Source organism: Oncorhynchus keta, chromosome 10, assembly GCF_023373465.1.
Source record: "Oncorhynchus keta strain PuntledgeMale-10-30-2019 chromosome 10, Oket_V2, whole genome shotgun sequence".
In the NCBI taxonomy this organism is placed as follows: Eukaryota; Metazoa; Chordata; class Actinopteri; order Salmoniformes; family Salmonidae; genus Oncorhynchus; species Oncorhynchus keta.
Window position 1 is genome coordinate 35,537,636 of NC_068430.1, and position 144,179 is coordinate 35,681,814.

A 144,179-nucleotide genomic window follows, 5' to 3' on the forward strand; every position below is an offset into this window, starting at 1 on the left:
GTTGTCGGGGAACCAAATCATGAGAAAACAAAAATATTATTATATGACACAGTGGAAAGAATGAACAAAATAAACTCAGCAAACTAGAATGCTGTTTGGTTCTAAACAGAGAGTACACAGTGGCAGAAAAACTGACCAATGTGACTGACCCAAAATTAAGGAAAGCTTTGTACCGACTCAGTGAACATAGCCTTGCTATTGAGAAAGGCCGCCGTAGGCAGATATTGACTGTATTAACATTTTACTGGCAGGGACAAATAATGAATTCAGTTCAAGGATTTTGGTGGGAATTCATAGAATGCAGTCATATATACATTTTCTAACGGTATCAGGTATTTTTTTAGATGTTGTGTAAAATGAATAATAATGTGCCGTATTTGCATAAATACACTGGGAGAATTTTCATATACAAACACATTAACATAAATAGTGGGCTGGTGCTGGAACCACCAAAAAGTGGCACTGTCTAGGTCTACCTGCACTCACCTGCTCTGTCTAGACTGCCTCATTAAAGGTGAACTGCACTCACTGATTCCGCATGAATCAGAGGGGTGCGGGGGGCTGCCAAAATTGACATCCACGTCTTCGGCGCCCGGGGAACAGTGTGTTAACTGCCTTTGCTCAGGGGCAGAACAACAGATTTTTACCTTGTCAGCTCAGGGATTCCATCCAGCAACCTTTTGGTTATTGGCCCAACGCTCTAATGCCCAGTCTTCAGTCAGCTCAGCTGTCAACACAATATTCTACAACTGGCTAGTTTTGTCTCCTCTCCCCTTCTGTCTGCTGTTCGAGCTTTAGACCTCAAATCCCAGAACTAGTATCCCTACAGGTGTAGGCTACATGTGGACATTGCACAAACATGGCCAGCTTGAATGTAGATAAGTTTATCAACCAAAAAAATTGATGGGAGTGTTTGTGTTTCAAAGACAAAACATGTTCTGCTGTAAGTAGGCTATCATATTGATTTGCTTATGAAGACAGAAGCCTAAACTTGAACTAGCAAATGAAAATAAGTTGTGTGTAGAGTACAACCACAGATAGAACAAGGAGCATACAGATATTTGGTACAACTTCAGCTGTCCCAGAACTAACACGGCATTCTGTTCTATTTCTATGGTCTCTATTCTAAGGATGTGTCTGTCTAACCACACTGACATGTACAGCTCTCTGTCTTCAAGTCTCCAGTGGGTGGATAAGTGCCTTCCATCTATGTCATATATTACAGGTTATGGACAGGTGCAGTCAGGTGACAGGGGGTGGGGGGTGAAGTGCATGGCACTCCGTCCTGGATATGACAGCGTTTACCTCAACCCATGGGCCCAGCAGGCAGAGATCAATAAATACAGGCAGTTGTGAGATGCAGGAAGATGGCACTCTTCTCATACCACTCTGTAGCTACTGACCAAGAGGAAGCTTTGAATCGGTCAGTAGCCTACAGATTAATACCAGAAGAGAGCAATTGCTGAACTTATGTACGTATTTTTATCAAAGTGTTTCGATAACTTTCAAGTGTAACACTTCCATGTACACCGAACAAACATATGAACACAACATGTAACAATTTCAAAGATTTTTACTGAGTTACAGTTCATTTAAGAAAATCAGTCAATTGAAATAAATGAATTAGGCCCTCACGCTGGTCACAGATACAGTACCTTACAAAAAAAGGTACTGGCGTGGATCAGAAAACCAGTCAGTATTTGGTGTGACCACCATTTGCCTCATGCAGCGCGACACATCTCCTTCGCATAGACTTGATGAGGCTGTTGATTGTTGCCTGTAGAATGTTGTACTACACCTCTTCAATGGCTGTAATATATGCCATTTAGCAGACGCTTTTATCCAAAGCGACTTACAGTCATGTGTGCATACATTCTACGTATGTGAGTAGTGGCTGGATATTGGCTGGAACTGGAACACCCTGTTGTACACTTCGATCCAGACAATTCCAGACATGCTCAATGGGGTGACATGTCTGGTGAGTATGCAGGCCATGGAAGAACTGGGACATTTTCAACTTCCAGGAATTGTGTACAGATCCTTGCAATATGGGGCTGTGCATTATCATGCTGAAACATGAGGTGATGGCGGCGGATGACAATGGATCTCGTCACGGTATGTCTGTGCATTGAAATTGCCATCGATAAAATGCAATTGTGTTTGTTGTCCGTAGCTTAGCCTGGTTCACCAACTACCTCTCAGATAGAGTTCAGTGTGTCAAATCGGAGGGAGTGTTGTCCGGACCTCTGGTAGTCTTTATGGGGATGCAACGGGGATCAATTCTCAGCCGACTCTTTTCTCTGTATACATCAATGATGTCGCTCTTGCTGCTGGTGATTCTCTGATCCACCTCTACGCAGACGACACCATTCTGTATACCTCTGGCCCTTCTTTGGACATGAATATTCTCATATTCTCAAAAATGTTGTCAACTAACCTCCAGACGAGCTTCAATGTCATACAACTCTCCTTCTGTGGCCTCCAACTGCTCTTAAATGCAAGTAAAACTAAATGCATGCTCTTCAACCGATCGCTGCTCGCACATACCCACCCATCCAGCAACACTACTCTGGATGGTTCTGATTTAGAATATGTGGACAACTACAAATACCTACGTGTCTGGTTAGACTGTAAACTCTCGTTCCAGACTCACATTAAGCATCTCCAATCCAAAATTAATTCTAGAATCGGCTTCCTATTTCGCAACAAAGCATCCTTCACTCATGCTGCCAAACATACCCTTGTAAAACTGGCCATCCTACCAATCCTTGACTTTGGCGATGTCATTTACAAAATAGCCTCCAACACTCTACTCAGCAAATTGGATGCAATCTATCACAGTGCCATCTGTTTTGTCATCAAAGCCTCATATACTACCCACCACTGCGACCTGTATGCTCTCATTGGCTGCCCCTCACTACATATTCATAACCAAACCCACTGGCTCAAAGTCATCTATAAGTCTTTGGCAAATCCCTGGCTTATCTCAGCTCACTGGTCACGATAGCAGCACCCACCCATAGCACACGCTCCAGCAGGTATATTTCACTGGTCACCCACAAAGCCAATTAATCTTTGGCTGCCTTTCCTTCCAGTTCTCTGCTGCCAATGATTGGAACAAATTGCAAAAATCACTGAAGATGGAAACTCATATCTCCCTCACTAACTTTAAGCATTAGCTGTCAGAGCAGCTTACAGATCATTGATGTCAATTTCCCACCCAACTACCTCATCCCCATATTGTTATTTTTTTGTTCTTGCTCCTTTGCACCCAAGCATCTCTACTTGCACATTCATCTCCTGCACATCTACCACTCCAGTGTTTTGATTGCTAAATTGTAGGTATTTCGCCACTATGTCCTATTTATTGCCTTACCTCCCTAATCTTAACTCATTTGCACACACTGTATATATACTTTTCTATTGTGTTATTGACTGTACGTTTGTTTATCCCACGTGTAACTCTGTGTTGTTGTTTGTGTCGCACTGCTTTGCATTATCTTGGTCGCAGTTGTAAGTGAGAACTTGTTCTCAACTGGCCGACCTGGTTAAATAAAGGCGGGAAAAAAAATGCCTGCCCATACCTTAAACCATAACCCCACCGCCACCATGGGGCACTCTGTTCACAACGTTGACATCAGCAAACCACTCACCCACACGATGCAATACACGCCCTGCATGCCCAGTAGAGTTGAAACCAGGATTAATTTGTGAAGAGCACACTTCCACAGCCTGCCAGTGGCCATCGAAGGTGAGCATTTGCACATTCAAGTCGGTTACAACCCCGAACTGCAGTCAGGTCAAGACCCTGGTGAGGACGACGAGCATTCAGATGAGCTTCCTTGAGACGGTTTCTGACAGTTTGTGCAGAAATTCTTCGGTTGTACAAACCCATAGTTTCATCAGCTGTCCTGGTGGCTGGTTTCAGATGATTCCACAGGTGAAGAAGCCGCAGGTGAATGGGCTGGCATTGGTCTGCGGTTGGGAGGCCGGTTGGACGTACTGCCATATTCTCTATTTATTTAACTAGGCAAGTCAGTTAAGAACAAATTCTTATTTTCAATGACAGCCTAGGAACAGTGGGTTAACTGCCTTGTTCAGGGGCAGAATGACAGATTTGTACCTTGTCAGCTTGGGGATTCGATCTTGCAACCTTTCAGTTACTAGTCCAAAGCTCTAATCACTAGGCTACGCTGCCGCCCCCAAATGACATTGAAGGCGGCTTATGGTAAAGAAATGAAATGAAGAGATTAAATTATCTGGAAACACCTCTGGTGGACATTTCTGCAGTCAGCATGCCAACCGCACGCTTCCTCAAAACTTGAGGCATCTGTGGTATTGTGTGAAAAAACTACTCATTTTAGAGCGTTTGATAGCTCATTACAAATATTTCCATGGTCATAACGTCAATGGGAAAAAAACAACAGGTACAAGCAAGAGTATGAAAGAGTTGTATGAGTGAAATGAAAGCAATCAATTCAGCGATATTTAAGTGACAAGTGGATTTTGCACCCCTTATACACAGGAAATATAGATGGCTGAAAAAGACAGATCCTCAGATAGGTGGGGCACCCACATTGCTACTAATGGTAATTGAGAAAGGCAGATAGGGTATGTATAAAGAGGCAGAGAGTAAGGTGTGTAATATCCATTTCTAATTCTAATTAGTTTGTAGTGAAACTGCTTACTGGCAGTGGAGAGACAGCCAGAAGCACAGCAGGGCGCAACTAAGGATCAATAGGCCAAATAAACGCTTACAGTGGCACTACTCTGAGTTAAATTCTTAGAGGACAGAGGGAACTTTGAATGCCCGCACTCACACACTCCTGCAGACACACACACACACACGCACACACACACACACACACGCGCACGCACACACGCGCACGCACACGCACACGCACACGCACACACACACACACACACACACGATAGATAAAGGGAAAGGGGGATACCTAGTCAGTAGTACAACTGAATACATTCAACCGAAATGTGTCTTCCGTATTTAACCCAACCCCTCTGAATCAGATAAGACATGAGTTTGAAGCCTGAAAGCAGCTGACGGGTAAAATAGGACACACGCATGTGCTCTCACACATGACATGTGCACACTCCTTCACACCAAACACACACACACGGTTATCTGAGGATTAAACAAAAGCATCAGTTACATATATCACATGACAGAGGAGGGTAAAAAGCAATGGAAGCAAAAAATACATGGCAGTAAATGTTCATTGCCATGGCAATAGCCCTTGGGGTACTTGGATAGGGAAGTTGGCAGGAGAAGGAGTGAGAGGAGGAGAGAAGGAGGGAGGGAGAAAGAGTGACTTCTTGGCATGCGCTGTCCTCCTGTTGGCTTGTTCCTACCACTCTAGCGCTCTGCCAACCACAGACCCTGCGGCTTTAAGCAGACAAGGTCACTCAAGAGGAAAAATGAACAGCTTCAGAATGTGCCTCTGCTTCATGCTGATAGGTGTTAGGGTGCAGTACTGGCGCATGGAGACAGGGGGAGCCACCTCTGTCTAATACAGTCATTCTGGCAGCTATTTTAGATGTAGTCTTTATGATTAATAAAATACTTTTTAGTCTTAGCCTCATTTTAGTAATTTCATCCTTCTTAGTTTTAGTTGCTATTAGTAGACTAAAACTCTGCACAATTTTAGTCTAGTTTTAGTCACAGTTGTTTAGTCACATGTAGTCAGTGCATTGTTTTCCATTAAATAATTCACCTTTAATAACTTTGAGCATGTGCACATTAATATAGCCATGTCCAATTAGGCCCACTATCCCCTCATATACAGGTAACTAACAAAGTAAAGGAAACGCTTGTGTAAATGACAGATATAAAGTAAATTGAAAGTAGGTGCTTCCACACAGGTGTGGTTCCTGAGTTCATTAAGCAATTAACACCCCATCATGCTTATGGTCATGTATACAAATGCCCAGTTTCATATTATTTTGTCTACCATGGCTAGAAGAAGAGTTCATATCCTGGTTACGCATTTGGACTAACACCAGACATATCCATGTCCTGTCTTGTTACCTGAAGGTATAAAGAAGAGATCTCAGTGACTTGAAAAAGAGGGGTCACAAAGGAGCATAGGGGGTTTAAAGTCTGTCTGTCTGTCTGTCTGTCTGTCTGTCTGTCTGTCTGTCTGTCTGTCTGTCTGTCTGTCTGTCTGTCTGTCTGTCTGTCTGTCTGTCTGTCTGTCTGTCTGTCTGTCTGTCTGTCTGATCTCATCCCAAATGAACACCTATGGGAGATTCTGGAGGGGTGCCGAAGACAGAGTTTTCCACCACCATCAACAAAACACCAAATGATGGAATTTCTCATGGAAGGTTGATGTCGCATCCCTCCAATAAAGTTCCAGACACTTTTAGAATCTATGCCAAGGCGCATTGAAACTGTTCTGGCTGGTCGTGGTGGCCCAACACCCTATTAAGACACTTTATGTTGATGTGTCCTTTATTTTGGCAGTTACCTGTAGCTGGCACATTGCTATTATGGTAAATTTTAACCAAAAACACCCAGAACAAAAATTATTTTTGTATGGGTTGATACATTTTTCAAATCAAGTCTGACATTTTAAAGTGGAAATGACTAACTTTAGAAGCATTTTTAAACCTCAAATACAATGCAAGCTTTATTTCCTGCGGCGAAGGAACATTTCTCTTGCAAAGGGGTGGTCAAATTAAGATCCTATATACTGTAGGTCTAACAACCAATTATATGTATTGACAACAACAAACAGCCCAGCAAACTGGGAACATTCCCAGAACATTAGCTAACGTTCCCATTAAGTTCTAGTTAGGGTTTGAGCTAACATAAGGATGAAAACGTCCCACAAACATTCAAAGAATGTTTTTGATCACCAAATATTATTTTCAAGAAAATGTTAGAAATTAAATATAATTGGAACGTTCTTATAACATTCAATAAAATGTTCACAACATCAGTAAAAACTACTACAGAACATTCCATTAAGGTTATCATTATGTTGCCAGGGAATGTAATAACAGTGTTCTGATCATGTTCTTAGAACATACTGGCAACAAAATGTGGGAGCAATAGAAGTGGTTCTGAGGAAACATTACAGGAGCGTTCTGGATGTGTTATCCTTAACAACAAGCAGGGGATATTCCTACGATAATCTCACATAATTATTCTGTGACATTATGACATGATGGCTATAATAAAGTTCACGGGACATTCAATACTTCAGCAATAAAATGTTGGAGATTCCTGGATCATTCAGTTAGTCTTGAGGGAGATATTACCACTAACACCTATAACAACAAACATTTGTGCTAGACCGTTATAAAGTTATTCTATAAGGTATATGATGATCCAGGGGCCTCATTTATCAACTGTACATACATTTCTGACTAAATTCTGGCGTACATGGAGATTCTAGGATTTGCGTGCACACACACAGCATACAGTATTGGCATGTTTTCATTGATAAATCAGAGCCATATTATATTTGTGCACTCGTGAGCGAGCTCTTTATACAACCCTCCTGGAAAACACCCTCTATTCACCTTTTGGTAACACTTTACTGGACAGTCAGCGCCATAACACATTAAGACACGGTCATAACCATGTCATAACATCTCACATAACTTGTCATAACCTGTTATAATATGGTCATAACACTGTCATGACACATTTAGACCTGTTGGGACATATATTGCGTTATCTTATGGCTATAATGGAAGTAGTGATGAAAACATTGCTGCAATGTTCTGCTAATATTGATGTGAAATGTAACATTAATATATCAAGTAGACAAACTTCGAATGGCATTTACATTTTCTTACAACATATTTTCTTAGATTATTGTTCAAACATATTTATTTAAAAGAATGACAATGAAGTACATAGATTTTAACCTGCGATTTGCCATCGTTGAGCCTTGTAGGTTATTTAGTCTGCTGCACCACCAGGATCATAATGTTTCTAGTGGATTTCCCTTTGCACTGAAATGGCTATATGTCTTAGTACATACAGTGTGTTGGGAAAGTATTCAGACCCCTTGACTTTTTCCCCAAATTGTTCACATTACAGCCTTATTCTAAAATTGATGAAATAGTTTTCCCCCTAATCAATCTACTGTATACACAATACCCCATAATGAGAAAGCAAAAGCAGGTTTTTAGAAATAGTTGGTAATTTATGAGAAATTCCCCCATGGAAATATCACATTTATATACATTTGAAGTCGGAAGTTAACATACACTTAGGTTAGAGTCATTAAAACTTGTTTTTTAAGCACTCCACAAATTTCTTGTTAACAAACTATAGTTTTGGCAAGTGGGTTAGGACATCTACTTTGTGCATGACACAAGTAATTTTTCCAACAATAGTTTACAGACAGATATTTTTCACTCATAATTCACTGTATCACAATTCCAGTGGGTCAGAGGTTTACATACAGTACGTTGACTGTGCCTTTAAACAGCTTGGAAAATTCCAGAAAATTATGACATGGCTTTAGAAGCTTCTGATAGGCTAATTGACATGATTTGAGTCAATTGGAGGTGTACCTGTGGATGTATTTCAAGGCCTACCTTCAAACTCAGTGCCTCTTTGCTTGACATCATGGGAAAATCAAAAGAAATCAGCCAAGTCTGGTTCATCCTTGGGAGCAATTTACAAATGCCTGAAGGTACCACGTTCATCTGAACAAACAATAGTACACAAGTATAAACACCATGGTACCACACAGCTGTCATACCGCTCAGGAAGGAGATGTGCTCAGTCTCCTTGAGATGAACGTACTTTGGTGCGAAAAGTGCAAATCAATCCCAGAACAACAGCAAAGGACCTTGTGAAGATGCTGGAGGAAACAGGTACAAAAGTATCTATATCCACAGTAAAATGAGTCCTATATTGACATTACCTGAAAGGCTGCTCAGCAAGGAAGAAGCCACTGCTCCAAAACCGCCATAAAAAAGCCAGAATACGGTTTGCAACTGCACATGGGGACAAAGATCATACTTTTTGGAGAAATGTCCTCTGGTCTGATGAAACAAAAATAGAACTCTTTGGCCATAATGACCATTGCTATGTTTGGAGGAAAAAGGGGGAGGCTTGCTAGCTGAAGAACACCATCCCAACCGTGAAGCACGTGGGTGGCAGCATCATGTTGTGGGGGTGCTTTGCTGCAGGAGGGACTGGTGCTCTCCACAAAATAGATGGCATCATGAGGTAGGAAAGTGATGTAGCTATATTAAAGCAACATCTCAAGACATCAGTCAGGAAGTTAAAGCTTGATCGCAAATGGGCCTTCCAAATGGACAATGACCCCAAGCATACTTCCCAAGTTGTGGCAAAATGGCTTAAGGACAACAAAGTCAAGGTATTGGAGTGGCCATCACAAATCCCTGACCTAAATCCTATAGAAAATTTGTGGGCAGAACTGAAAAAGCACGTGCGAGCAAACAGGCCTAGAAGACCTAACTAAGTTACACCAGCTCTGTCAGGAGGAATGGGCCAAAATTCACACAACTTATTGTGGGAAGCTTGTGGAAAGCTACCCGAAACATTTGACCCAGTTAAACAATTTAAAGGCAATGCTACCAAATACTATTTGAGTGTATGTAAACTTCTGACCCACTGCGAATGTGATGAAAGAAATGAAAGCTGGAAAAAAATAATTCTCTCTACTATTATTCTGACATTTCACATTCTTAAAATAAGTGGTGATCCTAACTGACCTAAGACAGGGAATTTTTTACTAGGATTAAATGTCAGGCAATGCGAAAAACTGAGTTTAAATATATTTGGCTAAGGTGTATGTAAACCTCCGACTTCAACTGTAAATATTCAGACCCTTTCTTTACTCAGTACTTTGTTGAAGCACCTTTGGCAATGATTACAGCCACGAGTTTTCTTGGGTATGGCGCGTTACATGCGTGGCACACCTATATTTGGTACCTCTGAGGACAGCCCCCAAGCCCCCTCTCCTCAGAAGTACCACAGCCCCCCAGCCCATCTCCTCTGAGGTACAACAGTCCCCCAGCCCCCTTCTCCTCAGAGGTACCACAGCCTCCGAGCCCCTCTCTCCTCAGAGGTACCACAGCCCCTCTCTCCTCAGAGGTACCACAGCCCCCCTCTTCTCAGAAGTACAACATCCTCCCAGCCCCGTCCTTAGAGGTACCACAGCCCCCCTCTCCTCAGAAGTACCACAATCCCCCAGCCCCTCTCTCATCAGAAGTACCACATCCGCCCTCTCCTCAAAGGTACCACAACCTCCCAGCCCCCCTTTCCCCAGAAGTACCACAACCTCGCAACACCCCTCTCCTCACAGGTACCCCATCCCCCCAGCCCCTCTCTCATCAGAAGTACCACATCCCCCCTCTCCTCAGAGGTAACACAGCCCACCAGCCCCCCTCTCCTCAAAGGTACCACAGCCCCCAGCCACCCTCTCCTCTATCAGATACCACAGCCACCCTCTCATTTCTCAGAGGTACCACAGCCCCCCTCTCCTCTCTAAGTTGGTACCACAGAGGAAAGCAGGAAAGAAGCCCCCCAGGCAGAGGCTCATGGGAAGGGTAACCCCCTCTCCTCCCTTGATCAGGCAGGGTGAGAAGATGTAACTGTATGCACCACCGGCTGCTAAAATCTGTATCATTCAATGCCAGATGCTGTTGATCAGATATAAGGAGAGGAAAATATTTACTCTACACAGCAAATTGGTAAGTGTTACCTCGTGTTCATTTTTCAGTGAAACATTTCTAGTAAAATAACCCCAGTGTTGGTGTTAATTACCAGTGTTGAGTATGAGAGTAAAACATTTCCATCAAAACCACACTCATCATTATCAGATTTCCCAGCATGCTCTACTGCATTTTTTTGGGGCAATGTCTTTTTGCATGTACATTGATTAATTAATCTTATGCTAGACAAAGATTTGGGAACATAGATTTTCCCAAACTAATACAATCAGTCCTAACTCTGGCTGGATTCAAATAAAAATGACACAATGTTATTTGCAGAGCCGGCCTGATGTACTTGCAGTGCCTGATGTAAGTGACCTGTAAACCAGGAGTTTAGGGTAAAACAAGTCCATCAAAGTAAGGCCTTGATATACAGTATGTAATGTATTGTCAACTAAGGAACTCACTTTTTGACGGCCACATGACTTTAAAAGGAACAAATTTAACAACCATGTCGCTGTCACTAACAAATAAAGTAATGGGTGGTAACGCTACAATTCACTTGAAAAGGCAAGGCACCCTGGGAAATATGCAAATTAGGCTTTACACCAGTGTTAAAACATCAAAAAATGAGTTACTGTAACACTATAGGTGTTACTTTCTTAGAGAAAGATGAACAGTATCAGCACTAAGCAAAGCGATAATTGTACACTGACATTTGTGAACCCATATAGACAGTGGAATAATGTTAAACTTAACACTCTTAGTGTTGATTCAACACTGGAGAATTTGCTGTGTACCATAGACAACGCACACACACACACCCACCTTGAGTAACAGTAATAGACAGAGGAACTGAGCAGATTGAGGGCCAGGCTGGGTGCAGAGAAGTGTGATGAATGCAAAAAAAAACACAGATCTTAAGCCGCCCCCACACACAACTGTAATAGACATGATTAAACCTGTAATAACCATGTAATAACATTTATTTAAAAACTATGCAAATCTGTGACCAACTGTGTAGGGCTTGTCCTGAAGTGTCTCCCCAGGGGAAATCAGAGGAGAGAGAGAGAGAGAGAGAGAGAGAGAGAGAGAGAGAGAGAGAGAGAGAGAGAGAGAGAGAGAGAGAGAGAGAGAGAGAGAGAGAGAGAGAGAGAGAGAGAGAGAGAGAGAGAGAGAGAGAGAGAGAGAGAGAGAGAGAGAGAGAGAGAGAGAGAGAGAGAGAGAGAGAGAGAGAGAGAGAGAGAGAGAGAGAGAGAGAGAGAGAGAGAGAGAGAGAGAGAGAGAGAGAGAGAGAGAGAGAGAGAGAGAGAGAGAGAGAGAGAGAGAGAGAGAGAGAGAGAGAGAGAGAGAGAGAGAGAGAGAGAGAGAGAGAGAGAGAGAGAGAGAGAGAGAGAGAGAACAGGGGAGGACGAGTCACACCCAACTGTCAGATCATCCTTCGAACATTCAACGCACAACACGCAGTAAAGACGTGTGAAGGAGGGAAGTGTGAACAGATCGTAGCATCAGCCTCAACATGGTCATCATCAATATCCTCATCTTCTCTATGCTCAAGGTGGTGCCATCAATAATTCATCCTTACTCAGGTACAGGAACTGCACATGACATAGCTAAAACTAAGGCCAGGAATCTTTCCTGACCATGTGACCTGACCAGGAAAAACTCTTGTCTTCTCAGTACATTATTATATTTCCCAGTGTGCTGACCCAGGGCCCAAACAAACTACCACTTCAAAAAGTCTCTTCCATTAAAAAACATTGTACAAATACTTTTCTTTATATATTTAATAAAACAATGATTAATGTTGTCAAGCCAACATGAGTGTGTTCCTTTGCAATTTGAACATTAAACTTGATGAAAAAAACAAACTTTAGTTTTTTCTTTGAAAACAACAAATGAAAAGTGCAATACAAATATACATTTTAAAATAGCACCTTACCTCTGTCAGGTAAAAAAATGCAGAGTTTAACATGAATCATTAGGACACACAAAACACTTTTTCCCAGGTAATACAAATATACATTTATATGTACATCACATTGGCAAAATATTATAACATACTGTATAACGTATTGTGCGTGCCTCTTCATACATACAGAACAGCTCTGTTATTTAGTGGACAGATTTGGAACTCATGAGCTGTACATCCACCAAAGGCAGATCCTGCTTTCTGTGGTAAGGTTGCGTCAATGTTTGGACAACATTGTCTTCCAGTAATACAGTACTGCTGTAATCGCTAGATGTAATTCTGAGAGGGATTAAAACGTTTGGCTGCAGTTAATGTAATATAAATGTACTTGAAATAAATAAGCAAATCAACAATGTGACCTGTGGCAATGAGACAAGATCCATCAAAGCTTTATATATATATATATTCAAAACCTTGCCAATGTTTATAGTTTTCAATATTAAACAACCATTTGTTGACATTCTTTAGGGTGGAGAGGTGGTCATGACATGCCGTTCATCATCGACCCTTCTTCAAAGGAATAGCACCTGCAACAAAAGAAAATGTGCCGTTTTTTAAAATATATTTGCTTGTGTGTACGTGTGTATGTGCAGCATGAATGTATCTGTATTCAGCATAATGTACAGGTAACTGCCTAAATATAGGAAACACTTGAGTAAATGAGGAATACAAAGTATATGGAAAGCAGGCACGTCCACACAGGTGTGGTCCTTGAGTTAATTAAGCAATCAACATCCCATCATGCTTAGGGTCATGTATAAAAATGGCCAGTTTAAGTATAGGGGAGTGTATATCTGTCTGTGGGTGTGCGTGCGCGCGTGTGTGTGTGTGTGTGTGTGTGTGTCTGTGTGTCATCAGCTCTCAACCCAATTGAACACTTATGGGAGATTCTGTAGAGATTCGTGGTGGCCCAACAACATATTAAGACACTGCGATGGTGTTTCCTTTATTTTGCCAGTTAATTGTATGCACGTGTGTGTGTGTGTGTGCACAGTAGGTTACTATGTCTGCTTGCTTGTGTGTGTGTGTACCTGTGTCCTCCCCGAGGCAGCGCTCCTCACAGGTCTCCTGCTGGAGGAACCGGTTGGCATTGCCCTCACAGCCGCTGTAGATGAAGGGTCGGCAGGCCTGGACCTGGCTGTTAAAGTACCAGCGCAGAGTAAATCTTCCACAGTTGCCCTCCTCCAGGGGCAACACACAAGGATCCACTGGAGCTGGAATACATCACACACACAATGAGGCAGATGGAGAGAGAGGCAGAGACAGAGGCAGAGAGAGAGAGAGAGAGAGGCAGAGAGAGAGAGAGAGAGAGGCAGAGAGAGAGAGAGAGAGAGGCAGAGAGAGAGAGAGAGGCAGAGAGAGAGAGAGAGGCAGAGAGAGAGAGAGTGAGAGAGAGAGGCAGAGAGAGAGAGAGTGAGAGAGAGAGAGGCAGAGAGAGAGAGAGGCAGAGAGAGGGGCAGAGAGGCAGAGAGAGAGAGAGAGGCAGAGAGAGGGGCAGAGAGGCAGAGAGAGAGAGAGAGAGAGAGAGAGAGAGAGAGAGAGAGAGAGAGAGAGAGAGAGAGAGAGAGAGAGAGAGAGAGAGAGAGAAAAATCAAGCTTCAAAAGCTATAGGTGAATGTTAGTTGAATGTGATATTAGTATTAATGTTACTGTACAGTTGCTTAACATTCCATCATTATCATGAAATAAGTGATCATACAATTTAAGAGTTTATTTCCAAAATGCTATATCCACAAATGTTTCACATGTATGTTTTTTCATCAGAAATGAATGCTTATGGGTACCTTTATGTGTTCGTAAAATACTGTCCTCAGATTTTGAATTCATTTTTTAAAATGTGTATTGCAATAGATTTAGTTGCAAAACACTATATATCCAATGTTTAGCTTGAATGGAATTCTTGTTTCCCGCATAACAAGGTTATTCTATTTTTGCGTTTTTATTTATATTATTATTATTATTTGTTTTTTCAAATTTAGTTTAGTTTCAGTTAGTTTTCAGACCTGATATGCTAGTTTTTTATTTAGTTTTGATTGTATAGTTGATTGTATAGTATTCCATTTTTATATGATTTAGTTTCAGTTTTAGTGACTAAAAGCATGAGTAGGAGGCTAGGGGGGGCCGTAGTGCACAGGGGATGGGTCAGGTCATAGGTTTAAAAATCCTGAACAGTCAGTCCGATAAGTACTTTTTCAGCTCATGGCTAACTACCTGGAAGTTTGAAAAGACAGGCTCAGTGGGCGGTGTGCTTAGATTCATGAGCTCAGCTTGACTGACAGTTCTTTGAAACGCTTATGTCACGCAAATTGGATGTCAAATCATCTCAAGCAAATTTGGTGACACACAAAGCAACTCAAACAACATTCAAATTGCATCAATGATGTAATTTCTTTTTATACATTTTCCGCTTGGCATGTCTCTTGTGATGCAGTTCACAGCGGAACTGACGGATGTGTTGACATGACAACTGCGTCAGAGTTTTGAATGACCCTCCCCCCTTTTGTTCCATGCTGGCTGGAGATTTAGCTAGCCTGTAACTAGCTAACACCAAACACAGAGGAAAAGGGAAACATATAAGTATCTTTGCCATAGATGAATAGATGAATAGGGTAAACGGATAGTAAAAATATTAAGTTTGTGTGTCTGTCCTATATCTGAGAGATATAAGAAAGACTCATATATTTTTTTTACACCCATATTTAACACCTTTTTTTGGCACTAAACTACTTCCATATATACTGTACTTCCATAAAATATTTGAACTTGTACCGGGCTACCGTCACACGAGTCTTATGGGTGTTATAAAGCAAAACAATGTACATGTTCATGAGAGTGTTCACATTAGTTTTGATGCCAAACCGCTCAGACACTACAGTCGTTTTTCAGACAAGATTTTCTGGATGCCTCCTGGTCTGACAAACATCTCTGTAGCTTGGCCACCTTCTACCGCAGACGCAGAAGGCCGACATTGGTGGATGCGGTGGATTGAGACGCAGCCCATACAAAATAAACAGCTCTCTCTTTGGTGTTTTGATTTGTTATCGACAGCAATCGATAAGAAAGAAAAAAATATATTCTCAATTGGTTATTTGGGATATTTTTTCTGCGAGTGTGTATGTGTGTGTTTGCGTGTTCTTCAGAACATCAATAACCATCATGCTGGAGAGGTCCATAAACATACAAAGATGGCTGGTGGAGTAAGCCCTTGAAACACCCCAGTAGTGGAGAGGAGGAAGTGGGCGGGTTTACCTTCCCCTTTGACCTCTCTCCTGGGCCTCTTTGTTTTCAGAGGGTCAACAGTGACTCTCTCACCTGCCGACACGTAATCATACAACCAACATCAACATTTATCAACAGACATACTGTAATAAGCACCCTAACAACACAAAACAGAAACACTTCAGACACATTAACACAAACAAATACAATCCTAACTTGAGAAACATGCACATAATTGAACAATTCATGTAAATCCCCCATTGTTGGAAATGAGAGATTTGCAGACACCCAGGAACCTGCATGTTGACGGCAAGAGTGTGAAGGGGAAACAGGGTTGGTCTTAGTGTGGGACTGGGTTTAGTACTTGAAGGTTAGTTAAGTGGAGGGTTGGGCTGGGTATGTGAGAGGGATACAAGGTTGAGTTTGTGTGTTAGACTGACCTCAGTGTGTGAGGTTGGATCCAAGGTTAAGGGTGTGCGTGTGTGACGTACCATGGCTCTGATTGGCAGTGGGAGTCAGGTGGATGCTCTGCTCCATGGCCATGGGTTCGTCGTAACTCTCTATAGAGTAGAAGTGTTCGTAGTCGGGGTCGTTGGTGTTCACCACAACACGCAGCTCACGCCCTACAACATATCACAGGGCAGGGGCCGCCACAACGGTCAGAAACCTAACCCCCGACCCCTCACTGACCACCGCAACTCCTACAGCACAACGCTGGACTTTCACCAAGGACTCAGTCCACCAAGGAACGGCGATGGCCTTTATTCAGCTGGAATACCCTCACTTATAAACCCCCTAACTTTAAAAATCAGACAAAACGCAGAGTTAAAAATAGTATTCCTAATGTTCAGAGACTATTGATGAGAAAACAGTGTTCACAGCATCCCCCTGGGCTGTTTGTTAAGACAGACCAACAGATACAGACAGAGACAGACGGACAGACCAACAGACACAGACAGACATACAAACAAACAGGCAGACAGACAAGAGGAGTGATGAGGGATAGAAGGACAGTTGGACGGATGGATGGACACACTCACCGTCCTTGCCCTGCTTGCCCTTCCGGGCCAGCTGTTGCTCTGGAGCGGGACGTACCCTGGGGCTGGGCAGGGTTTCTGTCACAACAATACCTGAGAGCCGGGCCGGAACAAGGTACAGGGGGGGGAGGAAGAGGGTCCAGGAACATAAAAACAACAGGACATCCAGGTTGGTCAGTAAAACACATAAACATAACAACCAGACACCACCGAAACCCACAGGCAGCCACACACTAACATATACACACACATGAGAACATACACTACAGCCAGTGCTTGAAGTGGACTGAAATAGGTACCGGTACTCATTTTGGGTGCCGGTACTATTTATATTTAGTTGCCGATACTCATCATATTTTAGAGCCAATATTCTGTACAGGTCAGTTCTGTACTGGCCCACTTCAAGCACTGAGTAGAACACCTACATGGACCACACCACATGACAACAGAACCAAGACTACATATAGTACGAACACATGTCAGAACCAAAAACACACTGAGTACATACAACTAATAATAAAGCTAATCTAATTGAATATTTCATGTCAAAGCGAACTACTGCTACTGCACTTAAACCACCTAGTCCACATGTCAGACTGAGCCCACTCACCTCCACAAGCTGAAAGACAAAGAGAGAAGGGAAGAGAAAATAGAATGTTACTCTCTCTTTCAGTCAACAGCACTGAGAGGTTCTAGATGGACAGAGGATCTGCATAACACTCCGTTAGCACCATTACTTGTTTCACTTGATGATGATGATGATGATGATGAACTGAAGTTCAACTGAGAACACCAGCATGTTAGTTTGGGACATTGTGTTTTTGGCAGGTGACTTTAAGACTTACCACAGTGTTGGCTCATCTCTGTGCGGACGTATGCACGAATCTCATCCTCCTGCCACAGAGAGCCAGAGGGGAAGAGGAGGAGAGTAAGGGACAGGCAGAGAGACATGACTACATTATAATGTGTGTGTGTGTGTTTGTGTGTGTGTGTGTGTGTTTGTGTGGTTGTGTGTGTGTGTGCATGTGTGTGTGGGCAGGTTGGTGGTAGAACCTGCAGATTTGGGCCCTGAGGCCAAGGTGAAGCACTGACCGTCAAGCCTGGCTCTCCTCTGTCTCCCTTGGCTCCATCTAGGCCCAACTCCCCCTGCAGCAGAGACATGTATTAGAACACACAGCACACAACTGACATAAAGACACTGTTCTCAGAGCAGTTGGGCAAACTAATAGCTATACAACCCCAAGGTCAGATGTACTATATACTGAGTACCTATCTGGCTCAAACGACCAGAAATAAGCACTGGAAAGGAACAACAGCTGTTTTCTTCAGGGGTTAAATTTATAATTTCTTTACAAAACCTTTTCACAAAAACTTGTATTTGACCCTTTTCTACATTTTATGTTGAAGTCCCCAAATGTTCCATATAGTGCATAATGTTTAGTGATAGGCCCCCAGTGTCAGAGCTGTGTCTGTGCTGTGGCCAGTTTGAGGGAGTTATTGGGGGACAGTTGCAGTCTGATACTCTATGAGCAGAAATACCACACAGTAACGTGGTGAGACTCACCTGCCCGCCTCTTTCTCCTGGTATACCTGGGATACCACGTGGACCAATCTTGGCAGGACCAATAGGCCCCCTCTCCCCCTGACAACAACAACAATCACGTTGACCATGTTAAATTTACAACATCATACCTAGGTGGCATCAACAAACAAAGCAAGTGAGTACCTTCTGTCCTTGGAGCCCTTCTGGGCCCTTAGCTCCAGCGGGCCCCTGAGGCCCTGTCAGTCCAGAGGCCCCGTCCACTCCTGTGGGGCCCGGAGGGCCAGGGATACCCGAGGGGCCCTGTAGAGAGGAAGAGGGAGAGGAAGGGAGCCGCAGTCAGATACCATTTACAACCAGTTGTTTTCATCAGACTTTATATACAGCAGGGGAGAGTGGGGTAAGTTGAGACTAGTTTTTATATTCAGCATCACTCCGTCAAGGATAATATAGTATTCTTTCTAACAAAGATATCCACATATATTTCAAGATGTTGTGTATCCCTGGAAATAATCAGAATGAATGTAAACATTACAGTTTTGAAAACATTGCTATCACTTGGCACAACTTATGAAGAAAATGCTTCAATTTGCATAACTTGCCATTGACTCAACTTACCCCAAGGCAAACATTTTTACTATATTCGCCCACACAGCCACAAATATACACTTTCATGCTAGGTTTAGAACCTCATATAGAAGCTTATAGAGACCCTAACTGATGTATTGAACAATCTTAAAATATTTACTTTGGTTTAGATGCAAGCATCATGAAACCTCTAACACAATGAATTCATTTGACTTGGTCAAATCTGTTTACCACTTTTCCCATGTGGTTTATTCCTTCACAGACCCCATGAAATGATGACCTCTTCCTAAATATTTAGTCAAATGAATCATTTTGTGTATGGTTTCCTAGAAACAAGGGTGGCTCAACTTACCCCATTGGCTCAACTTACCCAACTCTCCCCTACATCTACAGTCAGTGGTCAGCTTCGGTTTGGCTGTGGTCACATTCAGAGTATTTGTGCCGATCTGCACTTCATGAGTGGATTCAATTGTGGTTAAAGACTCACCCTTTCGCCCTTCTCTCCCTGCGTTCCTTTGGGTCCTAGTACTCCATCAATGCCTCGGTCACCCTACAAACACACAGAGATTAAGTAACACATCAACACACAGTTCTCTTGATACACACACAATTAAGTACACACGCACACACAGACACCATACAAAGACAAATACCTTGGGGCCGATCAGTCCCTCCTTGCCAGGGGTTCCAATGGCCCCTGGAGGCCCCAAGTCTCCCTGAAACACACAGGTACAACACCTGGTAACACATCTACCCTTTGATGATAAGGCTGAAAATACAGTTGTAATACTAAATTACATATATCAGACTCAATGGTGTACTGTTTAGAGCCCTTTAAACATTATGTTATAGTGTACTTCATGGGATAATTCTTACCTGTTCACCTTTCCTTCCAGGCAACCCTGACCTCCCATGGATCCCTGAATCTCCCTGAACACACACAGAGCCAGGTCATTAGAAAGACACAGCATGGTGCATCCCCTACTGTTAATCTTATAAAATGTCCTCATTAACAACTAAAGTGAGAGAGGTCATAGTTACAGTGGTTATGACAGACTTTCATTATAAAACTTACCATGCAAGTACAATAATTGGCTCCTCTGGATAAATAAAGTTGATTCAATTTAACGTCCTGTCACACATTTCTTCCCCTCTAACCTCCTCATCCCTCCTCTTTCTCTCCCACTGTACCTTTTCTCCTTTCGGTCCGTCTGATCCACAAGCCCCCTTTGATCCTCGGTCGCCCTGGAAACGATCAGTTAGTTAGTTAGTCAGAGAGCAAGATGAGGGACCCTGTCAGTCAAAGTGGCACAAACTGCCAATTCAGAATGAAAGAAAACTTATAGATAGATTTTACAATCTTTTCAGCTGCCAAGAAAACCCAGCCTAATGCACACAACCCCTCATTCACCAAGTGACTCATCAATAACAACTTTCAATCAGATGGTTGCCAATAACAACCAGCTGGTCAGAACCGGTCTGTGTTGGGTGGGGGTCAAAATGGGCTGGTCACAGTGACCAGCAGAACTGAGTTGGACCATGTTTGATCATGAACAGACCACTGGTTCAGTCTTAAAAGACTTAAAGCAGTCCATCCAGGATTTCACAGAATTTTTTTGTGATATTTGCAGGAAAAAAATATAACAATGTTATGATTTTGACAAATGTATTGCAAAAATGGGAAATAGTTTGTTGACGTGTGGCTTGATTGAACCATATCATGCAGTAAATGTGTGTGATTGGTTGAAAACACAAGCCCTGTTTTTGTACTGTGGTGATGGGTCATTTTTTTGCAAAAATATTGCAATGATTTGACTGCTTTATGCACAAATACTGCAATGACCGGTCAAATTCGCATAATATGCAGGATATTGTTGATTTAGCAAATAAAATTGTGATCGCTGAATCCTGGATGGATTAAAGGATGAGTAACTGGGTGATTTGTGGAGAATAATAGCAAGTGACAGATAAGAGGAAATTGAGGGGGTTTGATAGCATGGTGAGACTGAGTGGGCTGGCAGATATTGTGCTGTCTGGATTAGTCATTTCTAAACCCAGATTATCATGCTGTGATTATATTGCCGTTAGTGTGGCAAGGTCATGTGAAGAAAACACAGAACACATCTCAAAGTTTTCCTCAGACACACTTTGCCTTTAGGACAGTGATTCACACAGTAGGAAGGTTAGAGGGCTCTGCAATAAGTCTGTCAGAATGCCACAGAAACACACACATTATATTTCCAACAGTCATTAAAGGTATTTATAGAATATATGAGGATGAAAATCCATTTACAGCTGAATTTCAACTAATCCTCTACAACGTGACGTCAATTTGGAACCATTGAAGCGTTATGGCCCGGTGGCATCATCTGTGAGGCTGGCAGTCGCTTAGAGGACATCTCAGGGTTGGCACTAAACTTCTTCAAGTGGGGATGCACTCAAAGTTGAAATATGATGACAGGCTGTACACACACACAAACACACGCATGCACACAAGCACCAGACACATACACACACAGATACATTGTGCTGCATACACACACACAAACACACGTGCGTACAAACCTTAATTCCACGCATTCCAGTTATTCCAACGTCTCCCTTATCCCCTCTAAAGCCTGGCATTCCATCCTTTCCTGGGGTACCCTGGGAGAACACACACAATCAACCAGAGGCTTTAATCCACCAACAGGAGAGTAAATGGGGAGCAGACCAGGAAGAACTTTGGATCCTAGTTATAGGCTATAATATAGTTTTTCAGATCATGTGGTCAGGAAGAAATACACATTGTTTTCATAACTGAAGGTGAAATGGGAGACTCACTGATTCTCCAGGTACACCAGGCTGTCCCGCCTCTCCCTTCAGACACAAAGACAAACCCATTAAAGCACTGCATTTTTAATGGGTCACCGACAGTATCCAGTCTGAGAAATACACTGCTCATTTTCACAGGGTACACCGTTGTGTGATGATATATTCCCATACGATGGGTGGGAAAACTGCGTGCAAAGTAATCCATAATACACAGAGGACTTTATGACATTGATGAATATTGATTGACTATTGATGCTATTGGTTCTGACATAGATGACACAGCAGTTTTGATGAAAGCATTGACACAGATCAGGTCATGAAGTCACCTTCTGTCCTCCTGGACCTCTGGCTCCCTGGAACCCTGTAGAGCCCCTGTCTCCTGGCTCACCCCTCAGACCCTGTGGAGACACACATATGCACGCACACACACAGTTATACACCTGTTATTAATAGCCTGCTCCCAGATCTGTTTATGCTCTTGAAAACTCCAATGGTGTCATTGTCAAGGCCAACCGCACCTGCTCCCCAGCTGGGCCGTCATTGCCTTTCAAGCCTTTCTCCCCCTGCACCCCTTTGGGCCCTCGGTCACCCTGATAAAGAAGAGAACAACAGTTGTAAATGACCATTCTGCACACGCACATACACATATGCACACACACACACAGACGCACAGAGAGATTAGTAGTGTCATAGTCAATACTTGGTGCTCTGCGGTATTTTTGTGATCAATTGTTTATTATATTAGTCAATAATAAGTGTTGTGGGGTATATCGAGGGTCATTCACCGTCTCTCCTTTATTTCCTTTCTCTCCTGGAGGTCCTCCCACCAGGAGAGTATCACCCTGAAAGGGGACAACATCACTGTTAGGCAGAGCAGTATATGTCGTTTTTTGTAATTCTTTTCACAGCTTTTTGATTTTAATGTTTTTTTTTCTCATTGTCTCTCCTTAGCTCTTTTTCTGCGCTTCCCCACATTATTCTACCACGCACGCGCACACAAACAATATTACTCATCACACATTAAAATTCATACCTTTTCTCCTTTGCCACCTTGCAGCCCCAATTCACCCTGAAATATATTGAGAGTAGGACTCACTAGTCAGACATGTCAATTTGATTCACTATTTTACATGAGCAGAATGCTCAGTGGACAGAGAGATAGAGAGAGAGCATGATGCAAAATACAACAATCTAATAATAATATTCACCTTATCTCCCCTGCCTCCTTTGCCACCTGGAGAGCCCTGGTGAACACACACAGACACACACAGACACACGCAAGCGCAACACACACACACACCACACACACAGAGGAATACATTTATCAAGTACAGAACACACACATCACACACACAGAGGAATAACTTTATCAAGTACAGAACACACACAGAAATCCCAACATTTGTACTCCAACATGCACATCCTCACCAGCAATCATCACCATTATGGTTGTAATCATCCAGAACTGCAATAAACAACTCTCTATATCCACACTGACTAGCACTCTCCTGTATGAGGAAGGACTGTACTTTAATAGAAGAGTTGCTGTCTGTTTCTCACCTGAGTTTTAAATGGCACTCTACAATATCCAACCCCCTTTCTAGAGGTTACCAGGCAACTAATGTGAGAGAGGCTGAGTATGTTCTAGGTGAGAGCTAGAACATACTCAGCATCTGCCTTTTAGCAGATGCTTTTATACAAAGTGACTTACAATCATAAATGTATACATTTTTCCGTATGGGTGGTCCCGGGAATCGAACCCTCTACGCTGGCGTTAGCGCCATGCTCTACCAACTGATCCACAAAGGACCAGCTTTAGTTGTTTCAGCCTCGAACAAAAGCCTTACTCTCAGTAGGACTAATGTACCGGAAGTGAAGAGGGTCAGAGCCTGGCTGGCAGCTTTTAAAAGAGCTATGTAGTACAAGGTCAATATCATTAAATGAAAGTGGAGGATAAAACATATCGTAAGGACAGATGAACTGCATTACTAGTGATATGTTCAGAGAAACAGGATATACCTATGTTCTATGTTTGGAGCGGAAATGGGCATGACAATAATGGATTGCATTGATTCCTACAATCAAGATATACTAGGGATGGAGAGTGAAACGATTGAACTGTATACGCATGATGCTGACGATGATGTTGACGTCTTTTGCTTTCATTAGTTCTCCTTTCGTTTGAGTTATTTGTGCACTGCGTAAGCCACATCGTTTTTACAGGTCTTTTGAGCTCTATCTATGTCCACTTCAGCCTTCGCACATCTTTTCTCTCATTTTCACTCTCTCTATTAAGTAGTATCAATATCGAGGAATGGGCCAATGACCTCTAATAATAAACAAACACAAACAAATAAACACCATGTAGGCGGTGGAATCAAAATTGGTCAGGATGAATTGCCATTTGTGACCCGATTCAGGAAACTAGGCGTATGTCGTAAGTCACGACTTCACAGGAGAGCCGTTTGAAAGTAAAAATATTTATTTATCAAAATGCGTTTTATTACTTTCCCAGTAAAAAGACAGTGATGTTAACAGTAGGTAAGAGATTTACCGCTAGTCCTCTCTCCCCGTTCTGACCACCTCGACCCTCCTCCCCCTGCAAACATAAGACACACAGATCTGTAAATCCCCCAACACACACACAAATCTTCAACACAACATGTAACTGTCAAAATGAGATACAATTGAAATTCAAACTCAAATGGTGATGTGATTTTACCCTGGGTCCTGGGTCTCCTCTCTCGCCTCTCAATCCAGGTACTCCCGCTCCAATCGCTCCCTAAAGAGGGGGATTTATGAGCATCAACATCATATTTGATAATATATTATACAGTATAGAAGACGTGTTTATCTCGTTGTTAACTCACCTTATCCCCTTTGCCTCCAGCAGTGCCCGGTGAACCCTGGTAAGGAAAAAAACGGTATACTGATCATGAACACTTACATCACAAAAACACAAACACACATAGTCTTTCCCACTGGGCAAAGACGTCAGTTAAATGTCTAGCTTTGATTTACATTTGGTTGAGTTGTCAACTAACGTGAATTCAACAAAACATTTCACTATGTCATTGGATTTAGTTTAAAAGTTGGGTGAAAAAAATATGAAATGCTGTTACATTACTTTTTGCAAATCCAATTAGTTTCCCACATTGTTTCAAAGTCATCGCTGATTGATTTCTTCAGTGGAAATGACGTGGAAACAATGAAGATTTAACCAGTTTCTGCCTAGTGGGTTCTCTCTCTCTTTCCCTCTCTCACACACACACTCAATTAAGTCATCATGATGCAATCCAAAGTCCACTCACAGCTAAGCCAGGGGGTCCGGGTGGCCCAGGAGCTCCAGGAGTCCCTGTCTGACCAGTAAAGCCTTGGATACCCTGGAGATGAGACATCATAAACATTCCACACAGGGCAGGGCTAAAAAGACACCAGTCACCCAAGTAATAACTATAGTATAGTGGCGATATAGGCCCTCTCACCCTGGGTCCTAGAGGTCCTGGGGGTCCTGGAGTTCCGTTCTCTCCTCTCAGGCCGGCCAGACCAGGGGTCCCTGCTACACCCTGGGCTCCTGGAGGGCCTGCTGGGCCCGGGAGACCTGTGTCCCCCTAAAACACAAACATACAGGGGTTCACATTCACTGTGGCAATGGTGTAGTTATGGAGATGTTTAGCTCGGGGAAGATGAGATTGAGAAGTCTGCATATGTTAATATGAACATAGCTACATAATTTATGTGATTTACATGTTTATGAGAACATTTATATGTATTGTCAAGTTCATGATACTAACATTTAACCCTTGAGGTCCCAGCTGACCAGGAGGCCCTGCCAGTCCGATGCCTCTCTCTCCCTGAAACACATTTCCGGTCAGTACTGTCACATGGTTAGCAGCCAGGGAAACACAGACACAGGGAATCATCTGGTGATGTGTATTACCCTGTCTCCTTTAGGCCCTGCTGGTCCTCTGCCCCCCTGAGAGAGAGAAAGTGGATGGAGAAGTTATTAAGAGGGACATCTGTGAGATATGTGAAATATTTGATGTTACAAAATGTCAAAAGGTGACTCACATCTTCTCCAGGCTCCCCATTTTCACCAGCAGCTCCCTATTTCAACGAGACAGACACACACACACAATAACTTCCCTGATCACTGTGTCTGTGAATGTTGAGTAACATTGTGTGTTAAGTGACTTTACTCACCCGGTCCCCTTTGATGCCTGCAGGACCCTTGTCTCCCCTCTCACCCTAAAGGACAACCATTTTAGAAAAATTGCATTTTAAAAATGTATAATTAAAGCCATCACTAAACATGTTCTTGTTATAATAATCTGTATAGTATAATGTGTGTAGTAAATGCCTGAATAATAGCTGAAATATGTTGATAATTGGTTCAACCAATGAGACTCACCCGTAGCCCTGGCAGCCCGCTCTCTCCCACTGTCCCAGGTAAGGTCACACCAGGAGGTCCCTGAACCAATTTCAACCAATAGACTTCAAATACATTCAACTCTGTTCCATCCTATTATATTGCATCTAGTTCCTCACCTTAGTATTGCCATTCTGCTTTATTCTCTTATTATTAAAGGGATAACGCAAAATTTTGGCAATTAAGCCCCATATTCCAGTAGACTTCACATCATTGCGCTAACATTAGTTAGCAATGGCTTGCGAAACTACCTTCAACTTCCTTCAAATTGCATGCAGGGACATAAAAATAGTATCCATGAGTTCATCTGACTCTGGCATTATGGCACTATTCCTTTAAAGCAGGAATGGGCACACTTTTTGGTTTGAGTGCCCCACTGGGATTTCGAAATTCAAAGGAGGGCCACACAGATTTCAAATCAAATTCTATTTGTCACATGCGCCGAACAATAGGTGTAGACCTTACAGTGAAATGCTTACAAGCCCTTAACCAACAATGCAGTTTTAAGAAATAAATAAGTGTTAAGAAAGTATTTACTAAATAAACTGAAATAAACAAAAAATAAATAATTAAAAGAGCAGCAATAAAATAACAGTAACGAGGATATATATATATACAGGGTGTACCGGTACAGAGTCAATATGCAGAGACATAGGTTAGTCGAGGTAATATGTACAAGTAGGTAGAGGTAAAGTGACTATGCACAGATAATAAACAGAGAGTAGCAGCAGCTTAAAAATGGGGTGGTCAATGCAAATAGTCTGGGTAGCCATTTGGTTACCTGTTCAGGAGTCTTATGGCTTGGGGGTAAAAACTGTTGAGAAACCTTTTTGTCCTAGACTTGGCACTCTGGTACCGCTTGCCATGCAGTAGTAGAGAGAACAGTCTATGACTGGAGTGGCTGGGGTCTTTGACAATTTATAGGGCCTTCCTCTGACACCGCCTGGTGTAGAGGTCCTGTATGGCAGGCAGCTTAGCCCCAGTGAGGTACTGGGCTGTATGCACTACTATCTGTAGTGCCTTGCGGTCGGAGGCCGAGCAATTTCCGTACCAGTCAGGATGTTCTCAATGTTGCAGCTGTAGAACCTTTTGAGGATCTGAGGACCCATGCCAAATCTTTTTAGTTTCCTGAGGGGGAATAGGCTTTGTCGTGCCCTCTTCACGACTGTCTTGGTGTGTTAGGACCATTCTAGTTTGTTGTTGATGTGGACACCAAGGAACTTGAAGCTCTTAACCTGCTTCACTACAGCCCCGTCGATGAGAATGAGGGCGTGCTCGGTCCTCCTTTTCCTGTAGTCCACAATTATCTCCTTAGTCTTGGTTACGTTGAGGGATAGGTTGTTATTCTGGAACCACCCGGCCAGGTCTCTGACCTTCTCCCTGTAGGCTGTCTCGTCGTTGTCTGTGATCAGGCCTACCACTGTTGTGTCATCAACAAACCTAATGTTGGTGTTGAAGTCGTGCTTGGCCATGCCGTCATGGGTGAACAGGGAGTACAGGAGGGGACTGAGCACGCACCCCTGAGGGGCTCCAGTATTGAGGATCAGCATGGCAGATGTGTTGCTACCTACCCTCACCACCTGGGGGCAGCCCATCAGGAAGTCCAAGATCCAGTTGCAGAGGGAGATGTTTAGTCCCAGGATCCTTAGCTTAGTGATGAGCTTTGATGGTACTATGGTGTTGAACACTGACCTGTAGTCAATGAATAGCATTCTCACGTAGGTGTTCCTTTTGTCTAGGTGGGAAAGGGCAGTGTGGAGCGCAATAGAGATTGCATCATCTGTGGATCTGTTTGGGCGGTATGCAAATTGGAGTGGGTCTTTGGTTTCTTGGATAATGGTGTTGATGTGAGCCATTACCAGCCTTTCAAAGCACTTCATGGCTACGGACGTATCTGTAGTAATTTAGGCAAGTTGCCTTCGTGTTCTTGGGCACAGGGACTATGGTGGTCTGCTTGAAACATGTTGGCATTACAGACTCAATCAGGGACATGTTGAAAATGTCAGTGAAGACAGCTGCCAGTTGGTCAGCACATGCCCGGAGGCCACGTCCTGGTAATCCATCTGGCTCCACAGCCTTGTGAATGTTGACCTGTTAAAAGATCTTATTCACGTCGACTACGGAGAACGTGATCACACAGCTGATGCTCTCATGCATGCCTCAGTGTTGCTTGCCTCGAAGTGAGCATAGAAGTGATTTAGCTCGTCTGGTATGCTCGTGTCACTGGGCAGCTCGCGGCTGTGCCTCCCTTTGTAGTCTGTAATAGTTTGCAAGCCCTGCCACATAGAGTCCCGTTAGAATCCCGCACCTTGAAAGCGGCAGCTCTACCCTTTAGCTCTACCCTTTAGCTCAGTGCGAATGTTGCCTGTCATCCATGGCTTCTGGTTGGTGTATGTACGTACAGTCACTGTGGGGACGACGTCCTCGATGCACTTACTGATAAAGCCAGTGACTGATGTGGTGTACTCCTGAACGCCATCGGAAGTATCCCGGAACATGTTCCAGTCTGTGAAAGCAAAACAGTCCTGTGGTTCAGCATCTGCTTCACCTGACCACTTTTTTTTAGACTGAGTCACTGGTGCTTCCTGCTTTAATTTTTGCTTGTAAGCAGGAATCAGGCGGATAGAATTGTGGCTAGATTTACCAAATGGAGGGTGAAGGAGGGCTTTGTACGCATCTCTGTGTGTGGAGTACAGGTGATCTAGAATAGTTTTCCATCTGGTTGCACATTTAACATGTTGATTGAAATTAGGTAGAACTAATTTAAGTTTCCCTGCATTAAAGTCTCCGGGCACTAGGAGCACCGCCTCTGGGTGAGCTGCTTCCTGTTTGCTTATTTCCTTATACAGCTGACTGAGTGCGGTCTTTGTGCCAGCATCCGTCTGTGGTGGTAAATAAGCTGCCACGAAAAGTTCTATCTTGCCGGTGCAGCGTATATCCCGCAAGCTGAATATCCATGTCATCATTCAGCCATGATTCCGTGAAACATAAGATTTGACTGTTTTTGATGTCCCGTTGGTAGGATATTTGTGATCGTACCTCGTCTAATTTATTGTCCAATGATTGCAGGTTGGTGAGTAATATTGACGGTAACGGCAGCTTTCCCACTCTCCTTCTGCGGATCCTCACGAGGCTTCCCGCTCTGTGTCCTCTGTACCTGCGTCTCTTCCTCTTGCAAATAACTGGGATGTTGGCCTTGTCGGGGGTTCGGAAGAATGTCCTGTGCGTCCTGCTTGTTGAAGAAAAAATCTTTGTCTAATCCGAGGTGAGTGATCACTGTCCTGATATCCAGAAGCTCTTTTTTTGCCGTGAGATACGGTTTCAGAAACATTATGTACAAAATAAGTTAAAAAATTATGCGGAAAAACCCCACACAATAGCAGAATTGGTTGGGCGCCCGTAAAACTGCTGCCATTTCTTCCAGCGCCATTTTCTCAGAAATGTTTACAATACATCTGTTTGTTGGCCTATGATGCAGTTTAATTCAGTATTGTGATTTACTGATTCCGAGTTGTATCTATTGTGACTCCATACACCAGTTAGACATGGTCAGGTTAGTCACGATGACTGGATGTTACCACGACTGGAAGAGTAAACATGACAATCACTCACCTGTGCTCCTTTCATACCAGGGGGTCCTGCTACAGCCTGTGATGGGGATATGTAGGGAGAACATGACGTGAAACTCACATATCTGGATTAGGTTGTTTGCAAATGCACTGAAGATGGACAGCAATAGTAAACGATTGAGGAAACTCATACCCACTATGTTATGCAAAGTATCACTTTTTTATTGTGCTACTGCTTTGGCCTTTTGACCTTCATTAGAGCATCAGACCATGAATGTTTTAATTTGGTTTTCACACAAACTAGAGGAAGAGTTTAACAGATGTGCTGTCTATAAGTACAGTACATCTCGTCCCTTCAAAAGCTCTTATTTCTCAAGAACCGTAGTACATCCTGCTAAAGCTTCTGGCAGAATGATGTGAATGTATGTGTGTGTATATATGTGTGTGTGTGTCTATATGTGTGCATCCGTGCTCATATGCTTGAGCATTGGTGTGTCCTTGTTTGTGTATTTGTACATGTGCCTCTGCCCTCCTATTCATGCCAATGATTTCCTCGTCTTTGAAATGGAGAGATGTTGGATAAAGAGGATGTGAGTCATGGCCATTTACAGTAAATACAAGAGGGAATCATGTGCAGATAGAGCTTTTGATTAAAGCACTCAAGAGTCCAAAACATGTTCTAGAATATTGGACTGTTGGCTTTCATAGTTTTCGATATCGCAGAGCAGCTCAAGCTATTTCTCCAACTGTCACCACAATCAAATGAATAGGCGCTGAGTACATGGAGCCGCGTTGGTTGGGAATTTATGGGAGGTGCTAGGTCAGGCTGTGCGTCCCCCGCGGACGGTAGTCTCACAATGGGCCGCCGGACTATCTAGGCTCTGCGGCTGTGGACTCCGAAAGTCCGAAAGCTGCAATATGTAACTTTTTGGGCGATCAGATCAAATTCACATAGAAATATGTGTTATAGATTTGTCACTCTCATTGAAAGCAAGTCTAAGAAGCGGTAGATCTGTTCCATGTGCTCTATGTCTATTCTTCCCGTTCTTCAGTTTACTTTCAGCTTCAAACAACTGAAAATATAATATTTTGGGTTACGGAAAATATATTTCACAGCCGTTTAGATGGTACAATGATTCTCTACACTATACTTGTATGTTTGGCCACATAAACTGACATTCCGTGAATTTTAGCAACACAGAAGTAGCGGAGCAATTTCTGCATTGTGAGGTTGAATTGAGTACAGCTCAATTCAACCTCACGTCACTTCCCTGATCCCCTCTCACCCCACTGACTCACCTTTCCTGGGGGGCCACTGTCCCCCTGCTCCCCCTTCAACCCCGCGGACCCCATTGGTCCAGCGATACCCTGTAATAAAGATCCAACACAGCACTCTAAAAAACCTTTTCAAAGAAAAATCCACACTAAACCTGATGCCATCCTAACACATCCTAGACACACAGTAGGATGAAGCGAGACAGATACCATACACAGTACACACCTGTTTCCCTGGCAACCCTGGTGTTCCCTCTTTTCCAGGTATCCCGTCTCTTCCTGGGACCCCTGGCTTGCCCCCCTCCCCCTGTGGAGAGACACACTTAATGTCACCACCAGAACTGATGTTTGTGTGAATGGCTTGCTGTGTATTAACCATGGCGATGATAGAGGTGTGTGTTTGTTGGCTCTACAGTACAGTATGTGAGTCCCACGGAGCTGCTGTACTCACTGTCTGCCCTGGTAGACCCGGAGGCCCAGATGGACCCTGGGAAGAGACGGTATCATTAAAATACATTAAACAACATTAAACACACATTATTGTGTCAATGGCATTTTTAATTACAGTAAGCTTAAAGGTAAATGTGTGAGCATACGAGGAATCCCCAGTCCAATGGGAATGTACTACAACACCAGTTTAGCCAGTAAAACTATATAGTATGAGAGTTGGTTTATAGATGATTGATGCTGTGCCCTACCACAGCTCCAGGAGGCCCTGCAGGTCCACGCACTCCCATGTTGCCTTCGGGACCAGGAAGTCCCTGTGGAACAGGAGGGTCATTTCAAATAGATTATTATGAAGCTCTGTGACTTTCACTGTGAAAAGTGGGTGAGTAGTTCTAAAAACACTGAGGCAATAAACATCTAATAGGAAAACATATAAGGCCAGTTTCTCAGACACAGATTAAGCCTAGTCCTGGACTAAAAAGCTCTCTCAATGGACAATCTATATTGATAACACTTTCTAGACTTGGACTAGCCTAAATCTCTGCCTGTGCCACGGATCCCTCAGATTTGTCATTATGCACACCTGGTCCCTATTCCCTGATGAGTAATTGTATAAGTGTGCCCTTGGTTCACCATTGTCTTGTCGATTATTGTTCCGATGTCCGTTGGTCATGTGAGTACCTGTGCTATGTTGTTTTGGCTTTCGTACCACGTGTATTGTGCAGATGATTACGGGTCTCGTCCCGTGTGATAATCATTGTGCGCTTGTGTTATTTATTCGAGGTACTCCTCGCTCTTTTGTTTGGGTTTCAACCTTGTGTTTTGTATAGTGTTTGTTTGGTCTTCGTCCCCTTGCCTTTACACGACACGCTGTGATTTGGGTAAATAAAAACCCCTATTAGACATTCCTGCGCCTGTCTCCCGACCATTTATGCCATCATGACAGCCTGGGAAACTGGCCCATAATATACAACACAATATTTATCATATAAAGTTCTCACCTGAACACCAACCCCAGGCACTCCTTGATTACCCTGTCAGGGATCAAAACACATTCTCAGAACAACAAATACAACACTTAAATGGATCATTCCAGTGCTGTAATACTAAGCTACTGTAGGCCAAAAAAAGATCAACACTACTAAATGCATCAGCAATAACCCCACAGAGCTAGAACTAAGAATGAATGATACTGTAGATCTATGACGGAAGAAGTTCTCACCTTTACCCCTGACGGACCTGGAGGTCCATTGGTACCGATCGGACCCTACAATTACAAAAGAGATAGCATCAGTATAAGTGCAGCTCTGTGTGTGCACATGCGCATGTCGGATATTAAAATATCATACTTACAGTTGGCCCTCTAATTCCAGGTTCTCCAGGGTTTCCCTGCAAACAAGAGATAAGAGCATGCTGGATTAACATGCCCAAGACATAACACACACAGAGAACACATGCATGATACGACACACAAACACATACACAGCAAATTCTCCAGTGATAAATCAACACTGAAAGTGTTAAATTAACACACTGCTTAGTGTAAAGCCTTAAAGTGCCTTGCCTTTCTGGTGAATTGTAGAGTTATCACTCATGACTGCATTTGTTAGTGACAGACATGGTTGTTGCAGAATTATTATTTTGTTCTGTTGCCTTCACCAAGTGAGATCCTAAGCAAATATGTCATCATTAAAATGAAATTACTCAACAGAATACAAGTGCTCAATAAGGCCTTATTTTGAGGGCTTTGTTTACCCTAATATAGTGGCCTGAAACCCATGGTTTTCAGGCATGCAAGTCACATTATGCTGGCTGGCAAAGTGAAGTGTAATTCCTATTGGAATCCAGCCAGTGAGGGGATATCCAACAATTAGAATTTTTATTCACCCCGCCCTAACCCGCATTCAGAAAGAATGCCTGTTGGGAAGTCTAACATATTGGACTACCTAAACCATCTAAACTGGAACAACCATTTCAGTAACGGGTGCAATAAATCCAAGTAACAGATTGGATTACTTTAGATTTGTTTATATTTCAGTAGCATAAGATGAATTCATCGATGCAAAAACATAGATATTGTAACAAACTATTCTAAAAAGCAACCTGCAATAGAGCATGCTAGGAAATATGATAATGATGGGTGTGGTTTTGTTTTAACACTGGTTATTAACACCAATACTGTGGTTATTTTACACCAATGAGTGTTAATTTAACAATTGAGTCAACACTAGAAATGTTACAATGAAAAATCAACACTAGGGAACACTGGCCAATTTGCTGTGCATACACACAGCATACTGTACATACTTACAGTGGGGCAAAAAAGTATTTAGTCAGCCACCAATTGCGCAAGTTCTCCAACTTGAAAAGATGAGAGAGGCCTGTAATTTTCATCATAGGTACACTTCAACTATAACAGACAAAATGAGAAAAATAATCCAGAAAATCACATTGTAGGATTTGTTTAATGAATTTATTTGCAAATTATGGTGGAAAATAAGTATTTGGTCAATAACAAAAGTTTATCTCAATACTTTGTTATATACCCTTTGTTGGCAATGACAGAAGTCTTCACAAGGTTTTCACACACTGATGCTGGTATTTTGGCCCATTCCTCCATGCAGATCTCCTCTAGAGCAGTGATGTTTTGGGGCTGTTGCTGGGCAACACGGACTTTCAACTCCCTCCAAAGATTTTCTATGGGTTTGAGATCTGGAGACTGGCTAGGCCACTTCAGGACCTTGAAATGCTTCTTACGAAGCCACTCCTTCGTTGCCCGGGCGACGTGTTTGGGATCATTGTCATGCTGAAAGACCCAGCCACGTTTCATCTTCAATGCCCTTGCTGATGGAAGGAGGTTTTTACTCAAAATCTCACGATACATGGCACAATTCATTCTTTACCTTAACACGGATCAGTCGTCCTGGTCCCTTTGCAGAAAAACAGCCCCAAAGCATGATGTTTCCACCCCCATGCTTCACAGTAGATATGGTGTTCTTTGGATGCAACTCAGCATTCTTTGTCCTCCAAACACGACGAGTTGAGTTTTTACCAAAAAGTTATATTTTGGTTTCATCTGACCATATGACATTCTCCCAATCTTCTTCTGGATCATCCAAATGCTCTCTAGCAAACTTCAGACGGGCCTGGACATGTACTGGCTTAAGCAGGGGGACACGTCTGGCACTGCAGGATTTGAGTCCCTGGCGGCGTAGTGTGTTACTGATGGTAAGCTTTGTTACTTTGGTCCCAGTTCTCTGCAGGTCATTCACTAGGTCCCCCCGTGTGGTTCTGGGATTTTTGCTCACCGTTCTTGTGATCATTTTGACCCCACGGGGTGAGATCTTGTGTGGAGCCCCAGATCGAGGGAGATTATCAGTGGTCTTGTATGTCTTCCATTTCCTAATAATTGCTCCCACAGTTGATTTCTTCAAACCAAGCTGCTTACCAATTGCATATTCAGTCTTCCCAGCCTGGTGCAGGTCTACAATTTTGTTTCTGGTGTCCTTTGACAGCTCTTTGGTCTTGGCCATAGTGGAGTTTGGAGTGTGACTGTTTGAGGTTGTGGACAGGTGTCTTTTATACTGATAACAAGTTCAAACAGGTGCCATTAATACAGGTAACGAGTGGAGGACAGAGGAGCCTCTTAAAGAAGAAGTTACAAGTCTGTGAGAGCCAGAAATCTTGCTTGTTTGTAGGTGACCAAATACTTATTTTCCACCATAATTTGCAAATAAATTCATAAAAAATCCTACAATGTAATTGTCTGGATTTTTGTTCCTCATTTTGTCTGTCATAGTTGAAGTGTACCTATGATGAAAATTACAGGCCTCTCTCATCTTTTTAAGAGGGAGAACTTGCACAATTGGTGGCTGACTAACTACTTTTTTGCCCCACTGTACATACATGTAGGCTTTGTACAGACATACTTGCCTAGTTAAATAAAGGTTACAAATAAAAAATAAATAAGAAAAGACATACATTTCATACGTGAACATCAAAGAAAAAGTGTTCACACACAAACAAATACACAACTGCATACACACACAACTGCATACACACACAACTGCATACACACACAACTGCATACACACACAACTGCATACACACACAACTGCATACACACACAACTGCATACACACACAATACACAAAGACACACACATGGTTTTCAATGTACAAACAGTGCTTTGGGAGGACTGAGAAGCAGACAAAAGAGCATGTGAAGCCACAAGCACAGAAAGCTAGCACACAATGCACAGAGAGCTATGACACTAAGCAAAATGCATCTGTTACAATTCTGACAGGGCAGGTAATCCATCTCACTATTCACAACCCTATTGTGTCCAATTGATCTTGGTTAGTGTATGTGGCATATGTGTTACAAATGTGTGGTGTTTAATACATAAAACATTCCAGCCATCAGTGGTACTCTGGGAACAGGTGGTCCAGATTAATATTTCATGAGTTTCCTATCAAAGCCAAACTCTAGTCTCAGACCCCTGGGAGATGGGCCCTAATTCAAATGAAAGAAAATTAAAGTGGAGACATGAATGCAGAGGATGGTGCGGTGGAGGACTCTGTGACTGTGTGTGCATGTTGATACTGATGATACTAGCGTCCCCTGACAATATTCCCCTCTCTCCAAACCCCTCTGCTGCAGTGCGGTGGAAACTGGTACCGTCACAGCATCTTTGGGTCGTGCTTGTACCCCTCCACCTGACTCATGTACCCCCCCCAGCCCCCATTTCCCTGGTCACAAGCATGCCAGCCAGCAGCACAGAACCTACCGGTCTGCCCAGCACTCCAGGGAACCCAGGCAGGCCCTAGAGTCAGAGAGGAAGAAGGAGAGGGGGAGAAGAAGAATGGAAAGAGTAGGATAGTAGGACACAAGGGTAATTGGAAGTGTTGAAAAGAGAGGGAGGGACAGAAAGGGTGTAAAATATATCAAAATTAGACAGATTGATGGAGGGAGGTAAGAAGAAAGAGGGAGGAGTTGTTAGAAGCAGAGTTGCAAAAGGTTACAGTCTAAAGGTTCTACGTAGCCTCAGCCCAAAGGAAAACAGATACATCAGCTCCATCAGCGGCCTAGCACTGGCAGCCAATCCACAGGCTTTCCTACGCAGGGCCGGCCCTAAAGGAGGCTGCATGGCTGGGTTACTGTTACTCACTGAGCGGCCTTGAGGACCAGCTGGCCCTTGTGGACCCTGCTTCGAAACATTGTGGGATGAAACAAGAAGCGTGAGTTATCTTATCATCTCTCCACCTCCACACCTTCAAATCTATTTATCTTTCTCCTTCTACCCATCTCTATCCTCCTCATGGTATGACTACTAGGGCTCTGAGTTCTTACAGACCAGGAGAAACTCTGGGCCCTAGTTAGTCATGGTTGATTACACAACATCAACATCAATGCTTCAGTTACTCACCTACTGTATGGTTGGACATGTTATGATCACTGGAACTCAAACACAACATTATCTGCTTAACTATATACTGTAGTGCAGCCATTCTACTGAAGACCTGAAAACTGTGTAACTCCAGTTTGTCCTTTGATGTCTGGGATCTGTCTCCTGGAAGCTGTCTCTTTGAAAACAGATGAGTGCACAGTATGCATAATGCATCCATGCAGTCACATCTAAATGGCATAATATATCAACAAAGAAGCACCACAGTATATCACTGTATAATTGTATGGTTATTGATATCAATCAAAATAAAAGCCTGACAGACCGACTTTATCTGAAAATGTATTAGGTAGCCTAGCTACAGTAACCTTATCATATGATTACAATATTATCATCATTTTAATCTTTCCTTCAACCCCACCCCTCCTCCTCTCACCGGCTTCCCATCCTGTCCCGGTTTGCCAGGTTCTCCTGCTGTCCCCTGAAATGATCAAAACACAACCTGGTTACTACTAGCTACCACTACAACACTGTCTTCACAACCTCCTCCGCACCATAATCACACAATGATGAGGGTAATACAACCTCGTATCAATTAGTGCCAACTGTTAACCCATATGGTTAGAGCCAGTCACATCTCATCTCACAGTGTAGCACGGAGGTGTCAAAGTCCTTTTCACCAAGGGGTGCACAATGAATGCATGTTTGACACCTCAGTTGTAGATGAGGGATAGCCACTTATTGTAAAGCACACAGTCACCTGAAAACCATCGCGTCCCTGTTCTCCAGATGGACCCCGATCACCTTTATCTCCACGGAGCCCTGCAATACCCTGTAACACACACACACACACACACACACACACACACACACACACACACACACACACACACACACACACACACACACACACACACACACACACACACACACACACACACACACACACACACACACACACAGCTTATTAAACACAGGGACTCACATCAGGCTGCATGATAAGAAAAGCATTTCGCTACACTAGCACTAACATCTGCTAACCATGTGTATGTGACAAATAAAATTTGATGATGAAGTACTGCAATATTAAGAGTGAGGTGTTCTGACCCTGTCGCCTTTGGATCCCTGTGGCCCTGAGGCGCCAGGCTCTCCCTTCGGCCCTGTGACCCCAGGGAGGCCCCTTGCTCCGGGGAGTCCAGATTCACCCGCTACTGCAGCAGCACCCTTAAACACACACACACACCCCAATAAACACACTGCACTCAGTAACCTCTGGGTGAACTATGATATGTTTACTGTAATGACGACTTATTAGAAAAGTAGTCTGTATGGGTCACCTTTGGTCCAGGAGGGCCCACTGAGCCACCTAGCCCGTTTTTCCCCTGGAGATGAGAACGGTCATGTTCTGGTCAACATCCATACAGTATATACAGTACATTAAATGATGATTATTGTGGTGATGAATATACTCACAGCCTCTCCTTTGTCACCCTTCTCTCCTCTCTCCCCCTGGAAGTCAAAGTGGTATCACATGACACATCTCTAATCCACATGATCTTCCTCTCTTTTTTATTTTTTATTTCCTCCTTTCATATTCCTCTCCCTCTCCTTAAACCACTCCTTCCTCCTCCTCACCTTATCTCCAGGTCGTCCAGCCTCTCCCAGTTCTCCAGCTCTCCCTGGTACTCCAGGTATTCCAGGTTTTCCTGGCTCTCCAGCCTGTCCCGTGGGTCCTACTGGGCCCTTCTCTCCAATGGCCCTCCCTGTGGGTCCTGTGGCCCCTACAGGACCCCGTTCCCCCTGCTCTCCCTTCACACCCCTCTCCCCAGACAGCCCGCGGGCACCCTGACATGGAAATGAGTAAAGACATTACTTACACATACTGTCCTAGAAATCATTGTTTTCAAAATCCATGCAGTCATACAGAGAATCACTTTTAGAGTAAGCAGAGTTATGCATTACATAATCGGTCAAATAAACACACTAACACCATGTTTTAGTTCACTCTAATACAACATTTGCGTGGGGTCTTGATATAGTCTCTTTGTTCCCCACACTGCCCCCAAATTGGAGACCGCTCACTCACATCTATCCCTGCTGGTCCTCTCTGCCCGGCCTCTCCCTTGTCTCCTCTCTGGCCCTTCTCAGCCTTCTCCAGCACACTCTTGCCTGGCACATTCCTGTTATCCACAAGCACCTTCAGGTCCTGCATCTACAGACAGGACAGTACAGGGACAGAAAGGTCGTATTCATCATTCCTGTTATCCACAAGCACCTTCAGGTCCTGCATCTACAGACAGGACAGTACAGGGACAGAAAGGTCGTATTCATCAGGCACCAAACTAAAGGAAGCAAACTGAAACAGGAGGGGCCTACTTGGACTTCGTTTCAAGTTGAAGTAAAGGTTTCAACACTTTGATACAGTGTGTCCTAATGAATAGAACCCAGGCTTGGTAAAAGGGAAGGAGACTCAAATACAGCACAGCTATGCCTTAATGTCACATCGTTGCAAACATTTAATATCCACTTACCTCAATGCCAAGGTTAGAGAGGGCCTTCTGCACATCCTGATGGGAGAGAGGCACAAACAGTGTCAAGGAGGAGTGAATACAGTACATGGTCATGCCTTTATCAGTCACATGCTGGGGTTATTCTCCTTTCTTGAATGCGTATTTTCTTACCACTGCTGTTCCAGGCCTGCCCGGTTGCCCGTCCTCTCCTGGGTCACCCTGTCAATAACATCTCACATCAGTAATACTAAAGATGCACTAACACATACACACACTCAGGAAACAGCATGTGTGCACATTCATATGTCAGACACACACACACACACACACTTACCCTTTCACCTTTACTGCCCACTGCTCCTCTCTCCCCCTGAAATACAAGAGTGAATGGGTCAGAGATCAGACTGAAGGACAGATGGATGGATAGAGCTAGAGCAGACTGACTGACCATAGAAATAAATAATAGTAAATGATCTCTATGGAAATGCCTTACTCTAGCTCCTGCGGTCCCTGGGATTCCAGGCACACCCTGAGAGACAGAGAGAGATGGGCATCAGAAACAGAGTGCATTAGAAATGTACTTAAGACAAGCACACAGTACTGCTACATCAGGCTATGCTATACTGCTATACTGCACGGCTCATATCCAACATAGTAACTTACTGTGCTTCCTGGAGGCCCCTGAGGGCCAGGGATAGATGGTGTTGGAGCTCCCTTCGCATAGACCACCTGAGAGAGTAGAGAGGGGAGAGAGAGAACTGTATAATCAGAGCACCAAGTGACATACACACACATTCTAGGAAGCAGAGGCATATGACTGCTCTGTACCTGTCCTGGAGGTCCGATGGTGCCAGGGACCCCTTGGGGCCCAGATAGACCAGTTGGCCCTGCAGGCCCGCCAAGGCCCCGGTCCCCCTTCAGCCCATCACGGCCCTGAAACACACACACACACTTGACAACTTCAGACCAGCACGGACACTATTCTATTCCTAAGGGGTCTGGCCTGTACTAGAAAGGAGGCAGATGTCCTAGATAATTTCTATGAATTTGGACATGAAACCAAAGCCTTGACATTCTATGCCCGTGCGGATCCCCTCTCAGAAGCGTCTGGCCCTCAAAGGCAGAGCTTGATCATTACCCACCGTTGCATTTATACAGCTGCTGCTTAGAGCACTATTGATTCCACCGTGAAGGTAGGGTGTGATAGAAATATCAATGTCACAGGAGAGTACGCTTAATAAAAACACACTAGGAGGAGGATTGATGGCGAGAAAGAAACAGAACAGGGATAATCGAGAGATGCTCAGGAGAGGAGAGCAGGATCGATAAAGACTGAGGCAAAGAGGGAGCGAGAGGAAGAGAGAGACAGCAGGGGAGGAAAGAAAGGACATTGTACAAACATAGAAAGAGAGCGAGAGGGGAGAGATAAAGATACAGGGTAACAAGTTACTAACGTCTCTTCCAGAAACCCCAGCCTCTCCTTTGTCACCCTGTGAGGTAAAGAAACATCATTTTCATTATACAGCTAAAGACAACAGTGACACTGCAAAGACACTCACATTAACTCCAAATTATCATAAACAGCACAGCAATGGGAGGAAACCGTGATGTTTACAGGTCAGTGGACCACAGAATAAAGTTATGTGAATGTTGCCGTAACCAACACCGACCTTTCTGCCATCTTCCCCTGGTACGCCATCCTCACCCTGCGAAAAACAACACAATAACAAACTTACAACACTGAAATGTGCATTTATAAAAGCTCACTGTGCTGTTGTATCAAGCAAAGCCTCTCAGTTAGATAGATAATGTATTGCAGAGGCTTTGGTTGATCATCCTATTTCCTCTTCACTTAACATTACAACAGATGGGTAGCTCCCCAAATGGCTCCCTAACCCTACATAATGCATTAATTTTGACCAGAGCCCTATAGGCATGGTCAAAAGTAGTGCACTATATAGGGAATAGGGTGCCATTTGGAATGAACCCACAGTCAGCACAGCCACTCAGGTAGAATAAAAGCATCAGAGTTACATTTGATCAGTGCACTTTAACCTGAGGATGTGACAAACATGTTTAATGGTAATTACACAGACAGAGACACATAGGACTAACTGGTGACTATAAACTCATAATGAATAGCACTGAATCGCATGCAATTGTTTTAATTCAGTTTGTTATTAATCAGAGTTTTGATGTAGTGTGGTAATGCCCTGCAGGATGTCAGGTCGGACTGATCCCTCACCATTTTCCCAGCAGCCCCTGGTTTTCCATCTTCTCCTGCTTTGCCCTGAAACACAACAATTAGGCTTATGAGACATCAATGAGACACGTGCTTTGGAAAGTGGAGCTTTGTGTGTGTGTGTGTGTGTGTGTGTGGGTGGGTGCATCGTGCATGTATGTGTTTTTGTTTGTGTGGTTGACAGTGTTGGCAAACTCACAGGTGTGCCTGGATTTCCAGCGGGCCCAATAGGGCCTGGGAGGCCCTGTACACCTCTTAGTCCTGGCAGCCCCTGGTGAGACAGACAGACAGGGTGGAGGGGTGAGGGCTGAAACCACACAGCAACACAGTGCCCTCTAGTGTTCAAAAACAGTAAGTGACGGCTAGAATAAAAAATATATATTTTGGACAAACCCACATCACGACAAGAGAGACAACACAACATAAAGAGAGACCTAAGACAACAACACATGACAAAAACACAGTAGCAACACAACATAGCAGCAGAAAATGTTAGCAGCTTAAAACATGGTACAAACATTATTGGGCACAGACAATAGCACAAAGGGAAAGAAGTCTGAGACAACAATACAACACGTGAAGCAGCCACAACTGTCAGTAAGTGTCCATGATTGAGTCTTTGAATGAAGAGATGGAGATAAATAAGCATCAACCAGTGGGTCTTGCGACGGGTATACAGAGATGACCAGTTAACAGAGGAGTATAGAGTGCAATGATGTGACCTATATGGATTATTGGTGGCAAATCTGATGTCCGAATGGTAAAGAACATCTAGCCGCTCAAGAGCACCCTTACCTGCTGATCTATAAATTATGTCTCCGTAATCTAGCATGGGTAGGATGGTCGTCTGAATCAGGGTTAGTTTGGCAGCTGGGGTGAAAGACGAGCAATTATGATAGAGGAAACCAAGTCTAGATTTAACGTTAGCCTGCAGCTTTGATATGTGCTGAGACAAAGAGTGTACCGTCTAGCCATACTCCCAAGTACTTGTATGAAGTGACTACCTCAAGCTCTAAACCTTCAGAGGTAGTAATCACACTGGTGGGAAGGGGCATTCTTCTTACCAAACCACATGACCTTTGTTTTGGAGGTGTTCAGAAAAAGGTTAAGGGCAGAGAAAGCTTGTTGGGCACTAACAAAGCTTTGTTGTAGAGCATTTAAGAACAAAATCTGTGAAGGGGCCAGCTGAGTATAAGAATGCATATAAATGGATGAGAGAGCTTCCTACTGCCTGAGCTATGTTGTTGATGTAAATTGAGAAGAACGTATAGCCTAGGATCGAGTCTTGGGGTACTCCCTTGGTGACATACTCCTGAGCCAGCCCACAAGAATGGAATGGTCTACCGTATCAAAGGCTTTGGCCAAGTCAATAAAAACATGAATTAGAATCAAGGACAATGGAGACATCATTTAGGACCTTTAAGGTTGCAGTGAACCAGATGTTTTTTAGGGGTTCTTTAACACCACAGACTCAGTGACTGCCTGCAGGGAGAAACTTTGTAGTGGGACAGGGGAAAAAGAGTGAGGAGCATTAGGGATAGTTCCGTATTAGAAGGGGTGGGAGATGAGGAAATGTTAGACGGGCAATGAGGCATGGCTGAGTCAAATAGGAATCCAGACATAATGAAGTGGTGATTAAAGAGCTCAGCCATATGCTTCTTGTCAGTAACAACCACATCATCAAGGAGGGTTTATTCTCCAGGTCTTTAACTGTTTTCCAGAACGTCTTGGGGTTAGGCCCACAGAGAGAGAACTGCTCCTTAAAGTAACTAACTTTGGCCTTCTGGATAGCCTGAGTGCATTTATTTCTCATTTGCCTGAACAAGAGCTAGTCTGCCAAATGAAATTCTTGAGGTGGAGATACTCTGCCAGATCACGGTCGAACCTGAGCCTGAACCTGTTTTTAATTATAATTTTCTTTATGGGGCATGTTTATTAACCATACCACTGAAAATACCAAAAAAGAAAGACCAAGCCTCTTCGACAGAGGTGATTCTATACCAATATACAGAGGTCATGAAGGTTTGCTCTTTAAAGTTGTTTTTTTTAGCAAGCGTCAATGACAAGTCAGGACAGGTTGTTTCATTGAGCAGCCATTACGAACACAGGCTGTAAAACAGTGATCACTTAGGTCAATACAGAAAACACCAGACTGATACCTATCAGGATTATTTGTGAGGATAACACCAAGGAGAGTAGCTATTTCTAGGTGTTTGGAGTTATACCTTGTGGGATTGGTAATAATCCGAGAGAGATTTAGGGAGTCCCATTGCTTTAGGACTTGGCCAGGTGCTTTAAGCATATCCCAGTTTAGGTCACCTAGCAGGACATATTCAGACTTAGTGTAAGGGGCCAGGAGAGATCTTAGGGCAGGTAGGGTACAGGCCGGTGCTGATGGTTAATGCTTAAAAACAGCAAATAAAATTGATTGTAGACAGACATGGTGGAGACAACCGAGCACTGAAGGTGATCCTTGGTAAAGATTGCCACTCCACCCAAAAAAGGTTATATATAACCAGAAAAGTTAACATCAGTGTTGAAAACACTCTTTCTTAACCACGTTTCAGTAATGACCAACACATCTGGATTGGAGCTGTGAACCCACACTTTGAATTTATCAATTTTAGGTAATAAGCTTGAAGTGTCAACATGCAGAAAACCCAGACTTTTACGAGAGCAGAAATCAGTGAAACAGATATCAGAGAACAAGTCTGAATTGGGGCTAGCAACAGTAGATGGGCTAGGGTGTATATGCACATTTCCAGATATCATCAGCAGTAATACAATCAGGACATGGCAGAGGACTGGGAGAACTCTGCAGTGTTGATTGTTTATGATATTTGGATGTGCATCAGATGTTAACAAGATAATATTGTACAGCAATTTCATCAGATAACATGAATACAAAGCCGGCGAGAGGTAGTTAGAATACGATGGGAGGCCAAGAGTCTGTGTAACCAATAGAGTCAGAGTCCAGAGCTCGGGAACAAACAGTCTGTCACACCATTGGATAAATAAGCAAGTTCATATTCAATAAAGCACTGTTGATTGTAGCCTATAGAATGTTGTCTCACTCTTTTTCAATGGCTGTTCGAAGTTGCTGGTTATTGGCGGGAACTGGAACATGCTGTCGTACACGTCGATCCAGAGCATCCCAAACATGTGCAGCCATGGAAGAACTGGGATATTTTCAGTTTCCAGGAATTGTGTACAGATCCTTGCGCCATGGGGGTGTGCATTATCATGCTGAAACATGAGGTGATGGCGGCGGATGAAGGCCGGTTGGATAAAACATGAGGTGATGGCGGTTGTGAGGCCGGTTGGATGTACTGCCAAATTCTCTAAAATGATGTTGGAGGCGGCTTATGGTAGAGAAATTAACATCAACTTATCTGGCAACAGCTCTGGTGAACATTCCAGAAATCAGCATGCCAATTGCATGCTTCTTCAAAACTTGAGACATCACTAGCATTGTGTTGTGTGATAAAACTGCACATTTTAGGGTGGCCTTTTATTGTCTCCAGCACAAGGTGCACCTGTGCAATGATCATGCTGTTTAATCAGCTTCATGATATGCCACACCAGTCAGGTAGATGGATTACTTTGGCAATGGATAAATGCTCACTAACAGGGATGTAAACAAATTTGTGCACAACATTTAAGAGAAATAAGTTTTTTGTGCGTATGGAACATTTCTGGGTTATTTTATTTCAGCTCATGAAACATGGGACCAACACTTTACATGTTGAGTTTATATTTTTGTTCCACGTACATTGACATTTTAGTAATTTGGCAGATGCGATACCATCCTGAAGCTGAAAGCAAGAGGCAAAGTAAGAGGGTCGCCCAAAATCTGTCCGCGCAGATTTGTTCTGCTTAACGCTATAAGCAAGTGAGGTGTTTTTGTCTGGAGGGCAATGTGAAAGTGATGAATTTGTTTAAGATGAAAGTGAATTGCTATGTTGATAGCTGAGGCTTATTTGATTTCATAATGCTTTGGTTGTTACGAGTGTATTGATAAGTTTTCTACAAAAGATCATCAGAATGTTCCCACCTGATCTCGCCTCCTCCCACCTGCCTTTCACCTTTGCAAACATGTATTTCCATTGTTAAAGCGGCCAGTGGACCATCAATATAATAGATCATCTTTGCATGAAGTCCGTTCTCATTTCTTAATGGGACCTCTCCAAGGTTCAGATAAGACAAATGGTAACAGCTCCACTCACTGACTTTAACAGACTAATGAATGTACCAGAGAGCCACACAAGCCAGCAGAAGCGCAGCCCTCTGGGACTGTTGTGCACCCCGAGTCTAGGGGTTGATTCTGGCCTGGAGAAACAGTGGTACTCACATCTCTTCCTGGATCCCCTAGTTTGCCTGGGTCTCCCTGTAACACCAAGGGAAAAGAATTGAGGCAACTAAAGACAGTAATGTGTATGTCATGTTCACAGTACCCTGAGAATCTACAGCTGTTGTAATGTCTGTATGACAGAGACAGAGGTACTGACCCTCAGGCCGGCCGCTCCTGGTGCCCCTGGTTTGCCATCCAGACCGTTGCGTCCATCCAGCCCAGACGCACCTCTCTCTCCCTACAGAGAGGAGCACACATGATGCATAGAGTATGATCAGATAAAGGGCTGCACAGTGGTTGTATTGGACCTGGGAGAGGATTACAACTCTACTACTACTGTGGAAAGGCAATTCAGTGCTCCAGCGTCATTACTCAGAGTTAGTTCAATGTTTGAAAATTACTACAGTGAGGTATTTTTTAGGATGCAGAGCATGTGTGTATACAGTAGTAGGTTGCATGTCTCAGGCTATGGTGATGTTGTGAGCAGGCCCCACTGAGCTTCATCCCACTGGGAATCTGCAGACTGGTAAACAGGATCCGGTGGAATGAAGGACAGCGCAACCTACCAATCACCAGCCAGTTTGGAGAACCATATCCTATCAGGATTTGTCAATTAGAAAATCTGCCTGTGTGAGAATGTGAGAAGTCACTGTAGCATGTGTTGTTCAGACCTTCTCTCCTGGGCCTCCTCTTTCTCCTGTGTCACCCTGGAGAAAAATAAAAAAAGAGCCATGAGTGAAATAGAGAGAGGGGAGGAGAGAGGCATAGAGTGATTAGACAGACAGACAAACATAAAAGATAGACATACAGGCAGACAGAAAGACAGACACACTTGACAGACAGACAGTGACTTACTCTCGACCCTGGAGGTCCACGCTGTCCCTCGAGACCCTACACAGACAAACAACAGAGCAGGTGAGACAGAGAGAAGACACAGGCTAAGAATTACACACACTACAGCACACAGACAGACAGCCATCACAGGTCAGTATACTCAGTAACCGCCGAAGCTTAGGTTTCTCAAGAAACTAGATTTGGAAGGATAGCCCCGTAAGACTCTGCTTAAAGTTTAGAGGTAGTTTAGAGGCAGTGACCCATCAAGGGTACTTGTCCATTGAAAACATGTCATCCTACAAATACCTAGGTATATGGTTGGATGACAAGGTTTCTTTAAACCCAATTAGAAATTGGGTTTTTATTTTCGTAATAAGGCTTGCTTCCCCCTTATAACTAGAAAGAAGCCGAGTGGCGTAGCAGTCTAAGGCACTGTATCTCAGCGCTAGAGGCATCACTACAGACCCTGGTTTGATTCAAGGCTGCACCACAACCGACCGTGGTTGGGAGTCCCATAGGGCGGCGTAAAATTGGCCCAGCGTCGTCCGGGTTTGGCCGGGGTAGGCCGTCATTGTAAATAAGAATTTGTTCTTGTCTGACTTACCTAGTTAAATAAAAGGTCAAAATAAATTTAAAAAAGCTTGTTCATGCCACTTTTCTCTCTGTAATTGATTATGGTGACTTGTTGTATATGCATGCAGCCTCAGTCTTACAGAGACTGGACTCTGTTTATCGTGCATTCTTGTGCTTTATTACAAATGCCAAGTCACTCACCCACCATTGCACCTTTTACCAAATGGTGGGTTGGACCTCACTTTATATGGCACTAAGCTACATTTGTATGTGTTCATCTACAGAATGTGTTAATCTACAAAGCCCTTTTGAGTAAACTTCCTCTTCACCTCTGTAGTCTGGTCACCATACCCGGTCTGCTAGGTGGTTGCTACTTAAAGTCCTCAGGACATTTACAGTATTAGGCAAGACTGCCTTCTCGTCTTGTGCATGGAATAGTCTACAATCTATGCTTTATCTAGATATGTTAGCGCCACTGAATTCATTTAAAATGTTGATGAGAGACTGTTACAGAGTTTTTTTAGGCTGGATCATGTTGTTGTATGTTTTAATTCTGTAATGTATTGATTGTTGCTGCCTTCTTGGCCAGGTCTCCCTTGAAAAAGAGACTCTGGGTCTCAATGGGATTTTCCTGGTTAAATAAAGGTTAGATAAGAGACAGAGACAGCAGTCTTACTCACCCGGAGCCCCGCAGCCCCTGAGGACCCTGCCTCGCCCTTCTGACCTTTGCCCCCATGCTCTCCCGGGTCACCAGCATCTCCCTAGACACCGGAAGTGACGTCAGACACTGGGAGGTTAGGTGTACTGAGAGAGAGAGCTGTGCTGTATACATACAAAGATGTGTTCGTACAATGTTAGAAGTAAGTAAGGGACATCTACATACCTTTTCTCCTCTTTCTCCTTTAAGCTTTTGCTCTGTATCGCCCTGTAGAAGTTAGAGACAGAGAGATGTAGGTAGCTATTTGGTTCTGATTGCTCATTCAGTTAGTACGGTGCTTGTAATACTATTTCTTTGGTATGATTCTCACAAGGGCCATATTTGTTGACTGAAAGTCACATTTAGCCGCTGCTAAATGAACATATTGTTAAAGACTTATAATCTTATCAGGACTCACCACCTTCCCTGGAGGTCCTGGGCGGCCTTGAGCTCCCTATTGTGTCATAAACAACATATAGTTTTGTTACTTTGAGCAGATTGGACCTATTCTATCAGATTAGATAACAAACAGCATAACCTCTGACCTCAACTCCTTTCTCTCCTCTTGGTCCGATAGGTCCTGGGCTGCCCTGTGGATGACACACCATACACATCACACCACACACACACAAACTGTCACTACAGACAGACACCAACTGCTACTGTATTACTCACAGTAACCAACACAAATACTGACACATATAGAGTATCAGATGAATCTCGCAGAAGTGTCACATTAATTATTGACTGATTCATGGGTGTACAGAAGTGTCACGTCACAAACATGTGTCTCACATGTCTTCCATGCTCTCAATAACTATTACACAGAAGACACAGACAGTATATCAGCTCAATCTGTCAGAGGAGTGTCACATTGTCACATAAACATGTGTCTCACATTACGTCCATGCTCTCCAGGGTCTCCCAGGTCTCCCTTCTCTCCTGCTCGTCCAGGCTGACCCGCAAGGCCCTGAGGACGGGGAATAAAACCCACACAGATTATGCTTAGTTACCATGGTAGTCCTAAAAACATCTTAGAAATGAAAGGAAAAGCTGCACACTGATGGCTCAGATGCAAAACTGCATTTAATCAACGACAGCTAAGCGGTCTTCATCAGGGTTTCATCTGTCCTGACAACATCCACTTCATATCATGTTGGTCATGGTTCATCAAATCAAATTTTATTGGTCACATACACATGTTTAGCAGATCTTATTGCGAGTGTGGCGAAATGCTTGTGCTTCTTTTTCCGACAGTGCAGCAATATCTAACAAGTAATATCTAACAATTTCACAACAAATACCTAATACACACAAATCTAAGTAAAGGAATGGAATAATAATTTATAAATATATGGATAAGCAATTTCACTGATTGATCACTAATGTAGGTCATGATCAATCACCATATACAGTACAGCAAGACGATTCTGAAAAGAGGGCATAAAGAGAGTTTTTAAATGTTTTATAGTGCCCGCTCTCATTGAAGCCTCGGAAATTCAAGGCCGACTACGGTACTGCAGGCATTGTAAGCAGAAAACAGGATCCCCCATTATAGTGAATGGAAAAATTGCAATCTTCATGGTCAATCTTTGTGTAAATCTACACTGAACAAAAATATAAACCAACATGTAAAGTGTTGGTCCCATGTTTCATGAGCTGAAATAAAATATCCCAGACATTTTTCATATGCACAAAAAGATAATTTCTCTCAAATGTTAATGAGCATTTCTTCTTTGCCAAGATAACCCATCCACCTGTCATGTCAAGAAGCTGATTAAACAACATGATCATTACACAGGTTCACCTTGTGCTGGGGACAATAAAAGGCCACTCTTAAAAGTGCAGTTTAGTCACACAACACAATGCCACAGATGTCTCAAGTTTTAAGAGAGCGTGCAATTGGCATGCTGACTGAAGGAATGTCCACCAGAGCTGTTGCCAGAGAATTGAATGTTAATTTCTCTACCATAAGCCAACTCCAACGTCATTTTAGAGAATTTGGCAGTATGTCCAAATGGCCTCAACCGGAGACCACATGTATGTCATTGTGTGGGCGAGCGGTTTGCTGATGTCGACATTGTGAACAGAGTGCCCCATGGTAGTGGCGAGGTTATGGTATGGGCAGGCATAAACTACGGACAATGAACACAATTGCATTTCATCAATGGCAATTTGAATGCATAGAGATACCATGACGAGATCTTTTTAATGGTATCTATGACCAAAAAATCAGTCATGTGAAATCCATAGATTAGGGCCAAATTTATTTATTTCAATTGACTGATTTCCTTATATAAACTGTAACTCAGTAAAATCTTTGAAATTGTTGCATGTTGCATTTATATATTTTTTGAAAATTATGCATGGTACAAAAAATGATATGTCCTTGAACCAAATCTTTTAAAATCACACACAGAAAAAGATATAAGGATAATTTAGTTGCCAATGGCAGCCTGCAGTACACAGGTCGGCCTTCAACAATGAGAGGCGGCAGCACTGAGCTAGCCTGCAACGTCCATTCCAGGAGTAGCTCAAACGGTGCATGTTATGTCTCCTTGAGACGCCATCTTAACCGACTTCATTTGGCTTCAATATGCTATTGGAATGAATGGTGTCATGTGATCAATGGCTTTGTCCATTCATTTACACCATGTATGTGACACAGACATGTGACTACTCACCCTTAGTCCTCTCTCCCCTGCCTTCCCTGGGAGTCCAGACTCCCCCTGGTGGAGAGACCGAGAACAGACGGAAAATTAGAGAGACTGATGGAGGAGAGGAAGATGGGAAGGAGGAAGTGAGGAGACATAGAAACAAATACATGCTATGCTATTGTCTGCTATTGTCTCTAGACTCCACAATCCCCTGTCAGATGAGCAGAGGGTCTGAGACGTGACTGAATCATGTGACAATAATACACATCTCTCACTCACCAATATTAATAAAGAGAATGGGTGCCAGAGAGAGAAGTGGCATTCAAACATGGAATACTTTGAATGGAACTGATAGAACCAGATAAGGCAATAAGGGAGTGACAGAGAGAGACAGAGAGATAGAGACAGAAACAGATCGCGAGAGTAAGCGAGCGAACTTTGGAACTTTTATGAGTAAAATGTTTACAGTAAATGTATTAATTGTTTATTTCACATTTGTTTATTACCTATTTCACTTTTTTTTTTAATCCAATGCCAATAAAGACCTTAAATTGAATTGAATTGAAAGAGAGAGAGAGAGAAAAAGAGATGGTTGGTTTGTCACAGGACAAATGATATATAGAGAGCTGGAAGGAGAGATTGTTTCTTACGGGAGTGCCTTCGTCACCCTTGTCTCCTTTGGCTCCCTGCAAAACACAGTGATCCATAATTTAGTCCCATCATAGGGGGAGAACACCACACTGACACAGTCAAAATACATCAAACTTTTAAAACTGAACCCCACAACATCACATAGGGCAATGGTAAGAATTCAGACCCCTTCCCCTTTTCCACATTTTGTTGCGTTACAGCCGTATTATAAAATTGATTAAATACAATTTTTCCTCATCAATCTACACACAATACCCCATAATGACAACGTGAAAACAAGTTTAGAACACTCCTTAGCACATTACTTAAAAATTGTTTACATAAGTATTCAGACCCTTTGATATGACACTCGAAATTGAGCTCAGGCGCATCCTGTTTTCAATTGATCATCCTTGAGATGTTTCTCCAACTTGATTTGAGTCCAGCTGTGGTAAATTCAATTGATTGGACATGATTTGGAAAGGCACATACCTGTCTATATAAGGTCCTACAGTTGACAATGCATGTCAGAGCAAAAACCAAGTCATGAGGTTGAAGGAATTGTCCGTAGTGCTCCAAGACAGGATTGTGACGAGACACAGATCTGGCGAAGGGTACCAAAAAATGTCTGCAACCTTGAAGGTCCCCAAGAACACAGTCATTCTTAAACAGAAGAAGTTTTGAACCACCAAGACTCTTCCTAGAGCTGGCCACCCAGCTAAACTGAGCAATTGGGAGAGCAGGGCCTTGGTCAGGGAGGTGATCAAGAACCTGATGGTCACTCTGACAGAACTCCTGAGTTCCTCTGTGGAGATGGGATAACCTCCCAGAAGGACAACCATCTCTGCAGCACTCCACCAATCAGGCCTTTATGGTAGAGCGATCTAGAAGAGCTCCCTTCGGTCTCAACGTAGACTTTGATCTGAAGCCATTCTTGTGATTATTGTGACTTTGCCATTGTAATTGTTTGTAAGCTTGTGTAGTCAAATGAATTTATGATCGTATGCTATCCATTTGTTGTTTGTATGCTGTTCTTTGTCTGCCATTTTAATATTTGATAATTAACCAATGATATTAGGCCACTCTTGGCCATGATTACAGACCCACAGTGTTTGTGATTATACCCTGATGAAGACAGCTTGGCTGTCGAAATGTTGGTAATTAAATTATTGCATCTGAGCTCCAAGAGTGTGCGGCTGTCTTTTATCTTTATGGTAAAGTGGCCAGACAGAAGCCACCCCTCAGTAAAAGGCACATGACAGCTTGGAGTTTGCCAAAAGGGACCTGAAGGACTCTTAGACCATGAGAAACAATATTCTCTGGTCTGATGAAACCAAGATTAAACTAATTGGCCTGAATGCCAAGCGTCACATCTGGATGAAACGTGGCACCATCTCTAAGGTGAAGCATGGTGGTGGCAGCATCATGCTGTGGGGATGCTTTTCAGCGGTAGGGACTGGGAGACTAGTCTGGATTGAGGGAAAGATGAACTGAGCAAATCCTTGATGAAGAGCGCTCAGGACCTCAGACTGAGAAAAAAAGGTTCACCTACCAACAGGACAACGACCCTAAAGACACAGCCAAGACAACGCAGGAGTGGCTTTGGGACATATTGGAATGTCCTTGAGTGGCCCAGCCAGAGCCCAGACTTGAACCCGATTGAACATCTCTGGAGAGACCTGAAAATAGCTGTCCAACGACGCTCCCCATCCAACCTGACAGAGCTTGAGAGGATCTGCAGAGAAGAATGGGAGAAACTCCCCAAATACAGGTGTGCCAAGTTTGTAGTGTCATACCCAAGAAGACTAGAGGCTGTAATCGCTGCCAAAGGTGCTTCAACAAAGTACTGAGTTAAGGGTCTGAATACTTAGGTAAATGTGATATTTCCATTTTTTATTTGTCATAGATTTGCACAAATTTCTAAAAAACTGTTTTTGCCTTGACATTATGGGGCATTGTGTGTAGATTGATGAGGGGAAAAAACAATTTAATACAATACTTTAGAATAAGGTTGTAACGTAACAAAATGTGAGAAAAAAGTCAAGGGGGTTTGAATAATTCCCGAATGCACTGTACACAGAAAAGAGATTGCGGTAGACATGAAATAGACTTAGTAGTAGTAGTAGTATTGTTTAGGTATTATTCCAAAAAGTAGTTGTAGTAATAGTCATTAGTGGTGATGTACCTCTAGTGTCATCAGGGTATGAGGGGGAGAGAGATAGAAAGAAAGCCTTATATGACTGGTTAGGTTATCGTTATATCATAACAACACTTACACAACAAAGAGGTCAGATTTAGACACACTGTACAGTTATTAGTTGCACTGGTAGAAATAATGCAGTTTGACTTAAGTTTTGCCATGAGCTAAAAGTGGTATGGTATCCTCCTCATGGAGGAAGGGAGAGAGCCGGGACGGTGAGTCGGGTGAGAGGCAGCCTCACCGCTGTTCCCTCCCTCCCCTCAGACTGACCATCAGATGCAGGGCATCAGTCCAGCAAAAAAGCAATTTATTATGCTCACTCAGCTGTGCCTCACAAGTAATACAACAAACGATCTACCGGTATTACCAGTGTTATCATATACCTACATGTTTTAAATATAATGTCAAAATGGTCTGAGAAGAACAACATTGGCAGTGCAATTCAAGCGTAGCCAAAATGCAGTGAAAATATACAGTCGTGGCCAAAAGTTTTGAGAATGACACAAATATTAATTTTCACAAAGTTTTCTGCTTCAGTGTCTTTAGATATTTTCGTCAGATGTTACTATGGAATACTGAAGTATAATTACAAGCATTTCATAGGTGTCAAGGGCTTTTATTGACAATTACATGAAGTTGATGCAAAGAGTCAATATTTGCAGTGTTGACCCTTCTTTTTCCAGACCTCTGCAATCTGCCCTGGCATGCTGTCAATTAACTTCTGGTCCACATCCTGACTGATGGCAGCCCATTCTTGCATAATCAATGCTTGGAGTTTGTCAGAATTTGTGGATTTTTGTTTGTCCACCCTCCTCTTGAGGATTGACCAAAAGTTCTCAATGGGATTAAGGTTCTTGGGAGTTTCCTGGCCATGGACCCAAAATATCGATGTTTTGTTTCCCCAGCCACTTAGTTATCACTTTTGCCTTATGGCAAGGTGCTCCATCATGCTCGAAAAGGCATTGTTCGTCACCAAACTGTTCCTGGATGGTTGGGAGAAGTCAGCTGGTCCTTTTGTGGCAGGGCTGAAATGCAGTGCAAATGTTTTTTTGCAGTGCAAATTCAGTTCATTTGCATGGCAACGAGGGACTTTGCAATGAATTGCAATTCATCTGATCACTATTCATAACATTCTGGAGTATATGCAAATTGCCATCATACAAACTGAGGCAGCAGACTTTGTGAAAATTAATATATGTGTGTCATTCTCAAAACTTTTGGCCACGACTGTATTGTACCTCATCACTGCAGAACTGTTTTTAATTGGTTAATGTTGCATAGGCTTACATTTTTGAAGTCATGTTTTTAAAGAAATCTGAGCGGTAGATCTCGGGTTGCATTTCGGCTCACAAAGTGATTCTGGTTCAGAAAAGGTTGGTGACTACTGCTCTAGGTTGATTGAACTGGAGAAATAAACGTGTAGACGTAAAAAGGTAATGGGCCCAGTAGTGAAGAAGCAGAGTTTGAGAAAATACAATAGGTATAACATAATAGTAGTATCGTTATAACAGAGTAGTAGTAGTAGAGTGATAACAGGTCGTTATAGCGCAGTAAGTGACTACTATTGAAACAGGGATGATTTGCATTGGGTGCGGGATAGTATAACATGCAGTGGTTTGGCAGAGTTGAAAAGCTCCAGGGTCGAATGAGTAGTGTCTCAGACCTCTTTCCCTGGGACGCCATTCTTTCCTGCGGGTCCGGCTCGTCCTGTCTCCCCTCTCTCTCCTGGTTCACCTGAATCTCCCTACAAAACCAATAAGAACACGTCAGCTGGACATGACACAGTAGTTTTACTATGAGACAGCTAAGAATTACTTACAATAATGTACAAGTTACTTTATGAGAAAGCAACACTGATGCAATAGAAATACTAAATAGAAGTTCAAATAAAAAAAGACAAAAGCCAGTCAAGGCAAGTGTCTCACCTTGATCCCCAGTCTTCCAGCTAAGCCAGAGAGTCCCTAAAGAGGAAAGAACATGTTTAGGTGTTTACAGACTGTCAGTCTGAGTATGTAGGACATGACCTACATGCTGAGCATCTTTCAGCAGCTACACAGGGAAGCTCAATGAATGATACATATGTTTTACAATATAACTTTTGGGGGCTTTCTGCAGAGACAGTACCAGTCAAAAGTTGGACACAGCTACTCATTCAAGGGTTTTTCTTTATTTTGACTATTTTCTATATTGTAGAATAACAGTGAAGACATCAAAACTATGTTAAACAAATCAGAACGACAGATTTTTACCTCAGGGATTCGATCTAGCAAACGTTCGGTTACTGGCCCAACACTATAACCACTAGGCTACCTAACACCCCTTCATAAGGTAGTCACCGGGAATGCATTTAAATTAACAGGTGTGCCTTGTTAAAAATGTATTTGTGGAATTTCTTTCTTTCTTAATGAGTTTAAGCCAATCTGTTGTGTTGTGACAAGGTAGGGGTGGTATACAGAATATAGCCTTATTTGGTAAAAGATCAAGTCCATATTATGACAAGAACAGCTCAAATAAGCAAAGAGAAATGGCAGTCCATTATTACTTCAAGACATGAAGGTCAGTCAATCCAGAAAATGTAAAGAACTGAAAGTTTCTTCAAGTGCAGTAAAAACCATTAAGCGCTATGATGAAACTGGCATTGAGGAGGACTGCCACAGGAAAGGAAGACCTAGAGTTACCTCTGCTGCAAATGATATGTTCATTAGAGTTACCAGCCTCAGAAATTGCAGCTCAAAAAATGCTTCACAGAGTTCAAGTAACAGACACATCTCAACATCAACTGTTCAGAGGAGACTGCATGAATCAGGCCTTCATGGACAAATTGCTGAAAAGAACCCACTACTAAAGGACACCAATAAGAATATAAGATTTGCTTGGGCCAAGAAACACGAGCAATGGACATTAGACTGGTGGAAATCTGTCCTTTGGTCTGAGTCCAAATCTGAGATTTTTGGTTCCAACCGCCATGTCTTTGTGAGACACAGAGTAGGTGAACGGATGATCTTCGCATGTGTGGTTCCCATCGTGAAGCATGGAGGAGGAGGAGTGATGGTGTGCGGGTGCTTTGCTGGTGACACTGTCAGTGATTTATTTAGATTTCAAGGCACACTTAACCAGCATGGCTACCACAGCATTCTGCAGCAATGCACCATCCCATCTGGTTGCGCTTCGTGGGACTATCATTTGTTTTTTAACAGGACAATGACGCAATACACCTCCAGGCTGTGCAAGGACTATTTGACCAAGGACAGTGATGAAGTGCTGCATCAGATGACCTGGCATCCACAATCATCTAACCTTAAACCAATTGAGATAGTTTGGGTTGAGCTGGAACACAGAGTGACAGAAAAGCAGCCAACAAGTGTTCAGCATATGTGGGAACTCCTTCAAGAATGTTGGAAACGCATTCCAGGTGAAGCTGGTTGACAATGCCAAGAGTGTGCAAAGCTGTCGTCAAGGCAACGGGTGGCTACTTTGAAGAATCTCAAATATAAAATATATTTGATTTGTTTAACACTTTTTTGGTTACTACATGATTCCATATCTTATTTCATAGTTTTGATGTCTTCACTATTATTCTATATATATATAGAAAACAATAAAGAAAAAAATGTATATCAAGGAGATTTGTAGCTTAGATAAAGACTGATAAATTATCACAGCTTCCTCTGAACTCACCCGATCCCCCTGCTCTCCTTTAGATCCAGCCTGGCCAGGAGAGCCAGTACCTGGGGAACCCTGGAAGAATGAAAGAGGAGAGAAATTAGAGAATGAGAGACAGTGAGTAACAGAAAGACAGATGAACAGCATAAAACACTGATACCCGCTTGCATAGAGAACATCATTAAATCCCCTGTAAACACACATGCCGAGCACAAACACACACCACCGAAGGGCATGGAGTGCCTGTTTCATGCAGCGCACCATCATGTAACCTGTGGGTACCAACTCACTTTTTCACCTTTCTGGGCTGGATCGCCCTTCTGGCCCCTGGGCCCCTCTGGACCTGGCAGACCCGGTTCACCCTGAGGAAAGAGAGGAGAGGGGGAAGAGAGAATGAGTCTATGGAGAAAGTGTTGTAACTGTGTCCAGTACATCAACATATCAACCATTAATATGGAGATGGGAAGTATGAGGAAGTAAAAGTGAGAAACTTGCCTGTTCACCTTTCTTCCCACCTAATCCTGGCCCCTGGATGTGTAGAAATATACAAAAGGAGGAAATATCATTACATTGACCAATACTGATCTCTGCCTTTTCAATTACTGTAGAGAAGTACTTCCATAAAAATAAAACATATCGGTCCATCTAATTATGAGGCATCAAAATAAACCATGTATGAGGTGACTTACACTCCGGCCAGGTTCTCCTTTTGCGCCGTCACTGCCCTGGAGACAGACAGGTTAGGGTGTTTTTATCTGATGTTCATCTATGTTTAGTTGACGTCATTGTTCTGATTACATTACATTGTTCACTCATGTTTATTTTGTGGAGATTCAATTTAAATGACCAGAGTCAGTCAGACTGTATTAGCCTCACCTTCTCTCCTGGTAATCCACTGGTGCCAGGCAAACCCTGTGAGCAAGTCAACACACACTTACTCACATACACACACACATGACTCACAAACTCAAGCATTGTAATAAAATATCACAAATATTTAAAGACTCTGCATGCATCATCAAATCCTATAACTGAACAACATCAATCAATAGTGGTGGGTCACGATGTGAAGATGACTCAAATCATGTAGAGGTACAGTAAGACATGGTTACTCACCCTCAGGCCAGGAGCCCCTGTAGAGCCTGGCTGTCCACTCTCCCCCTGAAACACACAGCGCCACACTGTGGTCAGAACAACACACAGCATGACAACCCTCATTTCCGATACCTGTGACCTTCATGCAAATACAAATTTGATTCGGTTCAGTGTAGGAGTAAAAGTGAGCGAGCAAGGATAAGGATAAATACTAGTGAACACATGAAAACGGAAAACAAATGTGAAACTCCTATACTGTAGCTGTACAATATCTAGCGTCATGGTCATGAACAAGGTCACAGTGAAAAGAGGCATAACCAAATGCATGGTACTGTACTCACCCTCTCCGCTGCCAAGCCAGCAAGTCCTCTCTCCCCCTGGAAAGACAACACAGTCAGTTACAACCCACAGCAGACAAACCAGTTTAACAGCAGCAGTCTAACTGGGTTAGAGGGGCTGTATCCATACTCACCCTGTCACCTTGTGATCCAGGTTCACCTGGCTGGCCCCGGTCCCCCTGAGAAGATAGAGAGAGCAGGGTCATCCATCCACCCAAACCCACCCAACCACCCAAATATACATTCTATTTGATTCAATGTTTTGCATTGTCTAACCTTGAGTCCAATGCTCCCAGCAGGCCCACGGGGACCCTAAAACACACAAACGTGTTGGAATATGTTGTACATGACTTGAGTATGTCCTTCATTTTACAGTAAAAATATATTTATGTACGCATGTATGTACTGTACAAAAGTATGTGGACACCCTTTCAAATTAGTGGATTTGGCTATTTCAGTCACACCCGTTGCTGACAGGTGTATAAAATCGAGCACAGAATGGCCTTACTGAAGAAAGAGCTCAGTGACTTTCAACGTGGCACCGTCATAGCATGCCACCTTTCCAACACGTCAGTTCGTCAAATGTCTGCCCTGCTAGAGCTGCCTCAGTCAACTGTAAGTGCTGTTATTGTGAAGTGGAAACGTCTAGAAGCAACAACGTCTCAGCCGCGAAGTGGTAGGACACACAAGCTCACAGAACGCGACCGGCGAGTGCTGAAGCACGTAGAGCGTAAAAATCGTCTGTCCTCGGTTGCAACACTCACTACCGAGTTCCAAACTGCCTCTGGAAGCAACATCAGCACAATAAATGTTTGTTGGGAGCTTCATGAAATGTGTTCCCATGACCGAGCAGCTGCACACAAGACTAAGATCACCATGTGAAATGCAAAGGGTCGGCTGGAGTGGCTCACTGCCATTGGACTCTGGAGCACTTAAAAAGCGTTCTCTGGAGTGATGAATCACACTTCACCATCTGGCAGTCCGTTTGGGTTTGGTGGATGCCAGGAGAACGCTACCTGCATAGTGCCAACTGTACAGTTTGGTGGAGTCGGAATAATGGTCTGGCTCTGATTTTCAGGGTTTGGGCAAGGCCCCTTAGCTCCAGTGAAGGGAAATCTTAACGCTACAGCATACAGTGACACTCTAGTTGAGTCTATGCTTCCAACATTGTGGCAACAGTTTGGGAAAGGACCTTTCCGGTAACAAAATGTGGAAAAAGTCAAGGGGTCTGAATACTTCCCGAATGCACTGTATGTAAATGTGTATCCTACCCGATCACCAGGCTCTCCTGCCTTCCCAGGCAGTCCTGGCAACCCCTCTGCACTCTCCCCCTGAAACATAAAAAACACTCAGTACACATACATATACTGTACACACACAGGCGCACACACACAGGCACACACACAGTACCAACCTTGTCTCCTTTGGCTCCTTGTTGTCCTGTAGATCCTCTGAGACCCTGAGCTCCTGGGTTTCCATTAGACCCCTGAACACAACAAGATATGGTAAATAAGTCAGTTATGGTAACACATCAGACCATAGATGTGTACAGTATAATTATCACCCCAGAGATCTGCAGGATACAAATGTAGGCACATATACACACACGTCGAGCTTACCAGTGATCCCTTCTCCCCCTTCACAGCCAAGCCACTGCCCACTCCTGGAGGTCCCTGTCAGCAGGACAAACAGACAGAGACAGATAACAGAGAGGTCACAATTATTATGCCCCATCATTCCTCCAGAGATGTATGCAATGAATCTACAAGACAAGCTAGGGATAGCCCTGTACGACTCACCCTCTCTCCGGTGCTGCCCTTGTCTCCCTAAAAGGAGAGAGAGAGAGAGAGAGAGAGAGAGAGAGAGAGAGAGAGAGAGAGAGAGAGAGAGAGAGAGAGAGAGAGAGAGAGAGAGAGAGAGAGAGAGAGAGAGAGAGAGAGAGAGAGAGAGAGAGAGAGAGAGAGAGAGAGAGAGAGAGAGAGAGAGAGAGAGAGAGAGAGAGAGAGAGAGAGAGAGAGAGAGAGAGAGAGAGAGAGAGAGAGAGAGAGAGAGAGAGAGAGAGAGAGAGAGAGAGAGAGAGAGAGAGAGAGAGAGAGAAAGAAAGAAATGATTAGTGATTGAGCTTTGTAGTTTCGCAGACTCTACATCCCAGTATAGGAATACATTTGAATTCTAGACACGCACATGTGCGCCATCACACACCCACAGAAACACGCACACAATGCCAGTCTACTGCACTATGACAAAACATCAAGGCCTCTCTAAGTCTAAAGATGCTGGTTGTCAAGGAAACTGATGGAAGGGCATGATCAGGTGGAAGATGAAAACATAAAGAGGATGGTGACAGATATACTCAAAGGCTGAGAATGAAAAAAACCTAGATATTTAAAATATAATCCCACACTATCATATCACAACCATACTGTTGGGGGGTTACTGTTAGGGTGAAGATATATTTTACATGAGGAAGTAAAAGATGTATTTTACATGAGGAAGTAAAAGATATATGAACATCCCTCACAGCACTTCAACCATTCCAAGTTAGAACCATCTGAGAACTTTTGAAAAGGGGGCATGTTTTTGGGAGAAACTTGAATTGAACTTGAACTGATAAGGTGCCTGTTAGTGGTGCGCAGGTCAGCTGTTTGTTCACCGCCCACCCGCCCACAATTGCTAATACCATATCAGCAACCGCCCGACTTTATGTGATCAAGTGAAATCTGAGGCCCTATAATTAGATACATGTAGCTTCTCTTCTGTCATTACGTTGCCCTAGAAGACTAAATAAACCCTTGCCCAACAGAATAATTTAATATATCGATACAATAAATGCTTCAATCTAGTTGACATCGGTACAATTTTCTCTGTCATCTTTAGCAGAACAAAGATGTTTAGGAACTTAGGAGAAAATACAATAAAGCAACCAAAAAAAAACTGAAAGGTTTCCTACGCAAAATGTCCAATTACATCAGTTTGACCAGTTGTAAGGGAAAAGAAAGTTGTGAAAACGACCCAACATGTTTCTGATAAGATTTCAGTTTGGCATACTTTATGTGGTTGAAATACTATCAGCTTTTATGATAAAGACAGCACCTCTACAGATGCTATCTAACTGAGCATTGCATGTTCTCAAGATGCAGAAGAAAAAATATATATATTTCTCCACTCCTGTTCCCAAGTACAAAACACAATATTTAATGACCCTAAACCCATCCCCCTTGCAGATATAACTGCGGGCAATGCGGGTTATGAGTCAACCCCCGCATCACTAGTGCCTGTGAAACGAGTAACAACTCTTTCACCTCAATGTGGCCATGTCAAATCAAATCAAATGTTATTTGTCACATGCTTTGTAAACAACAGATGTACACTAACAGTGCAATGCTTAATTATGCCTCCTTATGACTCCTTATCCAACAATGCAGAGTTAAAGATAAAGAATAAAATAAAAATGTGACATGAGGAATAAATAGATGGATTAGCTGACAACATCAGGGAACCGATGCAAGCGCTTTAATGGGGCAGAAGTCTGTACGTGTTGTGATTCTGGATGGCCAGCTAGCAACTGACAATGACAAGAAACTGCCATGTGGGGAATCGTAAGTGACTCGTTCCATCTAGTTTCATTTTGATCTTGATACCATGTCTTGTTTTGAGGTGTTTTGACTGATTTCATGTCAATGTTATAATGGCAAAAATTCACGAGCGAGCTAACCAACAACTGTAGTGATGTATTTGAGAGACAACAAGTGCTTATTGTGCAAATGTATTTATGTTTTCAAAAAACATTGTAGACAAAATATAGTTTACTTGTTGTCAACCATCTAAGCCAGGGGTAGGCAACCCTGGTCCTGGAGTGCTGCAGGTACTTCATGTTTTTGATTTAACTGACCTAGAAGACCAGGTGTGTTGAATTTAGGCAATCGCTGAACTGATAAATTAGCTCAGTTGTTCATGTGTGGTGCATAGTTGGAACAACATCCTACAGTACCAGAGGCACTCCAGAAACAGGGTTGCCTACCCCTTGACCCAGTTTGTTTTGCCCCATAGTTGCACAAACGTCAGTTTTGTTGCTGAACAACCAACCCATCTATACACAATAACATGCCTATATACAGGGAGTACCTGTCAATGTGCATGGTGCGTGGTAACTACATACATATTTTTAGTTTTTAACTAGGCAAGTCAGTTAAGAACAAATTCTTATTTACAACAATAGCCTAGGAACAGTGGGTTGACTGCCTTGTTCAGGGGCAGAACAACAGATTTTTACCTTGTCAGCTCAGAGATTCGATCTAGCAACCTTCCAGTTACTAGTCCAACGCGCTAACCACTTGGCTACCTACCACCCCACATATAGGTAGGGTTAAAGTGACTAGGCAAGAGGATAGATAATAAAGAGTAGCAGCAGCGTATGTGGTGTGTGTGTATGAGTGTTTGGCATCAGTATGCATGTGTGCACATGTTATGCGTGTGTGAACGTATGTAGTGTGTGTGTGTTGGGCTGTCAGTGTAAACATGTGTGAGTGTGTGGGTAGAGTCCAGTGTGTGTCAGTGTCAGTACAAGAGAGCAAAAAAGGGTCCATACAGGTAGTCTGGGTATTTAGCTATTTAGCGGTCTTGTTCAGCAGCCTTAATATGGCTTGGGGGTAACCACTGTTCAGGGTCCTGTTGATTCCAGACTTGGTGCACTGGTACCGCTTGCCGTGCGGTAGCAGAGAGAAATGTTGGGTGGGTAGAGAAATGTTTTTGGGCCTTCCACCACCTGGTATAGACGTCCTGGATGGCAGGGAGCTCGGACCCAGTGATGTACTGAGCCGTACTCACCACCCTCTGTAGCGCCTTGCGGTTGGGTGCCTTGCAGATGACTTACTAAGCAGTGATGCAGCCAGTCAAGATGCTCTCAATGGTGCAGCTGTAGAACTTTTTGAGGATCTGACACCCCATGCCAAATCTTTTCAGCCTCCTGAAGGGGAAGAGGTGCTGTCGTGCCCTCTTCCCAATTGTGTGGGTGTGTGTGGACCATGTGCTATCTAACCTCCAAACGAGCTTCAATGCCATACAACACTCCTTCCGTGGCCTCCAACTGCTCTTAAACGCTAGTAAAACCAAATGCATGCTTTTCAACCGATCGCTGCCTGCACCCGCATGCCCGACTAGCATCACCACACTGGATGGTTCCGACCTTGAATATGTGGACACCTATAAGTACCTAGGTGTCCGGCTAGACTGCAAACTCTCCTTCCAGACCCATATCAAACATCTCCAATCGAAAATCAAATCAAGAGTCGGCTTTCTATTCCGCAACAAAGCCTCCTTCACTCACGCTGCCAAGCTTACCCTAGTAAAACTGACTATCCTACTGATCCTCGACTTCGGCGATGTCATCTACTAAATCGCTTCCAACACTCTACTCAGCAAACTGGATGCAGTTTATCACAGTGCCATCCGTTTTGTCACTAAAGCACCTTATACTACCCACCACTGCAACTTGTATGCTCTAGTCGGCTGGCCCTCGCTACATATTCGTCGCCAGACCCACTGGCTCCAGGTCATCTACAAGTCCATGCTAGGTAATGCTCCGCCTTATCTCAGTTCACTGGTCACGATGGCAACACCCATCCGTAGCACGCGCTCCAGCAGGTGTATCTCACTGATCATCCCTAAAGCCAACACCTCATTCGGCCGCCTTTCGTTCCAGTACTCTGCTGCCTGTGACTGGAACGAATTGCAAAAATCGCTGAAGTTGGAGACTTTTATCTCCCTCACCAACTTCAAACATCAGCTATCTGAGCAGCTAACCGATCGCTGCAGCTGTACATCATCTATTGGTAAATAGCCCACCCATTTTCACCTATCTCATCCCCACAGTTTTTATTTATTTACTTTTCTGCTCTTTTGCACACCAATATCTCTACCTGTACATGATCATCTGATCATTTATCACTCCAGTGTTAATCTGCAATATTGTAATTATTCGCCTACCTCCTCATGCCTTTTGCACACAATGTATATAGACTCCCCTTTTTTTCTACTGTGTTATTGACTTGTTAATTGTTTACTCCATGTGTAACTCTGTGTTGTCTGTTCACACTGCTATGCTTTATCTTGGCAGGTCGCAGTTGCAAATGAGAACTTGTTCTCAACTAGCCTACCTGGTTAAATAAAGGTGAAAAAAAATAAAATGTTAATTCCTTAGTGATGTGAACACTGAGGAACCTGAAGCTTTCGACCCGCTCCACTACAGCAGCCCCATTGATGTGGATGGGGGCGTGCTCACTCCTCCATTTCCTGTAGTCCACGAAAGGCCCTTACAGGTTATACAGGTTACAGGCTGCTGGTACCCCTCTGCTGGTACTCATCTCTTTCTCCCCCCCATGTGTTCTGTTACTAGTTACTGTGTCAAGGGCCAGACCTGACCAGGGTAACTGACCTTAATGGAGAGGCCGGGGGTGCCTGGTATCCCTGGGCGACCATCCTGTCCAGGGGTCCCTGCAGGTCCCACAAAGCCCTTGGCCCCGTCATTCCCTGGACGCCCTAGGGTACCCTAGGTAACAGAGAGAACGTCATTCATCCTCATTCAGAATTATTTAAACTGAAGAGAATATGACTTACCATCACACGTGTCTGACTGTGTGTGTGTGTGTGTCTCTCACTGGTATTCCTGGGATCCCTGGTTCCCCTTTCCTCCCGGGCAGACCTCCTCCTGAAACAGCTGACCCTGGCTCCCCCTTGAACAACACCAGAGAAACAGCTTTGTGAACATCCAACACACACAGCAGATGGGATTACCTACAATAGTTCACAGAGGATAAAGAGATGTGCTGTACTCACCCTGTCGCCCCTGTCACCCTTTGTCCCTGGTGTTCCTGTAACCCCAGGATCACCCTGCCACAGAGAAAACATCAAACTTCATAATACAACAACACACACATAAAGACAAGATACAGTATAAACAGATCCCATTGGCGTTGCTGAGGAATACTCACAGGATCTCCTCTGACACCCGGTAGCCCCTGTGAACCCTGAAAAAGACAAAAGAGCAAAACATAAATAGCAAAACATAAATAGCAAAACATAAAACAATATTTTCTTAACCACATCTACAGCAGGTTGGACCAATTCAGTGGCAATGTGGTTAGAGTGCCACCCTGAGATTGAAAGGTTGGGGGTTTGATAACTCCAAAAATGGGACCAGATGCCTCTCTGCTTGGCACTCAGCATTAAGGAGATGGATTGGGGCTAAGGCCCTGTGACAGCCTAGTGTCCTCTCCAGGGGATGTACTTGTACATCAAGCTGCCTGCCCCTATGGGCCACTCAGAAAAGGCTTACATACTTACAGCAGGTTGACCATCAACTACTTACAGTATTAGAACATCAGGATAAAAAACCTATGTTATTGGCAAGTTGATTTACACATTGTGATTGCCCCTGGCAGTAACTGTGTCCCCTGACTACTCACCGGGACACCTCCAGGGCCTGGGGTCCCTGGTCGCCCTGGCAACCCTGGATTCCCATCCAGACCAGGAAAACCCTGGAGAATAAACAACAGTAAATACAGCAGTACAGATGTAGGATCTTAATTTGAGCCAGTTTGCTACAGCAGGAAAATAATCCTACAGCAGGAAAATAATCCTACAGGAAATGTGGATTATAATGAACATAAATGTTTGAAGAGGTTGATACATTTTTAGTTGGGGTAAATCAAATCTGACATTTTAAAGTGGAAATTACAAACTTTAGAAGGCTTTTTAAACCTCAGATACACTACAAGTTTGCGTATTCTCAGCAACATTCTTAGCAATAAGAGTGATCAAATTAAGATCCTACATCTGTTCACTACATCACTACAGCAGTACACTACAACAGTACAAGTGTTGAGTATAAGTGTTAATGTGTACTCACCCTCTCCCCCTTCTCCCCTCTGACCCCCACTGAGGGGTCCTCACTTCGGCCAGGCTGACCCTGTCGCCCCTCAGGCCCTCTGGGGCCCTCCCTGCCAGGCAAACCATCACGACCCTGGAAATCACACACACACACAATCTCAGTGGATGATACGTGGATGCTAATGTTTGAGCTATCAGTATTAGATCAGTAATCAGTGGTGAAAGACCCACAGGCTCTCCTTTGCGTCCGTCAGCACCGTCTCTTCCACTCTCTCCCTGTAACAGAGTAACTGATCAGGACATCTGACACAACTACTGACCATAGAGCTTCCAAGACAACATACAGTAACAGAAAATGATATTAAAACAATTAAATTGTTACCTTTCCTCCTCGCTCCCCCCGGTCACCCTAGAGAGTAAAATGGACAGATATGAGAGATAGCAGGGCAAAGAGGGATGAAAAAGAGAGCACACAGAAGTTGAAAGGTATGGTGAGAGTGTAATGATGGCTATGTGTGTGTGTGGATGGATGAGGTAAAGTACAGTAACTCACCCGAGGACACTGTACGGTACACTGCTCTGTCACTGGCCCCTGATATAGAAAACAGCAACATACACACTGAGACACAGAGCACTCCACCATATTGTTGTCACTGAGTCCCTGGAAATGATTCACTGACTGACCGGGAGAGGTTACATTGACAGCAAAATCATGGGATCTACAGCATGGTCTGACTTCTAATCTCTCTCTCTCACCTCCCCTCCCCACCAACTTTTCCCCTCTTATCTCACCACTCCCTCTGGTATCCTGGCGACGCCACACAGCAGGTCAGCCAGGTCGGCGTGCAGGGTGCCCAGCTGGGTGGCATCACGGGCATATAGAAGGTTCTGGGTGCTGCCATCTGTCACTGCCTGGCGCAGCTCCTCAGAGTCCGCCCTACCTATACCCACCGCCAGCACCGTCACTCCTGATACACACACACACACACACAAAATATTGGGCATGTTTCTATTTATTTTTCAAAATGTTAGTTTTAAAACAGTGTGTGACAAGGGACTGTAGGTTAAAATTTACTGTAGAAAATTCCATTAGTAGAGATGTGCAGTTGCTGTATATGTGCTTGTGTGTTTAACGCTCTCAATACAGTCTGTGTGAGGCTACCTGATGCTTTGACAACACTGGCTGGGACAGTGATGTTGTCGGAGGATTTTTCATCTGCAATGATCACCACCGCACCAGGGACTCTGGGTCTACGACCAGCTGTGGGGCTGAGAAGGAACTGTCTGGTGAAAGTCATTGCCTGGCCTGCAGGGGGAGATATACATTTAAATATCACCATAGAGATGTATAGAGATCTCAACTTTGTATCTGTGCCATTATGGTATCTGTGACAGCATTGGAATCGGCACTGAGGTTATCTCTATTTTAAAGTAGTACGTTTTCTTCTTCTTTTGATGTTTGAAAAAAGTGTATAGCTAATATTGGTGATTTACTGCCACCTGCAGTGCTGGAGTCTTGAACCAAATGTTATGTGTCATTCATTTATTGTGGCCAGAGATGGCGGTGATATAGCTTAAAACCATTTACAAACTAGGCAAACCAATTTGAAGAAGGCAATGCTCTGAGCATTGGCTGATCGCTCCCAACCTATAGAAATCCCCACCAAGTTAACACTAAAATGGCAGAAGCCCTCAATGGCAATGTCCATGCAAAAATGGGTTATTTGAAGTAAGGATCTCTATACCTCTCAATGTTACATATACACATGCACAGGCATCCACACTCACACAAACTCACACACACACACAAGTACGTACAAAACACACACACCTATAGCATTCCCTGGGCCATCCTCAAAAGGCGTGGACAGGATCTCCTGAAGCAGCGTCTCACTGTTGCTATGGCGATTTAGCAGGAACCAGACCTTGGGTCGGGCGCCGTACACTACAATCCCCAGCTGGAGGATACAGAAAGAACATGCCACAGAATCACACAGAAGAAAACTAGCAGCCAACACACACATATCACAGACGTCTGTATGTGTACAGTACCTGTGAGTCCCGTTCTCCAATGGTGGTGAGGGAGCCAGCAGCGCTGGTCAGGAGGGAGAGCAGAGAATCAGCCAGGCTGGCCCGGTCCCTGGAAGCTGGAACCAGGAATACCACGTCGAGACGACCACCCACACACACTGAAGACAGAGACACAGTGAGAGAGGAGGGGTTGGAACATAATGAGCCAGTATGAGGACTAAGGACAAGGGATGGAATGGAGTGACTGGTTAAAAAGGAGTGATATCAGTCTTACCAGTGCGTTCGTCCACTGAGGTCTCAGGGCCCACCTCCCTCTGGAAGTTGGGCTGCAGGGTGAAGCGGTATCTCAGGCCCAGACGTAGCCCTGTCACCCTGTAGGAGCTGGATGACCCAGGCAGCGTGGTGGATTGACCCGGACCAGTATCTGGTTAGAGACCAAACACACACAGGCACCCACACAGACAAGTACGTACAAGTACATACACACACAATCACACACAAACAACGATTAGCGATCAACCTTTCATTGTGGAACATAGTCAATAAACTACCAAATGTGACCCCATTATGCAGTGTTTTTGTTTCACCTCTCTCCTCTTTCCAGCGCAGGATATATCCTGTGGCACCAGTCAGTGGAACCCAGCCTAACAACACAGAATTCTGGGTAACCTCTGCCACACGCAGACCTGTTACAGGCTGTAGGGGAGCTAAAGGGAGGAGAGGAGGAGTGAGTGATCAGTTAAGAGAGAGAGACAACCGTATGTGAGTGACTTCAGTAATCGTGTGATAGAGAACATTAAGAGGTTGTGACTATACAACAGTTAGAACCTATAACCATAACCACAAAAACCTTAGGCTTTTATAAGGTTTGATCTTAGTCTGGTCACATGGCCAGGAAAACTCCAGTCCATAACTATAGTGAATGAAAGGAGAGGAGATGGTGTGGGCAGAGAAGTGTACCTGTGGAGGCTGTGATAGTGACAGCTTGACTCTCTCTGTCCCTGAAGATGGCAGCCAGCCTTACTGTGTAGCTCACCCCAGGCCGCAGACCATCCAGGTCAAACGAGGTCGCATCTCGACGTATCAGACGGCTCGATTCAGCCTCACCTGCATGGAACCAGTAGAGAATATTAGAAAACGTAAATAAATATTAAATGGCAAATATTTGTTTGGATGAGCATTTTATCTACGTATCTGTTTGTGTGTGTGTGTGTGTGTGTGTGTGTGTGTGTGTGTGTGTGTGTGTGTGTGTGTGTGTGTGTGTGTGTGTGTGTGTGTGTGTGTGTGTGTGTGTGTGTGTGTGTGTGTGTGTGTGTGTGTGTGTGTGTGTGTGTGTGTGTGTGTGTGTGTGTGTGTGTGTGTGTGTGTTTACCCAGGGCTGATCTCCAGTAGATGCGGTACCCTGTGACCCCAGCCATTCCTCTCCAGACCAGACGCAGCACCCTTGGGGTAGCCTCCAGCACCCTGACCCCCTCCACACGGTCCACAGCAACAGGTTCCCCAGCTACACACACACACACACACACACACACACACAGAGAGAAAATGCACAATGAGCAAGGAAATACTGAGAAAATTGAAAGAGGGAATACAGTACAGAGCAGTACGCTTTCCAGTGAATTCAGGAAGTACACTGACATTCCAATTATCTTCAGTGCTTTTCAATGAGGACCATTTGGAATAGGAATTTAGTTTACTTTCTGATTTGACTGTAATTTACCCCAACCTTGCTACATAGTAATTCTGTAAAGTTGTACCTTCCAATGTTTTCATATCCATTCTAATCAAACAGAGGTACAATGTAACTGCACAGTCTCTCTTCTTTAAGACTGTAGTGTAACTCACGTGTTGTGACTCTGACAGAGACGGGGGATCCCTCTCTGTTCTGAACCAGGGCCATGACCTGCACCTCATACTGAGCCCCTGGGTCCAGCTGCTCCAGGTCCACCGCTGTGAGGTCACCACCTACCAGCTGGCTCCTCTCCTCCCCACCTATACCAAGACAGAAGGGGTGGTGGTGAGTGGTCTGCCATGTTGGCTGCCATGTTTTATTAATACACAGCAAATTCTCCACTGTTAAATCAACAGTGACAGTGTGACATTTAACACTGGTCCAGTGTCTATACGGAGTGTTAAATTAACAAAGTGCTTAGGTTCAAGCCTTATTTACATATTTCCCAGAGTGCTTTGCCTTTCGAGTGAAGTGTAAAATTACCACCTACGACTGTATTTGTTAGTGACAAAGACATATATCCATCCATTTTCATATATCCATCCATTTTCAGGCAATCCTAGTGAGATCCTAAGTGAATATGTCATCATTAAAATGTAATTATTTAACACAATACAAAGCATATGTCATAAAGCCTTAGACTCTTATGGGTTAACTAGAACAACCTTTCAGTAACGGATGCAACGTCTAAGTAACAGAAAAATGTATACTATTTATATTTGAGTAACACAAGGTGAATTAGTCAATCAATGCACATACAAAAACATAGAAATTGAAAACAGCAATTCTAAAAATCCACCTGCATTAGAGGATGCTGGTAAATATGATAATGATGGGTGTGGTTTTGGTTTAACACTGGTTATTAACACCAACAGCGGGGTTATTTTACAACAATGAGTGTTAATTTAACATCTGAATCAACACTAGAAATATTACACCGAAAACTCAACACGAGGTAACACTGGCCAATTTTCTGTGTGTGTGTGTATATATATATATATTTATGTTAAGTGTGGCTGGTGTGAATAGAGGTAATTCCTATATTATAATGAGCTATGGATAGTACACTATTTAATAATGAAACATCATGGGAATATCATTCACATTTCAAAAGAGTAAAGCAAATCAAATCTCTCACCGTCAATTCGCTTCCAAGCCACACGATAGGCTGTCGCTCCCTGCACGCCCACCCATGTTACTCTGACGACCTCACCGCGGGACTCTTGGGCTTTGAGTGAAGTCACTGTTCCCACCACCAACTGGTCTGACTCTTGAGGACAGAGAAGTGGGAGAGATCAGTCACCAATTTACAAGCATTGTTCTATAGGATAGCACTCATTTAATGAATTAAATTTTAAAAAATGATTTACTAAGTGAGGGCTAAGTGAAGCTGTTACCATATTGTTGACAGTTAACCAACTCATTCAAATCTACTATGGGTTATCAAGAAGAGAAGGGGTTAGGGGTCAATTTGGTAATGGAGTGATAGAGTACCTGTTCTGGTGTTCAGGGAGGTGGGGTATCCTTCCCGAGACCCAATCAGTGAGGAGACTGAGACCCGGTAGGAGGAGTCTTCCTGAAGGCTGTCGATGGTGAAGGAAGTGACATCAGCGGCCACCGTGCGGGAGGACTCCACTCCTGTAGACAGATGGGGTCAGGCCATAAAGAATGATAGAGAAAGCATCCCTCAGCAAAAAAAAAAAAAAGAAATGTCCTCTCACTGTCAACTGCGTTTATTTTCAGCAAACTTTACATGTGTAAATATTTGTATGAACTTAACAACATTCAATAACTGAGACAACCTGAACAAGTTCCACAGACATGTGACTAACAGAAATTGAATAATGTGTCCCTGAACAAATGGTGGTGGATGGGGGGGTCAAAAGTAACAGTCAGTATCTGGTGTGGCCAACAGATGCATTAATTACTGCAGTGCATCTCCTCCTCATGGACTGCACCAGATTTGCCAGTTCTTCCTGTGAGATGTTACCCCATTCTTCTACCAAGGCACCTGCAAGTTCCCAGACATTTCTGAGGAGAATGGCCCTAGCCCTCACCCTCCAATCCAACGTCCCAGAAGTGCTCAGTGGGATTGAGATCCGGGCTCTTCACTGGCCATGGCAGAACACTGACATTCCTGTCTTCCAGGAAATCACGCACAGAATGAGCAGTATGGCTGGTGGCATTGTCATGCTGGAGGTTCATGTCAGGATGAGCCTGCATGAAGGGTACCACATGAGGGAGGAGGATGTCTTCCCTGTAACGCACAGCGTTGAGATTGCCTGCAATGACAACAAGCTCGGTCCGATGATACTGTGACACACCGCCCCAAACCATGACGGACCCTCTACCTCCAAATCGATCTCGCTCCAGAGTATAGGCCTCGGTGTAACGCTCCTTCCTTCGACGATAAACGCCAATCCGACCATCACCCCTGGTGAGACAAAACCGTGACTCGTCAGTGAAGAGCACTTTTTGCCAGTCCTGTCTGGTCCAGCGATGGTGGGTTTGTGCCCATAGGTGACGTTGTTGCTGGTGATGTCTGGTGAGGACCTGCCTTACAACAGGCCTACAAGCCCTCAGTCCAGCCTCTCTCAGCCTATTGCGGACAGTCTGAGCACTGATGGAGGGATTGTGCGTTCCTGGTGTAACTCGAGCAGTTGTTGATGCCATCCTGTACCTGTCCCGGAGGTGTGATGTTCGGATGTACCAATCCTGTGCAGGTGTTGTTACACGTGGTCTGCCACTGCGAGGACGATCAGCTGTCCATCCTGTCTCCCTCTAGCGCTGTCTTAGGCATCTCACAGTACGGACATTGCAATTTATTACTCTGGCCACATCTGCAGTCCTCATGCCTCCTTGCAGCATGCCTAAGGCACGTTCCCGCAGATGAGCAGGGACCCTGGGAATCTTTCTTTTGGTGTTTTTCAGAGTCAGTAGAAAGGCCTCTTTAGTGTCCTAAGTTTTCATAACTGTGACCTTAATTGCCTACCGTCTGTAAGCTGTTAGTGTCTTAACGACTGTCCCACAGGTGCATGTTCATTAATTGTTTATGGTTCATTGAACAAGCATGGGAAACAGTGTTTAAACCCTTTACAATGAAGATCTGTGAAGTTATTTGGATTTTTACGAATTATCTTTAAAATACAGGGTCCTGAAAAAGGGACGTTTCTTTTTTTGCTGAGTTTAGTTCCAATTATGCGGTCTGGGTGTGCACAGGTAGCGCCATTGAGGCAATCTCCATTTTGAAGTAGTAAATGTTTTTCTTTACAATTGGCTGATCCCTCCTGATGACCTGCTTGAACATGACTCCAACAGGGATATCAGCCAATAAAGTTGTAAGTCACACACAGTTGACTACATTAAAATGGTGTAAGCCCTCAATGGCTCTGGCCATGCTAAAACAGCCTTTTGGCCACTAGAGGCCTCTATCATTCTCTATGAGTCAGGCAACGAGGTGAACGCTACTGGGGATTGCTATTACTGTATTACTAGAATACAGCAACTACTAGACAATCCCAATACAATGTGTTCTTTGAGCCTTAATGTGCTTTGAGACCTAAGATAAGGATCCTTAGGAATGTCATTTATACGTCAGATAACACCCATCTCACTTATCCTAACCACGCCTACCATTTCCACTGCGCCAGGTAATCTTGTAGCCAGTTGCCCTGGAGACTGGTGACCATGTGATGCGTATCCTCTGAGAGGTGACATCAATGATACGCAGGCCGCTAACCGTGCTTGAGCCGTTGTTGCCATTGGTCCTGGCCGAGAGGGTGACCACCTCCCCGATACGTTGACCAATCACAGCCGCCACGCCCAGGACCACAGCTGTGTCTGGCTGCAGCCCCTCCACCGTGTAGGACGAGGCCTCTGGCCCCAGAACACGGGACTGCTCCGCATCTAGGAGAGATACACAATGTTAAAGACACACACTGGGACACTGCTCTATATAAAAGACAAGGTGAGAGAAAGTAACACATACATATAAAATAGGGACTGCTGCTATAATATGTTATCACAACATTGTATTTCTGAGGACTAGTTTATCACAAAATCATTCCAAGCATAATTCAGCTGACACTTACTGTTGCCTTGTCTCCAAGTGACCCTGTACCCTGTCGCCCCGGAAACCCCTGTCCAGGCGATTCGGAGTCGCCGACCATTGGTGTTTGTCACACGCAGGTTTGTCACTCTCTCCAATGCTTGTTCTGAAATCACACATCGATAAGAACATTGCGGTTCAGTGCACCACCAAACTGATTCCCATGCACAATATCAAACTTACATTTCCCATTTCAAAACATTTTGCCTACTAAAAACAGCCCTCTTCTTTTATCTCTGTCTGTGCTTGCCTCAGCTCACCTCCCCTCAGTATCACTATTCAAAACCTATTCACATTGACAATCAGCTGGCAGCCATTCATCACACAGCCACAGCAAAGCACTGTTTACCAAACTGGCAAAACCCTGCAGCCCTTAGCCAAGATCTGCACGCATTCAATCCATCCACATCCTCTCTCTCACAGGCTGGAGCATGCACTAGCATACAATCAGCGTGTGTGTGTGTGTGTGTGTCTCACCTGATTTGATGTAGACAGTGACTGGGTCCCCCTCGCTGTCTCCCACCACAGCTGTCACGCTGACCCCATAAGACACGCCCTCTGTCAGACCCCTAAGGTCAAGGGTCGTCTGGCTTCCAGGGATACTGCGGGTTTCCTCTGTTTGCGCTGTAAGTACAGAGTGTTAAAACATATGTGAGATCTGGTCTAAAGTAGTGCACTATATAGAGAGAGAATAGAGCGTCATTTGAGATGTGCCCTTACCTTCAGTGTTGACCATGAGGATACGGTACTGCGTTGCCCCGGCTACCCCTGTCCATCCCAGTCGCACAGTGCTGCCCAGGTACTCTACCACTCGCAGGTTGGACACCCTCCCCACCGGCTGTTCCACTGTACACATGAGGGGGGGAAGTCAGTAAAATGGTGAAACAAATAAGATACAAATAATAAGTGAAATATAGAAGTAAATATAAAACACAAAGGGGCTAAAACAAAGCGGGTCACGCCTGCCCCTATCTCTGACCTGTGGGAGAGGTGGAGACGGGGGTGGCCTCTTCTCGTCCCTCATACAGGGTGAACAAGGTGATGACATACTCAGTGCTGGGCTGCAGCCCTGACAGATCATAAATAGTGGTGTTCCTGGAGAATGACTGACTCTGCATTCTGCCACCTGAGGAGAGAGAGACTACAGTAAGGCAGTTTGACGTTGACAGTCAGTCAGCGAGGGTACATCTATGTTTGTGTGCGTGGATCGGTGTACTCAATGTTGAGAGGTTCGAAAGTGTGTGTGTGTGTGTGTGTGTGTGTGTGTGTGTGTGTGTGTGTGTGTGTGTGTGTGTGTGTGTGTGTGTGTGTGTGTGTGTGTCTGACCTTCCCCCTGCCTCCACTCCAGGCGGTATCCCCTGGCAGACTGGATGTAGTTCCAGGTGAGGCGGATGGAGGAGGGCCCGGTGGTGGCTGCCCTCAGCACCTGCTGCTCCAGACGCTCTGCATGGGGGGAACAGAGACACAACCCAACCATGGGTCTTATCAACTGATATATCATGGTATGCCAGAACCTCAAACCCATTCAGGGTGATGGGATCAAATTGGGGTCATGATAGGGGCTGCACCAAATGTTTGATGTAATATAATAATTGACTATGCTTATGTTGTATTAATAGAAGGGGGGGGGGGGCTATGGAACCCCTCCTCCTCCACATTTATAGGGTCCTAGACTACTGATTAACAATATACAGTATATATTCATTTGACGTTTTTTTTAATTGTTCCACAGTCTTTACTAAGTCTCTGCATATTATAAAGAAATGGTCTGAGAAATGTGTTAATTATTGCATGGGGTCTGTGAGAAAGCACTTCAAAGATAAACATAGAGCCCTGCAGGGAGTAAAATAGATAAGAGGCTAGTCAGACATACTTCTATAAATCAACTTGGGGGAGTGGACATTTACTGCTGAGGCTTTAGAAAACACTGGAACTATTGTTTCTCTCTTGTAAGTTTGTATAGCTGCGTATGCATGGGCTTGGTCGGATGAGTAGCAGGTAATGACGAATGCAGTAACATCACTAGGGCTGGACTTCGGGCTTAATAAAATAACTTGGGACTTTTCCTATGGGGCAGAACTCAGGAGAGACATCAGTTGTATGTGTGATGTTTGATCTTTGACTTCTGTCTACAGCTGTATTTTGATTAAAATTGTTATGATTTATAAGTGCACATTTTGAGTGTTCCTTATTTGATAAGTAAATAAAACGGAGCACAGAAAAACGGAACCAACAAGGGGATATTTAAGCAATAAGGCACAAGGGGGTGTGGTATATGGCCAATATCTGTGCTCCGTTTTATTATGGCCAATATACCACAGCTAAGGGCTGTTCTTACTGCAAACGCCCAAGGTGCCTTGCTATTATAAACTGGTTACCAACGTATTTAGAACAGTAAAAATAAATGTTTCGTAATACCCGTGCTATAGCTGATATACCACGGCTTTCAGCCAATCAGCATTCAGGGCTCGAACCACCCAGTTTATAATCAGCTATTAGAGGGGATTTCAATTCATAATGCATCTTAGTTGGACTGCCGGTACACTTATTTAGAACAACTCTTAGCTACACAAACATTGTGTGTTTCCCCTTTCATTTGAGATCAAAGATCCCAGAGAGGAGCATTAGGAGGCATTCTGTATTAAATAACTACAGTACGCTACCCCCTCTCTGATTATAATCCAGACCAATAAACATGATGATGACTCAGCTTTAACTCAAACAACACAAATCCCTGTTAAGTGAAGACATCCCTCAAAAATGTGTCATACACAGGAAGCTGTATGTGTGTGTGTTTGTGTGTGTGTTTTCTGCACAGTATGCATGTGTGCAACAGATTTAACTTCCAAAAAAGGATCAACTGTACATATTTAGTAAGCAGAATAATATCATTATCTCTCTTCCTCTATTTCCTCTATTTTCTACTGCCTCTATTATCCTCCTTTACACTATGGTCTGTTGGACGCAGCAGAAATAGTCTTTCATAAAGGCATTCTTTCATTGGCTAAAATGAACCACAAGTGGAAGTTAATGGGACAAAGACAGAGGAAAATAGAACGAGAGGAAAATAGAACGAGAGGAAAATAGAATGAGAGCGAGAGAGGAGGAGAGGGAAATCTGTTTGTGTTTCAGGGATCTCTCCAAATTTGCTTAACTTTGTAAAGTGCTTAGGAAGTTACTGAATTGTGTGTGTGTGTTGTGTATGCGTGTTGTGTGTGTGTGTATGCGTGTCTGCCATGCATACATGGGTGTGTGTGTAGCTCTATACCTATCTTGAACCTGGTGGTAGCACCAGGACCCTCTGTGTTGCCTTCGTAGAGAGCGATGACAGTGACAATGTACTCAGTGTCTGGCTGCAGGTTCAACAGGGTGTGAGTCTCACTGTCACCAGCCACCTCCACAGATTCCACATCACGACCTGGGAGAGACACAGAGGCAGGGGGAGAGGAGAGAGTGATGGAGGGAGAGGAGACAGGAGAGGTGGGTGGGAGGAGAGGAGGGTGGGGGGAAAGGAGAGGAGAGAGGGGTGGGGGGAAGGAGAGAGGGGAGTGGGGAGAGGAGAGGGGGTGGGGTGAGAGGAGAGATGGGTGGGTGGGTGGGTGGGGGAGAGGAGAGAGGGGGAGAGAGGAGAGAGGGGTGGGGAGAAGGAGAGAGGGGAGAGGGGTGGGGGAGGGGAGAGGGGGAGAGAGGAGAGACGGGGGAGAGGAGAGAGGTGTGTGGGGAGAGGAGAGAGGGCGGAGAGGAGAGATGGGGAGAGAGGAGAGATGGGGGACAGGAGAGAGGGAGAGATGAGAGATGGGTGGGGAGCAGGAGAGAGGGGAGAGTGGTGTGGGGAGAGGAGAGAGGGCGGAGAGGAGAGATGGGGAGAGAGGAGATATGGGGGAGAGGAGAGAGGGAGAGATGAGAGATGGGTGGGGGAGAGGAGAGGAGAGCAGAGGAGAGAAGATAGAGGAAGGTATGGAGGGGTGAAAGAAAAGGACAGTTGTTGTGCACATATAAATTGTGTCACTGACTGCTCACTATTCAAAGTATTAACAGCCTTGCTGATTCTCTCATAAATTCCATTCTGTGTCACTATACATTTCTGAAGAACAACCTCTCTGTGTAAATATACATGTTAATAAGGTAAGTCTATATTGATTGGTGCATGGGTATACTGGCACATAATCTGCTGTCAAATGTCACTGTCTCTCTCCTTACCGGTGAATGGTCCCCAGACCAGTCTGTAGGCCCTGGCTCCACCCACTCCTCTCCACAACACCCGGACACTACGCTCTGACACAGTATCCACTGACAGCTGCTGGGCCGCTTCTAGACGCACTGCAAGACAGACATAACACGCACACGCAAACACACACAAAAATAGTTGTAAACACAGTGCACATACTGAAATAGGGGCACAGAAGAACAATATATGAGAGCTTCAGACTTTTTATGTTTACTGCAGCGCAAATAGTCACCACCAGATGGAAGTATGACTTTCTAACAATTTGAAAGAATAGTGTCAGAGAAAGACGTGCAAAGCTCCCTATCTGACGATGACAACCTTTCTGATCACTGTTACCTTTCCACCTATGGTTCAAATAAAGTCATGAGGCCACGAGGCCAATCGGTATGGTTTACATGGCATGAAATCCATCCATCCAAAAACAGTTCCAAATGATTTCCTCTTAATGTAGCCTTCACATGACTGCCACAAGGCACTGTGCTTGCTGTGAGGTCAGGCTCAGGAACATGATAACTGTAGAACTTCTGTTCTCCTCTTCCATTCACAAACAATGGCTCACAACAATGGCTCAAACTGTGTTTGACCAGATACAATGCTATTTCACAGGAAACAAATTGACAACAGAATTTCAGCATGCTTATATGGAAGGACACTCAACAAGCACAGCACACAGCACACACAAATGACTGATGATTGGCTGAGAGAAATTGATCATAAAATGATTATGGGGACTGTCTTGTTAGACAGTGCAGCTTTTGATTATCGATCATAGTCTGCTGCTGGAAAAACATATGTGTTATAGCTTTACACCCCCTGCTATTATGTGGATAAAGAGTTACCTGTCTAACAGAACACAGAGGGTGTTCTTTAATGGAAACCTCTCAAATATAATCGAGTTAGAATCAGGAATTCCCCAGGGTAGCTGTTTAGGCCACTTGTTTTTTTCAATGTTTACTAATGACATGACACTGACTTTAAATAAAGCTAGTGTGTCTAAGTATGCGGATGACTCAACACTATACACATCAGCTACCACAGCGACTGAAATGACTGCAACACTCAACAAAGAGCTGCTGTTAGTTTCAGAGTGGGTGGCAAGGAATAAGTTAGCCCTATATATTTCTAAAACTAAAAGCATTGTATTTGGAACAAAACACTCACTAAACCCTAAACCTCAACTAAATCTATAATGTGGAAACTGAGAAAGTTGAAATGACTTAACTGCTTGGAGTAACCATAGATTGTAAACTGTCATGGTCAAAAATGATTGATACAACAGTAGCTAAGATGGGGAGAAGTCTGTTTATAATAAAGCGATGCTCTGCCTTCTTAACAACACTATCAACAAGGCAGGTCCTACAGGCCCTAGTTTTGTCGCACCTTGACTACTGTTCAGTCTTGTGGTCAGGTGCCACAAACAGGACTTAGGAAAATTGCAATTGGCTCAGAACAGGGCAGCACGGCTGGCCCTTGGATGTACACAGAGAGCTAATATTAATAATATGCATGTCAATCTCTCCTGGCTCACAGTGGAGGAGAGACTGACTTCATCACTACTTTTATTTATGAGAGGTATTGACATGTTGAATGCACCAAGCTGTCTGTCTAAACTACTGGCACACAGCTCGGACACCCATGCATACCCCACAAGACATGCCACAAGAGGTCTCTTCACAGTCCCCAAGTCCAGAACAGACTATGCGAGGTGCACAGTACTACATAGAGCCATGAATACATGGAACGTTATTCCACGTCAAGTAACTGACGCGAGCCGTAAAATTATATTTACAAATTAAGATTTAAAGAACACCTTATGGAACAGCGGGGACTGTGAAGCAACACAAACATTGGCACAGACACACACACACACATGATAACATACGCACTATACATACACATGGATTTAGTACTGTAGATATGTGGTAGTGGTGGAGTAGGGGCCTGAGGGCACACAGTGTGTTGTGAATGTATTGTAATGTTTTAAAAATGGTATAAACTGCCTTACTTTTGCTGGACCCCAGAAAGAATAGGGATCCATAACAACTACAAATACACCAATAATGTGAAGTTAATGTTAAACAGAAGATGATATGATGCATCATGCAGTACTGACTGAGGGTAATGGGAAAGAGGGTGTGGTGTACTTACATGTCCGGGAGGTGAGGGTGGCGGGGGAGGCAGAGTTTCGGGGGAACAGCGGGTAGAGGGTGAGGACGTACTCTGTGTCGGGCAGTAGCCTCTCCAGGGTGACAGAAGTAGAGTCTGCAGCCAGAGACTGCTCCAATAGCTGGGCCTTGGGCTGACCTGTCAATCAATCACAGCCAGCCATTCACAAGGGTTAGAGCAGGCAACAGGCAAGTAAATACACAGCTGACTATACACATCTTTAAAGGCACATGCTTGTACTTGTAGTGTATGTGTATAATATGAGGAAGATCAAGAGCAGTTTGGAGAACTGTGTGTGTGTGTGTGTGTGTGTGTGTGTGTGTGTGTGTGTGTGTGTGTGTGTGTGTGTGTGTGTGTGTGTGTGTGTGTGTGTGTGTGTGTGTGTGTGTGTGTGTGTGTGTGTGTGTGTGTGTGTGTGTGCGTGTGTGCGCGCGTGCCTGCCTCTCTGTATGTCTGTCTGTCTGACCTGCAGTCTTAGGCAACCCCAGCCCCACCCAGCTCCACACGCACATTCAGGCTGTTGCCAAGGCAATGCGCCAGCCTGAGAGGAATGTGTAGCCTGGCGAAATGGGCACAGATCTTCATCCTACCACAGACAAGGCATACACGGGGTGTGTGTGTGTGTGTGTGTGTGTGTGTGTGGTGTGTGTGTGTGTGTGTGTGTGTGTGTGTGTGTGTGTGTGTGTGTGTGTGTGTGTGTGTGTGTGTGTGTGTGTGTGTGTGTGTGTGTGTGTGTGTGTTGTGCAGAGATTGGCAGTATTTTTGTTAGTGAGAGGAAAATACGTATTTCAATTACTTTTGAGTATTTTGTCATATGTATGTCATTGGCCTGAAGTACAATCCACATATTTTGTAACAAGATACTTTCAAGACCTATAATTTATATTTTTGAAATACAAAATACTTATTCTATATCATTTTTTATAACAGTGACCCCCTTTCACCCTGCATTAGTATCAGAAGTCTGATGACACTATGGTGTGATAAGTCTGCTAAATGACCAAAATGTAAATATGAACACTTGCAAAGCATGCTTGGTCATTTAGCAGACACTCTTATCCAGAGCGACTTACAGTCAGTGCATACTGCATTCAACTAAAGTAGATAAACAACCACATATCACAGTCATAGCAAGTGGAATGTTTTTTGTTACCATTACTGAGAATGTTGTTGTAGTCCTTGCAAATGTATTTAGAAAATACAAAATACCTGTATTTTAGTTTGATACATTGGTCTTTAGAGTATCTTGTATTTGTAACAAGACACATCAAAATGTATCTTTTGCCCATCTCTGTGGGTGTGGGTGTACTGGGTGCATGAATTAGGGCCTGCAGTTGCTTGCTCCTACTCAAAGAATGTCTCCCCCATGTGAAAACTAGGTGAATTACAACAGTACTAGGCTGCATTCAAAACAAATCTCCCGTCTTATTGCATCCCATTTCCCGTAACGGTGAGTTTTGATGGGGTTAAGAATTAACATAAAGTCAGGAGAAAGGACCAGACTTGAATGCAACAATTTGACTAGTTGCCCTCAACGCAGCTACTTACTAACTCAACAAACACCAACTGCTACTAACTGCCAATCAGCTTCCACGCCTGTTGCAACGTTTTAACTAGTTCACGTGACCGCAGCTCCTCAACATCATCAGCTGCAACTCATTGCTAATCAGCCTCCACACCTGTCCTCACTCTCCGTAATCACCACTGCCACCCTACTTAAACCTCACCAAACTAAGATTCCTCCTCTGTGTTGTGCAGTGCATGTCGCTTTCTACGTCACTGTGTGGTACTAGTCTTATCAGGTGTCTCTTAGGTTCTTCCTGGGGGGGTTGCCATCACCACAGCAGGCTAACTACCACGGTGTGATGATGTCTACCTGCCTTAGGCTTCATCCAGCCCATTTTCATCCCCTCCTGAATCCTTCTTGCATCCATTCAAAATTTTCCATAAATATTCTAAACCCATTTCAATGTCTGCTCCTTTAACTCGTAAAACCAGAGTCGGTGCCTCCTCTTGACAACGCTTTGCTTGAAATGTTCATAAACTAGTGAAGAGCTCAACTTTTTCTGGCGCCAGCATGGTTCTCGCCACTCACAATCCACCAAACATTTCTCATTTCTCTGAATGAGGGCAGAAATTCTCCTGCTGAATTCCTTGTTGGTAAATACCCTACGTAACATGGTGGAGACTCGCGCCTGAGCCGTTTAACACACCGGCTTCAAACGGCTATAAAAACTGTAAAAACATGTTTTTTTATATTGAAAATATATTTCACCGCGATTTAGATGGTACAAAGGAATTATTTCCTACACTATTCAGTGATTGCTTTCTGAAATTGAGCGAACAGTGTAGAATTTTAGCAACCAGGAAATGACAGAGCGATGTTTACACTGTGTCAATTAGTGGAAATGGCCAGTTACAAATTCAAAACAGATTTCCCTTTTTGACAACAGAAGCCCTTTGTTGTAAAATAGAAATTCTGCATTTTAGAATGCGATTTTGCATGTGTCCAAATATTTTTTTTGGGGGGATATGAAACACTATCATTCCACTATTACTGCAGATATATTATGGAAATTGTGTGTAGCACCCTTAAAGAATACACACTGACCTCATTTAAAACAAACACACAAGAGTGCCAGTCTGTCTTCCTAAATGTTCTCCATGTGAGACTGGTACTCCTGCCACACCCTGACTCGGGGATGGAGCTGCCTCGCTGAGTTATGTTGTGTGCGTGCGTATGGTGGTAGTTCCTCTGGGGCACGTCACACCACGCACCTCAACACACCCCATAAATAGATCTATCTGACATAACACACCCTTTCCCTGTATAGAACTGCAGCCACATTCAATCCCTACTACACACCTGAAGTTTCCCTATGTCTCTCCTGCATAGTTTTTAACGTCTCTGTAAAAGTGTATGTGATATTTGTGGTAATGATTGGGTAATACAACTCTTCGTTGCCAGGCAGGGAGCGACGGAGGGCGGTATAAGGTGAGACGTCGTATCTCCACCATAGTACTGCATACTACCCTGCTGTCCTTAAAACTACACACAGATTTACATTTCTCAACTTGCCACATGTAGGTTTTTATCCCCATCCCTCCCTCTCTCCCCCCTTTCTGTGTCTGTTACACTCTCACCTGCAAAGAAAAGATGTAAGGAGTTTAGTGTTTTGTAACATGAAAGCATGTATTTCTCCTTCATCTGTGAACAATCAATCAAATGTATGTTATAAAGCCATGTTTACATCAGCAGTTGTCACAAAGAATGAGAGTATGCTTGACTGAGCAGTAGTCGGAGTATAGGTGTGTCTGTGTGAGTGTGAGCATGAGTGTGTGTGTTTGTACATGCGTGCACGTGTCTCACCTCGGGGACCATAGGTGAGTCGGTAGCCCTGGAACTGTGAGGTGGGAGCGTCCCAGGTCAGCGAGAGGGAGAAGAAACCAGCCTGGACCAGACGAAGACCGGACACCCCCGGTAGCGAGTCTGAGAAACAAGGGGTGGAGAGGGAGGGATGAGAGGCAGATGAGACATACTTGTGTTCTACGAGGATGGTTTGGCTTCACATTGGAGAGTGACACATTGAGGAGAAACGGGAGAGAACTTGTTAATGCCTAAAGAAAGAGATGTGGAGAGAGGAGATGATATGACATGTCATTGAGAGGTAAGAAAGACTGTGTTGGTATGGTATCCAGAACTCATCTAAAATATACATAGGTTGAAAGTAAAGATAAAGCTCCATTCATAAAGTGGTCTTGCTTCTTCCTGTCATCCCCATATCCTCCCCTTCCACGCCCGTCTGTGAAATGGAATTGAAATGCATTGACATTTTACTCTCTCCTTCTCTCCTCCAGGCTTCCATCCCCCTCTTCCCCTCTGCATCTTTCCGTGTGTACTCACTGATTTGTGCATTGGTTTCTAATTATCTCAGCTTCTCCCCTCCCCTCCCCCCTCCCTCCCTCTGCTGCCTTTGTCCCACCCTCTCTGTGAACTCACTGGTTCTTGCCTTGGCGGACACAGGCTCTCCCACACTGTTGGGATACTGGCCGATGACCGTCACCAAGTAGTCTGTCCCTGACTTCAGCTCTCTAGCCACGAAGCTCCTCTGAAATGCAGACACCGTCTCCTGCAGGGGGGAGAAGGAGGGCTTAGAACATGAGACAGAGGTGCTCTGTTCTGCTCCCCTGAGGGGCTGCAGCGTCATCTAAATTGAAGAGACTGGTTTCTACCTGAAAAACTAGGCGTGTGTGTGCACTTTCTAGCCAAACAGGATCACAAAGAAAAGAAAAGCAGCAGGATTGCAGAACTTGAGGATTGCACTTGTGCACCCCTGACATATACATATATGTAAGCTGACATACAAAGCTACTGCTGTAAATGGGTCTTCAATGTAATAACATAGCAACAGGTATTGTCAAAGGCTTTGACTGGGGTAAATGTTTCCTTTAATCTATGTCATTCCTCATTATGGTCATGAGTAGGGTTCCAAAGGGAGGGTATACTACTGGAAACATTCTAAGTTTACCAGTAAACTACCAGAATGTTGGTAACTTTAAAGGATTTTATGTATTTATCACAAGACATCTAGTGGCCCTTTTGGGTTCTTCAGATTATCAAAAGTGTAATTACCTCTGGCTCTCCGTGTGGCCTCATCACATCAAATATATCAAATATTAAAATAAGATGATTTAAAAAAGACAAGAATGACAAAGCTGTAAAACATTATCCTAAATATAAACCATCAACTTAGTGAATACCATTGGTGTTCAATCTGAGGGATTCAGTATGAAATCTATTTATTTATTATACTAATGTATGTCAATATCTCTTTGTTGTTGTAAATGTTTTGGCACCAAACTGGTGGCAGTTGTGAAAAAAGTCAAAGTTGGAAGAGTTGCAGAGTTAATTACAAATACTGCAATTGTTGATTAGATGCTTTTTTTTATTAATTAGGCAATTTTCTCTTGAACCATATGGTCTATCCTCTAGAAACTCATGAACCATATGGTCTATCCTCTAGAAACTCATGAACCATATGGTCTATCCACTAGAAACTCATGAACCATATGGTCTATCCACTAGAAACTCATGAACCATATGGTCTATCCACTAGAAACTCATGAACCATATGGTCTATCCTCTAGAAACTCATGAACCATATGGTCTATCCACTAGAAACTCATGAACCATATGGTCTATCCACTAGAAACTCATGAACCATATGGTCTATCCACTAGAAACTCATGATTGGAAAGCAGCTGCGGTCTTCCCCCTCTTCAAAGGGGGGGACACTCTTGACCCAAACTGCTACAGACCTATATCTATCCCAACATGCCTTTCTAAGGTCTTCGAAAGCCAAGTCAACAAACAGATTACCGACCATTTCGAATCTCACCATACCTTCTCTGCTATGCAATCTGGTTTCAGAGCTGGTCATGGGTGCACCTCAGCCACGCTCACGGTCCTAAACGATATCTTAACCGCCATCGATAACAAACATTACTGTGCAGCCGTATTCATTGATCTGGCTACGGCTTTCGACTCTGTCAATCACCACATCCTCATCGGCAGACTCGACAGCCTTGGTTTCTCAAATGATTGCCTCGCCTGGTTCACCAACTACTTCTCTGATAGAGTTCAGTGTGTCAACTCGGAGGGTCTGCTGTCCGGACCTCTGCCAGTCTCTATGGGGGTGCCACAGGGTTCAATTCTTGGACCGACTCTCTTCTTTGTATATATCAATGAGGTCGCTCTTGCTGCTGGTGAGTCTCTGATCCACCTCTACGCAGACGACACCATTCTGTATACTTCTGGCCCTTCTTTGGACACTGTGTCAACAACCCTCCAGGCAAGCTTCAATGCCATACATCTCTCCTTCTGTGGCTTCCAATTGCTCTTAAATACAAGTAAAACTAAATGCATGCTCTTCAACCGATCGCTACCTGCACCTACCCGCCTGTCCAACATCACTACTCTGGACGGCTCTGACTTAGAATACGTGGACAACTACAAATACTTAGGTGTCTGGTTAGACTGTAAACTCTCCTTCTAGACCCATATCAAACATCTCCAATCCAAAGTTAAATCTAGAATTGGCTTCCTATTTCGCAACAAAGCATCCTTCACTCATGCTGCCAAACATACCCTTGTAAAACTGACCATCCTACCAATCCTCGACTTTGGCGATGTCATTTACCAAATAGCCTCCAATACCCTACTCAACAAATTGGATGCAGTCTATCACAGTGCAATCCGTTTTGTCACCAAAGCCCCATATACTACCCACCATTGCGACCTGTACGCTCTCGTTGGCTGGCCCTCGCTTCATACTCGTCGCCAAACCCACTGGCTCCATGTCATCTACAAGACCCTGCTAGGTAAAGTCCCCCCTTATCTCAGCTCGCTGGTCACCATAGCATCTCCCACCTGTAGCACACGCTCCAGCAGGTATCTCTCTAGTCACCACCAAAACCAATTATTTCTTTGGCCGCCTCTCCTTCCAGTTCTCTGCTGCCAATGACTGGAACGAACTACAAAAATCTCTGAAACTGGAAACACTTATCTCCCTCACTAGCTTTAAGCACCAACTGTCAGAGCTGCTCACCGATTACTGCACCTGTACATAGCCCACCTATAATTTAGCCCAAACAACTACCTCTTTCCCAACTGTATTTAATTTATTTATTTATTTTGCTCCTTTGCACCCCATTATTTGTATTTCTACTTTGCACATTCTTCCATTGCAAAACTACCATTCCAGTGTTTTACTTGCTATATTGTATTTACTTTGCCACCATGGCCTTTTTTGCCTTTACCTCCCTTCTCACCTCATTTGCTCACATCGTATATAGACTTGTTTATACTGTATTATTGACTGTATGTTTGTTTTACTCCATGTGTAACTTTGTGTCGTTGTATCTGTCGAACTGCTTTGCTTTATCTTGGCCAGGTCGCAATTGTAAATGAGAACTTGTTCTCAACTTGACTACCTGGTTAAATAAAGGTGAAATAAATCAAATAAATAAAAATCCTCTAGAAACTCATGAACCATATGGTCTATCCACTAGAAACTCATGAACCATATGGTCTATCCACTAGAAACTCATGAACCATATGGTCTATCCACTAGAAACTCATGAACCATATGGTCTATCCTCTAGAAACTCATGAACCATATGGTCTATCCTCTAGAAACTCATGAACCATATGGTCTATCCTCTAGAAACTCATGAACCATATGGTCTATCCACTAGAAACTCATGAACCATATGGTCTATCCTCTAGAAACTCATGAACCATATGGTCTATCCTCTAGAAACTCATGAACCATATGGTCTATCCTCTAGAAACTCATGAACCATATGGTCTATCCTCTAGAAACTCATGAACCATATGGTCTATCCTCTAGAAACTCATGAACCATATGGTCTATCCTCTAGAAACTCATGAACCATATGGTCTATCCTCTAGAAACTCATGAACCATATGGTCTATCCTCTAGAAACTCATGAACCATATGGTCTATCCACTAGAAACTCATGAACCATATGGTCTATCCACTAGAAACTCATGAACCATATGGTCTATCCTCTAGAAACTCATGAACCATATGGTCTATCCACTAGAAACTCATGAACCATATGGTCTATCCACTAGAAACTCATGAACCATATGGTCTATCCACTAGAAACTCATGAACCATATGGTCTATCCTCTAGAAACTCATGAACCATATGGTCTATCCACTAGAAACTCATGAACCATATGGTCTATCCTCTAGAAACTCATGAACCATATGGTCTATCCACTAGAAACTCATGAACCATATGGTCTATCCTCTAGAAACTCATGAACCATATGGTCTATCCACTAGAAACTCATGAACCATATGGTCTATCCTCTAGAAACTCATGAACCATATGGTCTATCCACTAGAAACTCATGAACCATATGGTCTATCCACTAGAAACGAATTGACCATATGGTCTATCCTCTAGAAACTCATGAACCATATGGTCTATCCACTAGAAACTCATGAACCATATGGTCTATCCACTAGAAACTCATTGACCATATGGTGTATCCACTAGAAACTCATGAACCATATGGTCTATCCACTAGAAACTCATTGACCATATGGTCTATCCACTAGAAACTCATGAACCATATGGAAACAGATACAGTATAACAAATGAATGCTATATATGAATAAAAAAAAGGTAATTATTGTATAAATGACCAACATTACCAGAGATGACCTGTTAATTACCAGAATTACAGAGGATTCTGGTAACTTTGGTAAATTACCAGAAGCTTTGCAACCCTAGTCATGATTGCCAAAACACACACCCAGTCACAGAGGTGGAATTTCACTCTTTTCCTGCCAATGTTTAATCTGCACAGACACAGAAATTCAATTAAACTCCAGATCCACCCATTGAAACATGTTCCTACTCAACCCAATCCCTCTCTCTTTGCCTGTCTGCCATGTAATCAGGCTCCCTGGCTGCACCCACTCCCAGAACTGCAATGAGCCATTAGAATCTGGGTCACATCTACAGTATGAGCTGCTGCCCATCCCCTGAGTCAGGAATGAACACCACACCCCCCACCACCCAACCAGCAATGCCCACCTGACGCAGCTCCGCTGTGATTGGCTGGCCAAGGCCAGAGAGGGGCGTGTACTGCACCACATAGCCAGTTACAGGCCCCCCTGCGGGAGTCCACCGGAACCTGAGCGAATCAGAGGTCTGGCTTGAGAACTGGAGGTTAGAGGGACCGGAGAAGGCATCTGCAAAAAAAAGAGAGAAAGAGAGGTAGAGTGGAGGAGAGGTAAGACAATGAAAGGGAGATAAATATAGAGGGGATGTTTATAGTGTAATAGACTGTAATGTATTGTACTGAGCTGTGTGTGTTTACCATCGCTAGCGTACACTCCACCAGAGCTGGAACAAACACGCGGGCCCACCAGGGAGAGCAGTGTGTTAAGCAACTTAAAGTCCCCCACAAAGAATGTGTAGTCTCTCTGAGGAGGAGTGGCTATCAGAGCCAACTCAGTCTGGTCTGCACTCTTTATACCTGATAGAGACAAAAACAACCAGTTAAATACTGTACACACCCAAACTATCAAGATATACAGCCTGAGGCTTGTGGTCGGGTTTAATGAGTCAATTTGGCATTTGGCAGACGGTGTCGGAACATCAGGTCATGGAACATCAGGTTCTACCTCCAGGCCATAAGACTGCGGAACAATTAAACCTAGGTATATACCTGCACAGACCTTCCATTCGCCTACTTCTAGTGCTTTTCTATATTTCTTGTTAATATTTCGATTTTGTCATCTGACTTTGATATTTTCATATTGATATTTATACTAGACTGTTGAGGAGCGCTTGCTAGTAAGCATTTCACTGTACTGTTTACGCCTGCTGCATCCTGTGCATGTGACAAATAAAATTTGATTTGAATGTCTTCCCAAACCTACCCACTGCAAACATCTCCACTCCCAGACTCCGTAGCTTCTGAGCTGTGTCGCTTACACTGTCTTGAGACTTCCCATCTGTGATCAGTATACAGACCTGCATATATATGAGAGAGAGAAGAGAGAGAGAGAGAGAGAGAGAGAGAGAGAGAGAGAGAGAGAGAGAGAGAGAGAGAGAGAGAGAGAGAGAGAGAGAGAGAGAGAGAGAGAGAGAGAGAGAGAGAGAGAGAGAGAGAGAGGGAGGGAGGGAGAGGGAGAGGGAGGGAGGGAGAGGGAGAGGGAGAGGGAGAAATATGTCATGGTCTGTCACAGGACAAAATATAGTCTGTCTTTCAGCCCTCTCTATCCCCCCTCAAACCTTTGAGACGTTCCGGATGGAGGTGGGGTTGAAGAAGTTGTCAGCGACAAATTTGAGGCCAGCACCGGTGCGAGTGTTGCCTCCCTTATAGTTGAGGTTCTCCACAGCGCTGACCAGCTCTGTGCCATTCAGGTATGTGGTGAAGGTGAACTCCACTCTGAACGGGACAAAACACACAACAATAAATAACTTAATTACCTGGGAAAAACCATACACTATTATTATGGCAGTAAGAAAGAAAGAGAGGAAGAGACAATAATGGAGAGTCAAGTGTTATAGATAGTTATTGTCACAAGAAACAAACATAACAGACAAAACTCTCAGTGTCTGACCTTGAGGTGTCGCTGTACTGCACAGCGCCGAAGCGGATCCCTGATTGGCCCACGGAGCTGGTGAAGGGCTTGATGATACCGGCCATGAAGCCCTTGACCTGCAGGAAGTTGGCCCTGCCGATACTGGACGAGCCATCTATCAGGAACACTATGTCTGCTGGTCCAACATTATTACACCTGCCTGAGGAGAGGTGCATTAGTGAGTCTCTGTATCTTAGCTCTGGGAGTCGTAGCTCTTTTACTGTAGGCAGAGGGGTCAATTTACCTTGGGCTTCAGCCTGGTGCACTGAGGACAGCAGGAACGCCAGGGGGAAAACCCAGCACCACATCTTCATAACCTGCACACAGGCGCACACAACCGTTACAAAATACACATTCATATGCACATCTACACTGTAGACACACATCTACACTGAGTTGTAAAATATACACATAAACACAGCCTGAGTGTGGTCTGCCTCACAGCTGTCCCACAGTCTATCCTCAATAAGTCAGTGAGGCCTCTCTTAGGGTCACAGAGTTGAAGGACACATCACTCTACAGCCTGCCTTGCATCCCCCTCACTTCCCTACAAGGACATCACAGGTCAATGGAGCTAACTAACTAACTAACATTCAGTGAAGAAAGACTACTCACATTGAACACCAATATCACAACAACAAAAAACTCCTGGCCTTAGTCTGAGGCCTTAGTCAGGAGGAAAAGGATACAAGTTATTATTTATTTTGGAATTTTTTAACCAAGCTATTAAGCACAGGCCTCAGACGATTAGCTAGTGATCACTGTTCAGAGCCATCTCTTATTTATCATGCAATACCTTGCCTCATGAAATACCTTGCATCATCCAATGGTTTAGGATCTGGCAATAGGGTCTGTTTCTTTCCGCGACATGGCTGTTCAGGCAAGGTGATGCACAACAGAAGTAGGGGTGGACATTTGAAATTATTTCACTATTCAAATAATATAATGATTAGTCTAAAAATGAATAACTACAATTCTCTACTCTATTGCCCAATCAGAATAATGCAATATGCCACAACAGGGTGCTATTCCAGTAGTATTTGGCTAACAGGAGCTTAGGCTAACATCAACAGTGAAAGAGTCTGATATTCACCATCATATAATTAATTCTGTTTTTTTTTTAAATAGTTTTCTGTTGAGTGTTTAGCATTGATCTGTGTCAGGTCTTCTGGACCCTCTGTTGGTGTGCGCCTATAGGTTATTTCCTATTTGAAGAGGTGAAAATAGCATACCGCTGTTAGGTCTGACCGGAGGGCTAAATGCTCTATGATAGTAAAATGCCTTTTCATGTAAAACCCATCCCATAACCCACGATAGAAAATGAGCTTCAACATTAAAAGAATCAGTTATCAACATCCTCAGAACTGTAGGTTACACTTAGAGTGCACAATGGACGGTCAAAGACACGTGGCATCTGAAGCAGGGTAGCTTAATGTGCCGTAAAAACACTACATTCTAAAGTTTGCTGTTTCATTCAATTAAGCATTTCAAATGTCATGGTATATCATTCTGTGTAACAATATAACATGGACAATTTCATTTAAACAAAGCTTTTTCGTTATTAAAAATGTGCCTTAAAAAATATATCCACAAATGGATAGCCTACTCTCATAAGTGTTTAAACACTAACGTCTGTTCGGAAATCCAGATTTTCGATTAACCATGACCATCCCCAGAGATCTACCATAGTGACATCTGCTGGTCAATAAATAGCAACGTGTGAATACCAGACGGAAGCTATTTATTTGTTGATTAAAACTCCATGGAGCAGCCTAGAATCAGTTGGAATACCAGGTTCGCATCTTACATCATGCATCCCTTTTTCGCCTTCTAGTTTAATATTTTTCAAAAAACAGAATCTATGGCATTTATTTAGGATGCTTATTAAGACAGAAGCTTATACTATACTAAATAAAACTAATTATTTGAACAACATGAAAAAAAATCTAAATAGTGTGTATTTTTAATGGGATTCACCCTCACGTCCCTGAACATTCCATAGTTCCCTACTCTGCTAAACTACTGGTCAGGTGAAACAGTTTGTACAAAATCCTAACTAGATTTGTAAGTACAGTGTCCAGTAGGGGTCGGTGTTTGAAAGCAGCATGGAATCGAAAGAAAGCACCGAAACCACAGCAAAATCATTGGGATCTCGCATTTTCCAACACAAGGTTTGAAAAAGCATGTGATCAAACTAAGCTTCGGAAGTCATTACTTCTGATAAAGTGTTACACACATCGGCACACTGCTTCGAAGTTAGTTGCTTAGCGATTTCGAGACATGCCTCAGAGCTCCGGTATCAAATGTAATATCACTAGAATCCAGCCAGAGTGAGGATAACCAACATGTTTTTTTATTTTTTATATATCCCACAAACTGCATTCAGAATGACTGCCAGACTGGGACAACTACGAAATGAAACGACCTAAACTGGAACAACCATTTCAGTAACAGGTGCAAAAGTCCAAGTAACAGATTGGATTAGTTTAGAAAGATGTATGTTATTAATATTTGAATAGCATGAGATTAATTCTAAAAATCAATAGATTAGGCTAGGAAATATGACAATGATGGGCGTGGTTTTGGTTTAACACTGGTAATTAACACCAGCACTGGGGTTATTTTACACCAACAAATGTTAATTTAACACTTACATAGTTAATTTAACACCTGAATCTACACTAGAAATGTTACACTGAAAACTCAACACTAGGTAATACTGGCCAATTTGCAGTGCAGATTTTGGCGAGTGTGAAACCTCTCACTTCGCAATCCTTCAACAGAAGAGCGTCTACAGATAACAACCAGACGCTACTTTGGTACAAGTCGTACCAACAGGGACCACTTCAAACCTGCCATGGGTTAAGAGAGGGAAAAAGCCATGTTCTGTTCTGATACCATAACAAACGTAGACCTTCATAATCATAACTACTGTAGGCTATACAGATTCCAAACCTTTGAATTAAATACAGTTGAAATCGGAAGTTTACATACACTTAGGTTGGAGTCAATAAAACTCGTTTTTCAACCACTCCACAAATGTCTTGTTAACAAACAATAGTTATGGCAAGTCGGTTAGGACATCTACTTTGTGCATGACACAAGTAATTTTCCTACAATTGTTTATAGAGAGATTATTTCACTTATTATTCACTGTATCACAATTCCAGTGGGTCAGAAGATTACATACACTAAGTTGACTGTGCCTTTAAACAGCATGGAAAATTCCAGAACATGATGTCATGGCTTTAGAAGCTTCTGATAGGCTAATTGACATAATTTGAGTCAATTGGAGGTGTACCTGTGGATGTATTTCAAGGCCTACCTCCACAAGTCTGGTTCATCCTTGGGAGAAATTTCCAAATGCCTGAAGGTACATTAATCTGTTCAAACAATAGTACGCAAGTATAAACACCATGGGACCACGCAGCCATCATACCGCTCAGGAAGGAGAAGCGTTCTGTCTTCTAGAGATGAACATACTTTGGTGCGAAAAGTGCAAATCAATTCCAGAACAACATCAAAGGACCTTGTGAAGATGCTGGAGAAAACAGGTACAAAAGTATCTGTATCCACAGTAAAAACGAGTCCTATATCGACATAACCCGAAAGGCCGCTCAGCAAGGAAGAAGCCACTGCTCCAAAACCTCCATAAAAAAGTCAGACTACGGTTTGCAACTGCATATGGGGACAAAGATCGTACTTTTTGGAGAAATGTCCTCTGGTCTGATGAAACAAAGATAGAAATGTTTGGCCATAATGACCATTGTTATGTTTGGAGGGAAAAGGGGGAGGCTTGCAAGCTGAATATCACCATCCCAACCGTGAAGCACGTGGGTGGCAGCATCATGTTGTGGGGGTGCTTTGCCGCAGGAGGGTCTGGTGCACTTCACAAAATAGATGGCATCACGAGGTAGGAAAATGATGTGGATATATTGAAGCAACATCTCAAGACATCCGTCAGGAAGTTAAAGCTTGGTCGCAAATGGGTCTTCCAAATGGACAATGACCCCAAGCATACTTCCAAAGCTGTGGCAGAATGGCTTAAGGACAACAAAGTCAAGGTATTGGAGTGGCCATCAAAGCCCTGACCTCAATCCTATAGACAATTTGTGGGCAGAATTGAAAAAGCGTGTGCAAACAAGGAGGCCTACAAACCTGACTCAGTTACACCAGCTCTGTCAGGAGGAATGGGCCAAAATTCACCCAACTTAATGTAGGAAGCTTGTGGAAGGCTAACCGAAACGTTTGACCGAAGTTAAACAATTTAAAGGCAATGCTACCAAATACGAATTAAGTGTATATAAACTTCTGACCCACTGGGAATGTGTTGAATGAAATAAAAGCTGAAATAAATCATTCTCTCTACTATTATTCTGACATTTCCCATTCTTAAAATAAAGTGGTGATCCTAACTGACCTATGACAGGGAATTTTTAAAACTGAGTTTAAATGTATTTGGCTAAGGTGTACGTAAAATTCCGACTTCAACTGTATGTTTATATGTAGGTATGACAGAGTAACAGAGGCAGAGAGGACAGAGTATATGTATTGGTCTGTAAAGTGAATCAAAATCCCAGCATCTGTAAGTATTTACAGTAGCATAGCATGTCACACTAATGAAATAACCCTAGCCTATAGAGCAGACAATGTCAAGCTGTTCTCACACATGAAAGAGGTCATGTTGGGACTCACCAATTAACACGCAAATAAACTGCCAGACTCACTAACAACTACATTAGACTGGAGACCTTTAGAAGCTGACACTGCATTACTTTGTGTAGTCTACAATATGTCCATAAAGACACACACACACGCATGCACATACACAACACATATACACACATGCACGCACACATACATATTGGGTACACACACACATATACAGCCCGTGGCTTGTGGTTGGGATGAATGAGTCAATGTCCGACTCATGCTATCAGTCACTAAACACAGACAAGCACACCTGCCTTCAGCAAGGGTCGAATTTATTTAGAGTTGCGATTTGAGTATCTAACACAAAGCTCACTCTGTTTCTGAAGGGGTAAATGTTTATCCTGGTAATGGTATGCAGAACTCGTGCTGAACTTCTTGTATCTCAACAATTGACAGCAGGACAAATTTAGAAACATACACAATCTTAGATCTTTTAGGTGACTAAGTCGCTTTGGATAAAAGCATCTGCGAAATGGCACATATTATATTATATTATTATTATTATTATTATTGCTACGTGTCAGTGCACAGTTCATTAAAAAGTCCATAATATATTTATTTTTCATAGGATAGGGGAGCAGATTAAAAAAATAACCCTTTAAGATAATTGTCTGAAGGCAGAAACTCATGAGTCTGAAATGTTTGTTCCCCTTGAATGATTTAAAAACCACATAACCGCCATTTCCTGAACTTTTCTCTTAAGCAACCGACATACATATTTAATTCCAGATGTAGTGTCCCTTTCCCCTCTAAAACCCTAGACAAATCGAGATCCTCTATATTGGTTCCTCACCTATAACATGAAATTACTCACAATTGCGCAATAACAGAAACCAAATCCACCCTCTTACATTTCATGTAATTTTTTACATTACATTATGTGGAATCCGTAAAGTTACAGTTCTTTTACGGTCAAATTAAATCAAATCAAATTGTATTTGTCACCTGCGCCAAATACAACAGGTATATATATACCTTACAGTGAAATGCTTACTTACAAGCCCTTAACCAACAATGCTTTAAGAAGTTAAGAAGAAAAAAAGTATTAAGAAGAAAAAAAGTATTAAGTAAAAAATAGATCTTAAATTTACAACTGAAACACTATATGTCGATGACAGTTAGATATAAAAACAACACCAGTTGAAAACTATATGATCAGTTGTAGTATGGTAAACATCCTACAAAGTGCATTCACGTGGTCTCTCTTGTCTTCTCTCTCCCCTCTTAGTTTTTTATTTTACCTTTATTTCACCAGGTAGGCAAGTTGAGAACAAGTTCTCATTTACAATTGCGACCTGGCCAAGATAAAGTAAAGCAGTTCGACAGGTACAACAACACAGAGGTAACATGGAGTAACAAACATACAGTCAATCATACAGTAGAAAAATAAGTCTATACACAATGTGAGAAAATGAGGTGAGATGAGGGAGGTAAAGGCAAAAAAGGCCATGGTGGCAAAGTAAATACAATATAACAAGTAAAAAGATAATAATAATAAAAATGTATATGCCAGCTTCTCTCTTCCTTTGGCTCTCCATCCTTTCTGACTCTATCGCTCAAATTTTTTTGACCTTCTGAGACAGCACCTGTCCTTCTGGTATTCATCAATGTAACATAGCTATTAAAAGCTTTATAGCACCATCATTTATTACCACATGGTGTGTTCCAAGGACACCCCCATAAGAGTCCATACTTATGCTACGTTCACAATGAAGTGGAAAGGTGGTATTTACCACATACGACTGGGGAAAATCCACTTGAACGCCCTTCCGCCTTGTAACTACTAGTGGGAAAATCATCAATCATCCCTGAACTCCGACTTCTCCCACAACTGACTTCTGACGTCACCTACTAAAGAAATGACCTCGATAACAGCATTTTCTGCAGTTAAATGTAACAAAACATTATTTATAAAAAGCTATCAATTAATATATGCTTAGGAAAACACTAAACTTTTAATTCTTTATATCTCTGAAAACTACCAACTGTCCCAAATCCAGATTTTTTTTAAATCACCGAGATAGCTTTATCAGAACTCGAGTTATTAGCTTTTAAAGTTGACTTCAGCCAAAATTAAAATGGCAATGAAAGATTCCTTTAAGATTATTTCTAATTCCATTGAGACGAATGAGAGAAAAACACCAACACTCAGCTTGATTGTTTCAAAAGAGATTGTCACTATACTTATTATTTTTAAAACAGCAACTGCTGGTATTATTTGCATTAAATAATCAAATTATTATACGTAAGAGATAATCAACTAAGGGGCTATGAGTTCTATGAAAAATAATGAATGACATGGAAGGTGTTTCCAAGACGCCCTAGTGGAGTGGAACTGACCTTCAACGGACTTACATTATTTTCCAGAGAAAGCATAGAGCCCTGAGTTGATTATCCCTTTTATACTGTACCATGGCTATAATTTAACACATTTGCCACTAGAAATGGTTATTTGACAGTAGAACTGTATTCAACAATCACCAATAAATTAGCAGCAAATTAGTAGTTGCCAGGATAACAAAACAAACAGACTTGCTACAGTAGTTTAGCTAACCAAACCATCAGTCCTAGCTTGCTATTATGAAAATCAAATTCAACAATGCCAATAATGTTTTTAATACAACTTTTCATTCAAAAGCAGCTCAAACAGAACATGTAAGAACCGTCAACAACAAATTCTTTAAAAAGAAAAACAGTAAAGAAAGATCTGTTTGATTTGGCTATATACAACACTGGAAGGCATGAAAGATGGCAAAAAGAATGATCATTTAAATTCAGCTTGCAGGAATGGGTACTGGAACGAGTTGTCCATGTTTCTCCTGGTCATGAATTCATTTGTCATTTAGGAAAAGTAAAAACAATACAAAATACTCACAATCACACAAAACATCAATATAACTGTGGAGAGGCAAGGAAAATAGTATAGTAAGTGTGAAAACGCCAATAAAGTGACTGAGTAGTTTTGTGTGTTGACTGATACCTGGTTTTGTTGAAGGCCCGGATGGCAATGTGAAAGAAGATTATTCATATTGATAATAATGAATTTGACTCTCTATGACAAACATACAATCAAAGAGATCTCTAAAACATTCAGACAAAAACTACTCGTTCATAATTATTACCTTAGCTGAATGCTCAATGGTGACAGCCACCTCAGATCCAGCTCTGGCCACCAGAACCATGAGCCGGCCCCTTCCCTTTACCATCTTACCCTGGGGGGGGGGTGTTTCAGTGCTTTATCAGTCTTATTTATTTGGGTCCACAATAAAGTAAATTGTCATGGAGACAACTGTTTTAAAACAAAGTGGCTCTATTCCTGTTCAAACCTTTGTGTGTCTCTAATCTGTATCTCGCTTTCAATTAATTAACATGAACTTGTTATCTAGCTAACTTGTTGTGTGGGATATAGGGATGAAAAGTACCATGGCACTGAAAATAGTGAGTAAAACATTTAGGCTAATGTTAGCTATACCAGCATGTCTTCAAACCTGTCTTCAGTTGTATTCACTCCAACAACATTGGCCATAGCTTACCTTAAACAAATACAAAGTAGATGCAGGTAGTGAAGGCCTGATAGTTTATAAAGTCTAGGTAATGCATTGTGTACTTACAGCTAATTAACTAGTGTAACATACCTTGCTCGTCAGTGAAGATGCTTTCTCATCTCTCCACTCATGATGAGGTGACAGACGATTGTAAAATAATCCTTGATCACCGGTAATTCAGCGCATACTGGCAGCTTTGCTCAAAGTAATGACAACTAACTATGTAAATCAAACAACAAGCAATGTCGCTATTTTTCGGAAAAGTCAGCTGTCAGCTGATTACAACTAGAAAATGGGAAGATGGCGTACGTGTGCTACGATGACAGGAACCCAATCCCAATTGCACCCCTTCTTACCTGGGCACTTATTCACACCCCCTCAAATATTAAAAGCAGTGGATTGTTGTACCTGTGTTGGTAGATAATTAATCTACACCTATCCAATGCTTTTACATCTTGAGGGGAGTAAAGGTGATTGGCCAGGGCTAGCAAGAAATTGAATGCGGCTCAAAATGACAGAAAAATGATAGCAAGATTACAACAAGTTTTAGGATACTGCAATACTGTTAATATATTTGGATCACTTTTCATGTCATTTTGGCCAGCTAATAGGCCTACCCATTGATCAAGCAACACCGGAAGAAAGTGCGGACTTAATATATAATAATAATATAATAATAATATAATAATTTGGCTTTTGCTCCAGGTCTACGGCTACTTGTAGACAAAATGAAAATCTGACCCACTTGTATTGATAACTACATTACATTGATTGTAAATTACAACTTTATACTACTACATTACTAACTAGCTAGCTAATTATTCTGTGTCTAAATCAGCTGATTCCATTCATCTGTAGCATGTTAGGCTATCTTGAATGGACCAAGTCAGCTGTGACACTCTGGGAAGTTTGAGATAGAGTGTTCACATTGGGCATGCTAGCTAATGTAAAAAAAACTTGGAAATTAACCATTTTCCTTAAGTAATCATACAATATTGTTATATTACAATAAAGTAAAGGATTTAAAGTATCCAAAACAACCAAAATCTCAAATTCCACGGAAACGGAATTTCATTGCATTTGGCTTTTTCCCCAGCAAAAACTCAATGCGACATCTGACGGGTTCTTGTAGGCCGATTCATATGTTTTTTTAAGAACTATAATTTATTTACAAGCATGATAGCTGTACTTTTAGTTTATGTTTGATGGAGATTGTTGGCCATTAGCTAACCTGCATTTCTAAATGAGTTCAAAGCACGTGAATGCATCCAACTGGTATTTATGACTTCACAACTGGTAATTATCACCTTCCCACATGGTTATGAACGCAGCATTAGCACATTCCGGGAGCAGCTTTCACACCTGTGTATGACCACACCCACTGTAACCCACCTGGGGTATGAAGCATAGCACTGAGGTCATAAGGTCATCCCTTTGGTAACAATGACACTGCTGCCCTGGGGTGACCTAATAGACCACTGACTGATTGAGCTGTGTTCCTTACATAGTCATTGATGGAGAGGCGGAGTGTGTGTGTGTGTGTGTGTGTGTGTGTGTGTGTGAGAGAGAGAGAGAGAGAGAGAGAGAGAGAGAGAGAGAGAGAGAGAGAGAGAGAGAGAGAGAGAGAGAGAGAGAGAGAGAGAGAGAGAGAGAGAGAGAGAGAGAGAGAGAGAGAGAGAGAGAGAGAGAGAGAGAGAGAGAGAGAGAGAGAGGGTCTGAGTGAGAGATAGAGAGAAATGAACAAGAAAAGGAAAGAGTAGCTAAGGGAGAAAGGAAGAGATGGAAGGAAAGGAAGGAGACAGTGAACACACACTGTACTTTCTCCCAAGAGAGCAGCTGTGAAATGGCAGTGTTACAGTTGGTGAGAGATGCCATTCGCCTGGAGTGACAGAGAGGACTGTTGTGTAACAGCAAGGTTCCCTTGGCGTGACATCAACACAGGGACAGAGGGGGACAGAGGGGAGGGGGACAGGGGGGGGAAATGTCGTAGTCAATTATCACACTATTTTACTCACCGGTGAGATGTCGTGTAGGCCTAAGTGTTCTGTACAGTCTACTGTACACTGGGTAACACAGCATTTGTCCGATTTTATAATGGGAGTCACGTTAAAGAGGAACTCTACTGTATAGTCCTACAGTACATGCCTGAAGTCAAGAAAAGGACAGACAACCCAGTCAGTGACCTCCATGGTAATGCCCCATTAAAGTGCATATCGGAACTCTGAAATGTCCGACTAGCTGACTGGTTGTAGTTAAACACGTGCCGCGTTCAACGAATTACCAGGTCGGAAATGTATCAGTTTCCTAGTTCCGACTATCAGGGAACGCACTACAGCATCAAGCTCGGTCATGTCCACACTATCTTATCAGCCAAACTAAACAAAGAGACTCCATTTTGATCAATTGTCTTTGAGAAGTCCATAACCCTGTTTGCACAAGCTCCCAACATGCCCCTGGGGATTACAAGATGTAGCAGATGAAATGTCAGGAACCTCATGAACTTGTCTCCAAACATGAAGACTTTTCACTGTAAGAAATGTTTAGGTTTCTTTAAGCTCTGCAAGTTTCCCTGCCTCTGGTGCATCTTCACCTGGCTCGCTGTGAGAACATCTATAAGAAAGTCATGAGTCACTTTCGCCACATAGACACAGAGAAAGGAGAGAGAAGCCCGAGGCAAACATACAAAGATACTCTTTCCTGTCTAGATTATAGCCTTTGTCCTGTTCATTTTCCATGAGACATTAATGACCACTTAAGAGTCAGCTATCTAACACTAAACCCACACAAGAGTCAGATCATTTCTATACTACCGTATGTCTAGACCTCCCCAACCTTTATAAATACCTTACACTACCTCAGATTTACTTCATTTCTATTCTGAAGCTCTCTGAAGACAATAGAGAATCAGTTCCCTGACAACACCAACATGGACTAACACAGCAAACAGACAGTAACCAACAGCAGTCTTCCCTTCCACAGATGACACGCTTGGTAACCGTCCAGGTCTATACACAACACAGCCCATGAAAGTGGCACGCCATGAGCAGCAAACAAACCATGGATGAGGAGTAGCAGAATGAATGGATGAAAAAGAAGGATAGAGGGGTGAAAGTGAAGTCTGAGAGGAAGGGAGAGACAGGAAAGTGATTATTGAGAGAAGGTGAGGAGGAAATAAAGACAATTCAGAGAAGGGGGGACTTTTCAGTCTCAGTCGCTGTGGCACTGGGAGGTTAAAAAAAACAGCAAAAGGCAGAAACCCACAGCAAAGACAGAAGTTTCCCAGGGAATGGAACACACGATTGAAACCATTGATACAGATGACCGCTTAATTCATAACAGCTCACAGAAAGGGATGGAATGAGACAGACAGACAGACAGACAGACAGACAGACAGACAGACAGACAGAAAAAATAGAGGAAAATAGAGAACATAGCAGGGAGAAAGAGAGTGAGAAAAAATGAAAGAGAGATGAGGGGAAAAACAGAGGGAGAGGAGGGGCTTTGCACAGCAAATTAAAGTTGTCTCATTGGGATCTGGTCGCCATATTTGTCATGGTAGCATGCCAGTGTCAGATAATAGCAGGGGAAACAACAGGATGTTGGCAGAGTTGTTCTCAGATGGGCCAGTGTGGCTCAACCCGGGCAGGCAGGTGTGGGGTGGGATGTGGTGGCTGATGCTGAGGCTTCCTCTGACATTGTTAAACCGCTGCCAGGGGCAGGGTGGTGGTGGTAACTAACTGGTGCTTTCTGACTCATCACATTTCCCCCATGCTAGTCTCTTTGATGTGGTGGAATGAAACAGCGTAGGAATCCTAGCTGTTTTTGATATACTCCAAACTTCCTGCAAAATCCTGACAACAATTTCAGTCACGACATACAGTACATGGATACTGCAGATAGTTTGGAGTATAAGCTACAACAGCTAAGATTCCTGCACTGTTCCATTCCAGCACATCAAAGAGAATAGCATGGGGAAAATGAGACCACCTGAGAACAACTATCTGCCAGCATATAGGCCTGGCTGTAGTTTTCCCTACTATTACTTAAATAGGGTGGGGTGGGCCCGCTGCATTGTCCACAGCCTGATATCAAATGGCTACAATTGATTTCAAAATAACATTTTAATGGACCTTTGGAAATAATCCTCTTGAAATAAACACCAGTGGCACCAGTTCCCAACATGGGTAGACACATAAGAGGCCCAGCTCTTCAGTGTGAAATATCTTATTTTTAAGACTTTTACACAAAGTGTGAAATATCTAATGTCGCCAAGCAGACAACGTCAACGCTTATGTCATCACCTGAGTCAAACACTGCACCTACTCTATATTCACAGTAACTGTATGCCACAGAATATGATACCAATGTAGAAAGAACATAGGCTGATACTTGATCAAAGACATCCTGTTCATTTAAAATTTAAATGAACAGGAGGGTTGTTCCACGAAATGAGTTGGTGGGATTTAATTTAAAAATGTAACTTAATTATATAATTCAAAGCTGGTTTTATGCAACAGGGATGGGCAATTGAATGCAAACCTCACCCCAAAAAAATGTAGTGGTTCAAACATTTCTAGCCTTTCTATACATGGTAACAGGGTTGTCGTGTTATGCTCGACCCATTTAGTTTTCCACCAAAAAACACCAGAAAATGTCCAAAAAGAATAGAACCAGCTCACCTGCTTTTACACTATGATGATTTGACTATTAGAGATTCAATGTTTCTTCGTTTTGTTGTTTTGAAAGAGGAACAGTTTCACCAAATTAAAACAATAGTTCAGTTCAAGTAAAAGGGGTGACCCTAAAATGAGGGACAGTTTGAATCATATTAAATAAATAACTTCGATATGACTTCGTCAAAGCAACAAAATACCTAGGGCTTTACAATGAAACTTGAAGAAATGTTTGGGTCAAGTGGGTTAAAATCTTCAGAGATGTCACAGAGAGTGCACAGAGGGGCAGAAATTCTGAATTTCGGCCCTTTAGCATGTCTTTATTCATATAAAAAAACGGATTAATTGAATTGTCCATGTGATCTATATTAAAGGGCAACTGAAAATGGCACCGGAGGAGATGGCCGCCGTTTTACGGTCTCCTAACCAATTGTGCTATTATGTGGGGGTTTTCGCGATATTTGTAAATGATTTTGTACATAATGTTTCTGCAACCACATCTTATGGAAGAAAAGAGCTTCTGGATATCAGGACAGTGATCACTCACCTCGGATTAGACGAAGATTTCTTCAACAGCAACAACAACAGCAGCAAGCAGGACTCCTACGACATTCTCCAAACACCCAACAGGGCAGACATCCCAATTATTCACAAAAGGAAGCGACGCAGAGGACGAAGAGCTGGATGCCTCGTCCGGACCCGCAGAAGACAACTAGGAATGCAGCCTTTACTGTCAATATTACTCGCCAACGTGCAATCATTAGACAATAAACTAGACGAGGTAAGATCACGAATATCCTACCAACGGGACATCAAAAACGGTAATATAATATGCTTCACGGAATTGTGGCTGAATGACGACATGGATATTCAGCTAGCGGGTGTAACGATTTTCGTTGGTGGAAGGAATGGAGGACCAAAGTGCAGTGTGGTATGTATCCATAATACTTTGAATCAAGAATGAATACACGAACAAAACCGATAAACGAACAGTTCTGACAGGTGCAACAAACACTAACCAGAAAATAACTACCCACTCCTCATAGTGGGAAAACAGGCTACCTAAGTATGGTTCTCAACCAGAGACAACAATTGACAGCTGCCTCTGATTGGGAACCATACCAGGCCAAAACCAGAAATACAAAACCTAGAACAAAAACATAGAATGTTCACCCCAACTCACGCTCTGACCAAACTAAAATAGAGACATACAAAAGGAACTAAGGTCAGGACGTACACGCTGCACCGTCAGGATAGAACAGCACCCTCCGGTAAGATGAGGGGGGGCAGTCTGTGCATATTTTTAAACAACAGCTGGTGCACGAAATCTAAGGAAGTCTCTAGATTTTGCTCGCCTGAAGTAGAGTATATTGCAATAAACTGCAGGCCACACTACTTGCCTAGTGAGTTCTCAGCTATACTTTTCGTGGCTGTTAATTTACCACCACAGACAGATGCTGGCACTAAGACTGCATTCAGTCAGCTGTATAAGGAAATAAGCAAACAGGAAACCATTCACCCAGAGGCGGCGCTCCTAGTGGCCGGAGACTTTAATGCAGGGAAACTTAAATCAGCTCTACCAAATCTCTATCAACATGTCAAATGTGCAACCAGAGGGAAAAAACATCTAGATCACCTGTACTCCACACACAGAGACGCGTACAAAGCTCTCCCTCGCACTCCATTTGGTAAATCCGACCACAACTCTATCCTCCTGATTCCTGCTTACAAGCAAAAACTAAAGCAGGAAGCATCAGTGACTCGGTCTATAAAAACATGGTCAGATGAAGCAGATGCTAAACTACAGGACTGCTTTGCTATCACAGACTGGAACATGTTCCGGGATTCTTCCGATGATATTGAGGAATACACCACTTCAGTCACTGGCTTTATCAATAAGTGCATTGAGGACGTAGTCCCCACAGTGACTGTACGTGCATACCCCATACCACTAAAGGGTAGAGCAGCCGCTTTCAAGTTGCGGGACTCTAACCCGGAAGTTTACAAGAAATCCCGCTATGCCCTGCGACGAACCATCAAACAGGCAAACATGTCCCTGATTGAGTCTGTAATACCAACATGCTTCAAGCAGACCACCATAGTCCCTGTGCCCAAGAACACAAAGGTAACCTGCCTAAATGACTACAGACCCGTAGCACTCACATCCGTAGCCATGAAGTGCTTTGAAAGGCTGGTAATGGCTCACATCAACACCGTTATCCCAGAAACCCTAGACCCACTCAATTTGCATACCGCCCAAACAGATACACAGATGATGCAATCTCTATTGCACTCCACACTGCCCTTTCCCCCCTATACAAAAGGAACACCTATGTGAGAATGCTGTTCATTGACTACAGCTCAGCGTTCTACACCATAGTACCCTCAAAGCTCATCACCAAGCTAAGGATCCTGGGACTAAACACCTCCCTCTGCAACTGGATCATGGACTTCCTGACAGGCCGCCCCCAGGTGATGAGGGTAGGTAGCAACACATCTGCCACGCTGATCCTCAACACTGGAGCTCCCCAGGGGTGTGTGCTCAGTCCCCTCCTCTACTCCCTGTTCACCCGCGACTGCATGGCAAGGCACGACTCCAACACTATCATTAAGTTTGCTGACGACACAACGGTGGTAGGCCTGATCACCGACACCGACATGACAGCCTATAGGGAGGAGGTCAGAGACCTGACCGGGTGGTGCCAGAATAACAACCTATCCCTCAACGTAACCAAGACATCAACAACCAACTAGATTGGTCCAAACACACCAAGACAGTTGTGAAGAGGCACGACAAAGCCTATTCCCCCTCAGAAAACTAAATAGATTTGGCATGGGTCCTGAGATCCTCAAAAGGTTCTACAGCTGCAACACCGAGAGCATCCTGACCGGTTGCATCACTGCCTGCTACGGCAATTGCATCACTGCGTGGTACGGCAATATTGGTGTACATTTTCTACTCAAAGGTAGACTCTGTGATATGACGTTGATGCAGAAAGTATACAGCATAGTGGGTAAATTTCCGCAACAACTAATAGCGTTAAAGCGCAAGGCTCAACTTCGCCACTGTTTTGGTTCTCTGGCTACCACACTGTAACAGTGTGAAGCGAACCAGTGCACATACGAACCAGTGCACATACGCAGATACTGTGTGTGAGAGCGAAGTCTTACATTTCGCTCATCTCAATACCTACAGTGCTGCTCGTGGCAACATAATTTCACTGAGTCTACATTGAAAATATCAAAGGGACTAATTTTGTGAAATGACCCATGAAATGGCCTGCTTTTAGAAGGTTCTTCTCTAAGAGTTCAGGCCAGGTGCATAAAAACCTATTCACTTACTCTCTCTGTGTTTCAAACTCATCTTTTTTCTTCTTCGGATTATAAAATCTAATGAACCAGGTGATTTCAGCATTCTGATGCTGGATGCTGAGGTAATGAGATATGCTTACCCCGAAGGCTACAATTTGAGTGTGTCTGAGGCTGTGAAGCAATAGAACGTTTATAACCTAAACGTCAGTGTTTAAAACTTAAACTTTAGGCATTTAGATTTGCCAATAAGTGTTCTCATCTTAAACACATTCGCTTAGAATGCAAGATTAAACATGATAGTCAACTTTTTCCAGTCAATTTCCAACCAGGAAAATACCTTTATCTCCCAAGTGTTCAGATTTTAAACACCAGTGTGTTTAATTTCCCATCATCCTGTTTAGAGTGAATTTAATCATTAGAAACTTGCCTTTACGGCTTTACACCCTACAGTGTTAAAACAACACCACCAGTGTTTAGTGTTTAACCTAACCACCTTGTGCTGAATAAATAGATGAGTGTGTTTAAAAGTGTTACAGCAATCTAAACACTTGTGTGTTTTCATTTACATTCTAAATGCCTTGATGCGTTCAAAAAGTGTTACAGACAGGTTTTTAGTTATGTTTTCAGATCCTCAACACTTGGTTTGACAGTGTAGTCTGACTGTATCAAAAACCTGATTTCAAAACAATTAGCCAGCATTTTGCACACCAGGAAGAATAGTTGCTGCCTCGGCAAAAGCTATTGGGATCCGAATAAATTTGAATAAAAAAAAATATATGAAATAAAAAATGTACAATTTAAATCATTTGACAAGTAAACAGCAAATCAGTTGTCTGTTCTTGTTCAAGTGCTTTTGCCTCAGGGAGACCGGTGATTTGTGGTTGATTGATTGACATAGGCATATATTTCTGTGTTTAAACACCACCAGGCTCGAGCAGACATGAGTAAACCAAATAAGCATGCAACATAGAAACGGTAGCACTTTTATTAAGTGAGTAAGAACCGTGCGTAAATGCATGTCCCGAACCTCTCAGCCGCAGCATCCGAGCTCACAACGGACCGCAACGACCTCACCTGGCAACCTTCCAAGTCCTCACTCACCTTTCCACTTGTTGCATAATAATCCACCCGTCTCCCCGTTCTTCCTCCACGTCTACTGCGAGTTAGTCAATTAATAGGCAAACTGTATATTCACTCTGTCACTCCAGTCCGTTGTCAGATAGCCTCCTCTGCTGCACAAAGTTTACGAAGCGTCCCGTGGCGCATGCCAGGTCCCCCGAAAAGATAGTCTGTGTCGTGTTTAGTTTAGCTGTAACACAGGCAGATTGGATGGCTCAAATTGGGCAGAAACTGCAGCACTGGGAGGACAGATTTGTTCGGATGCTTGAACGAGAGTCCTGAGCAATTCCCTCGTTTTCCTTTTTTTTGTCTCACTTTTCTCGCTCCCTCACAGTCCGGAGCTGGGGTTCGCACGCTCTACCCGCCCTCATCAGCAGCAGCCAATGGCGCGAAGACCTCGTGCGTTGATGAAATATTTGCCTCTATACCAAACCCTTTACATTGGAATAAGAGATACAGTAACAGTCAAAAGTTTGTACACACCTACTCATTCAAGGGTTTTTCTTTATTTGGACTATTTTCTACATTGTAGAATAATAGTGAAGACATCAAAACTATGAAATAACCAGAGGCGATTTTAGCATGTACATCTTAGTGGGGCATACAATGCCAGTAAAGCCACTACACAGCACAACACTAAACAATACATGAATTGCACTGTAACGGTAACAGACGGTGCCCACAAACTGTTAGGGTCTACATAAAACTGTCCCAACAGCAGAGTCCCAACAGCAGTCCCAACACTTTACCACTGCTACTGTACACCTGGCTATCAGCAGAGCCTTGTTTTACAGCAAAACAGTTCATTCAGCCTCCTTTGCTGCCTTTAAAAAAATAATCTATGGACAATTGAGATTTCTTCAGCACTTTTGAAATGTACAGCGACAGAATTCAGAACATGGGCCATTCTTACAGTGTTCTCCCTGTACACCAAGTCAGAACCGTAGGATAAATAAAGGGGCCATATAAGCAGACAATGAAAGAAGAGGGGGAAATAGACAACATGATTAGGGTGAGGCACATTGGCTGCTAACAGCTTACTACACTTAGTATTACTTTCTTAGCTACAGTATACATACAGTACCAGTCAAACGTTTGGACACACCTACTCATTCAAGGGTTTTTCTTTATTTTTACTATTTTCTACATTGTAGAATAATAGTTAAGACATCAACACTTTGTTAAACAAATCAAAATATATTTTATATTTGAGATTCTTCTTGACGACAGCTTTGCAAACCCTTGGCATTCTCTCAACCAGCTCCATGAGGTAGTCACCTGGAATCCATTTCAATTAACAGGTGTGCCTTGTTAAAAGTTAATTTGTGGAAATTATTTCGTTCTTGAGCCAATTAGTTGTGTTGTGACAAGGTAGGGGTGGTATACAGAAGATATGGTGGCACACAATTGGCCCAGTGTCGTCCGGGTTAGGGTTTGGCCGGGATAGTCCGTCATTGTAAATAAGAATCCGTTCCTAACTGACTTGCATAGTTAAATAAAGGTTAAATAAACATTTAAAAAATTGCCCTATTTGGTAAAAGACCAAGTCCATATTATGGCAAGAACAGCTCAAATAAGCAAAAAGAAATGACTTACTTTAAGACATGAAGGTCAGTCAGTTTATTATTTTTTTGACCCCTTTTTCCTCCACAATTGGTAGTAGTTACAGTCTTGTCTCACTGCAACTCCTGTACAGACTCAGGAGAGGTGAAGGTTGAGAGCCATGCATCCTCTGAAACACAACCCAACCTAGCCACAATGCACATCCAATCCAGAAGCCAGCCACACCAATGTGTCAGAGGAAACACTGTGGGCCTGGCGACCTGGTCAGTGCACACTGCCCGCCACAGGGGTCACTGGTGTATCCCACTAGGATATCCCTGCCAGCCAAGCTCTCCCTAACAACACTGGGCCAATTGTGCATCGCCCCATGGACCTCCGGTCACAGCCGGCTGCAACAGAGCCTGGGCTCAAACCCAGAATCTCTGGTGGCATAGTTAGCACTGCGATGCAGTGCCTTAGACCACTGCGCCACCGGGAGGCCCTCTTTGAAAGCTTCTTCAAGTACAGTTGCAAAAACCATTAAGCACTATGATGAAACTGGCTCTCGTGAGGACCTCCACAGGAAAAGAAGACCCAGAGTTAGAGTTACCAGCCTCAAAAATGCAGCCAAAATAAATGCTTCACAGAGTTCAAGTAACAGACACATCTCAACATCAACTGTTCAGAGGAGACTGTGAATCAGGCCAAATCATGGTCAAATTGCTGTAAAGAAACCACTACTAAAGGACACCAGTAAGAAGAAGAGACTTGATTGGGCCAAGAAACACGAGCAATGGACATTAGACCGGTGGAAATCTGTCCTTTGTTCTGATGAGTCCAAATTGGAGATCTTTGATTCCAACCGCAGTGTGAGACACAGAGTAGGTAGTAGTAGTAGTAGTAGTCTTTGTGAGATGCAGAGTAGGTGAACAGATGATCTCCGCATGTGTGGTTCCCACCGTGAAGCATGGAGGAAGTGTGTTGGTGATGGTGGTAGATCGCCAGTAGATTGTCGACTTGATTCATCATGATGACTGATGACTGATAGCTAAGATTTTGAAAGTATGTGTCCAATCAAAGCCAATCAAAGCTACTGTAGATATAATGTGATTTGAAGTTATTATATCTGTGGTCAATGACCTTGAGCCTTCTTGGATGGGCACTTCTGATGTAACTCTATGGCAGCACCCAAGGGGCTTGAATTTTCGAGCTCTACTCTTAGATTTGGCAGTGACGTCGTGTCCCCATGAGTGACAGAACACTCAGCCAATCATGGCGCAAATAGAGAACATTACCAACCCCTATGCTCCGTATTTTCCGCTGGTTGCCCCACCACCACAGAAAGCACTGATCTAGGTTGAAACACCTGCATTTTGGATTTGCTTTACTCAAGAAAGCAAAAAAGAGAGTATATTTGTATGGAGGCTTTATTTTTTATCTATTTTTTACATTGTTGGTAAACTGATATGTTTATTTTTTTATTTTATTTAATCTTTATTTAACCAGGTAGGCAAGTTGAGAACAAGTTCTCATTTACAATTGCGACCTGGCCAAGATAAAGCAAAGCAGTTCGACGCATACAACAACACAGAGTTACACATGGAGTAAAACAAACATACAGTCAATAATAAAGTAGAAAAATAAGTCTATATACAATGTGAGCAAATGAGATGAGATAAGGGAGGTAAAGGCAATAAAATGCCATGGTGGCAAGGTAAATACAATAGAGCATAATATGTGACACATGTTAATGCAAAAATAACATGCAAAATAGGCAACCCCCCTGAATGATGAGTCGCCACTACACATGCTGGTTTGCAAAGTGTAATTGAATTTCAAGCCAGCGTGGGGATATCCAACATTTGAAATGTTTATTCACCTGCAACCTGCATTCAGAATTACTTCTTCTTCTTTAAATTTGTATTGGCGGTCTTGAAACTGGCTTCAAATGATTGCTGTGTCCCTGGGGGTTTCACCAGGCAAGTCATATCAGACAGCACAAAGCCCATACCTCTCTGGAGAACTTCCCTGCTGAATTCCAGGCGGGTCATGGTTTCTGGTCTGGTGGTTGTTGCTGTTGCTGCTGCTGCTCCTGGTGCTGCTTCTGCGCTCCGGCGATTGGCGGCTCCATCCCTGGCAGCCTCCTCTTAGGGGACTAGTGTCAGCCACACCACGTTGTAGCGGTGTGTCACTCCTGGGTTCATTATGGACATCTTGCTCAGGTGGGAGATGGTGGTTTTGGTTATGGTCTTTGGTCCTTCCGCCACGCATCTGGTTCGCATGGTGTCTGGTCTGGTCACTACTTCTGTTGGTCTGCGCCTGGTGATTGCTGGTCAGCTGGTCCAGTTCTGGTCGGTGGTGGCCGTTGGAGGGAAGATAGGAAAAAATAAAGGCAGGGGAGGAGAGCTGCAGGCCAAGGGTAGAGGAAATAAGGCTTGCCTAACAAGCACTTTACTCGCCTCAAGGCCTGCAGTCTGTTGTCTCTTCCTCAGGCAGCCGGTCCGCTTCTGTTTCTGGATGGTCCGTGGAGTCAGGTTTCGGCCTTGTCCGATGGAACAGAGAGACAGCGTCAGCAGTGGTCAAGCCACTGGTACCATTGCTGCCATCTGGTCTGTCCAAAGAAAAGGTTAGTGAGAGAAGGTAGAGAGAGAGAGAGGGACACAACCCCAGAAAATATCCACCATGCAGGGTTGTGTTTAATGAAGAGAAACCAGAGTCGAAAAGGGATTCAGAATGACTGTCGGGTTGGGAAGACTGAGATATGAGACTACCTAAACCATCATCTGTCCTACCTGACAGGTCGCTCCTACCAGGTGGCGTGGCGAGAATCTGTCTCCTCACCACGCGCTCTCACCACTGGTGTCCCCCAGGGCTCTGTTCTAGGCCCTCTCCTATTCTCGCTATACACCAAGTCACTTGGCTCTGTCATAACCTCACATGGTCTCTCCTATCATTGCTATGCAGACGACACACAATTAATCTTCTCCTTTCCCCCTTCTGATGACCAGGTGGCGAATCGCATCTCTGCATGTCTGGCAGACATATCAGTGTGGATGACGGATCACCACCTCAAGCTGAACCTCGGCAAGACGGAGCTGCTCTTCCTCCCGGGAAGGACTGCCCGTTCCATGATCTCGCCATCACGGTTGACAACTCCATTGTGTCCTCCTCCCAGAGCGCTAAGAACCTTGGCGTGATCCTGGACAACACCCTGTCGTTCTCAACTAACATCAAGGCGGTGGCCCGTTCCTGTAGGTTCATGCTGTACAACATCCGCAGAGTACGACCCTGCCTCACACAGGAAGCGGCGCAGGTCCTAATCCAGGCACTTGTCATCTCCCGTCTGGATTACTGCAACTCGCTGTTGGCTGGGCTCCCTGCCTGTGCCATTAAACCCCTACAACTCATCCAGAACGCCGCAGCCCGTCTGGTGTTCAACCTTCCCAAGTTCTCTCACGTCACCCCGCTCCTCCGCTCTCTCCACTGGCTTCCAGTTGAAGCTCGCATCCGCTACAAGACCATGGTGCTTGCCTACGGAGCTGTGAGGGGAACGGCATCTCAGTACCTCCAGGCTCTGATCAGGCCCTACACCCAAACAAGGGCACTGCGTTCATCCACCTCTGGCCTGCTCGCCTCCCTACCACTGAGGAAGTACAGTTCCCGCTCAGCCCAGTCAAAACTGCTCTGGCCCCCCAATGGTGGAACAAACTCTCTCACGACGCCAGGACAGCGGAGTCAATCACCACCTTCCGGAGACACCTGAAACCCCACCTCTTTAAGGAATACCTAGGATAGGATAAAGTAATCCTTCTCACCCCCCTTAAAAGATTTAGATGCACTATTGTAAAGTGGCTGTTCCACTGGATGTCATAAGGTGAATGCACCGATTTGTAAGTCGCTCTGGATAAGAGCGTCTGCTAAATGACTTAAATGTAAATGTAATCTAAACTGGAACATCCATTTCAGTAATGCGGTGCCATAAGTCAAAGTAACAGATTGGATTTGTTTAGAAAAATGTATGTTATTTATAATTCAGTAACATAAGGTGAATTAATCGATGCAGAAACATAGATATTGAAACAAATCATTCAAAAAATCTACCTTCAATAGAGTATGCTCGGAAATATGATAATGATGGGTGTGGTTTTGGTTTAACACTGGTTATTAACACCAACACAGTGGTTAATTTACACCAATGGGTGTTAATTTAACACTTACAGAGTTCATTTAACATCTGAATCAACACTAGAAATGTTACACTGAAAAATCAACACAGCCAATTTGCTGTGTATTAGCAGGCCAATAATACAGCCCACCGTAGCTTGTTCGGAAGGGAAGAAAACGTTTCATAGAGGCGGGTGCATGGGAGGAGGAAGAAGAAGATTATAAAACAGTAGATCATTGCCTGTCTATCTGTTTTGTTTTAATGACTGTGCAGTAAGAACTTGGTAGGTGTATTCTTACTAGTGCTTAGTATGTTTTGGGTGGGGTTGACATGGGTCAAAGTAGCGTGAGTTCTCAGTTGACAGACGTGCATGTTTAAGCATATCAGTGAGGGGGTAAAAAATGCCATTACTGTCTTGACATGCTGTATAGATTTACAGTGCCTTCTATTTTTGACCCTGGTTTAAAATCTATACAAGGTATACTATAGGTGTGTGTGGGTGTGTATGCCTGTGTGTGTCAGTAAAGAAGGGGAAACTGTGCTAGGCAGATGTGAAGCTCTGACTCTCTTGAAGCAGTCAACAAATCTAAAACCACAACCAAAACACATTCCAGTCCAGGACTCTCTGCATGTTCTACTGATGCTTCTGCTTTAAGTTGTGGTGGGAAGAGGAGACAGGAACAAGGGAATTGACTGGGTATACTGTGGTTAGCCCTCTGCCTCCCTAAACCCTACCAGTCATACAGTCACTGACCCAAGTCATGCTTCTTTATGCATATTTATAAAACAGGTGGCTTTAATCCTAAATGCTGATTGGTTAAAACCACATTCTAGTCCGTGTCTATTCTACAAGTTATCACTGGCTAAATCTATGACGTTAGAATGCCTACTTACTCTGTTCCATCTGACTGCGCAATCCACTGTCTCATCAGCCCAGCCAAGCAATTTATAAACTTGAACTACACAGTAAAAATGTAATAAAGATCTAATTAAACGTGCAGCTAGTTTGCAGTGTTTTACAGCTTCAGTTTGAAGTGATTGTGTTAGCTGTGTTGTTGGCTAGCTCCCCTGAACAACAGTGTCCTGACAAGAGAGCACATGTTGTATGTAAGGTGAAATCGCGCCTCATTAGCTCATAAATGTCACTAGAAAACAGCTTAAACAAGTGCAAATGCAGCTACTGTTGTTAGTTGGTAATCCATTGTACAAAGGTGATAATGCCCTCGAAGCCGGTGTTTGGAGGATATATTGACATGGTTTGCCAGCCCTCAACTTCTTCTCGGGCCTAACAATACTTGTGCGAATATATTCTCCAAACACCGGCTTCTAAGGCGTTCTAATGCTCTACAACAAAGCTTTCTTAGTGTCCAACAAGCTTTCTTTACCCGTAACCTTGTTCTAAACACCTCCAAAACAAAGGTAATGTGGTTTGGTAAGAAGAATGCCCCACTGCCCACAGATGTTATTATACCTCTGAGGGTTTAGAGCTTGAGGTAGTCACCTCATATAAGTACTTGGGAGTATGGCTAGACGGTGCACTGTCCTTCTCTCAGCACATATCACAGCTGCAGGCTAACGTTAAATCTAGACTTGTGGTTTCCTCTATCCTAATCGCTCCTCTTTCACCCCAGCTGCCAAACTAACCTGGATTCAGATGACCATCCTACCCATGCTAGATTACGGAGACATCATTTATAGATCGACAGGTAAGGGTACTCTCGAGCTGCTTGACGTTCTTTACCATTCGGCCATCAGATTTGCCACCAATGCTCATTATAGGACACATCACTGCACTTTATACTCCTCTGTAAACTGGTCATCTCTGTACACCCGTCGCAAGACCCACTGTTTGATGCTTATTTATAAAAACCCTCTTAGGCCTCACTCCCTCCTATGTCAGAAATCTACTGCAGCCCTCATCCTCCCCATACAACACCCGTTCTGCCAGTCACATTCTGTTAAAGGTCCCCAAAGCACACACATCCCTGGTCGCTCCTCTTTTCAGTTCGCTGCAGCTAGCGACTGGAACGAGCTGCAACAAACACTCAAACTGGACAGTTTTATCTCAATCTCTTCATTCAAAGATTTAATCATGGACACTCTTACTGGCAGTTGTGGCTGCTTTGTGTGATGTATTGTTTTCTCTACCTTCTTGACCTTTGTGCTGTTGACTATGCCTAATAATGTTTGTACCATGTTATGTGCTGCTACCATGTTGTGTTGGTACCATGTTGTTGTTATGTTGTGTTGCTACCATGCTGTGTTGTCATGTGTTACTGCCTTGCTATTTTGTTGTCTGCGGTCTCTTTGTATGTAGTGTTGTCTCTCTTGTTGTGATGTGTGTTTTGTCCTGTATTTATTATTTATGTATTTTAATCCCAGGCCTCCGTCCCCGCAGGAGGCCTTTTGGTAGACTGTCATTGTAAATAAGAATTTGTTCTTAACTGACTTGCCTAGTTAAATAAAGGTTAAATAAAAACATTTTAAACAATTATCCCTTAAGTAAAGGACGTCACGCTGCATGCTTAGTGAGTACCACTTCCTCCAGATTCGGCTAACACCGAGGCTTGAACCCAGGACCTCAGCTTTGCTAGCACACGTGATCGCCCTCCAGAAGTGTCTTACCAGTTGGTGCTACCAAAAAGTTAACAATTCGAGAGTGTAAGGAAGATGTTAGGGAAGATGGTGAAAATGGGTCACAGAACCTGTGTACAATATATGGCCCAGCTTTGTGGTTTAGCATTCCTGACCATTTAGTCAATTCATTGTTCTTATGTGATGGGCAACTTGATGTGTCAGTATATTGTGTACTTCTAGGACAATAATAGAGCAATAGAAAGGGGCTTATTGTCAGGGTTTTTCCTCTATTTACCAACATCCTCTGACCGAGGATGTGTGAAGAAGACAGGAGGACAGATCAGGCAGGATGTGTGAAGAAGACAGGAGGACAGATCAGGCAGGATGTATGAAGAAGACAGGAGAACAGATCAGGCAGGATGTATGAAGAAGACACGAGGACAGATCAGGCAGGATGTATGAAGAAGACACGAGGACAGATCAGGCAGGATGTGTGAAGAAGACAGGAGGACAGATCAGGCAGGATGTATGAAGAAGACAGATCAGGCAGGATGTGTGAAGAAGACAGGAGGACAGATCAGGCAGGATGTATGAAGAAGACAGGAGGACAGATCAGGCAGGATGTATGAAGAAGACAGGGGGACAGATCAGGCAGGATGTATGAAGACAGGAGGACAGATCAGGCAGGATGTATGAAGAAGACAGGAGGACAGATCAGGCAGGATGTGTGAAGAAGACAGGAGGACAGATCAGGCAGGATGTATGAAGAAGACAGGAGGACAGATCAGGCAGGATGTGTGAAGAAGACAGGAGGACAGATCAGGCAGGATGTGTGAAGAAGACAGGAGGACAGATCAGGCAGGATGTATGAAGAAGACAGATCAGGCAGGATGTGTGAAGAAGACAGGAGGACAGATCAGGCAGGATGTGTGAAGAAGACAGAAGGACAGATCAGGCAGGATGTATGAAGAAGACAGGAGGACAGATCAGGCAGGATGTATGAAGAAGACAGGAGGACAGATCAGGCAGGATGTATGAAGAAGACAGGGGGACAGATCAGGCAGGATATATGAAGAATACAGGAGGACAGATCAGGCAGGATGTGTGAAGAAGACAGGAGGACAGATCAGGCAGGATGTATGAAGAAGACAGGGGGACAGATCAGGCAGGATATATGAAGAAGACAGGAGGACAGATCAGGCAGGATGCATGAAGAAGACAGGAGGATAGATCAGGCAGGATGTATGAAGAAGACAGGGGGACAGATCAGGCAGGATATATGAAGAAGACAGGAGGACAGATCAGGCAGGATGGATACAAAATAGAGAATGTTTAGAAGGAATCGAAAAAGAGGCAACAGAATACAATACTACTGTACCTGATGACTGACAACAAAAGAGTGCTATATAAAGGGTAGGTAATCAAGGGAGTATTGAAGTCCAGGTGTGACTAATGATAATAAGATGCAGGTGTGCATAATGATGGTTGCCAGGTGTGTGTAAAGATGGGTTACCAGGACTGGTGTTTAGTAGACTGGTCATGTCGAGCGCAGGAGAGGTAGTGAACGTGACAGAGCGTAATATGTGTGTGTTCGATACTGCATGCCAGCTGTTGACCAAATAACAGAAAGAAAAGTAGGGTTGGTTACCTTTGACTAAGGGAGGCCATTTTGAATACATTTACGCCATGCAGCCGAGTCACTGCTCCATGGGGGATAGGGGGATCAGATAGAGTGCGGTGCTCCCAGTTGCAATGTAGATGTTCTGAGTGTGGTGTGTCATTTTGTAAATCATCCCTTGCAAAAGCCATAATCTGGAGGCATGATGTCATCCTTCTCTGTAGTTCCTTATGGATCCAGGAGGTTTAGGGGCCCGATACCAGTTCCCCATCCGAGGGAATTTGGGAGGGAGTAGGGCAGGGGAGAGAGTATTGCTGGGAGAGGGTGCTTAGAGAGAATATAATATATAGAATATAACTTAATTGTCCATCGAGGATGGAATAATTCCTTTGGCAAGATCTTACAAAATAGGATTCACAGGGAGGAGGATGCCGACTCTCTAGGAATAAGGATCTGAATAAGGATCTACTTCCGGCGCCGACTGAGATGGCCGCCTCGCTTCGCGTTCCTAGGAAACTATGCAGTTTTTTGTTTTTTTACGTGTTATTTCTTACATTAGTACCCCAGGTCATCTTAGGTTTCATTACATACAGTCGAGAAGAACTACTGAATATAAGATCAGCGTCAACTCACCATCAGTACGACCAAGAATATGTTTTCCCGCGACGCGGATCCTGTGTTCTGCCTTACAAACAGGACAACGGAATGGACGCTTGCAGCGACCCAGGGAAACGACTACCAGCGGTGTTCTGGTCAGACTCCGAAAAAGGGCACATCGCGCACCACTTCCCAGTATTCTTCTTTGCCAATGTCCAGTCTCTCGACAACAAGGTTGATGAAATCCGAGCAAGGGTGGCATTCCAGAGGGACATCAGAGACTGCAACGTTCTCTGCTTTACGGAAACATGGCTTACTGGGAAGACGTCCAGGGCGGTGCAGCCAACGGGTTTCTCCACGCATCGCGCGGACAGAAACAAACATCTCTCTGGTAAGAAGAGTGGCGGGGGCGTATGCCTCATGACTAACGGGACATGGTGTGATGAAGGAAAACATACAGGAACTCAAATCCTTCTGTTCGCCTGATTTAGAATTCCTCACAATCAAATGTAGACCGCATTATCTTCCAAGAGAATTCTCTTCGATTATAATCACAGCCGTATATATCCCCCCCAAGCAGACACATCGATGGCTCTGAACGAACTTTATTTAAGTCTTTGCAAACTGGAAAACATTTATCCGGAGGCTGCATTCATTGTAGCTGGGGATTTTAACAAAGCCAATCTGAAAACAAGACTCCTAAATTTTATCAGCATATCGATTGCGCAACCAGGGGTGGTAAAACCTGGATCATTGTTACTCTAAGACGCATATAAGGCCCTGCCCCGTCGGAAAAGCTGACCACGACTCCATTTTGCTGATCCCTGCCTACAGGCAGAAATTAAAACAAGAGGCTCCCACGCTGAGGTCTGTCCAACGCTGGTCAGACCAAGCTGACTCTACACTCCAAGACTGCTTCCATCACGTGGACTGGGACACTGAGATTGGCCAGATGGGAATATTGACGAATACGCTGATTCGGTGTGCGAGTTCATTAGAACGTGCGTCGAAGATGTCGTTCCCATAGCAACGATAAAAACATTCCCTAACCAGAAACCGTGGATTGATGGCAGCATTCGCGTGAAACTGAAAGCGCGAACCACTGCTTTTAATCAGGGCAAGGTGTCTGGCAACATGACTGAATACAAACAGTGCAGCTATTCCAACTCAACTAACATCAAGGCGGTGTCCCGTTCCTGTAGGTTCATGCTCTACAACATCCGCAGAGTACGACCCTGCCTCACACAGGAAGCGGCGCAGGTCCTAATCCAGGCACTTGTCATCTCCCGTCTTGATTACTGCAACTCGCTGTTGGCTGGGCTCCCCCTGCCTGTGCCATTAAACCCCTACAACTCATCCAGAACGCCGCAGTTCAACCTTCCCAAGTTCTCTCACGTCACCCCGCTCCTCCGCTCTCTCCACTGGCTTCCAGTTGAAGCTCGCATCCGCTACAAGACCATGGTGCTCGCCACGGAGCTGTGAGGGGAACGGCACCTCAGTACCTCCAGGCTCTGTACACCCAAACAAGGGCACTGCGTTCATCCATCGCCTCCCTACCACTGAGGAAGTACAGTTCCCGCTCAGCCCAGTCAAAACTGTTCGCTGCTCTGGCCCCCAATGGTGGAACAAACTCCCTCACGACGCCAGGACAGCGGAGTCAATCACCACCTTCCGGAGACACCTGAAACCCCACCTCTTCAAGGAATACCTAGGATAGGGTAAGTAAGGGTAGGTAATCCTTCTCACCCCCCTTCTCACCCCCCAACAAGATTTAGATGCAAGTGGCTGTTCCACTGGTTGTCATAAGGTGTATGCACCAATTTGTAAGTCGCTCTGGATAAGAGCGTCTGCTAAATGACTTAAATGTAAATGTATGTAAATGTATTCCCTCCGCAAGGCTATTAAACAAGCTAAGCGTCAGTACAGAGACAAAGTGGAATCTCAATTCAATGGCTCAGACACAAGAGGCATGTGGCAGGGTCTACAGTCAATCACGGACTACAAGATGAAATCCAGCCCAGTCACGGACCAGGATGTCTTGCTCCCAGGCAGACTAAATAAAACAATACAGTGCCACTGACATGGCCTGCAACGGAAACATGCGGTCTCTCCTTCACTGCAGCCGAGGTGAGTAAGACATTTATACGTGTTAACCTCGCAAGGCTGCAGGCCCAGACGGCATCCCCAGCTGCGCCCTCAGAGCATGCGCAGACCAGCTGGCCGGTGTGTTTACGGACATATTCAATCAATCCCTATACCAGTCTGCTGTTCCCACATGCTTCAAGAGGGCCACCATTGTTCCTGTTCCCAAGAAAGCTAAGGTAACTGAGCTAAATACTGTTGACACTTCCGTCATCATGAAGTGCTTTGAGAGACTAGTCAAGGACCATATCACCTCCACCCTACCTGACACCCTAGACCCACTCCAATTTGCTTACCGCCCAAATAGGTCCACAGACGATGCAACTCAACCACACTGCACACTGCCCTAACCCACCTGGACAAGAGGAATACCTATGTGAGAATGCTGTTCATCGACTACAGCTCGGCATTCAACACCATAGTACCTCCAAGCTCCCATCAAGCTCGAGACCCTGGGTCTCTGTGCAACTGGGTACTGGACTTCCTGACGGGCCGCCCCCAGGTGGTGAGGGTAGGCAACAACATCTGACTGATCCTCAACACGGGGCCCCACAAGGGTGCCTGAGCCCTCTCCTGTACTCCCTGTTCACCCACGACATGCGTGGCCACGCACGCTCCAACTCAATCATCAAGTTTGCGGACGACACAACAGTGGTAGGCTTGATTACCAACAACGACGAGACGGCCTACAGGGAGGAGGTGATCGGAGTGTGGTGTCAGGAAAATAACTCACACTCAACGTCAACAAAACTAAGGAGATGATTGTGGACTTCAGGAAACAGCAGAGGGAACACCCCCTATCCACATCGATGGAACAGTAGTGGAGAGGTAGCTAGCATACACATCACAGACAAACTGAATTGGTCCACTCACACTGACAGCGTCAGAAGAAGGCGCAGCAGCGCCTATTCAACCTCAGGAGGCTGAAGAAATTCGGCTTGTCACCAAAAGCACTCACAAACTTCTACAGATGCAATCGAGAGCATCCTGGCGGGGCTGTATCACCGCCTGGTACGGCAACTGCTCCGCCTCAACCGTAAGGCTCTCCAGAGGGTAGTGAGGACTGCACAACGCATCACCGGGGGCAAAACTACCTGCCCTCCAGGACACCTACACCACCCGTTGTTACAGGAAGGCCATAAAGATCATCAAGGACATCAACCACCCGAACCACTGCCTGTTCACCCCGCTATCATCCAGAAGGCGAGGTCAGTACAGGTGCATCAAAGCTGGGACCGAGAGACTGAAAAACAGCTTCTATCTCAAGGCCATCAGACTGTTAAACAGCCACCACTAACATTGAGTGGCTGCTGCCAACACACTGTCATTGACACTGACCCAACTCCAGCCATTTTAATAATGGGAATTGATGGGAATTATGTAAATATATCACTAGCCACTTTAAACAATGCTACCTTATATAATGTTACTTACCCTACATTATTCATCTCATATGCATATGTATATACTGTACTCTACATCATCGACTGCATCCTTATGTAACACATGTATCACTAGCCACTTTAACTATGCCACTTTGTTTACTTTGTCTACACACTCATCTCATATGTATATACTGTACTCGATACCATCTACTGTATGCTGCTCTGTACCATCACTCATTCATATATCCTTATGTACATGTTCCTTATCCCCTTACACTGTGTATAAGACAGTAGTTTTGGAATTGTTAGTTAGATTACTTGTTGGTTATCACTGCATTGTCGGAACTAGAAGCACAAGCATTTCGCTACACTCGCATTTAACATCTGCTAACCATGTGTATGTGACAAATAAAATTTGATTTGATTTGATTTTGATTTGAAGCACTGTCCAGAACAGAGTCATCAATTGCCTATAGTCCTTGATCAAAGGCATGAGACAGGAAGAAAGGATGTGATGTGAAGTTTGAAGAAGAGTTTGATGTTCTCAGAAAAAAACATTCTAGTGGTTTTGTCACCTGTAGTCTAATAACTGCAATTCATTCTGTTCATTCTGTGTACTGTGGAGGCATTGTTAGGTACTTGCAAAAAAACATAAACATCACAACCAAGAAGAACACTGAGATTCTGGTGGATCCCTTTGTGCTCCTCCAGGTGGAGAGAGGAAAGCAGTGCGACAGAGGGTTGGTCTCATTCATTTGTGATCTCTTTGTACTTTCACTTCTTCCTGTCCTCCCTCTCTTTGACAGATGTCTCTTTTCTCCCTCTTTTTCTTTTACTGTTTGCACATGGGTTACGCTTACATACCTGTCTCAGGTGGATATCAAGGTGTAAGAGTACGCATGGCGGTAGAGTGAGGAAAGGTTAACAAAACAGGTAGTCCTTTTTACTCTGAAAACTTCATTACAGACCATTTTCCCTTTCTCCTCTATAAACAAACCATTGTGTGAGCGATCGTGTGTGTTGTGTGTCAATGTGTACGTGTATGAGTGCATACTGTTGACAGGGAGCAAATCCTACTGACACAGTGTTTCAAATGACTCCCCAGCTCAGAAATATCTCCTGATCCCCATAATCAGTTTAGTCCTGACTGTCTGCCTGAGGGAATCTCTGACACTGGGAGGTATTATGATCTTAAAAGGCTAGTATTCTTGGTCTCTGCTGAGGTAGTAGGGGAGTAGGTAGAAGGGGAAGAAGCAAAGTTTTTCTGGACGACCTCAAGAGAAGAGTTCCTGAAACCATCGCCTGCAGCTCTCTCTCCAAATACTACCTGTCCAGGTGACTAACGATGCATTGACCCCTCCAGTCTTTCCTCCAGCTCTGAGTGCCTGGTAAGTCAAGGAGAGAGAGAGAGAGAGAGAGAGAGAGAGAGAGAGAGAGAGAGAGAATGGAGGGATGGGAAAAGCGAGAGGTGGGAGAAAGGGGGTGTACAACAGTATGAAAGGGAATGCGTGGGTATGGCACAGTCAACATGCTATATGATATTTGAAAATAAAAGAAACCTTAACTTGACAACAAATGAGATATTGGCAAAACAAACTAACAGTTAAAACTAAGTAAATATAAATAAACATATCTAGTATTGGCACAATGAAGTCACAGTCAATTGTGTGGCGACAACGCTTTCTCAGAATCGTATCCCTCTAACCCACAGTCCCATGTACCTAGATGACGCCCTCTTCTTTACAACATGGGAGAGTACACCTGGAACACCATCCCACTGGGCACAGGTGTCAGTTCAACATCTAGTTTTGATTTAGATTTGGTGGAGCTGTCAACTAGCATGAATTCAATGTGGAATCAACAACAAATACCACAATTTCAGATTTAGAGTAGGAAATGCCCTTATGTTTTCTTTCTCCCCCTTTTCATGGTATCCAATTGGTAGCAGTCTTGTCTCATCACTGCAACTCCAGTACAGACTCGGGAGAGGCAAAGGTCGAGAGCCGTGCGTCCTCTAAAACACAACCCAAACAAGCCGCACTGCTTCTTGACACAATGCCCACTTAACCCGGAAGCCAGCAGCACCAATGTGTCGGAGAAAACACTACACCTGGCAACCGTGTCAGCATGCACTGCTCCCGGCCCACCACAGGAGTCGCTAGTGCGCAATGGGACAAGGACATCCCTGCCAGCCAAACCCTCCCCTAACCCGGACGACGCAGGGCCAATTGTGCACCGCCCCGTGAGTCTCCCGGTCACGGCCTGCTGCAACTGAGCCTGGGATCAAACCCAGAATCTGTAGTGGCACAGCTAGCACTGCAATGCAGTGCCTTAGACTATTGCGTCACTCGGGAGCCCGCTGCTTTTTGCAAATCCAATCAGTTTTCCATGTTGATTCAACAAGCATTTTGTTACCCCCGCAATAACATCTGCTAAAAAAATGTGTATGTCACCAATAACATCTGATTTGATCACATAGATTTCTTGGGTTGAAATGACGTGAAAACAATGTTGATTCAATCAGTTTTTCCCAGTGGGATACCACCAACACAAACTGTATGTGACATGTCCACCTGGCTACTCTCTTGCATAAATTCCTCTGAATATGTAGGAGGCAGCAAATACAGTAGATCCTGTATGATGATTTGTCAACATTACACATATTAGCACATACATTGGCAATCAACAAGTATAGCTCTTAAGTTTCTCTAAGCCACTGTACTCTCTTTGCAGTCTTCCTCTCTCCCATTTCAGGAGGGGCACAAGGTGATGGTGATGATCTGGTGTTCAGGTGCTATTATGGATTGTATAAATGAAGCAATTACCAATGCTTTTATCTTGCTGCCTATTACTCCATCCTTTACCCCACATATTGTACATATACGATCCAGATTACACAGTGAGCAAAATGACATATTTTAGATGGTTGGTGCTCACTGGATAGGCCTGGATAGGCCTGGATAGGCCTGGATAGGCCTGGAACGACTCGTGTCATGGAGCTGATCGTGCCTTAATTCTAACAACAGAAAACATACCACTGATTAAAAGTCTTGATTGAAAATATGTTTATTAATCACAGTAGGCCTAATGGTTCTCCACCTTATAATGATTGTTATTTATCTGTGAAAACAGCAGAAATGTGTTCGAGTTTGTGGTTTGCCATGCCAAATCTTTTGTGGGCCAAAAATGTTGTTTGTGTCTCCACGCTAGGCAGATGGTGCATTCAAGACAACTGGGAAGATTAAAAAAACTAGGTCTAATCATGACGTCGATGATCTTCAGGTCGGCAATTTAGAAACATGCCAGATGCCGTTTTCAAAACAACTAATAACTGGGAACTCGAAATTCTCAGACTTCCGGATTCAGTGCGTTCGAAGACAACTTGTTATTCGGGGAAAAACGAGCTCAGACTGGTATGTTCTTTTGAATTGTCAACCAACTCGGAATTCCATGTTGGAGCTCTTTTTGTCAGGAGTTCCCAGTCATGAATGCACTGAAGTCGGAGGTCAGAGATTTCAGAGTTCCCAGTTGTTTTAAATGTGGCACAAAGGTGCTGTCCCACGTCATGCACGATTGAGCCTGGATCTTGAGCTGTAGAATCATTAATTTGCTCCTATCTGTTATTTTGTAGATGTTGTAAAGACGTTTGAAACCTATTTATTCTTCACTTGCAAATAAAAGCCATCACGTTTGGGAGAAAAGCTGATATTCCTTGTCTCCTGTCGTTACATCCACCACAACGGCTTACCTCACAACATGGTAGGCTACAACCTTTTTACATTTTCTCTACACAAGACTAAATGGATGATGTGAAAATTTGATGCTGGTCTTTGTGAAAAAGCTTGATTATGTGCTTCCTTCCCCTGCTGGTTGTGTTTACCTAACCAGATGCACTGGTCCTGCCCAGCCACATCCATTCCAAACCGTTAACCTGGAAACAGTTACTATCCAATCCGGTACCAGTATATCTGGAAACAGTAAGCATCTGCTGATTTGGAAACAGTGAGTAGGCCTACTGTATCTGCTTAGAGCTGGTATGGAAAAGCAGTGAGTATGCAGTACCAGTTGATCTGAAATCAATAAGAAGCTGGTACCAGGGTTTGGTAATGTGTCTGCAGATTCTGATCCAGACAACGGGTAGGCTTTTTCTTTTGATGATTCACCAGCTTGGCTTTCCTGCTTTATATTTCCTCAGTAAATATATATTTGAGCTGAGATTGTGTAGTTGGAAACAGAGCATGAGTCTCTTTGAGGAAATTGATGTATAGCTGGGAACATAATGTCCCAATTAGGGACAGTTCGCAATTTACTGGGGGAGATGGGTGGTCCAAAATAGGGGAAGGTTGACACTTCTTTTTTTGCTTTGGGAAGGTTGTGTGGTTTTCTATTTCACACAGAAGAGAGTCATTTGTTTTTCACTGGTTTACTTTTTATATTTTGCAGGTTTTACTATATACAGTGCATTCGGAAAAGTATTCAGAACCCTTGACTTTTTCACATTTTGTTACATTACAGACTTATTCTAAAATTTTGTTTTTTTTCTCCTCGTTAATCTACACACAATACCATTATGACAAAGAAAACACTTGTTTTAGAAATTATCCCAAAAATATCACATTTACATAATTATACCGTCCCTTTCTTGAAGCACCTTTGGCAGTGATTACAGCCTCGAGTCTTCTTGGGTATGACGCCACAAGCTTTGCATACCTGTACTTGGGGAGTTTCTCCCATTCTTCCCTGCAGATCCTCTCAAGCTCTGTCAGGTTGGATGGGGAGCTTCGCTACACAGCTATTTTCAGGTCTCTTCAGAGACGTTCGATCGGGTTCAAGTCCGGACTCTGGCTGGGCCACACAAGGACATTCAGAGATTTGTCCCAAAGCAAGTCCTGTGTTGTGTTGGTTGTGTGCGTAGGGTCGTTGTCCTGGTGGATGGTGAACCTTCGCCCCAGTCTGAGGTCCTGAGCGCTCTGGAGCAGCTTTTCATACTTTGCTCCATTCATCTGTCCCTCGTGCCTGACTCTCAGTCCCTTCTGCTGAAAAACATCACCACAGCATGATGCTGCCACCACAATGCTTCACCGTAGGGATGGTGCCAGGTTTCCTCCAGACATGACGCTTGGCATTTGGGCCAAAGAGTTCAATCTTGGTTTCATCAGTCCAGAGAATCTTGTTTCTCATGGTCTGGCAAAATCCAAGTGGGCTGTCATGTGCCTTTTACTGAGAAGTGGCTTCCATCTGGCCACTCTACCATAAAGGCCTGATTGGTGGAGTGCTGCAGAGATGGTTGTCCTTCTAGAAGAGTCTCCCATGACTATTGGATTCTTGGTCACCTCCCTGAACAAGGCCCTTCTCCCCCAGATTGCTCAGTTTGTCCGGGCAGCCAGCTCTAGGAAGAGTCTTGGAGGTTCAAAACTTATTCCATTTAAGAATGATGGAGGCCACTGTGTTTTCTTCGGGACCTTTTTGTACCCTTCCCCAGATCTGTGCCTCAACACAATCGTGTCTCAGAGTCTACGAACAATTCCTTCGACCTCATGGCTTCTTGCTCTGACATGCACTGTCAACTGTGGGACCTTATATAGACAAGTGTGTGCCTTTCCAAATCATGTCCAGTCAATTGAATTTACCACAGGTCAACCAATTAAGTTGTAGAAACATCTCAAATCATGTCCAGTCAATTTTGAGTCTCATAGCAAAGGGTCATGTGTAAAGAAGGTATTTCTGATTTTTATGTTTAATAAATTGGCAAAAATTCTACAAGCCTGTTTTTGCTTTGTCATTATGGGGTATTATGGGGTCCTTTTGTGTATCCTGCGGTCTTCCACTCCAATATTTTCCAGTCATCTTTATCGTGGACGTACAGTATACCTAATAAAAACAAAATATTGGCTCGGGTACCTTTGTGCCCAATTTGCTACAATCTCATCCTCACCTGTGTCTGCCCAAAATTAGTGTGCCAAATTGGATCTGCAACTTTGGGTGTGATAGAAAATATCAAGAAGTGGGGGGGATCCAAGCCCATATTGATTTTCCTCTCTAATTTGGCAGGGGGCAGAGCCAAATACAGCATTTCATCAGGGACAGACGACAATAAATCAGTCACAGAAACTGGGCCCCATCTCACAACAGTATGTGTGTCCCCTTCAACCTAGAAAAACACTTCATATCATCATTATAGAGTTCTATCTCTGTTGCTTCTCACCCTACAGCCCTCTCAGAGACATCCCCTGACACCCTTTCTCCTTGACATGATCCATCTGGGGCCCAGGTTTGATGTTGATTTCATTGGCCTAATGACTCATCAGGAGATTAGATACAGGCCCTCTGACATGCAGACACACCATCCTATTGGGTAAAAGTATCACAAGGGCTCATCACCTCCCTCCCCTAGTCCCAGAGTCTAGTCATCACAACATATTTACCAAGGGCAGTTAGCCCCATGATGCAACTGGACTATTACTAAAGAAGCCACTGGACCCATGTCCCTCCATAACATCAAATAACACATTTTCCTCTGTCTTATTTCCTTCCATTGTAGGGATTGTTTTCCAAAAAATGTTTCATAACCAACATTCCCTGACATGCTGCCTGAAATGTGAAGTATAGACTCCAGGTGGCAGTATAGACTTGCATTGCAGAGTTCAGACAACAGTTAAACATATACTGTACTACTTGAAAATTGTACCAGTACAGTCACGTACATTCATGTCCCTTCTTTCCAACTTCACCATTGGTAAAGAAAGATAAAATGTAAAATGTCCAAGTGCAGCTGATGGTGTAGATTCAGATGCCTTGACTTTGTCCACATTTTGTAACCTTACAGACTTATTCTAAAATTAATTAAGTTGTTTATTTCCCTCATCAATCTACACACAATACCCCACAATAACAATGAAAAAAGGTTTTTAGTAATTGTAGCAAATGTATTAAAAATAAAAAATGGAAATATGACATTTACATAAGTATTCAGACCCTTTACTCAGTACTTTGTTGAAGCGCCATTGGCAGTGATTACAGCCTTGAATCTTCTTGGGTATGACGCTACAAGCTTTGCACACATGTTTTTGGGGAGTTTCTCCCATTTCTCCCAAGCCACTCCTGCGTTGTCTTGGCTGTGTGCTTAGGGTCGTTGTCCTGTTGGAAGGTGAACCTTCACCCCAGTCTGAGGTCCTGAGTGCTCTGGAGCATGTTTACATCAAGGCTCTCTCTGTACTTTGCTCCATTCATCTTTCCTTCGATCCTAACTAGTCTCCCAGTCCCTGCCGCTGAAAAACATCCCCACAGCATGATACTGCCACCACCATGCTTCACCTTAGGGATGGTGCCTGGTTTACTCCAGATGTGACACTTGGCATTCAAGACAAAAAGTTCAATCTTGGTTTCATCAGACCAGAGAATCTTGTTTCTCATAGTCGGAGAGTCCTTTAGGTGCCTTTTGGCAAACTCCAAGTGGGCTATCATGTTCTTGTTTGGGCTCCCGAGTGGTGCAGTGGTCTAAGGCACTCCGTCTCAGTGCAAGAGGTGTTGCTATAGTACCTGGTTCAAATCCAGACTGTTTTCCTGGGTGGCCAGCTCTTGGAAGGGTCTTGGTGGTTCCAAACTTCATCCATTTTCCCATTGCATGAGCCACATCAGTGTTCTTGGGGACAGTCAGTGCTGCAGACATGTTGGTACCCTTCCCCAGATCTGTGCCTCAACACAATCCTGTCTAGGCGCTCAACGGACAATTCCTTTGACCTCATGGCTTTGTTTTTGGTCTGACGTGCACTGTCAACTATGGGACCATTTATAGACAGTTGTGTGCCTTTTCAAATCATGTCCAATCAATTGAATTTATCACGGGTGGACTCCAATCAAGTTGTAGAAACATCTCAATGATGATCAATGGAAACAGGATGAACCTGAGCTCAATTTCGAATCTCATAGCAAAGGGTCTAAATACTTATAAGGTATTTTGTTTTAGTTTTTTTCTGAATACTGAGTACTGTATTTTCTCGTAGATACACTCTAAAAAGTAATCTTGCCTTCTAGTTGTTTCAGCTAATATATGAAAGCCCCAAAAAACATTTAAAAATGCCAATTGCTCATTGTAAAAAAAAAAGATTTGTTGAGTCAACAAAAGAGTTTCTTATCCTGCTGCCTTAAAAAGTCCAGTCCAATCTGGATTCTGTGTTGCGTTGTCATCTAAAGTTACTTCAACCTAGTAAAGTAAAACTAACACATTTTAATTTAATGACTTGTTGAGGGATCTTGATAGTTTTAGTCAAATCAATGTGCTTCAACTGATTTGTTTTGTGTTGTGTTTACAAATAATATTTTATGATAATGAAAATATGATAGTTTACGATAAATAAGTACTGTATTACTGTTTTTGCAATTACAGTTATTCTTATAGGATACTTCAGATGCGCTTATGGCACACACTGTTACAAGACAATTTCCTCTCTCTGCTCCTGGAGAAGCAAAATACTGAAGCATGTGTTGATGACAGTTATACAGTATCTATCAGAGGCCCAGGCGTTTAGCATAGATGACAAAGCTCTCATTTCAGGACTGCAACGTTGTAAGATTGCGCCCTCCACGGCACTTGATATACAGTGAATGTACAAAACATTAAGAACAACTTCCTAATATTAAGATGCACCAAAGGTGCACAGTTGTGTGAAGTTGATTGGATGTCCTTTGGGTGGTGGACCATTCTTGATACACATGGGAAAATGCTGAGTGTGAAAAACCCAGCAGCGTTGCAGTTCTTGACATAAACCGGTGCGCATGGCACCTACTACCATACCGTGTTCAAAGGTACATAAATATTTTGTCTTGCCCATTCACCCTCTCAAAGACATTTTCAAAGATATATTTCTATCTACATGCTTTTGTTTCAAGTTCAGGTTTCAAGTTTTTTTAGTGGTATGTATGGGATACACATGGTATACACCTTCTAACTAAATGTTTACTTGTAGGTTCCTCCTCGACAATGCAACAACAATAAGAAATGATAAAAAATAAGAATTCGAACATCAAGTAAATGGCACAGTATAATAGAATAAACATTTTAGCATGAGTTTACTCTGCCATCTTCAACAGTATCCAATCTTCTGCCATCTATTGTTGTTCAAAATAAAAACAGCTAGCTTATCAGTTCAGTTGGTCAAAGAACTGACTTGACAGTCTTTCACTTACGTGGATAAATATATATATATATATATATATATATATATAAAACCAAAACTTAATTGGCTAGCTAACACAATAAAAAGTTGATCTAAAAAGATTCTGTCAAAAACACCTAAAACTATTAAAATATGTACAATATTTACAGAGCTCTCTGACTAGGTGATCTCATGGCGCCATGGCAACCACACATTTCTTTCCCCCATTGCATGAGCCACATCAATTAACGTCATTTGAATTAACATTCTACATTACCATGGAAGTTATTGCATAGCAATACTAGGCAGCTATTGCGAGTGTACCAATGAGTTTACCAGTCAAATTGTCAGTGGTAGAGGTTCCAAGTCCGTTCTATTAATTCTATGCATTTTGGAAGGAGTTGCCTAGGCAACTGAAGACTCGGTTGCTAGTTTCTTGTTTCAGCAAGAAGTAACAAAGTTACATCACATTGTTAAGAGTCCATGTTACCGCAGAAACCGACTCAGCTGCACGAATGCACGGCCTTCTTCAGTCAGCTGTTCGTTCAATTTTATTTATTTGTATTGTTTTTTTAAAACCGGTTATAACGGTTATTTTATTTTCATGACGCTCTTCATTCTCAACCATCGGTTACATGGTCATACGATAATCGTGCCAGCCCTACTCAGTCAAGTCAATAATTGTCTGATTATCTGACTGCACCAACGTAAAAAATAGTAGTGCTCATAGACACTTGACACAAAGTGTGCATAAATGCTCTGGGGATTTAAACTTGCAACCAATTGGTCATGAGTGCATCAATGTTTCTGCAGTGCCACCATACATATGTCTTACCAAAAACATCCACACGCTCTAAAGAAGAAGGGTACAGTTAGGGCACAGAGTTGTTCCCTGGGGTACAAAAAGGTCAAATGTAAAGATAATGTACCTTCAGAGGTAAACATATAAACTCACAGGGTACTGCTTGGTACTTTTTAAGTTATATGTGCAGATAATCTGGTATAATGGTCCATTTCTACACAATATTTTGAATATAAGGCACAATCCTTACTGTGTTTTAAAATGTAGGTGGGGCAACATTAGCGTTTTGGGGCGGGGGCTATTAGCATATTTGGGGCATGGTAAAAAAAACAATTGTGCCAACTATTAGTGGAAGTATTGTACCAGTTTAAGTGGTTTTATCGATACCTTAATGAAGGTTGAGTCCTTATTTTGTGCTCTTCCAATTCTGTGCTCTTTATAAGAGCTGGTGGCAATATAGTGCTGCACTGTTAAGAGGTTACATTGTATTTTACAGAAACATAATGGCAGCTGGTATTGTACCTTATATTCAAAGTATTTGGTTGAAAAATGTACCGTTATACTATACCATCTGCAGATGTACACTAAAAGGTACCTTATGTGAACCTTTAACCTTTTTGTGAATCAGGGAACAACACTGTACCCTCATTTTTGAGTGTGTGGATATTTGTTCTCAGTAATAAATGTGGCACTGTAGAAACATCAATGCACTTCCAACCAAGAAATGTAAAGTTTAAATCCCCAGAGCAGAGCTCTCCAACCCTGCTCCTGGAGTGCTACCCTCTGTAGGTTTTCACTCCAACCCAAGTTGTAACTTACCTGATTCATCTTATCAACCAACTAATTATTAGGTCAGGTGTGCTAGATTAAGGTTGGAGCTAAAACCTACAGGACGGCAGCTATCCAGGAATTGGGTTGGAGAACCTTGCCCTAGACCATATATGCACACTTTACGTCAAGTGTCCCTGAGCACTCCTATATTTAAATTGGTATTGTCAGATAATCTGACAATTATTGACTTGATTCTGGGAAACCTTTAGCGAAGTCCAGAAATGTATTTTTGGCAATAAATCTGTGACCAATCTGTCTTACCCACAGACCTCGTGGAGTAGAAGGACATTCAGGTAGCTGGCAACCAAGAGGTTGGGAGTATATAGCTGTAAATATTCAGCAGTTTGTTTATTTTCACTGAAGCCGGTAGTGTACTGTAAAATTACAGGACATTTTTAACAGTGAATCCAAATGTGTTAGTTCCACTTTACTAGGTTGACGTAACTTTAGAGGAAGTTAACCCAGCACAAACTCCGGAATGGACTTGACTTAACATTTTAGGGCAGCAGGGTAACACACTTTTAAAAAAGTTGACTCAATAAATACATATTTTTTACAGTGTAGTCCCCCCCTCTTCTGTAGTCAGACCCTCTCAGAGACCTCAGTAGTATGGAGGTGGTCAATTGTCCACATGCTGTATCTAGCTTTAGGTTTAACCAAGGTTTGTTTTGGGGTTAAATGCCAAATAGATCTAATGAGATATAACAAATATAAACAGAAAGTCTCTATAAAATTGTGAGCCTCGCATTACAGTATTTAGTTCAAAGCTGACCAAAACCAAATTTGTCAAATGTTGCTCGTGAGGCCTGGGGTCATCATGGGTTGTAAATGTCAGAGTTCAATTCCAAGACCACTTTCTTCAGGTGACAGGTTGTTGTCCTAATACACAGATCTGGTCAGGCCAAAGTCCTTTATCCTTTACCTCCTTAAACCCTCTGATCTGTCTTCTTCCTGAAAGGTCAATGTGTTTTTCTCTCGCTGTCTAACCTCAGCCCTGTTTAACATTGGCCTTGCTTGTCATTCAGGATGATCCTGGGCTTATCAAAATGACAACAGGGCTCAATGCAATCAAACCTGCATTACAGTGTAAACACAGTAGCATACAAATGTACCCTTTATCCTGTCAAAACATGAAATCACAGAATTGTTTTGTCGACTCCTCTCACAGGGAGATGCGTCCAGTTCTCGTAATAAGACGCGTGTGTGTGTTTGTGTGGACAGTTCTGTACAAAGTTCTGTAAAAGCTTCTGTATAGTACTGTACACTGCCCTCGCTTTGAACACGAGTATAGGCTACCATGTCCCTGGTGTACTGAAACAGTTAAGTATGAGGATGAGAGGGTTATCCTACCCTCTTACGAGAAAGCCATTGCAGGATGAGCCCAATAGCACAGGTATCTGAAATCATTCAATTGAGCAGTTCATGTCAGCTCCACCCTTCTGCAGTCTTGTCATTGTTGTCCTCTCCATGTCTGGACCTGTCGGCTCCGTGACGCCACAGAATGTGGAGAAATAAAAGGGTAAGGCCTGGTTTAGGGGAATCCATGTGACAGGTTTACACACACGGTTCATTATGACATTCAGTCTGGGCTTTAGTGTCTTTTTCATTCATTGGTGGGAGCATTCAAATGTCTTTTCTTCTGGCATTATTTGTACCATGCACCTGCGTAGGGTTGTTGTCCTATTTTTCTATTCATCATCTGGATACTGTGAATCTACATGGGGCCTCCACTAAGCTGTGAGCTGAGCCATTACTGAACACCTATAGGAAGATGGGGGATTCAGAGGAGGAGGGCATTGTGTCCTTCTTTCTATCGGACTAATACACTCAGGCCAGGATAGAGGTGTTTGGTTTTCCTCCTTTTACAGAATGATTCTGCAGTGAATAGAGTACAACAATACAATACAATGACTGTACTAGAATAAGGCTAGAGGATACCTCTTAAAAAGCATGATGGCTTAGCTTTTCTCAACAGCCCACTTCACACAGCAATCCCCTCACCTCTTTGTCACTCTGAACACACGCACACACAATGGTAGTGCTATTGATGTAGTGTTCCCTCACTGTCTCCTTTTGGTGAAGCTGAGAAATGGAGGGAGGAAAGGATATTGTTAGATGACAAAGTGAGAGACAGGGTGAGTGATCCTATTACAGAGGGTTCAGGGGTTCTTCTCCAACAGGTCTACCATGAGGACTGTGGAGCCCTGGCTACCCTCTTATCTACTATCTGAGTGATAGGGATTTGGAGAGAGGCAGAGGGGCCATGTTACCTGTGTGGCAGGCACAGTGAAGCAACCCTGGGGTAGTGTGGGGGTAGTTCTCAACACTTCAGTCCTTTGTGAATGCACATGGCTGGAGTCTGATCGTACAGTATATTTCCAGCTCCTCACGACAACAATAATAGAGATCGGTTTGTAATGGCCCCACTGAAAGTATCATGCCCCATGGTCTGTTGAGAAGAGAAGGGGTTTGTGCACCGATCGTAAACTGTAGTATTACAAATGGCATTCATTACTTTTGCTTTGAGGATGAATCCTTCGAAGTATGATTTTGTAAACACAGATTTTTGGAGACCTTACTATATGATTTAGTTGTGGAGTTCTCTCCAACATATTTTGGAAGGAGGAAAGCTAGGAGATGAATTCTCTTAGACCTCAGCCAGAGCACACCTTTTCCCCACGCCTCTGGGTTTCCAGTGCTGAGTATAACAGTATAATCCTGCCTCAATGTGTGTTTATTCACATACTAATCCACTGGCATTTAATGACAGAGGACTGATGCTGTTTCTGTGGAAACCTCCCTTCTCTCCTCCTCTGTTTGCCATGTCTGTCTGTCTGTCTGTCTGTCTGTCTGTCTGTCTGTCTGTCTGTCTGTCTGTCTGTCTGTCTGTCTGTCTGTCTGTCTGTCTGTCTGTCTGTCTGTCTGCCTGCCTGCCTGCCTGTGACTGACAGACTGAGCCTGGGCTCTTACCTCTGGCTGCCTGCCTCGTGTGTGTGCACACATTAGCGTCTTATTGATGGGGTATTTGCATACAGTACACTATTTGCATATACTGTATGTGTGTATTTTTGTATGTATTATGGATCCCAATTAGCTGCTGCCCAGGTACTCTTCCTGGGGTCCAGCAACATTAGGGCAGTTATACATTTGAAAAACATTACAATAAATTCATAACAGATTTCACAACATATTAAGTGTGTGCCCTCAGGCCTCTACTCTACTACCACTTATCTATAACACAAAATATATGTGTATGTGTGTGTATGGTGTATATATTATAATGTGTTTGTATGCATGTGTCTATGTTTGTGTTGCTTCACAGTCCCCGCTGTTCCCGTATGGTGTATTTTTTTAACTTGATGTGGAATAGAGTTCCATGTAGTCATGACTCTATGTAGTACTGTGCGCCCACATAGTCTGTTCTGGACTTGGGGACTGTGAAGAGACCTCTGGTGGCATGTCTTGTGGGGTATGCATGGGTGTCCGAGCTGTGTGCCAGTAGTTTAGACAGACAGCTTCAACATGTCAATAGCTCTCACAAATATAAGTAGTGATGAAGTCAATCTCTCCTCCACTGTGAGCCAGGAGAGATTGACATGCATATTATTAATACAGGCTCTCTGTGTACATCCAAGGGCCAGCCGTGCTGCCCTGTTCTGAGCCAATTGCAATTTTCCTAAGTCCATCTTGTGGCACCTGACCACAAGACTGAACAGTAGTCAGGGTGCGACAAAGCAAGGGCCTGTAGGACCTGCCTTGTTGATAGTGTTGTTAAGAAGGTAGAGCAGGGCTTCATTATAGACAGACTTACCATCCTAGGTACTGTTGTATCAATATGTTTTGACCATGACAGTTTACGGATCCAGGGTTTCTCCAAGCAGTTTAGGCTCCTCAACTTGCTCAATTTCCACATTATTCATTACAAGATTTAGTTGAGGTTTAGGGTTTAGTGAATAATTTGTCCCACACACAATGCTTTTAGTTTTTGAAATATATATGACCTTCTTATTCCTTGCCACCCATTCTGAAACTACTGTAATTGCAGCTCTTTGTTAAGTGTTACAGTCATTTCGGTTGCTGTGGTAGCTGACGTGTATAGTGTTGAGTCATCCGCATACATACAGTAGACAGCACTAGCTTTACTCAAAGCCAGTGGCATGTCGTTAGTAAAGATTGAAAATAGTAAGGCGCCTAGACAGCTGCCCTTGGGAATTCCTGATTCTACCTGGTTTATGTTGGAGAGGCTTCCATTAAAGAACACCCTCTGTGTTCTGTTAGACAGGTAACTCTTTATCCACATTATAGCAGGGGGTGTAAAGCCATAACACATACGTTTTTCCAGCAGCAGACTATGATAATGTCAAATGCCGCACTGAAGTCTAACAAAACAGTCCCCACAGTTTTCTATTATCAATTTCTCTCAGCCAATCATCAGTCATTTGTGTAAGTGCTGTGCTTGTTGAATGTCCTTCTCTATAAGCATGCTGTAAGTCTGTTGTCAATTTGTTAACTATAAAAGAGCATTGTATCCGGTCAAGCACAATTTTTTCCAAAAGTTTACTAAGGGTTAGTAACAGGCTGATTGGTTGGGTATTTGAGCCTGTTAAGGGGGCTTTGCTATTCTTAGGTAGGGGAATAACGTTTGCCTCCCTCCAGGCCTGAGGGCACATACCTTCTGGTTGGCTTAAATTGAAGATATGGCAAATAGGAGTGGCAATATCGTCCACTATTACCCCCAGTCATTTTCCATCCAAGTTGTCAGACCCCAGTGGCTTGTCATTATTGATAGACAACAATAATTTGTGTCTAAATGTGAGAGAGAGCACAAATGAACAAATCATTTTCAGAGTACTGACTGTGTGTACATTCTTGTGCCGTGTGCCTCTCACGTGCTGACACATCCTTGAGACGCCTTCTATGTGTCACAGTTTCAGTCAGTGTGTCTGAGCTTGTCTGAGGCTCACCATCACCTGCATCCACCTCACCTCTCTCTCTCTCTCTCTCTCTCTCTCTCTCTCTCTCTCTCTCTCTCTCTCTCTCTCTCTCTCTCTCTCTCTCTCTCTCTCTCTCTCTCTCTCTCTCTCTCTCTCTCTCTCTCTCCCACCCCCTCTCTTTTCTGAGACTCTTACTCCTTGTGTTTCTCCTTGTGTTTAAACATCCTCTGTTTGCTTGAGTACGGTCTTTCACCAGAACCCCAGGCCTGACCCTGATACGCACAGTCCAACACTCCCAGCCACACAACCAAAGCATACAGTCAAACATACTGTTTGTCCAGACGGCATGTTGACAGAGCCCTGCACAGGAGGCTCTAACACAGTCTCTGAACCACTGAACCAGTCACTGTTGTAAGCAATGCTCAGCTTTTCACCTCCCACCAAAACAAACTCTTCTGAATGCTAAAAATTGCCCCTATCACTGAAAAAATGTTTTGTATAGTATCAGCATATATATTTTGCTCACCATCTTTATGGAATGTCTGGCTACACACCTGGTGGTGAGCCCTGCAGCCAGATGTTTGAAGGCTGCGTAAGTCTTGGATCTCTGTCCAGTGTTAGAAGTGGGGTCAGGGGAGTGAGTGCTGGTGAGGGAGAACTAGAGAGAGGCAGATCATAACTTCCCTCTCACCTGACTCTGTGCTCTCCGGTGCTGTAAACTTTTAAACCATAAAGGGTGTGCCTTGGTCTCTGCATGGCATGTGTGTGTGTGTGTGTGCACATGCACTGACACTTGGCTGGTGCTGGCTGCGTCTGTATGGCATTGGGCCCCAGTGCTGGGGGCTGTCTGTGGGTCTGACCCCTGGGCCTGGCACCCATCACACACAGGAAACGGGCCCTAGAGCTGATCTGCACATTAAATAAAAAACACAGGAAACGGGCCCTAGAGCTGATCTGCACATTAAATAAAACACACAGGAAGCCACGGATTAACCGGCTGCCTGCTTGGCTCACTCCCCCATCCTCCACTCCTCTCCTCTTGCAGAGAGCCAGAGCCATGGCCAGCGCATCAAACCTCTCTGCAAAACAGCACACTTGCTCCGGCAAGATGCCACCCATCCCCGCATGGACACCCAGACACTCTCTGAGGCTGGGATTCACTCTGGCTTTGGCAAGGCAGGGGTCAGACTTGTGCACCCATCCTTTAGACACCAAGTCTGGAGCAGGAACCTCTCCCCAGCACCCACCATACATGCTTTAGTTACTTTGCCACACAAAATTATGGTACACACTTGAGGGTAAACACTCATTGAGACATGTACCCTACATAAGGCCCACTCGCCCATTACTTTCTCTCTTTCTCGCTCTCTCTTAGCTCATCCCAGAACCCTGATTAAGCTCACAGAGACTAGATCCTGAAGTCTCTGCCTGTTTATGTTGGATTAATCACTGTAATTATTTAACAGTGCTGTTTTTAGCTGACTCTGATGCCAGGGGAAATGGCCTTTTTAGTCCCATGTATTCACTCTCCATAAAACAGGATCCATGTTGTGAGAACTTTGACTATATTAATAGTCAAATCAAATAAAATTTTATTAGTCAACATGCGCTGAATACAACAGTGAAATGCTTACTTATGAGCCCCTAACGAACAATGCAGTTTCAAATACGGACCAGAATAAGAGATAAAAGTAACAAGTAATTAAAGAGCAGCAGTACAACAACAATAGCAAGACTATATACAGGGGGGGGGGTACCGGTACAGAGTCAATGTGGAGACTATATACAGGGGGGTACCGGTACAGAGTCAATGTGGAGACTATATACAGGGGGGGGTACCGGTACAGAGTCAATGTGGAGACTATATACACAGGGGGTACCGGTACAGAGTCAATGTGGAGACTATATACAGGGGGTACCGGTACAGAGTCAATGTGGAGACTATATACAGGGGGTACCGGTACAGAGTCAATGTGGAGACTATATACAGGGGGTACCGGTACAGAGTCAATGTGGAGACTATATACAGGGGTACCGGTACAGAGTCAATGTGGAGACTATATACAGGGGTACCGGCACAGAGTCAATGTGGAGACTATATACAGGGGGTACCGGTACAGAGTCAATGTGGAGACTATATACAGGGGTACCGGTACAGAGTCAATGTGGAGACTATATACAGGGGTACCGGTACAGAGTCAATGTGGAGACTATATACAGGGGTACCGGTACAGAGTCAATGTGGAGACTATATACAGGGGGTACCGGTACAGAGTCAATGTGGAGACTATATACAGGGGGTACCGGTACAGAGTCAATGTGGAGACTATATACAGGGGTACCGGCACAGAGTCAATGTGGAGACTATATACAGGGGGTACCGGTACAGAGTCAATGTGGAGACTATATACAGGGGGACCGGTACAGAGTCAATGTGGAGACTATATACAGGGGTACCGGTACAGAGTCAATGTGGAGACTATATACAGGGGGTACCGGTACAGAGTCAATATGGAGACTATATACAGGGGGTACCGGTACAGAGTCAATGTGGAGGCTATATACAGGGGGTACCGGTACAGAGTCAATATGGAGACTATATACAGGGGGTACCGGTACAGAGTCAATGTGGAGACTATATACAGGGGTACCGGTACAGAGTCAATGTGGAGACTATATACAGGGGTACCGGTACAGAGTCAATGTGGAGACTATATACAGGGGTACCGGTACAGAGTCAATGTGGAGACTATATACAGGGGTACCGGTACAGAGTCAATGTGGAGACTATATACAGGGGGTACCGGTACAGAGTCAATGTGGAGACTATATACAGGGGGTACCGGTACAGAGTCAATGTGGAGACTATATACAGGGGGTACCGGTACAGAGTCAATGTGGAGACTATATACAGGGGGTACCGGTACAGAGTCAATGTGGAGGCTATATACAGGGGGTACCGGTACAGAGTCAATGTGGAGACTATATACAGGGGGTACCGGTACAGAGTCAATGTGGAGACTATATACAGGGGGGGTACCGGTACAGAGTCAATGTGCGGGGGCACCAGTTAGATGAGGTAGTATGTACACGTAGGTAGAGTTATTGAAGTGACTATGTATAGATGACAACAACAGAGAGTAGCAGCAGTGTAAAGGGGGGGGGCAATGCAAATAGTCTGGGTAGCCATTTGATTAGATGTTCAGGAGTCTTATGGCTTGAGGTAGAAGCTGTTTAGAAGCCTCTTGGACCTAGACTTGGCGCTCCGGTACCGCTTGCCGTGCAGTAGCAGAGAGAACAGTCTATGACTAGGGTGGCTGGAGTCTTTGACAATTCTTAGGGCCTTCTTCTGACACCGCCTGGTATAGAGATCCGAGATGGCAGGAAGCTTGGCCCCAGTGTTGTACTGGGCCTTTCGCACTACCCTCTGTAGTGCCTTGCGGTCGGAGGCCGAGCAGTTGCCATACCAGGCAGTGATGCAACCTTTTGAGGATCTGAGGACCCATGCCAAATATTTTCAGTCTCCTGAGGGTGAATAGGTTTTGTCATGCCCTCTTCATGTCTGTCTTGGTGTGCTTGGACCATGTTAGTTTGTTGGTGATGTGGACACCAAGGAACTTGAAGCTCTCAACCTGCTCCACTGCAGCCCAATCAATGAGAATGGGGGCATGCTCTGTCCTCTTTTTCCTGTAGTCCACAATCATCTCCTTTGTAATAATGGGTTCATATCAGTGTGATGTAGCACTCTAGGCAACGATGAGCATTGTCATCAGTGACTACATACCTGTGAGGATTTAAATACTGTTATACTGTAATGCTTTATCTTCTTGATTATAGTATTGAGCTCCAACTACCATGAAAATCCTGCCAGGACAGGAAGCAGTGAAGCACTGTGTCAGTTAGTATACACAGAGCTCTGTTTAGTGTCAGTGATTTAGATACTAGAGTACAATCATCGGATGTATTCTACATTTACACAAGTGGATCCCAAGTTGACTGAGAGTGCAAGCCTGAGAAATTGAGTGAAAGACTGGATGAGCCCTGCTTGTCAGGAAAACGCTGTTGACAGACTAAAGTTAGATGACACCATGACCAACATCTTGATGTTGACACCATGGCACCATGTCCATATGTCATCATCATTGTCATCCTCTTCATGGGACAAGATAACCCATGCAGCATCTGGTTCCCAGTTGTTACCTGGCCCAGTGCTCATCCATTCGTCCTAGTCAGCACCGTCACACACACACACACACACACACACACACACACACACACACACACACACACACACACACACACCCTCAGCAGAAAGATTGAAGGGGTTAACTCAGTATAGTGGAGCAGTGTATCTAAGAGTCAATCAGTACATCACTAACGTCCTTTACTACTTCAGTCTTAAAGATCCATTGAGCTTTCATGAACCAGATGAGAGAAGGTGTGAGATCGCATAGATCAGACTGTTGGAAAACTGAGTGCTGCGCTGAAAGATGGAGAGAAAAATAAAGATTGAGCACGTGTCTATGAGAGAGAGCGTGATAGATGGGGGCGATAGAGAGGGTTTGATGCCGTACAACTCCAAACTGAAAGACTGATTAGACTTCTGATCACATGACACATCAGGTTGTTCTGTGACACGTAGAGCTGTGATCCAATTGAAACATGACCCCCAGTGTTTCAGGCCCACTATGTCCTCTATTACCACCCCGGGGGAGACTGACCCCTCTCTGTGACCACTGACGGCCCCGCACTAGGGGGCTAGGGATCCTAGCTGACACTCACCTGGTACTCATTACATATCAATCAAAAAGCAGACAGACAGTCGGGGTGTCACACACTCATTTATACACAGAGGGAAGGGAGGGTTGGTTTAAATTGTGTTGTTAGTACAAGTTAGCAACCTTGGACAGACTGTCTCTAAGTGTCACAGAGGTTTAAAGGAATACATTGTCATGACTTCCACATAGTCATAATTATCCCATTAACAAGCTAGGGGCTCTATTCAATCCATATCGTGGAAATTCAGCTTTATAGAGCAATAGACAATTAAAGGCAACGTTCCGCGGTCGCGGAGACTGTATTCACCGTTTACAGTGCATATGCCTGCTCAACCTGAAATGAGCTTTTAGTGTTAAGGGGTATTTCCATCTCTGTACAACTAAGCACAGCTATACCAACTGTAGCCTTGAGACATATGTAGTGTGCATTAGGGAGGTTCTTTACAATTACAGTCATGGAGTTATACATTATTTACGTCCTTCCCTGGCAGAGGTTAAATATGTGTGCTTTTCTCTAACACTGAGAGGCTCATTGACACTCTCTACATGCCTGAGAGAAGTGACCAACACAAACACTGCCAACAGCCAGTCTGTGTGGAGACTGTGGACACGGCACATTAAGTGTTTGAGTGGCAAGGTTGACCCAGGCTTTTCTTAGCCCATAGTGGCTTGACCCCAGGGTTAACCCTTCAGGAGAGTGCAAGAAGCCATAAGGTTAAACGTGAGAGAAAAGGATAATTAACGGACCAGGGCTGTTTGTAATGAAAGACAGGGGTTAGTTGTGTTGATCTGTGTCACCCAACACACTCAGTCTAAATGAGAATAGCCCTTCCTTCCCCACTGCATTGTCTTGTTATGAACAGGATGGGGCCCTATAGAGCCACAGCCAGCCAGCTGTCATAAAAAATGGTCACTGTGTGCCCACTGCCACTGTCCAGGTGTGCTCTCATTATGTGTGGCATGATGTGTTTCCCTTTGAATGGCTTTATGAAACATTGGTTTTACAAGCCGAATGAATTCATTCAAAACATTTTGATTATGCTTTTGGTGGCATTCTTTCATTCAGTACCGACGGAGCCTATTGTAAGAAATCATTCAGATTGTTTTCACATTTACAAATGATGAGTCAGTTGAGCATGGCTATTGTGTGGTCTGCATGGGCAGACGTGTTGCACGCCACTGAAAACATCT

General features: G+C 43.6%; 2 protein-coding genes across 6 annotated transcripts; both read right to left on the minus strand.

The window, feature by feature from the left end:
* Nucleotides 1–12,437: 12,437 nt before the first annotated feature.
* On the minus strand, nucleotides 12,438–17,046 carry LOC127932212 (WAP four-disulfide core domain protein 8-like). 2 transcript variants are annotated; one of them, XM_052526941.1, is made up of 5 exons: nucleotides 16,897–17,045; nucleotides 16,348–16,479; nucleotides 15,887–15,949; nucleotides 13,669–13,851; nucleotides 12,438–13,164 (listed from the first exon to the last, which is right to left on the minus strand). In XM_052526941.1, the coding sequence occupies exons 2-5, from the start codon at nucleotides 16,397–16,399 to the stop codon at nucleotides 13,136–13,138; spliced, it is 327 nt and encodes a 108-aa protein (XP_052382901.1). In that variant the 5' UTR covers nucleotides 16,400–16,479; nucleotides 16,897–17,045; the 3' UTR covers nucleotides 12,438–13,135. The 2 variants fall into 2 exon arrangements, with proteins under 2 accessions (XP_052382901.1, XP_052382902.1); XM_052526942.1 differs by lacking the exon at nucleotides 15,887–15,949 and having other exon boundaries at nucleotides 16,897–17,046.
* Nucleotides 17,047–17,290: 244 nt separating this feature from the next.
* Nucleotides 17,291–108,814, minus strand: LOC118388175 (collagen alpha-1(VII) chain). Of its 4 annotated transcripts, none has more exons than XM_052526938.1 (116): nucleotides 108,445–108,814; nucleotides 91,345–91,417; nucleotides 91,080–91,260; nucleotides 90,748–90,904; nucleotides 90,393–90,486; nucleotides 89,828–89,986; nucleotides 89,542–89,699; nucleotides 84,905–85,034; nucleotides 84,275–84,394; nucleotides 80,887–81,042; nucleotides 78,711–78,830; nucleotides 77,779–77,928; nucleotides 75,837–75,953; nucleotides 75,490–75,636; nucleotides 75,231–75,356; nucleotides 74,988–75,134; nucleotides 74,494–74,616; nucleotides 74,036–74,308; nucleotides 71,897–72,040; nucleotides 71,541–71,672; nucleotides 70,516–70,662; nucleotides 70,043–70,174; nucleotides 69,631–69,777; nucleotides 69,258–69,377; nucleotides 68,945–69,094; nucleotides 68,692–68,828; nucleotides 68,471–68,597; nucleotides 67,802–67,945; nucleotides 67,432–67,607; nucleotides 67,193–67,231; nucleotides 67,022–67,048; nucleotides 66,871–66,915; nucleotides 66,659–66,772; nucleotides 66,216–66,287; nucleotides 65,742–65,777; nucleotides 65,587–65,640; nucleotides 65,409–65,483; nucleotides 65,186–65,299; nucleotides 60,552–60,578; nucleotides 60,372–60,425; nucleotides 60,167–60,238; nucleotides 60,024–60,083; nucleotides 59,029–59,064; nucleotides 58,887–58,931; nucleotides 58,756–58,791; nucleotides 58,436–58,480; nucleotides 58,196–58,231; nucleotides 58,009–58,044; nucleotides 57,815–57,847; nucleotides 57,610–57,681; nucleotides 57,335–57,394; nucleotides 55,582–55,617; nucleotides 55,320–55,400; nucleotides 51,477–51,512; nucleotides 50,854–50,898; nucleotides 49,068–49,139; nucleotides 48,715–48,759; nucleotides 48,588–48,623; nucleotides 48,356–48,397; nucleotides 48,153–48,233; nucleotides 46,921–46,956; nucleotides 46,737–46,772; nucleotides 46,223–46,303; nucleotides 46,066–46,101; nucleotides 41,914–41,985; nucleotides 41,718–41,762; nucleotides 41,143–41,178; nucleotides 40,927–40,962; nucleotides 40,301–40,405; nucleotides 40,136–40,201; nucleotides 39,966–40,001; nucleotides 39,807–39,842; nucleotides 39,644–39,691; nucleotides 39,494–39,529; nucleotides 39,049–39,174; nucleotides 38,598–38,807; nucleotides 38,436–38,471; nucleotides 38,300–38,344; nucleotides 38,070–38,186; nucleotides 37,723–37,794; nucleotides 37,399–37,443; nucleotides 36,345–36,380; nucleotides 32,909–32,944; nucleotides 32,778–32,822; nucleotides 32,557–32,589; nucleotides 31,807–31,869; nucleotides 31,560–31,595; nucleotides 31,335–31,415; nucleotides 31,133–31,201; nucleotides 29,877–29,912; nucleotides 26,247–26,306; nucleotides 26,039–26,083; nucleotides 25,907–25,942; nucleotides 25,776–25,811; nucleotides 25,630–25,689; nucleotides 25,321–25,446; nucleotides 25,147–25,218; nucleotides 24,706–24,741; nucleotides 24,558–24,617; nucleotides 24,390–24,434; nucleotides 23,044–23,079; nucleotides 22,869–22,904; nucleotides 22,621–22,677; nucleotides 22,354–22,425; nucleotides 22,162–22,233; nucleotides 21,845–21,880; nucleotides 21,587–21,667; nucleotides 20,213–20,266; nucleotides 19,898–19,951; nucleotides 19,675–19,737; nucleotides 19,509–19,571; nucleotides 18,620–18,736; nucleotides 18,458–18,535; nucleotides 17,986–18,039; nucleotides 17,739–17,787; nucleotides 17,291–17,512 (listed from the first exon to the last, which is right to left on the minus strand). In XM_052526938.1, exons 2-116 carry the CDS (start codon nucleotides 91,412–91,414, stop codon nucleotides 17,439–17,441), a joined length of 9,009 nt encoding a protein of 3,002 aa, XP_052382898.1. In that variant the 5' UTR covers nucleotides 91,415–91,417; nucleotides 108,445–108,814; the 3' UTR covers nucleotides 17,291–17,438. The 4 variants fall into 4 exon arrangements, with proteins under 4 accessions (XP_052382898.1, XP_052382896.1, XP_052382897.1 ...); XM_052526936.1 differs by lacking the exon at nucleotides 36,345–36,380 and adding an exon at nucleotides 36,726–36,764; XM_052526937.1 differs by lacking the exon at nucleotides 36,345–36,380 and adding an exon at nucleotides 36,726–36,761 and having other exon boundaries at nucleotides 108,445–108,813.
* Between the last annotated feature and the right edge of the window lie 35,365 nt (nucleotides 108,815–144,179).

Coding starts and splice junctions, on each gene's coding strand:
- LOC118388175 (XM_052526936.1), bottom strand. CDS start 91,414: ATGAAGATGTGGTGCTGGGTTTTCCCCCTGGCGTTCCTGCTGTCCTCA. Junction 58,232..58,435: donor CAGGGGCTCCTGGCCTGAGG/GTGAGTAACCAT, acceptor ACTTGCTCACAG/GGTTTGCCTGGCACCAGTGG. Junction 18,040..18,457: donor CAGGAGAAAGAGGCGGGCAG/GTGAGTCTCACC, acceptor TCTCTGCTGCAG/GGGGAGTTGGGCCTAGATGG.
- LOC127932212 (XM_052526941.1), bottom strand. CDS start 16,399: ATGGCCATGGAGCAGAGCATCCACCTGACTCCCACTGCCAATCAGAGC. Junction 15,950..16,347: donor CACTGCCAATCAGAGCCATG/GTACGTCACACA, acceptor ACGTGTCGGCAG/GTGAGAGAGTCACTGTTGAC. Junction 13,165..13,668: donor CTGCCTCGGGGAGGACACAG/GTACACACACAC, acceptor CTTTTGTTGCAG/GTGCTATTCCTTTGAAGAAG.